This window comes from Lacerta agilis, chromosome Z (genome assembly GCF_009819535.1).
Source record: "Lacerta agilis isolate rLacAgi1 chromosome Z, rLacAgi1.pri, whole genome shotgun sequence".
Lineage (NCBI taxonomy): Eukaryota > Metazoa > Chordata > Lepidosauria > Squamata > Lacertidae > Lacerta > Lacerta agilis.
The window spans coordinates 2,861,670-3,004,634 of NC_046331.1; the positions used below are offsets into that span (position 1 = coordinate 2,861,670).

At 47.2% G+C, this 142,965-nt stretch overlaps 3 protein-coding genes across 9 annotated transcripts in view; all 3 read right to left on the reverse strand.

Moving 5' to 3' along the window:
• Nucleotides 1-6,955: 6,955 nt before the first annotated feature.
• ENG (endoglin) lies at nt 6,956-60,537 on the reverse strand. The gene is made up of 15 exons (XM_033137546.1): nt 60,103-60,537; nt 42,804-42,967; nt 34,366-34,497; nt 29,083-29,248; nt 28,135-28,300; nt 25,649-25,790; nt 23,897-24,077; nt 22,112-22,257; nt 20,842-20,982; nt 19,722-19,760; nt 18,382-18,495; nt 16,430-16,672; nt 15,482-15,542; nt 8,614-8,709; nt 6,956-7,395 (listed from the first exon to the last, which is right to left on the reverse strand). Exons 1-15 carry the CDS (start codon nt 60,164-60,166, stop codon nt 7,277-7,279), a joined length of 1,974 nt encoding a protein of 657 aa, XP_032993437.1. The 5' UTR covers nt 60,167-60,537; the 3' UTR covers nt 6,956-7,276.
• Nucleotides 60,538-73,071: 12,534 nt separating this feature from the next.
• Nucleotides 73,072-115,557, reverse strand: AK1 (adenylate kinase 1). Of its 3 annotated transcripts, XM_033137268.1 has the most exons (14): nt 115,435-115,557; nt 109,721-109,910; nt 108,936-109,097; nt 106,481-106,653; nt 105,233-105,346; nt 104,795-104,986; nt 104,166-104,256; nt 102,206-102,285; nt 88,276-88,318; nt 84,241-84,276; nt 82,764-82,927; nt 80,708-80,824; nt 79,604-79,795; nt 73,072-73,522 (listed from the first exon to the last, which is right to left on the reverse strand). In XM_033137268.1, the coding sequence occupies exons 1-14, from the start codon at nt 115,495-115,497 to the stop codon at nt 73,454-73,456; spliced, it is 1,686 nt and encodes a 561-aa protein (XP_032993159.1). In that variant the 5' UTR covers nt 115,498-115,557; the 3' UTR covers nt 73,072-73,453. The 3 variants fall into 3 exon arrangements, with proteins under 3 accessions (XP_032993159.1, XP_032993161.1, XP_032993160.1); XM_033137270.1 differs by lacking the exons at nt 102,206-102,285; nt 104,166-104,256; nt 104,795-104,986; ... (3 more) ...; nt 109,721-109,910; nt 115,435-115,557 and adding an exon at nt 99,425-99,521; XM_033137269.1 differs by lacking the exons at nt 88,276-88,318; nt 102,206-102,285; nt 104,166-104,256; ... (4 more) ...; nt 109,721-109,910; nt 115,435-115,557 and adding an exon at nt 84,579-84,804.
• A 9,363-nt stretch (nt 115,558-124,920) lies between these two features.
• Nucleotides 124,921-142,965, reverse strand: part of ST6GALNAC6 (ST6 N-acetylgalactosaminide alpha-2,6-sialyltransferase 6) — a 22,160-nt gene continuing 4,115 nt past the window's right edge. For 2 of the 5 annotated variants that reach the window (XM_033137870.1, XM_033137869.1), the window contains 5 exons: nt 134,064-134,128; nt 129,547-129,720; nt 127,385-127,782; nt 126,166-126,273; nt 124,921-126,019 (listed from right to left, as the gene is read on the reverse strand). In XM_033137870.1, coding sequence (XP_032993761.1) covers nt 125,830-126,019; nt 126,166-126,273; nt 127,385-127,782; nt 129,547-129,720; nt 134,064-134,078 — 885 coding nt within the window. In that variant the 5' untranslated portion in view covers nt 134,079-134,128 and the 3' untranslated portion in view covers nt 124,921-125,829. The remainder of the gene's footprint in view (nt 126,020-126,165; nt 126,274-127,384; nt 127,783-129,546; nt 129,721-134,063; nt 134,129-142,965) is intronic. The other 3 variants (XM_033137873.1, XM_033137872.1, XM_033137871.1) reach the window with 2 other exon arrangements.

Genomic DNA, 142,965 nt, shown 5'->3' on the forward strand with positions numbered 1-142,965 from the left:
AGTCTCATAAAGTGCAGAGCTATGGCTGCCTGATGACTTCAGGGAGCAACCTTTTTTCTTCTTCATCATCTTGGAGAGCAGGGCCAAGTGTTTGAAATGAGAGGTTTTATGCTGCAAGCCATTTACTGTTGCTTGGTTTCAGAGTCACAGCTGCAGTCCTTGTACTTTCTCTGATTGCACTGCAAAGGAAGCGGTGTGTGTGTGTGTGTGTGGATGGGCTTTTGGCTCTCCTGGTGCTGGTTGGACTCCCAACCTTCATCTGCTCCACCCTGCATGCCCAGTGGGTCATGGATGCTGGCATTTGTAGTCTAGCAACATATGGAGGACCACTTTCCCCCTGCCATCAAATTGCACACAGTGAACAAAAAAGGAAGGGCCCAGAATTGTGTTTTTTTTTGGGGGGGGGGGCACTGGAATCTATTGTGTGCAAAGCAGTTTCAGGGAGGGGATCACTGCTTCATGCAGACTTTGACTTTTAAAAACATTAATATTTGATTCGTATTTGAAACCTATCTTCTTCGGGTTGTACCACCCTTGAATATTCAGTGGCCTGCTTGTTGCTAAGTATCTCCTTGTCAGAGAGAAGCTTGCCATCTTCTCCCTGATGTCATAGCTTTCCTTGCATGGGAATGCTTTCGATGGAGGCCTTTCAGTCAAGCCCCCCACCCCCGCATTACTGAGCCTTATGATCTGGCTGCAGGTCCCGTCCTTTGCTGGATGGATATGCACATCTGTTAGGAATGTGTTTGATTTTGACATCTGCCTGCAGGGTGAGAATAAATATGCCACTGGGGAACTCTTGGGGTGGTAGCAGAAGCAGAAGGGGGGGGACACAAAACAGACTTCTCAGGGTGGCAGTAGGGGGCTCTTACAAAATGGTTTACTCTCTGCTTGTGATACGAAACAAATGCTAGAGTTGCAGGAGCTGGGTGTGAGATTTTTTTTTTTTATCCTGCTTTTGTCCATGGTACTGCACTTCAGAGTTCTTAGAGCATTTCCCCCTTGTGGTTCTTGTTGTCCGGGATCCACTCAGCCAATACAATGGGACCAGTGCCATGAGCAGCAGGTTTTGGGAATCTCTCCTGAGCAGTGTGATCTGCTCACTGCCCACATCCTTTGTTACTTTACGACCAAGCAAGTTTCTTCCCTCCTTTTAGCTGTGTGCGTTCTAGAAAGACCTAAACTAGTTCTAACCGGAATTCAACCTTGTTCTGAATTCTTGCTGAAGGTGGTGGTCCAGTAATCTCCCGACCTTCATAGAGCACATTACAGATAGTGATCACCTGCTTTTTGAGTAATTGTACTGCTTCCCAATACAAATACAGAGAGCTTTCCACCCCTCTTCCCCAACCCCACCTAAAGGGGGAGGAAACTCAAATGGATAGTTCTTAAGAAACACTTCTATCTTAAAACTGGATCCCCCCCCCCCGATTGCATTTTAAATCATGTAACTGTTTTTTCAAGTTTCTCGACTTGTTTGTTCCTTTGTAAAAATAAAAAACAAAAAACTGACTTTCTGTGTGTGTCTTGGAATAATAAAAAATGTTGTTTCTTCCAGACAGATGTTGAGTCAGGAACAGGTGCTTTGAATAAAGAACTGACATACTAGAACTCTGCAGTTTGTGTCTGTTTCTCTGCCCTTGGAGTACCGTGAGATCTGACAGGACTAAAGACAGTTCCTCCACTGATCAGGTCACCATCATCCAACCCAGTGCAGAAAACCCAAGTCCAGAGCGTGTACCACGAGCAGGGCCAGAAATTACTTGGCACAGACCCATGGTTGTCATGGCAGACATGAAGTCCTGAGCCACTCCTGACAGGGGAGCCTCATATTGAATGTTAAAGCCAACCCCCCCCCCCCCAGCATAACAAGCCAGGGTGATTCCAGCGCCAGCTCCCAGGCCACCCAGGGTCCCTATTCTGTCCTTGCCACCATCTTCAGATACACTCTTGAACCCAGCAGGCTGTGGCAGAGGACACCTGGTCGGGGGATTCAATCAAGATAGACGATTACAACTCCACCTCTTTCCCCCCTCCCCTGCAGATCTTGGCTACTGCTGTACAAAGAACCCTGGTGGGCAAAGCTGAGAGAGACATGGATGCCCCTGCTCTGCTTCATGCAGCCAGCTCTCTGTAATACAAGCCAGGTCAGCATGTTCCTCCAGAACCAAGTCCTGGGTAGCTGTTGTTCTGCCATTCGCTGACTTGGCCATGACCAGCAACATTTTCAACCCGGGGAGACTCTTGCCAAGGCTATCCAGATTATTTGGATATGGAGACAAGACAGGCAACCAGCACCCAGTTGTGGTGCCCCCTTAGATGATAATTGTCTCCCCACCCCCATATATATCTCTGCCTTCTACAACTGGTGGCTCTGAAGGTTGTGTACATGTTAGGTAGGTTAAGGTTAGCATGTTTGATTGGCCCCAAGTCATTCACCTGGATGTCCCTAGTTCAAGTCCAAACAGCCTTCCTAGGGCTGTGCACCAAGTCTGGCCAAAGCCTGAATCCTGAACTGAATTGCACTGATTCCAGGGGAGGGGGCGGGGTCCTGCCTTCATCTGAGTCCGGTGGAGAGAGGCCCATGTTGGCCTAGGCAGAGCAATCTAGGGCTGTTGGGAGACAAGGTGTCAGGCAAGAAGAGCAATGGGCTGTTTGTGAGAGGTCTTTTGAACAGCCCTGCACTGAACTGCATGTGACTGTTCCCTAAAGGGACACACAGTCAAACTTGAGCAGGATTGAACCCTCCTGTCACCAGCTGGGGAGCAGAAGATTCAATCTCTGGCTGCAGGAGACAGCTCCACCAGTATGTTCTCCCTAGGATGCCCTGGGAAAGCAGCACTTAGCCAGTCTGAACCTTCCTGCTCTGCTGTGCAGCTGGGGAAGGAGATGCAAGGAGACGCCATTGCAAAGAGGTTTTGTGTTGAAGAATTTCACCCACTTTGCATGAGAAAAAAACAACACATGAACTTATAACCAACCCACAAGATACGCAGCCATTAACTGTGCTGCTTCTTCAGTTTATTAAAACTAGGCTGTTTCCTTCCACCACTTCCTGGACTGGAACAGCCAGCGGTTTTAAATGCACTTCAACTTGCAAAGCTTTAAATGGTCACTAGGTGTTGCTGTGATTCTTCTAGTATTTATGAAAGTATGAGCATGCACTTCAAACATCTGAAGGGCTGTCTTTGTAAAGACATATTCTCAATGACCGCATCTGATTAATAACATCACCCCCTTGGCTTCCAGAAAGGGTATCATTACGTTCTCCACAGTTTTCATCTCTCTAAATTATCCATATATTTCGTTTCTTTACAAGTTATTTTTAAAGTCCAGCTAACTTTTTATTTGTTTACAATGGCCTCCTAAGTAAGTAATGAATTTTCCCCATTCTCTTTTAAAGTTATTATCTTCTTGATTCCTGAGTCTCCCAGACAGGATGGAAATCAATCTAGCAAGTATTATTAGCATTCATTGCTTGTTGTTTTTCAGTGATACATAAATGGAGACTCGTCCACCCCATTTGCATTATACTTCCTTTGCATTGAGACCAATAGTGTGGAATAGTGGAATGAATTGTGTAAAATTCTGCCTCAGTGGACAGTTTTTGTTAGAAGTGTGGCAGAATGGAAACGGCGCTGCATGAATGGACATGGGCCGGAATGGAAATCAGGGCCTTGTTGCATACCTAGTCAGAGAAATGTTATTACATGCATGTCCCACTTTCCCTCTAAGGAGTTCAGGGTACCACACAAGGTTCTCCCCATTTGATCCTCGTGGCAGCCCTGTGAGGTACATTCTGATTAAGTGGAGAGAGTGTGTGTGAATGGCAGGGATCAAGGCCATCCAGTGAGCAATGAGATAGGAAACCTGGCCCAGGGGTGAAACTAGGCTTATTTCACCCAGGTGAAATACCCAGTTTGGTGTGCACATCGAGGCTGGGAGTCTCAATGGCACCCCTCTGGAGGCTTCACCTCCAGCTATGGCTTTGCCTGGCCAGAGAATCCTGCTGTTTGATTACAATTTCCAGAACAGAATCTAGGCCCCTGGCTCACCCTGGCTTAAGGGACACCCACTATGGAAGGCAGCCAGAAATGTTCCTATTCTTTTTTTTTTGCCTTTTAATTAAATGAATACCATTTATTTGCTGAATATCCTCACTAGGAACCCAACTTCCAATCTGGTTGGCTAGACATTTTCAATCAATATATCCCCTCCACAGACACCTCTGTGATGATGCTGGCATTAAAATATCCTGTTCCTCTTCAATAAAAGAGAAAAGGGGAGACCAGATCACGTCAAAGGTATCTTTTTTGGAGATGATTACTTGATTACTCATCTATGGTATGTGAGGCGTTTTGATAGAGCAATGTTCCAGATGTTAATAACCAAAGCTTCTAATGGTATATTGGAGGTTTCCTTCTGTCGTTGAGCAACAGCTAGTCTAGTTGCTGTGAACAGAAAGGAAATTATTTAGCTTTAAGAGTAGAATTGGGGGTCAAGTCTAGTGATGATAAGGCAAGTGCCAAATTAGGAGGGATAGACTGTTTTGTGATTTTGGAGGTCAGATAAAAAACTTTTTTGCAAAATGTGTGGACCACAGTACACTACACCAAACATGAAAATAGGAACCTCATTCTCCAGAGGTCTGTTTGTAAAAGGTAAAGCAATTTTAAAAGAGGACCTGGGACTCAGCTACATTAATCAAAATACAGCGTTATAAATGCGTCATGACACTGTGACACCAGGTGGCACTGTAGAGCTGAAATAGCAACTCGGTTATATTTTCAATTGTGAGCTTTACAACGGCTTTTTGCAGAGCATTTTCAGAGTGTCTTTTATAGCTGTGCAGAACTTGCCCTGGTGGCAAAGATGAAAGGCATAACATAGTCCTGGTTCCAACTATGCAATTTTGCAAAGTATGCGGAATGAAGGGGTGAGGGCTTGAGACCCTTGTCACCTTTTGAATCGCTAGGTAATAGACCTAGCCATGACACAAAAGGGGCAGTCTCAACGATATATGCTATGATATTAGACAGCTTTGTAGGAAACACAAAATATATTTGAATGAGATGGGAAACTGACAAGAACTGAAAGTGAAGTGAAGTAGAAAAAGTATGGAAATCTATATGGCGTAATCCATCTTTAGAAATGTTTCTATTCGAGGCTTAGGCAAATTAACGGCACAGGTGCTCCGCAGATAAAGATGATCTGTGACAACTCAAGTTCAACATTTAATATATATTTATACAATCACTGAGCTTACAGGTTTGTTCTACACAGAAATATTTACAGACCGAAACACAGATAGACCCCTTCATTGATGGAATAACTGGCCTTGATGCTCCCTGGGTTGCTGAGAAAGGGGCTTCCTTTGACCACCCTGCAGAAGGTCTCACAATGTCTCTCGGGCTTGCCTTCTGTGCTCTAAGCAGCTCTCCTGGGTGTATGTGGCCCAGGAGGCTTACTAACACAGAGCACATGCCTGCAACAGAGGCCTTCCCTGCTGCCTGCAGGAGCATTACTTGGGATGGGCAAATCTGACCGTTCTGTTTTCTCTCTGTGCTTCCCCTCCCCCCAACCCCGCTCTGAAGCTCAGTTCTCCACATTTCAACATGTTTGCAATTAAAAAAAAAAAAGGCCATGAAAACCCCGCCAGCATTTTAGTGTGAATTTCTCCAAATATACACATTTTTGCAAAACGTTTTCCCCTAACTGAATATACTTCTGTATGTTATTTTCCCCAGTACTGTATATGTTTTCTAGTGCACTTTCTACCCTAATGTATGCCTCTTTCTACAAATTACTGGGCTTGAGGACTGCATTTGGAGAAATGTGAATTTGGCCGGGGGGGGGGGGATATCGAGGTCAGGTTCCACTGGCCAATACATTCCCACAGCTGAGTGGCAGAGCACCTGCTTTGCATGTAGAAAGAACCCTGGCCTCTCCAGGTAGGACTGGGGGAAATCCCTGCCTGAAACCCCGGAGAACTGCTGCCTGTCATTGTAGACTGAGCTAGATTGTTCCTGGTCTGACCTGGTATACAGCAGCTTCCAACGTTCCTATGACTGCACCCTTGCAGCAACTGTTCATTCATAACTCTGCAGTTCAATTTGTGCAAAGCTCCTCCGACCCACAGCCTTCTTCCTGTGCTGGTGAAGCTAAGCCTGTTTGATGTCCTCCCCACTCTGCACAGCCCAATAAAGGTTCTGCCCGTCAGTCTAAATGTATTGGCCTGCTTTCCTTCCGATGATTTCTGACCTGTATTGGGTCAAGCACTCAGCTCAGCAAAATGTTACAGAAGTCTTTTCACAAATTGCCCCACATCTCAATATCATAAAACATATCCATAAGTGATTAGACAAAGCATTATTTCCCTGTATACATGATTACAAAACATATTCTATGTATAATTATTAATATTTATATCTATATTTCAGAATAGAAAGGGTCCGGACTCCCTGCCCTTTGTTTTGATAAAAGGAAGTGCTACCTCCCTCTCCTTTCTTGGTCCAAACTTCTCCCCACCTACTTCCTCATCAGAAGATGGTGGGACAAATCTACTGGCTCTACTTGTCCCTCATTTTCTCAGAAGGTTCTTATACAGAGTCTTGTGGATGTGTAAGACTCCCAGTTTTGCACTTGTATGCAATTTGAGATTATGGGCAGGGGTGGTAGTTTGAGCAACTATGGTAGCCCTCCCTGAAGCCTGTTCAGAAACTGGTTCCTGTTTTTCCTTTTATTTTTGGAAGCTATTAAGAAGTGTCTCCACCTGGACCCCAGGTTGATGATGGGCCTACAGCTTCCTTGCCCAAATTTCTCAGCCCCTTAATTACAGGCACTGAACAAACAACCAGCTTCTAAAACCAAAGGCATGCTACATTCTGTTTATTGATCAACTTGCTCACACTGTTTGGTTCTGGGTAGACACTGGTTCTCCTGGGATAGGCTTGCAGCCAGAGGCTGGCTACTCTCATGCCGCAGGAGGTAGAGGCCAGATGTCTTTTCTTGTGAGATTGCTCTGCTTCTCTTGGAGATCTTGATGGCTGTCCAAGGAGTTGGTTTAAAGTGCTGGCTGAAAATAGTCACCCCTGAGTATTAGGAGCTTTGGGATGGGGTGGGGGGAAACCATGAAACCTCTTTGCTTGTTTTCAGCTCTTTTCATAAAGGCTTTTCGTGTGCCTGACCCAGAGGAGTTCAACTTGTCCGCTGTTCTGACACTGCCCACAAGGAGGTGTCGAGAGTCAGTTGTGCCCAGTCCTTAGTTTGGGGGCTGCTATGCCATGCTGCTGGTGGAACAGGGGGTGCTCTGTGTGCTGCCGATGCTGTGGTTGGTGCTGCTGCTCTCTGAGGCTGGGGGGTTTGCTGAGACCGGTTGCATCTTGGCCATCGGACCTGGAATTCAATCACGAGTTGGAAAGGAGGGAAACATGTTAAGAGGGATGGGGTGTGAAAGGGATGCTCTACAGCTGGCCTAGCTAGGGGTTGACAAGGGGACAGAAACCACATGGTGGCACTTCCTGATTTGGACCAGCCATCACCCTCGCAATGCAGAGATTAATCCCGCTTGTTGTCCAAGGCCTCCTTTTCCCAAGAGGGCGGGGAGATCTTGGCCAAGCTTATTGAAAAGGAAGACAAACATTTCATGATTTCTCTTGGCTCCTTTACAGAGATTAGGAAATTGTTCTGGGTTCCAACAAGATGTTACTGTACTTGGAGGAGTGGTGGGAAAGGAGCTAAGGAATGTGAGAGAGCACAGATAATAAAGGCCAGCTGTTATTTGCCATGGCTCATTGATAAAGCATTGTTCTGATTTCAGAAGGCCCCAGGTATAATCCCTGGCATTTCCAAGGAGGGCTGGAAATGTCCCGTGTCAGAAACCTAGGACAGCTGCTGATAAGGAGTGTAGTGAATCCTGAGCTAGATCAAACCAATGGTTTAACTCTGCATACGGCAGCTGTATTTTTAATTAAATCAGACCTTTATTCTGAACGATGAGAACTGTAACCTTAATTTATTAAGGGAAGAGCTGTAGCTGGGTGGCAGAGAACCAGCTTTACAGACAAAAAGTCCCAGATTCAATCCCCTGGCATCTCCAGGTAAGGATGGGAATCTCCCCTGTCTAAAACCCTGGACAGCTGCTGCCTGTCAGTGCAGACAACACTGAGCTAGATGGATCTATGGCCTGACTGAGCATATGGCTCTCACCCCCTAATTTCAAATCATGCATGTACAGGCACATACAGTGGTGCCCCGCTAGACGAAAATAATTCGTCCCGCGAAAATTTTCGTCTAGCGGGGTTTTCGTCTTGCGGAGCGGCAATGGGAGCCGCGCTCCGCAAAACGAAAAAAAAAAAAAAGACGAAATTTTTTCGTCTTGCGAGGCAGCCCCATAGACTTTTTCGTCTAGCGGGGCAGCCTCCCGCTAGACGAATGCTTTCGTCTAGCGAGTTTTTCGTCTAGCGAAGCATTCGTCTAGCGGGGTACCACTGTACAAATTGTCTTTGTATGCATTTGGCCACTTGCTTTCCACTTCAGGGAGCCTCCCACCTCAATCGAACCCCAAATATGGACCAGTAAGACTGCAGTGGCTTAGAGGTGCCCCGTACTTACGAGTGTGAGAGTAGATGTACCACAGCGTTGCGGTGAGCATGACTCCGATTAAAAAGGCACCAAAAGTTATTCCCAGCACAGTTCCGATCCCCAGGCCTTGATTTGCACAGGAGGAAAGCAACAGTTAGGGGTTTGGCATTGCATGCATGCAGTGGCCTTATTTATTTATTCATTTATTTCATGAAATTTATATCACCACTTGATTGCAAAAAAAAAACCTCAAAGCGGTTCAGAAAAAGATAAAACCAGGAAATCAGGAAAAGTTTACGATACATTAAAATATAAAAAGAAGTTAAAATACTAAAACAGATTAAAACTCATGCCAGCATTTCTAAGCATCTGGGTAGTCTTGTCTAAAGAAAAATGTTTTTAGCAGGTGCCAGAAAGAGGACAATGAAAGCTCCTGCTTGATCTCAAGAGGCAGGGTGTTCCGTAGGATACGTGCTACCACACGGAGCAATTGAGTCCTTACAAATGCTGAAAGGATATTGTGTGGCACTTGTAGTAGTGCCAATTCCACTGATTGAAACAGTCAAGTGGGCCCATGTGGGGGTAAGGGTAGCCTTGCTCTTCCTCACCACTGTGTGTTAATTAAAAATGTTCTCCCTCCCAGCCATTATTATCTGCTGAGCTTGAAACATCAGAACATTAAGTATTGACCAGAATATTATTTTTTAAGAAGAAGAAAAAATGTTTTAGTAATTCAACTCTCCCACACAGTTGTGTTTTGAATTTCTTAATCTAGACTAATTCCACCCTGCAGAGTCATTGTAGATTTTTTTTATTGCCATTTCACCCATAATCATGTATTGTTCAATTTTGCTCACATTTGAGAACTTTGGCCCTAGGACATAACCAAATGCAAGGGGGCAAAACATTTAAAAAAGCTAGTTACAGGTGAGACTATTTCTAGGCGGTTGCCATCTTGTGAGTGGGACTGAATCACACACCAACAAATCCAAATTGTGCAATTAGTCCTGGACTTTTTGCCCAAGGAAAGCAATAGAAAAATGCAAGATAACAATGGCTTGATAACTTCCCCGCAAACAAATGAGAATGTATGCTCAGCAAATCGTCGATACCCTTAAACCTCCCTGAAAACTTCATGTAATCAAATCAGGATGTACGTTCAGTAAATAGGTAGGAAGCAACCTGAATTGCAGATTTGCATAAAGAATGGCATAGCTGTGAAACAAATTTGCAGGGAAGGACAATAAGAAAGTTCTAGCAAGTTAAGAACCTAAGAAGGGTTTGGCTGCTGGATCAGGTCAAAGGCCCACCTAATCCAGCATTGTGTTTCCACAGGGGCCAACCAAATGCCTCTTGTGTTTCGCAGCGCTTGGTAGTCAAAGGCACACTGCCTCCAACTTTGGAAACAGGGCATTTGCAACCATGGCAAATAGCCACTGAGTTTTAACAGCTGCAAAGGCAAAATGCGAAATTCTCTCTTCTGAACAACTAGCCAACAGGCAGTAGCCCTGCCCTCTTTTGCATATAGCCACCCTGTTTACTTTATGACCATCTCTGTAAATAACGCTTCATTACAAGCAATATATTTCTATTTGCTCTGTGTGTGTGTGTGTGTGTGTGTGTGTGTGTGTGTAACTAGATGACTTGCTTCTTATAAATGGTTTTCAAAGGAGATGTATTTCACCTTAAAAAATCTCATTTAAAGAGCTAGTCGTCATTTGTTTTTCAGGATGCTTTGCCAGACCCCTTGGGAAGAGTTCTGTTAGGTGTTCAAGGTCCTGAAGAAATTATGACCCGGTTAACCTAATGTTAAGCCATGGTTTATTTAGCCAAAGTGCGGTTTGTTTTGAATCCATTCGAGTAGAGTAGACCAACTAAAGTTTGTTTCTTTGGAAACAAACCATGATGTGAAGCCATGGTATTATATCCATGGTATTATATCACTGCATAAATAGAATGACTATTCTCTTCCTCTGCCCTACCCAATCTCCATCTACTTTAGTTGGATTTATCAGTGGCTTATGAACCATGGCTAGGGTTGCTATATGTCTGGAATTTTCCGGACATACCCGGAATACTGCAGTCGGAAGCAGTGTCTGGGCGGAAATTGGCAAAATGTGTGGGGAAAGCTGGACATCTGGAAACCTATGCTGACGTTGGTTAGTTTGTTTGTTGTTTTGGTGATTTCCCTTAGAAATAGTTTGGAAACAGCGAATTTCTTTGGTGATTCTGCCAAAAAAAGTTCAACAACTTTGTGCCCAGATTTTCACTTTTTGAAATATGGCAACCCCCTAACCATGGCTTGCTGTTATGTCCAAACCAAAACCTTTGCTTAACCATGGTTGGACTTCTTCATCCCAGATGCTTTCCAAGCTACAGATGCATGAGGCAAGAGTAGCTGGAAAACAAAGCAAGCTCATTTGTGAAACAATTGGTGCCTAGTCAAACAAACCATAGCTTAGCACTCATGTGTGAATTCTGCCTCCTCCACTGCCCAGCCAAGGCTTCTCTCCTGCCTCAAAAGCCAATCCTGCTCTTGAGCCCAATCTGACACTCAAGGCGTCTAGATAAAGTTGTAGAAAACCACATACACAAAGCAAGAGACTGAGGGTCTAATGAAAGCATGGCAGACGTGTGTGATGTGCCGGGTGAGTCCCCACTGGGGCTGGGTTCGTGTCAAAAGCTTTTCCTTGCTTTGTTATTTTCCGTCCTGAGGGAGACGTGCAAAACAGAGGCAGGAAGGAGAAGAGTTAAGGTAGCAGGATGACCAGAATCCATCCATTTTTGGATGAGGCCAGTAATTCAATCAATTCTGCCTGACAAAGGACAGTAAGCAAGGAGGGACATACTTCACCCTGCCATAAAATCACTGGCAGGCTGAAGTGGTGTCAGCAGCAGCAAGACAAGACAAGAAAAGAAAAGAAAAGCAGGATGAGAGAGAGGCTGTCCTGAGAGAGAAACACTTATTCTGCTTGGTAACTTGGTAGAAATTAAACCTGTTTCCTGCTTTCTGCTGTTCTGGCCAAGGAATGCAAAAATTCTAGTTGGTAGGGTTGTATCTACCTGGTTCCTCGAGATGACCTGTTTATGGATCATTCATCCTGATTTGCTTGAATAAAACCTATGCGGAGGGTAGTCTCTACATGGTTTTTACTGAGCATTCATTTTGATTTGCTTGCATTGCATATATACACCTTCCTGTTAATCATTCATTCACCCTACACTTGTTAATTCATTTTCCCTTCACTTTTCTAACTGGAGAATATATGTGCAGTTGTTGTTTTTTAAAGTGCATTTGTTCTGCCAGGGTGACAGAGCACTTTAAACCACTTTAATTGGATAAACCTAAATTTCTATATGCAGTTGAAACCCCACTCCCCCCAAAAACACTTGCAGTCTGGAAGTGACCATCAAAATGAACCTAAGATAGGTGCCACTTTCACACCGTGCATTTAAATAATTACGTCTTCCCTCAAAGAATTCTGGAAGCTGTTGTTTGTTAAAGCTCCGCTCCCAGAGCTTCAATTCCCGGAGAATTGTAATTCTGTGGCAGGAACAGGAGTCTCCTAACAAATACCACCATCCTTAACAAACTACACGCCCCAGAATTATTTGGGTGAAACTATGACTGTTTTAAATGTTATAATGGTGATATAAATGTGTGGTGTGGATGTGCCCTTAGACATGTCCATATAATGGATTATTTCCAAGCTTACTCCATTCTTGATTCACTGAAAGTATTAGACTAAAGTTAGTCATGCCCATTAATTTTTCAATGAATCTTCTCAGTATGCCTAATGTTGGATGCAAAGCCTGCCCTTAAGATGCAGTTTGCTATCGAAATATTACATGATACATACTAAAGGTAAAGGTAAAGGGACCCCTGACCATTAGATCCAGTCGTGGACAACTCTGGGGTTGCGGTGCTCATCTCACTCTATAGGCTGAGGAAGCTGGCGCACAGGTTCCAGGTCATGTGGCCAGCATGACAAAGCCACTTCTGGCGAAACCAGAGCAACGCACGGAAATGACGTTTACCTTCCCGCTGTAGCGGTACCTATTTATCTATTTGCACTGGTGTGCTTTCGAGCTGCTAAGTTGGCAGGAGCTGGGACAGAGCAACGGGAGCTCACTCCATCGTGGGGATTCGAACCGCCAACCTTCTGATCAATAAGCCCAGGAGGCTCAGTGGTTTAGACCACAGTGCCACCAGCATACTAGATACATACTAGTCTGTTTTAATCTAGGTACCCACATTTCCATCTCAACCTCAAGGTAGGCTTAGGCTTCCCTACTACAACTTCGCATATAAATTAAGTTCCTAGGGCAGTTCCAATTAGTCTGTGCTGCAAACACACTTGAAACGCTATGTCCCTGCACCTCAGTATAGATATTGTAGAGCTAGTTTTGGGGCAGAAAAGGCAGCCCAAATGATCAAAGTGATGGAGCCAACTCTCCTATGTAGTGAGGTTGTAACATTATTATTTTGGGGGGTGGGAGTGGGGGGGGGTGGTTAGTTTAGAAAAATGGTGAGTAAGGCAGGATGTGATAGAGGTGTATAAAAATATGCATGGTGTACGTAAGAAGTCTCCCAACAACCCACCCCATTCTATAAGACCAGAACTGGGGAACACCCAGTGAAGTCAAATTACAGAAGATTCAAAGCAGACAAAAGTAATTGAATTTGTTCCCACAAGAGGTAGTGACCGTCACCCACGTGGACAGACTAGACAAGCCCAAGGTGCGACTGAATGCCCTGAATGCAGCGAGAGTGCTGTTGTGATCAGGTTCCGTATGCAGGCTTCCCAGAAGCACCTGGGGAGTCACTGGCCTGATCCAGTTGAGCTCTTGGTGTGTTAGTTGCTACTCTTGCTTGTGCAATCTTTTTTCTTCCCTCCTTGTCTCATGTGGGGGAAATGTCTGGACAATGAGAATGGAGGCAGCTCCCACTAATTTGGATTAGACGGCAGTGGGTGCTGGCCTCGCTCTGTGCAAAGAGATGCCTTATCTCTTGCATACCCTTATGGCTACATCCAGTTCCTTCACCCTTCTCTGCCTACCATGTGTCTTCTTTATCTGAAATTGCACAGACTTCTGGATCAAAAACTTGTGTATTTTACATGTTGTGAGCAGGCAAGAGCCACCGCAGCTGGCAACTGTATCTCGAGGACAGGAAAGGGGGAAGATAACATCCTTTGTCTTGTGCTGTCACTGGGATGCATCAAGTAACTGATTCCCCAGTGCCATCAGCCGTGTGCATTCCTCTCCCTTATCGCGTCCGTTTACATTGGTTCCAACTCATATCCCAACTTCGCTTCCTCTTTCTGCGCCCCCTCCCCCTCCCCCCGCTGCCAGAATTTCACTTATACAAAGGTCATGGCACACACCTTCCGGAGCGTGCAGCCTAGTCTCCATTTGTGGCTCCTACCGAGCTGCTACCATGGAGACACAAGCACCACACGGCTGTAGCAGTGGCAGCAAGCCATAATTGTGCGAGGGGAGCAGAGTGACAGGAAATGCTTCCTAAAGTGTGGGGTTGTGGGGGGGAGCATAGGGGGGGTGAAAGGAAATGCTATGATTGAGGGAAGATAGGAGGCCAGCTTCTCAGAGGGAAATGGCAGGGACTTTGGCCAACTCTGCACTCAAACTGACATGACAAGCTGGGAATCTCAAGGAAAGAACCCAGGCTGTGTGAGTTGCATTCAACCAAGTCCTGCCCAGAGTGGACCCATGGAAATTAAGGAGCCCAAGTCATTCGTTTCAGTGGGTCTGCTCTGAGCAAGAGCAACATCAGAGACAGGCCTGTGCTTTCTTTCTGCTTACAGGACGTTTCACAGCATAGTTTTGTTGAGAAATAAACTCTGCATGGTTCCCTTTGGTTTCTGGAAAAAAATCAAGCATGCAGGGCCTCAAAGCATGTATAGAGTAATTTCTGCTGATACTATGTAGGGAAAAAAATGTTTTTGTTGCTGGGAGGAGGCAGGAAATGGGCCTAGGGACTACCTCTGAGAATGTGCAGTTAGGTTTCCCACCAACTTAAAGGCTGGCATTCTGGGATGTGTATTCCCAGTGCTTTTTTTTCCTTTTAAAAAAATGTTTAGGGGTACTCTCATTCCATCTGAGACTCAGGAAACACCATGACAGGAAATGAGGCTGCCATCGGGGGTAGTAACGGAACTGACAATTCACCATGCTGTTCAACGGTACTGAAATTCACCATGCTAGAGAAGAAACTATTGAAATTTTAGTTTCTTCTCCCATTAGATTCACAAAACGTTTAGGGGTATGTATACCCCTGCATCCCCCCCCCCCGAAAAAGAAGCACTGTGTATTCCATTCCATGCAGTTGCCACCAATCAATCAAGTACTGAGTAATGGTGTGATGATTACGTGCAAGATCCCTTAACAGCAGGGATGGGCGATCTGTGCCCTACCCCCAATGTTGTTGACTACACCTTCTGTCAGCACCAGCTAGCACAGCCAAAGGTCAAGGACAATGGGAGTTGTAGTCCAACAACATCTGATGGGCTACAGGTTCTGCATCCTTGTTTATGGACCCAAATGTTCTGTTAGACCAGGGGTCGCCAATGTGGTGCCCTCCAGATGGTACTCCAGCTCGCATCAGCACCGGTCAGCATGGCTGATGGTCAGGGATGATCAGAACTGCAATCCAAAATTTCTGGAGAGCATCACATTGACTATCCTTATGTTAGATAGTTAACAGGTGCTTTATAATGAGCTGTGAATCCTGTGTGTGAAGCATGGAGAAAACACAAGGCACCATAAACAACGTACACGTTGTACTCATAACATGCACAACTCTAGCCTGGTGGTCCTATTCTGAGTCTGTATAGCCTAGTTCCTTTTATATTAAATATATAAGGGTCAATTAACTCACCGTGAGATGGAGAGGCAGGATTCTTGAGCATCACCTTTATGGAAGCATTATAGGAGCCATGCTAGAAGAGAAACAGAATGGAGGTTGGGGGGGGGGAGCTTTAAAACGAGGTGAATATTTAGCTCATTTAACACAACTGTTCTGTTTTCCTTAGAGAACACTTCATGAGTGGCCCAAAGGGTTATCTAAAACATTTTGTACAATGTAAAGTTGGGGGGGGGATGCAAATTACAACTGCACCCAAGTGTGGCCCTCAGGCTGAGAAAAAAAGCTCCCAACCTCTGGCATAAAGGATTGTAACTGTATATGACAGGCTGAAATCAACATACATGGATCCTTTTTCAACAGATTTGGGTATGTTGAACTACTACAGGGGTGGCCAACTCCTAAGAGACAGTGATCTACTTACAGAGTTAAAAACTGGCAGTGATCTACCCCTTTTTTGGGGGTGGGTTCAGGTCAAAGTTGTTGAGCTTTTTCGGGGGAGCCAGTGATCTACCACAGACGTCCAGTGATCTACCAGTACATCACAATCTACCTATCTACCTGTTGGACATGCCTGGTTTAAGATATATGTGGTGAGGACCCCATTTCAGTCCAAGGGGTGAGGACCCCATTTCAGTCCAAGGGTCACATTCCTCATAGAATCATAGAGCTGGAAGGGACCCTGAGGGTCATCTAGCCCAACCCCCTGCAATGCAGGAATCCTGCCCACAGCCATCCCTGGGTGAGCTCAAACCACCAACCTTCTGGTTAAGAGCCAGGCAGTCTGACCCATTGAGCCATAGGAGGTGGTCCCCATGAGCACCTTTCCAGGAGCCACATGCCATTGATTAAGAGAGCCACAGGCAAAAGTTGGGCACAGTACATAACTACCACACTTCCGTTTTTACAGTAAACTACTGGCTCTCAAAGTATGGTTGGGTTAAAGGCATTAAAAATATTCACCTGGTTCTCCCGATCTGCTTGGCAAAAGAGTGTGGCCGACAAAGTTGAATGTTGTTGTTCTTCAGCCTTGTAGATGAAACTAAAGCGACTGGTCTTTGTGTTGGGGGAATTCAAGATCTCCACAGAATAGCTTTTTGGCACACCACTGCGGATCAGCATTTGTGGGGATGTTTGGTCAGGGATTTGCAGGTAACAGTCCTGGAGTCGAAGAGGAGAGTTCCCATCAGCTGTCTGGAATGACACCTATTGAGAAGGGAGGCGGAGAAAAGGCAGAATGTGTTCAAACCTGGCCCTTGAATTGAGAATCTGGAAACTGGGATTTACATGACTCAGCTGCTTTTATTCTTAGTTCCCTTACCTTCACTGCAGGAGTTGAGCCCCATACCTGTAGCTCAGGACTATGTAATTCCCCCTCCCCCACAAGGGTTTTTGATGACCATATAAAGCAGCTCAGCTTTTGACTGCAAGTTTTTTTTTTTACAGCTTTTTGAAACTTTATAAAGTGTACATTACTGGAATTCTGAGGCCGAGGGGGGAAGAAGCTGCAGGAGCTGTAATTTAATGTCACGGTTATCTCAATCACATAGTCATCGTGACCGCCTTCAATAATACTTTGAGAGATCAATCCTATCCATGTCTACTCAGAAGAAAGCCCAAATGTGTTCAGTAGGGCTTATTCCTTAGTGCAGTGGTTTTTAACTAGTCAGTATGCTGTGGCAACACTGTCCTCTGTCCCTCTTTCCCTCCCTCCCTTCTCTGATGCCCTCTCACATCTCTGCCTCCCAAAGGCTTGGGCAGCTGTTTGTTACAGCAGTCCTGGCTATAAGCTCCGCAGGCGAATGGTGCCTCTGGGGCTGGCCAGGGGATGCTGGCCGACAGGAGCTGAGGTGGCCTCGGAGTAAGCAAGCAAACAGGTGAAGGAGCCCAGCCAGCCAGTCCACCAGCCCTTGCTGTTGGGAATGGACAGACAAGTCCCAGGCCCCTGTGGGGCAGTGTGAGGAGGCACCTCTCTTTGGGGCAGGGCAGCTCAGAGACCAGCTCAGAGATGGGAGAGGAGAGGAAGCTGAGGGAACACTCCACAAGGGAGGGTGTTTGAAAAAGGGTGAGAGGCTGCCAGCAGGCAAGGGGTGACATAACTGGGCTCCTGAGCCCCACAGGGCTGCCACAGAAAGAATGTAGTTGGTCAAGGGAGGCGTGGACACAAAAAGGTCGAAAACCTTTGCCTTAGTGTGTTTAGCATGGAATTTGCCTTTTCCCTGGCCACTGTACACTGGGTTGACATCTTCACTGAGCTTCCAATATGGCTCCAAGATCTTGTTCCTTTGTCACCACCAGTTCAGACCTCGTACGTGTATATGTAAAATTTATATTTTTTGTCCCAACATGCATCACTTTACATGTTTACAATTGCATTTGCCAGTTTAATGCTCATTCACTCAGTTTGGAGAGGTTCTTTTGGAGCTCTTTGCAAATGTCTCTTTTTGTTTAAACACCTCTGAGCAATTTAGTTTCATCAGCAAACTTGGCTACCTCGCTGCTCACTCCTAACTCTTTATCATTTATGAACAAGTTTAAAAGCACAGGTCCCAATACTTATATTTAGGAGACTCCACATTCTATGTCTCTTAATTTGGAGAACTGTCTATTTATTCCTACCCTTTGCTTGCTGCAACTTAACTAGTATGCCATCTGGGGGGAAAATGCATATTTTAACAAAGTATTTCCCCCACATATAATGTATTTTTGTATGTTATTTTCACCAAAATATGCATTTTGATGCACACTTTGCCACAGTATATGCATTTTCGTACATATTACAAATTCAGAGAGGTGCAGATTTCAAAGGATGGCAGTGCTTTGCTTCTCACATTGCTTTGGAATGTGTGAATTAGATAGGGTTGCCTTTAAATATTACATTTATTCCCTATCCCTATATACAGGATCAGCAGTACCTGGACGTAGGTGACTTTGTTAACTTCTACCACAGTGGTGGATGGTGAGCTGAAGTCAGGCGTCTGGTAAAGATGGAGAAAGAGCTTCTCTGGGAGATCACACTGAAATGGCACCTATGATAGAAGATAAAGGGGCAACAAACAGGTCCCATATTAATACATCATTTTCTCTAATATCAAACTTGGATATGGAAGCAAAAAGGGGCTACCCCAAAAAAAGGTTGTGCTTTCAACATACTTCAGGGACTTTCTAAGTATGCAGAATATCATACGTTGTAAATTTAAATTATTCTCTCTTGCAAACGTTTTCAAGCATTTTTATTGTTTAAGTGCATTGGGTTACGTATTTTGACATTTTATTGACGGGGGGGGGGGTTATTGGCAATTGCAAGCAACTTTGATGGGAACAGACTTTGGTAATATGGTGCCCAAGCAAGGACAAAATTTGCCCCCCCCCATGCCTTATTTTTATGCCCTCCTTCCTCTCGCCTTCCGTTCTGCACATGCTCTCAAGTGCATTGCATTATAGTTCTGGCAATTCAACTGGCCATCTAACCGGAGCCTGACTTTGAGTAGGTACCACTGTATGTTGTTGTTGCTGCTGCTGCTGTTTTGCACCCCCTTGGCTCGGTGCCCTGTGTAGGACCCACACTGCCCTAAATCTGGTGCTGACTTTGTGGGGGGTGTTCCTCATATGGTGGTGTATCAATTTTTATGTAAACATTTTATGCCCCTCAAAATAGCCCATGATCTTCCAGGACCTGCAAAATATTTGGGCCATAGAGATAAGAAACATGCCTATTTGTAAATAACCAAGAGATTTCAAAAACACCATATGTTTCCAATGCTTTTTCCTCACAGAGAAACAGGCTCACAAGGAAAGGAAATGTTTCAAAGGCTGTCTCTGGAGTATCCTTCTAGACTGGGAAAATGGCAGTACAAAACAACTGTTTACAACTAAGCCAGTCATGAATAAATTGCAAGCTTAGAACACTTGTGCCTGAACCCACCCACCCCAACAGCATGGCGAATGGTCAAGGATTACGGGATCTGCACAGTCCTGTCCTATTTAGGATAGAGGGATTGTGTCTTCTAAAATTGTGCATGCTGCCCCTGTGTTTTTGGAAGAACATGAATTTAACAAAATCAATTATCACTTTTTTTAGAACAGTTCCGCTGCCTGGTTAATTGGGAACCTGTTGTTAATCAATCAAAAGGTTTTGAATTAATCTAACCAAGTAATTGACTAAAAGTTGCAGCCTTACTGAAAAAGAAAACAATCTTTTCACAACAGCACAAATACAAAATACGATGGTTTCCAGCAGGAATGTATTTCTTACCGTAATTTTATCTGGATGCGAAGCCAGGGTCAGGACCAGCTGATGGGACAATGAAAAAGAAATGTTAAGTAAACTCTTAGTCCATGGATGATGCAGGTGTTGTTGGGAAGCTTTGCTTTAGAGCTCATGGCAAGGAGCGAGGGGTGCTGCAGACAGACTGCAGAGACCTTGCTTGAGTTCATTACTCAGCAATCAAGTTCATTTGGTGACACAGGAACACAGGAAGCTGTAACACAGTGGTAGAACATCTGCTTTGTATAACTTGGACAGCTGTTGCTCCGTCTAGCTCAGTATTATCTACGCTGACCACCAGCAGCTGTCCAAGTTATAGCCCTTCAACATTTTGTGGGCCATGAAACTGGGGGAGGTTGGGAGCTCTTTGGAGGGGATGGGCATGCAAAGTTCATAGCTACTTATCCCAACTCCTTGCTGCTGCCATTTGCGGAAATAGGGGAGGAAGAGAAAAATGGAGTGCCTTACAGCAGGCAGTGTTGTCAGACTCCAACTCACCAGTTCCAGCTGGCATGGCTGTAATCCAACAACATCAACACACTGACTACCCCTTGGTTAGAGTGCTGGTCTAGGGAGACCCCGGTTCAATTTCCCCCTTTATACTTATATATTTTATTGGTCTCCATATAATCGAGAGTCTTTACATCAGCCTTTCCTAACCTTGGGTCCCAAGATGTTGTTGGACAACAACTTTCATCAGCCCCAGCCAGTATTGCCCAAGGTTCAGGGATGATGGGAATTGTACTCCAACAACAACTGGAGACCCAACGCGGAGAAAGGCTGCTTTAGACAAATGCATAATTAAGTTAGATAAATACAATTTTAAAATGCAGCAGTGATGCAAATTCACATGCTCACACAAGCATGTGTCTGAAAAATAACCAAACACCTCATTGGGGGAATCCCTCACTGTGTGACCTTGGGCTGGTCATTGTCTTTCAGCTTAATCTACCTCAAAGGGTATTTGTTGGATAAAAGTGTATGTATGCTGGGTAGTGTCCCATTAAATGTTTGGAGGAAGGGCAGGATAAAAAAATGTGGCAAGAAAACTGAACAGGAAGATGGTACCCAAAGACCATTAGAGAATCCTGCAAGCTTCTGTGCTGACCTGATTTTTGGCATGAATGCCCCCTTCTAAGTTGGTAGAGCAATCTTCTACGATGCTTTTTAGGACAAAATGTGTCATGTTGTCAGTTGCTCTGCAGGCAGGGTCCTCCAAAGTCATCTCAGTGATGTCAATCCGTGACATCTGTGGGGTTAAAAAAAAAACAGCAAATGTTATTTTGGCTAAGTGTGCCTACACACCTCCCTCACACACAGTTTTCTCCTTGTTTCTCATTTTCCCAAGTCTTAAATTGAGTTCTATCTCTTTTTCTTATGCCTTTATTAGACATAAACATAAATACAAACTAAACAAACATGAAAGTACAGCAATGACCCTGGGGAGGCAATACTAAATCTCATGTGATATATTCAATTTTAATAAGAATGCAAAAACAAAATGCATGAGAGGTGGAGAAAATAAAATGTAAAAACAAAGTAACATTTGAAGTCAGAGCACAGATTTCCATAGATACTGCTGAAAATGAATTTGTTTGGACTAACGCATACTTTTTTGTGTATAATTTAGAAAAAGCCAAAATAAATGTGATACCCAGTTTATAGAGAGTCTAAGGCTTTCATAATGTATCCTCACTCACTCAATGCAGTCAAAATCCTTATAAGTATCTAGGAAGAATATTACAAGTGGGCACCCTGCTTTCATAGCTACAAAATAATATTAAAATGTCAGTATACAGGGGTTGGAAATACGCCTTTTAGGAATAGATCCCATTTGATTGGAATGAATAATGCTTGAAATCATCCCTCTCAACCAGAGGCCAGGATATACGAATAATTTATTTGTTTTTTTTAATTCTGGTTAATTTAGGGTTATGGTCTGTAGGATCTTACTTCTTCTAAAAATTAAAATTAATTTAGGTTCTCCATATTTATGCAGCAATCTGCAGTAAATCTTCATGAAAACTCAGACTCAACTTAGTGCAAATTTCTCCTAATAAAATTTTCTACGCAGTTTTTATTAATATAGATGTTTTTGTAAGCATTATGTAAGAAACAACCTAATTCTAACCTAATTCTTATACGTACTAACATGCAAACCGAAACACAGCTATCCTTCAAAGTTTTCACACTTACCCAAATTTTATGATGTAGTTCTCCAACCAACCAGGGTGTACAAATACAGTATGTATATATTAGAGGAAAGTGCCCATAAAAATGCATATATCAGTGAAAATAATATACAAAAATGCATTGTATTAGAGGAAATTGTTTATAAGTTTTGGAAGGGCACAGCACAAGCAGAAAAATCTCCTCACCTCCAAGAGCGTCTTGGGAAATGCCACCTCAATGGCATTCTCTGTGCACTTCCATGGAGGGCAAAGTTTTATCAGCGCTCGAACCACCTCGGACGGTTCTGAACTCTTGCTGTGTGGTGCTGTCGTCACCTCGATTTTCTTTCCTTCTAAATTAAGAGCCAGTTATTTATTATATTTGGTCATCACTTTTTACAAAACACCTCAAAGCAAGTTATAGAATATTTAAACTTGCAAAACACTGCATCAATAACTTAAAATCCAGAATGCCACAGAGTGCTATGGATAGTGAAAGTGCTCATCCATTAGCCACAAAAGGGTCCCCACACCTGAACTAGATGTGTGTGTGTGTGTGTTTGTGTATCTCCATCCATCACACCTTTCCTCCAAAAAATGTGGATTGGATTCCTCTGTTTCTGGGCCCTAATTCAAAGAGAGCCAGTGTGGTGTAGTGGTTAAGAGCGGTGGGCTCGTAATCTGGGGAACCGGGTTCATGTCTCCGCTCCTCCACATGCAGCTGCTGGGTGACCTTGGGCTGCCAGTCACACTTCTCTGAAGTCTCTCAGCCCCACTCACCTCACAGAGTGTTTGTTGTGGGGGAGGAGGGGAAAGGAGAATGTGAGCCGCTTTGAGACTCCTTCGGGTATAAAGCCGGATATCAACTCCAAACTCTTCTTCTTCTTCTTCTTCTTCTTCTTCTTCTTCTTCTTCTTCTTCTTCTTCTTCTAAGTGTTGGTTTTGACATACAAAGCCCTAAACGGCTTAGAATCGCAATACCTCTCTAACCACCTCTCTCCATATGAACCAACCCAGACTCTGCAGCAATCATCTGATGCCATTCTTTGTGTGTCTACTCCACAAGAGGTCCAGAGGGTGGCAACATGAGATGGGCCTTTTCTGCAGTGGCTCACCATTTCTGGGATGGTCTCCCCAGGGGGCTCGCCTGACACCTTCTCTACATATCTTTAGGAACCAGGCAAAAGCATTCCTCTTTTCTCAGGCCTCTGGCTAATTAAACAAACTGTGGGGGTGGGGGTATTGGTTTGTTTGATTTTTGTTCTTATTATGATACATATTTTGTGTTTTCATTTTGTATTTTTATCCTGTAAACCACCCTGTGTCTTTGGATGAAGGCCAGCATATAATTTTAATTAATTAATTAACTAACTAATTAACTAACCATAATCTATAGTTCTATGTAAGGGACGCGGGTGGCGCTGTGGGTTAAACCGCAGAGCCTAGGGTATGCCGATCAGAAGGTCGGCGGAGCTCCCATTCCTCGGTCCCTGCTTCTGTCCACTTAGCAGTTTGAAAGCACGTCAAAGTGCAAGTAGATAAATAGGTACCGCTCTGGTGGGAAGGTAAACGGCATTTCCATGAGCTGCTCTGGTTCGCCAGAAGTGGCTTAGTCATGCTGGCCACATGACTCAGAAGCTGTCTGCGGACAAATGTCGCCTCCCTCGGTCAGTAAAGCGAGATGAGCACGCGATCCCAGAGTTGTCCGCGACTGAACCTAACGGTCAGTGGTCCTTTTACCTTTACCTTTATGTTCCTAAGGCATAAGGATTTTTGAGGGAAGGCTTGTGAATCATAGAATTGTAGAGTTGGAAGGACCATGAGGGTTATCTAGTCCAACCCCCTGCAACACAGGAATTTTTTGTCCTTTGTGGGGCTGGAACCCTCAGAAAATGATCCTGCATGGTTTCTACTGCATTGGCTCTGTCCCAGCCGAGTGCCACCAACACCCTAAGGTCTGATGCTAGCCAACTTGAAACTGGGCAGACTCACCACTACAGTCCCGGACCAACTCAAGGGTGATGCTTTTGGCAGCTGGAATTTCTGTGTAGGAAGCAATGAAGGCAAAGTTCTTGTCACGGGCTTCTTTGATCAGGCCTTCTTCGCTGTCTGGGAGGACAGTACCGTTAATTGGCTCCTTGGTTATTTTCTTAATGGAGTATTTTCCTGACACCTACAGGAGAAAAAGAAATAAAAGTTTAGCAAGGACCCTCTTCAGCGTACGTTTCCATTCATGGTAGTACACAAGGTTGCCCAACAGAAGCATTATCTCCAACTGTGTTGAACTCAGAGTAAACTTAATGAAATGAATGGAGCTAAGTTAGCCATGCCCCTTTTCTTCTTCTGGTTATTTAATCTTTAGCAAAATTTTGAAAACTTAACATAATCAAAATCAAATGTGTAGTCACATACAGAACTGCAGGGTGTTATCTGACTTCATGACATATTGTAAATCTCTTTTTTAATATTCAAGGTAAGTTTAACAGATGGGGATATTGCAATACCAAGTTCTGACAAAATAGTCATTTTGCAGTCATATAGCCCAATGTACGCTTCCTGAAGCTTCTTGTTGCTGCTTGACTTTTGGTTCTTACAATGAAGTCCACAGTGAAAGTGTGTTTGTTTCACTCAAAGCTCTTGAGTGAGTCTTTAATTTGGGGGCAACCTGGGGAATCCCTTTGGCCGTTCCACTAACATGCCATCAGAATCCTCACTACCACTAATGTAGGGCCTCTTAGATTAAAGAAGAGTAAGTCTTCATTTTCCTCTGTGAATATATTCAGCGATGATAGCTGGGGAATTGTAACGGTTTTACCTATTACGTTGTTCCTCCCCTGAAAAACAGTGCCTAAGAATTTTGTTCCTTTAGTACATGACTACCAATGCCCATTATTTTTAATGGATCTTCTCTGAGCAGGACTAGCATTGGCTAGAACCACAGCAAGGCCTGCCTGTCCATGAGGTGACTGCCTCAGGCAGCAGGGTCCACCAGGGCAGCATCTCTCAATGTTGCCCTTCCTTCCTTCCTCCCTTCCTTCCTTCCACCCTTGTTCCTGATATTGGTCTTCCTTGACCCCATTCTTCCCTGGTGGGGAGGGGAGATGCCATTTCGGGGTTTGCCTCAGGGGCTGAAAAGTGTTGGGCCAGCCCTAATCAGAGTTTGGTGTGACTGGCAGAAGTTTCACCCTTGCATCACTCTGTCTCCCTCTGAATACAAGTTCCTGCAGGGAGCTTCAATAGCAGAGGCCTTCATGCCCTATTTGTGGACTTCCCATAGCCCTCTCATTGGCCACTGTGAGAAGCAGAATGGTCTTCTTATATGTAAGCCAGAGGTGGAAAATCTCAGGCCCAGGAGCTGAATGCCACCTTGGTGTAGTGGTTAAGAGTGGTGGACTCATAATCTGGTGAAGCAGGTTTGCTTCCCCGCTCCTCCACATGCAGCTGCTGGGTGACCTTGGGTAGTCACACTTCTCTGAAGTCTCTCAGCCCCACTCACCTCACAGACTGTTTGTTGTGGGGGAGGAAGGGAAAGGAGATTGTTATCCGCTTTAAGACTCCTTAAGGGGAGTGAAAGGCAGGATATCAAATCCAAACTCTTCTTCTTCTTTCATGCCCTTTTTGTCTGGCCTTCTGGATCAACACAGCTAGCTTTGCGTTTTATGAATAATAGTAATCATGAAGTTCTAAGCCCATGGACAGGCCATGGAGAAATGCAGCCAGAGAACATTTCTCTCCCACTCTTACCATGAATTTCACATATTCAGGCGTCTGATCAATGTTCCAAAACATCCTCTCATGGCTTTTAAGCACTAGTAGTGTTGTCAGCTCCTTAGCTGGTTTCCCATTACTGCATGTCACTTTGATGTTCAGATCCACAGCCTGTGTGCTGGAGAACAAACCCAAGGATAAATGATAAGGGCTCATTGCTGAGCAAGGTATTTCTTTTTAACAGCCCACTCAACACCTAGCAGATCCCACTTTGGTAGACCAGACTGGAATAGCATGTTAATCACCAACATGACACCCACATTGCTATTTAACCTGTGTTTGTCACCTGCATTGTGTAAGGCATTAACAGGCCAAAGCAGGCTGGTTTTGGTCTCGTGTAGTCTGCTCTGTTGTTATTTTCAACAAGACTTCTCATGGTCCACTGGTGTGTTTTAAATTTACAAAGGGAAATCAATACTCATAATCGCTAATGGTTCAACAGACATAGCTATCTGTGTTCAGTGATCCTGAATATGCACCTTTTGCTTAAGACAGGACCGTGATATGGCTTAGTCAAGGCCTCTTTGCAAAAATTTCCACAACTGGTAGACACCAGAAATTGTCCATTAGTCTCCCAGTTGGCCATGGATTAGAATATGAATAGACTTTTCTTCTTCCCTACCTTTACTAATGCTATCTCACTATTAAGATGATCTATCAAAATTGATTAAGGCCCACCTATAAGGCTGATTGCTCTTTCTTTCTTTTTCGCTATCAACTTTTCCAGTATCTATTGAGGCAGATATTTCTATTTATCACTATGAATTCTGATCTAAAAGGCTAAGTTTCCTCCCTTTTATAATTGTTAAGGTTAATTTATCTACTTCCTAATGTTGCAGTGCCTGTTGTCTTTGTCCATGGAGTTTTCTTGGCAGGGATATTGGAGTGGCTTGCCAGTTCCTTCTCCAGGTGGATCACATTTAGTCTAAACTCTCCACTATGACCTGTCCATCTCACTGGAAGGACAGATCCTGAAGTTGAGGCTCCAGTACTTTGGCCACCTCATGAGAAGAGAAGACTCCCTAGAAAAGACCTTGATGTGGGAAAGATGGAGGGCACAAGGAGAAGGGGACGACAGAGGGTGAGATGGTTGGACAGTGTTCTTGAAGCGACTAGCATGAGTTTGGCCAAACTGCGAGAGGCAGTGGAGGATAGGGGTGCCTGGCGTGCTCTGGTCCATGGGGTCACGAAGAGTCAGACACGACTGAACAACTGAACAACAACAAAAATGTTGCAGCAAGAGATTTTACTTTCTTGGGCTCCATGATCAATGCAGATGGTGACAGCAGTCACGAAATTAAAAGACGCCTGCTTCTTGGGAGGAAAGCAATGACAAACCTAGACAGCATCTTAAAAAGCAGAGACATCACCTTGCCGACAAAGGTCTGTATAGTTAAAGCTATGGTTTTCCCAGTAGTAATGTATGGAACTGAGAGCTGGACCATAAAGAAGGTTGATCGCCGGAGAATTGAAGCTTTTGAATTATGGTGCTGGAGGAGACTCTTGAGAGGCCCATGGACTGCAAAAAGATCAAACCTATCCATTCTTAAAGAAATCAGCCCTGAGTTCTCACTGGAAGGACAGATCCTGAAGTTGAGGCTCCAGTACTTTGGCCACCTCATGAGAAGAGAAGACTCCCTGGAAAAGACCCTGATGTTGGGAAAGATGGAGGGCGCAAGGAGAAGGGGACGACAGAGGACGAGATGGCCACCTCATGAGAAGAGAAGACTCCCTGGAAAAGACCCTGATGTTGGGAAAGATGGAGGGCGCAAGGAGAAGGGGACGACAGAGGACGAGATGGCCACCTCATGAGAAGAGAAGACTCCCTGGAAAAGACCCTGATGTTGGGAAAGATGGAGGGCGCAAGGAGAAGGGGACGACAGAGGATGAGATGGTTGGACAGTGTTCTCGAGTTTGGCCAAACTGTGGGAGGCAATGAAAGATAGGCATGCCTGGTCCATGGCGTCATGAAGAGTTGGACACGACTGAACAACAACAATGTTGCAAAGTCAGGGAACCTCAGGCTTGGGCTGTCCAACCTTTTGATCATTATCAAGACTTATGTACTTCTATTAAGGTGTGTGTTTCCTTATTTTTTCTACTGAGTTGAATATAATATTCCCCATATCTATTGGCTTATCTGTTCCCTCCAATTTTTCAAGTCTGTCCCTCCTTGCCAACATATATTAACACCAATATTTCCTCTTTACAGTTTCTTTCTTTTTGGGTAGTGTCAGGAAGCACCAAATGTTTATTGTGGTCAGTCTCTTAAATGGCTATACATTGTGGACCTGTACTATCAACTCAAGCCTTCTTCCATACCCATTTTTGTAGCCTGATCATTGCCCAAAATGTCATAAGCCACACAAGAATATTGCAGGACAAAACTGGTGGAAATGTGAACATTATTATTTGCATAATTTACTCGCGAGTCAGAAGTTAGATCCATGCAACCAAATTACCCAGAGTCTGGAGGACTCTGTTGGAGCCACATGATGTGGGCCTCTCTCCCAGGGTGTACAGTGGAATCCAGACAGCTCTTGGTATTGTCAGAGTCAAACTCAGCCTCTAGGTACTGCTCAGCATCGAAATAGCTCTCAGGTACACATTCCTTGGAGGAGCTGGGCTCTGAAGGACACAAAAAAACAACTGTGGGAAACTTGCTCAGGCAGAAAGAGCAGGAGATGGCTGATGCTCAGTTAGAGAAAAACACATCCAATGATTTGACTGCTTATGTATCATCAAAAAAGAGGAAATCATTCGCTAAGAAAAAGAGAATACAGGACTGCATAAAATTTGGATGTGCTGATTTAAATGCACTGATGTAATTTTAGAAAAAAATGACTATAAGAAGAAGCACAATACATCTCACCCTGGTGGGAAAGACCGAGCAGGTGACTAGTGTACCTACTCACTTTTCTGTTCAGGTTTCACTCTGGATAGGCAACTTCAGGACCACTCCTGCTTTCCCTTGGTCAGTGCTTCAAAGAGAAGAGCCCTTCAAATACAGGGCTGTCTTCTGATAGTATTTCAACAGAGGATTGTTAAAGCCACCCATATATGGCCCATTTTTCATTCATTCAGTGTTTTTAGTCAAATCCAAATTCATGCAGATCTAATCAATTAATACATCAATTGAACTTAATTTAATTCATTAGTAACGGCATGCAAATGATTTGGATCAGGTGGGGGTAAGGTCCCCTTAGCAAGTCATTGTGGCACTATAGCATTCCTCACCAACCTGGTGTCTTCCAGATGTTTTGAACTATAACTCTCATCAGCCTCAGCCAGCAATTGATGGGAGTTGTAGTCCAACAACATGCAGAGGACCACAGGCTGGGGAAGGGTGCTCCATAGGGAGGACTCCTGCTACACTTTGATTTAAGAAACACCATCTTAACAGAACTGACCTCTGTTGATTTGAAAGTTAATCTTCCGAGGGTCTTCCAATTCTACGAAGGTGCTGACACCCCCATAATAAGCTTTGGCCCAATTTAGGATTTCCTCATTGGAGGAAGACAAATCGGTTTTGTTGATTTCTTTGTTGAACCCGATGACCGTGAGTTTATGCACATCCTGAAAAAGAAATGCACAGCAGAATAAAATCAGGCAGAGTGTACCCTGTGCTATTTTTCTAGAAAAGAGATGCTGGACCATAGCTGTCAACTTTCCCCCTTTTTTCCAGGAAATTCCCTTATTTCAGTGCCATTTCCTATTACAAAAAAGGGAAAGTTGACAGCTCTGGCCGTTTCCCAATGCAAAAAAAGAAAGAAAGAAGGTTGACAGCTTTGTGCTGGACCTCACCATGAACACTTCCCTCATTTTCTTATAATGGCAATGGAGCCCACCTGAGAGGTGCTAGAACTGAGTTCCGTCAGTTCTGGCTGAAAAGGGGGCCCTAGTGTTTCCACTTGGCAATGAGAGTTACACTCTATAAATCCTCCATGTATTTCATGTCTGGATTCAAGCACAATATTGAGAGATAGTCCTTGGTCAGCATTGGGTTTTGCAACTTTGGCCTCACTTTTTTATTATTAAAAGGGGAGTTCCAGGCGGCCAGGAGACAGGGAGCTGGATCAGGCGATATATTGTCCAGTTGCTCAGAGCGGTGGACAAATCAGTCAATTCTGGTTTCTTCTCAGTTTCTCATTTTTTCCAGTCTTCATTTTTGCAAGCTATACCCCCCTCATATAATGCATTTGAAATGTTATTTTCATGATTAAATGCATTTTTATGCAGACTTCCCCTTAATAAATTCATGTTTGTACTCATTGGAAAATTGCATCACAAAATTTGCAAAGGGTGAGTTTTGACGGGTAAGTACATGTTGGTTTGCACGCTGTTTTGTGAACTATCAATTTGTTAGTTTGCATTAAAATGCAAACCAAACAAAATTTATCCCCCCCCCATCCCTAACTGCTCCACTTACATAGGGAGGAGCAGGAGTGACAACCTATGTGTGCGTTCCTCCCAACCTCACCTGCAGCACCTACTTCGACATCATTGGATCTCCATGTGAGGACGTCATGCTCAAATAAGGGCAGCAAATTTCATAATTTAACTGCACACATTTTGCGAGTGATTGTGCACTCTGAACGCACGTGCATTGCACATGTGCCCTGTTTAAATATTCTTCACTTCGAGAAACGCCAATTGTCTCTGTGTGGAGTTGTAATATTTAAATACAGCAGGGTTGGGCAACCTTTTTCAGCCTGGGTGCTACATTCCCTTCTGGACAACCTTCTCGGACATAAGAGTGGTGGGGGGCACATAAGAGCATGAGAAGAGCCTGCTGGATCAGGCCAGTGGCCCATGTAGCCCAGCATTCTGTTCTTACTGTGGTCAACCAGATGCCTGTGGGAAACCCAAAAGCAGAATCTAAGCACAAGGGTACTGTGGTTTGCAGCAACTGGGATACAGAAGCATTGCTACCGCCAACTGTGGAGGCAGAGCATAGCCATCGTGGCTAGTAGCCATTGATAGCCTTTATGTGCATGAACTTGACTACCATATTTCCCGGCATATAAGACGACTGGGCATATAAGACGACCCCCAACTTTTCCAGTTAAAATATAGAGTTTGAGATATACTCGACTGCAGATTCTCCACCCGGCGTATAAGACGACCCCCGACTTTTCAGAAGATTTTCCTGGATTAAAAAGTAGTTTTATACGCCAGAATATACAGTAATCCTCTTTGGAAGCCATCTGGTTTGGTGGCGATCAATGATTCTGGTGGGAGGGAGTTCCATAGTTTAACTATGCACTGCATGAACAAGTACTGTACTTTCTTTTATCTGTCCTGAATCTTCCAACATGCCTTCTTAGCTCAGGGACATCCCTGGTTTTTTTATCAGTGAAAGACTGGAGGCTGTAATGTCATTACAGTGGGCCGTTTGTTTGGTCACTGCTCCATGACGATGCCCGTAACATTTATTTTATTTGTTTTTTATTTATTAAATTTCTAAACAGCCCTTTATCTGGGGGTCACAGGGCGGTTTAAAATATAAAAACACAAAAATACACAAAGTAATAACCGAAAACCCAATAAAAACCCAATAGGCCCTGTCCCACAGGCCTGTGAGAAGAGGAAATCTTTTGCCTACCACCTAAAGATATGCAATGGATGCACCAGGCAAAGCTCCCTGGGAAGAGCATCCTACAATGGGGGGGCCACCACAGAAAAGGCCTGTTCTTGTACTGCCACCCTCTGGATGCCTTGTGGAGGAGACACACAAAGAAAGGCCTCAGATGATGATACTGGGTCTGGGAGAGGTGGTCTTTGAGGTACTGAAGTTCTAAGCCATTTATGAGATGACACTTACAGTTTTGGGCATCCAAAAAGGAAACAGGAAATGATTTTTGGCACACCAATGACTGTGCAGTTACTTCTGTCAGCTACAATTTTCAGAATTTATTTTTACACTTTTCTATCCCCGTGTAGGTTACGGAAAAGGAACGACACAAAGGCTCTCTGTGACCCCCCCATCACCTTCTCAGCACGGAGAGGAAAGAACAAGTCAGAGAGGTCAGGCAGAAGCTGACAGCTAATCTCCCCCCACGATCAAAGGAATTTTATAACCTATTGTTGTCTGCCTTGAAAGCTGAAAAGAGTCAGGCGTCAAACAATCAATCCTGTGAGGTTGGCCAGGCTCAAAAGGAATTCTTTGAAGGGATAACTGCACAACCAACATTAGAAAGAGCAACGTATTTGGGAATTTCCATTTTATTTTACTTTTAAATCCCGTTTGTTAAGAATGATGAAAACATGGGATGGGGTTTGCATGGGTGACTTTGCCCTCCCTTGGCTGATATTTGCACAAATCAGACTCAGAGGTGTAGCATGGGGGCGTCTGGGGGGGCCTTTCACCCTGAGCAGAGTTTTTTGTGGGGTGCATTCCTCACAATGCCCAGCCAGCCCCCAGGGCTGCCAGGGTGTCGTGAGCTGTTGCGTCCTTCTCACACCAGGGCGCACTAAAACACTGATGCATTTTCACAGGGTTCCCCCCCCTCCAATTGCCAATTACTGCTGAATGTGGGGTGGGGGTTACTGGATTTAAGATAGGAAAACTGAGAAACTAATATGAATCAGATTGCAAGGATTTGTCTACCCTTACTCCCAAAAGTGTGTTTTCTTCCTTTTTCTTAAAAAGAAAAACCAAAGCAACTTTTCTCAATCTTTCAGACTTTTCAAAAAAATAAATAAATCAGTATTTTGGAAGGGGTGGCTCAACAGGAAGCTAGTTTGGCATGGCTTTGGGATTTTCCAGGGGATAATGGCTCATCCCCCCCACCCAATTTGTCACAGCCTTAAGGTTCCCTTTTGCTAACCGACAATGCAGGGAATGGAGAAAGAAAAGGTGACTAAGAGCTGCCTTGCACACCTCCACTGCCCTCCTGACCCCATACAGGGCACGGAATGGAACGTCCAAGCAGGCAGTGCAGTGGCGGGGGGCTGCCCTCCAGCTTGAACCAGTGGTGCCGCACTGCATCTGATAGCGCCTCTCGCGCCACTGACTGCCCTCCCCCACCCCGCCTCCATTGTCAGCCCTTTTTTATTATTAGACACAAATAGGAAAAGGGCTTTATTTTGCTAACAAAGCTCGCAGGCTCGGCTGAGCTGGCTGGAGCCAAGCACCATCCCTGACCTTATGCCAAGCAGCCAGAGGAAATGGGAGATTTTCCCCGGGTTCTCTGCGTCACAGAGCCTCCCGACAGACAGAGAGATCCGTGGGCAGGGGCAGGGGAAGCGGACCTGCGGGGGCCTTGCAGAGTCATGGGTTGCGACATGAGAAAGGGGCACAAAATTTGGCATGGTGTGGAGAGGGAGAGGGAGAGGTTTCCCTCCCTCCCTCTCCTAAACACAGTACTGGAATCCTTTAAGGTCTTCCAATAACGCAAAAGTGTAGGATATCCAGGACATACACAAAGCAGTCCTTTTCCACACAGTGGCGGCAGATAGATAAGCTCTTGACATTAATTTGCTGCCCCAAGATGTCTTTATGGCCACCAACTTGGATGGCTTTAAAAATAGGATTAGACAAATCCAAGGAGGATAAGGTAATCAAGGGTAATATTCACCCAGTCATGCCAGCATCTGGTACACTGTGTCTGATGCAGGAGCTGTTGTGCTCATGTCCTCCTTGGGACTTCCCACAGGCACTGGCCTCTATAGGAGCAGAATAATCCAATAGGTGGGCCTCTGGTCTGGATCCGGAGCGGATCGCGTATGTAACCCGGGGTACCACTGTACTGTGTTTTCCCCAGTGGACATATGTGCTCCTGCTCATTGGCAAAGCTTCACATGACAGAACCATGTGCACAATCCCATCAATTTTGCTTTTTCCCCCAGCAGCCTTTGCCAGCCTGTTGCCCCCGAGATGTTTTGGTCTATGGCCCCCAACACTCCCAGCCACCTGGAGAGTGAAGCAGTGCCAGGAGGGCCTATGTCTCCCTGATGAGAGCGAAACTTGTGTAATATGCATTTTTGAAAAAGTACTTGTTACACCCACACTTAAAGGTTTCTGATGTACACTTAAAGAACCTGAAATGTAACTGTCCCCTCTGCAAAATGCAGTATGTTTCCTAGCCCCCCGCTGCCCTGCCCTGATTAACTCATGACCAAGAATCTTGTTTGCTGAGGGTCCTTTGCTAGTGTACAAATTGGACTGGTCATCTTCACTTTCTGGAATCCACATACCTCCCCCTTCTCTCAACTCCTGAGATAAAGACTCCACCCCAGGATTAATACCCTCCCTCCAGCTTCTGTAGCTTATCACCATCCTTAAAGTACTGGAATTTGGGAGATTTCTTCCAGCTGTGGAGAAGAAGAGAGAAGGTCACAGACTCCTCTGGAGCCTGTCGCAGTGCATGAAGCCATGTACCTAGTTATTCCAGGTGAGTCAAGCTGCTGGCTGCCAAGTCCCAATGGAGAAGGAGGGAAAGATTGAAAGGGCAAAGCAAAGGAAGAGCATTGCCTCTCACTCTTTCCCTTCCAGCCTATCATCACACTTCTTATACCTGTACATTAGGCCCCAAAACCCTTCTGTTCTCTCCGCCTGACCTCCAGGTCTCTCCCCAGGCCACCCCACTCACTGGCCTTGCTTCACCCCTCCTTTCATGCTTGAAAATGGCTCCCAACCCTAATGTACATTATACAGGGTCTGCAGGGTGTGGCTCAGCCCAGGTACTCACCGTGACGAAGGCAAGGCGGTGATCCCCTGTATTTACATTCAGAACGGAGTGCGTGTTGGAGTTCACCACAAAAACCACCTTCCGGCCTCCTTTCGCTGCTGACACATTGACACTGAACTGGATCATGGGCATCTGGCAGAGAAATGGAAAAGGGGATCATCAGTCAAGTGTTTCAGGACAAGTGAAGAGATTCCTGCCCAAGCAGTAGTCTTTAGCATTGCAGGCCCTGCCCTGTGGAACCAGCAAAGGCTTGGCAGGATCCCACCCTTCTGCCAGAGGTTTCTTGGAAACCTCTTTTTTTAGACAAGCTTGTACAACGTGATTTTTTTCTTCTTTTTATCCATCAATATTTGTTGATGTTTCAATGATGTTTTCAAGGATCATTGATTGATTTTATCCTTTTATACAGGTGAAATTCAAAAAATTAAAATATCGTGGGAAAAGTCCATTTATGTAAGCAATTGTTTTCATTAGCTACTGGAGTTTAATATATGAGATAGACTCATGACATGCAAAGCGAGATATGCCAAGCCTTTCTTTGTTATAATCGTGATGATTCTGGCATACAGCTGATGAAAACCCCAAAGTTGAAACTGTTAATTTGGGGTTCTCATCAGCTGTACGCCATAATCATCACAATTATAACAAAGAAAGGCTTGACATATCTCACTTTGCATGTCATGAGTCTATCTCATATATTAGTTTTACCTTTTAAGTTGAATTACTGAAAGAAATGAACCTTTCCACGATATTCTAATTTTTCGAGTTTCACCTGTATGTTGTGCTCTGCCTCTCTGTATAGTTATGAAAGTGTGGGTTATAAATTTGTAAAATAAAATGTTAAAATGTGAGGTAGGTTTGGAGTGGTGAGAACCTGCAAGAGATATTGGACTGGGGAAAGAGGCAGAGTGTGATGGCAGTCAGCAACACAATGATTCTATTGTTTTGTTCTATGCCACTTTGAGGGTTGATATTTTTACGATCAAGTGACATATATCAAGTGGTTATAGGGAGCATACTCCATTGGCTATTGATCTGTTTCTGGGCACCATTCAAATTGCTGGTTATGACCTATAAAGTCCTACACACACAGGTTAGACCTAGGCTATTCACTCATACGGACCTGCCTGGTTTTTGAGATCTTCAAGAGATCTTCATTCCTTCCACCCTCACAGGCGCGCCTGGTGGGGACGTGGGAGAGGGCCTTCTTGGTGGCTGCTCCCAGGTTCTGGAACTCCCTCCCTAGAGAAGCCAGACTGGCTCCCTCCTTGCTGTGCTTCTGCCGGCAAGTGAAGACCTTCCTATTCCAAAAGCCCTTTGGGAACTGATGGCTTTTGAGAAAAGGGCTGGTGCCGTGTTGTGTTTATTGTAATTATTTATCTGTTTTAAACTGATTTTATATATGCAGAAAGTTTTAATTCTATTAATATTTATATTTTTTAATGGTTGGTTTTTTCTATGCTTTTAGAGGTTCTTGTTTTTAATAATAATAATAATAATAATAATAATAATAATAATAATAATTTATTTTTATCTGTAAGATTCCTTGAGTCCCATCAGAAGAAAAGATAGGGTTTAAACAGTGCTTTTTTTCTTTAAAAATGTTTAGGGGTACTCTCATTTTGACTCAAGAAAATCACAAATTTATAGTTCAAATTGGGGGAAATAAATACAGTAAATGGACAAAAGTACAAAGATTCGCAAAATGTTTAGGTCCCCCCAGAAAAAAAGCAATGGGTATAAACAAACCCATAATAAATAAAAGTGACTATATCCACCCCAGGAGCTCAGTGGGAGCTGGGAGCTGCTGCCTGGCGGCACCAGAAAAGGCCAAGGATGGTGGCAGGAAATAGCCCCTGGATAATTCTGACACTGCGGAGTACAGGCAAGGCAGAAATTTGGTTTGTGTTAGGGGCCAGGAGTTCTTTTCAGGTGATGAAGCAGAGGATCCTGAAACAAGAAGGGCATGCAGCAGAGACCTTGAAGTTGCCCACCTGGACAGCTGACTGAACAGGCACAGAAGTTGCCTGGTTAACAGTCTTCCCCCACTAGGGAGAGCCAATGTGGTGTAATGGCTAGAATGTTGGACTAGGACCTGTGGGAGACCAGGGTTCAAATCCCCACTTGGCTAGGAAACTCACTGGGTAACTGTGGGCCACTCACTTTCTCACCTTAGCCTATCTCACAGTAAGGATGAACATACAGAAGGTGGGATGCAAATGAAATCAATAAATAGCTTTGAGAGGCATTGCTTCTTTATTTCTGGTCATTACTGTCGTAACTCCAGAAGAGACCCCCACTCTCTCCCAGCACATAGGGTTGCCAGGTCAGGAGCATCCTAGACTCTGCAATTTCAGGGCCCAGACCTGAGATATAGGTGCAGCCCCAATTGATACGGTGGGGTAGAGCCCTAGAGATTGAGGTTAATTGGGAGAGGGGTGTGGAGGAGGGCAGACACTCCAACCCTACAAGTTTGCCTATGCTATAATTTGCAGCCAGATCCTGCCAGCCGTTGTCGTCTTCCTCTTCCCTTTCCCCTTCCCCTTCTCCTCCGTACCATCACTCACACACACCTGGAGTTTCAGCCTTCCCCAAACCTGGACAGGTCCAGGCAAACCTGGAGACTTCAGGTCAGACCTGGAGGCCAGTGACCTCAGTGGCACATGTAGCCTTGAACTGATCTGCCCGGCCCACCGCTACCAAAGCAGTTCTCTCCGAAATTTGTAGGAGGCTTGCGGGTGGCGGGAGCACAGCAAAAAATCAAAACAAAAAAACACAACCAAGTGTTTTCTCTCTCTCTCTCTCAACACATTCGGCTCCATAGCAGTGGCATGAGCTAATAAGTAAACACGGCTCTGTGGGGGCGGCCACGGGACCCCTCGAGTCTCCGCCGGCCTGCCTTGGCAGAGGCCCGCATCTATTTTTAGACCCCTTGCCCTTTTTTCAGAAGCCATTGTTTTCTCTCCCCCCCAGAATGGCGGCAGGCTTTCTCCTGCCTGCTTGAGCACTGGGATCTGCTTATAGAAACCGGCTTCCAGTAATTCTTTTCGGGCTGGAGCCTAACCGCCCGCCCCGGCCTACCCTCCCCTGACGCTCGGTCGGGGCTGGGAGCCAGTTGTCTGGATGCCACAGTTGTGACATCAGGGGCCGGCTGCTACGCAACCACCCTCCCACCAACCCCTTTGTAAACACAGGAGGGGGATTTTTGCTCCCATCCTATTTACTGGCAGGATAGGGGGAAGATCATTTCCTCAGCATCTAGGCCTCAGCCACTTCCGGGCCTTTCCGTCCATGTCGCCAGAGGCCGGTGGCCTGTTTAATGGCCGAGGGAAGAGGATGCGGGGAAATACGATATTACATTTATTTATTGTTGCATTTATATCCCACATTTTTCTCCTAGGAGCGCAAAATGAGTGGCACATATGGTTCTTCTCCCTTTCCTCATTTAATGCCCACACTCAATCTTGTAGGGGTAGTTTAGGCTGAGAAAGACAATGGCTGGCCTAAGGTCACCCAGCGAACTTCGTGACCTAGTGGGGGATTTGAACCTTTGTCTCTAGTCTGACGCTCTTAACCACTATGCCACATTGGATGAAAATGGGTGCATATGGTTTGCCTCAAGCCCCCATCAGAAATGACCTTCCATGCCTTCCTCCAGAATGGGAACACAAGAGGGGCCAGACACACCTCACTGGGAAGGGGTTCCACAAACAGGGAGCGGCCACCAAGAAGGCCCTATCATGGGTCAGTGCTGCCTCTTCAGCACTGTAAATGAATGCAGTGAAAATTTCCGGGAAATCCAAAGCAGCACATGCAGTTCTCCCTCATGCATGGACGGCAGTCACAAAGAAATTTTAACATGGGAGACTTTTCTGCCTCTTAAGTGGCTGCAAGTTAAAAGAAAAGTGCTGCCATCCATGAAACAGCAAGCAAACCAGCACGGTGGCCCCCAGTGTGATGCTGCTGAACTTTGTATGCACCTCATGCAACCCAGAGAAAGCATTTGCAGGAAAAGCACAGAGGACCTCAGGGTCTCACCAACCTGTCTCCCTCTCACTGCAGTCAATATAGGGTGGAAGCATCACACCCAGGCGTCAAACACAAAGCTTGAAGAGGAAACCAACAATCCTGTGTGCCCTTGCCTGTATCGAAGCAGATTTGTGTTTGTTTATGTGTGAAATGCAGTGAGGGAGCTCAGAGGCCCAGCTCCAAACTTTCCACAAGTGGTACAGAAATTTCCGATGCCGACTACAAATATTGTAGCCGTCTTTTACAAAGTTTAGTTGCCACCCTAGCACTATAGTAGCCCCTCAACCTCTTGTTTGGCACCCCACAATAGCGACAGTGTGCTGTAGTGGTTAGGGTGCTTGACGAAGACCCAGGAGACCAGGATTCAAATCCCCTCTTGGCCACAAAGCTTGCTGAGTGTCCTTAGGTCAATCACTCATGCTCAGGCTATCCTACTTCACAAAGTTGTGAGGATAAAATTGTGGGGGCAGCAGAACTATGTGTGCCACCTTGTGCTCCCTAGAGGAAAGGTAGAATATAAACGAATGAATGAATGAATGAATGAATGAATGAATATTAAACTGAAACAAAAAGTCCTCATAAAAATGTGAGCACTTTAGTGTGCCTTTCTCCCGATATGCACATTGTTATATAGCCTACAACTCTTCCTGACATACCATTTTTGCAAGCAATTTTCCCTATTAACATCTATTTCCCTAGCAGTCATTGATGTCCTCCACAGATTTGTCAAATCCTCTTTTAAAGCCATCCATTGGAGGCCATCTCTATTTCTTGTGGGAGTGAATCTCCAAATTTCACTATGCACAGTGATAATTTTTCTTTGTTTTCTGTGCTGAATCCTCCAATATTCAGCTTCATTCAAGTTCTAGTACAGTATTCTGAGCGAGGGGGGAAATGTTTCTCTATTCACTTTCTCCACATCATGCACAATATTTTGAGGGAGGAGGGGAAACCCCCTCCTGAGAGGATTTTAACTACCATCAAGACTCAGGCCTCATCCACACCATACATTTAAGGTGCTATGATAGCACTTTAAACAGCCATGGTTCCCAAGAATTCTGAGAGCTGTAATTTAAGGGATTTGAGATGTTTTTAGAGGACAACCCCCCCCCCAAATCCTCATCACACGGTGACTATTTCCAGAGTAAATTAACAACCGATGCCTCTTCACAAGGAGCTTTGGGAACTGCAGCCCTGTGAGGGGAATATAGGGGGTCCTCCTAACAACTCTCAGCACCCTTAATGAACTACAGCTCCCAGAGTTCTTTGGGGGAAGCCAGCACAGTTTACAGCAGGGGTCGGCAAAGTTTTTGTGGCTTGGACCGGTTCACGGTCCCGCGGTGGGCTGGAGTGCGCGCGTGCATGCATGCATGCGCAAACGCTATTTCCGGCGCTCCTTCCGGCGTGGAGATGTGCGCAGCTTCCCATCGGCTGCAGGAGAGCCGACCGAGCAGGCGGTGGGGGTCCCTGAGCGAGCGGCAGGGGTCCATAGGCCGGTTAAACAACCCCCACAGCCGCTTGTGGTTGCCGGCCCCTGGTTTAAAGTGGCACCCCAGTGCTTTAAATGTATGGTGTGTGGCAGGAGCTGATCTCTCCTCCTGGCCTGAGCAATTGTCACCAGTTCTGCTCCTAAATTTGTTGGAGGGGGGGGGAGCTGCTATTTATCAAGGGCAAGAAAGCCAGAACCACCACCAGAGGCGTCTTAAGGGGATCTGCCGCCCTGGCGCGGCTATCCCTCCGGCGCCCCCGCCATGCCGCCTCTCCGCCGCCTCCCTCCCGCGCTTGCCGCCCCTTGGGAGGGGGGTGGGCGAGCGGGGGGTGAGGGGCGTGGCGCTGGAGCGGCGCGGGGCTCTGCGCGCCCTTCCAGCGCTTCCGGGATGGGAGGCGAGGGCGGCCGGCTCGCGCTCCCGCGCAGCTCGCGCTCCGCGCGCAGCTGGACGGCGCGGCGCTGCTGGGCAGCTCGCGCTGCATCGGGCGGGCGGCCGGCTGCGCGCGGGAGCGCGAGCCGGCCGCCCTCGCCTCCCAGAGCCCCAGCTGGAGTGCTGGAAGGTCGCGCAAAGCCCCGCGCCGCTCCAGCGCTCCAGCTGGGGCTCTGGGAGGCGAGGGCGGGCGGCTTACAGCCCGCCCGCCGGCGCGCGAGTGCCCGCCTGCCCGTGGGGGCGGGGGCGGGTTGGGGAGGAGGAGCCCGGTATGCCGGCGGGCTCGCGGGGGCGCCCCTGGGGCGCCCAGCGCCCTGGCGCACCGCGCCACCGGCTTCTATGGATGAGACGGCTCTGACCACCACTGACATAGGCTGCCTGCAACTCTAAGAACTGTAACCTAAAAAACTTGTGCTCAAGCTTGCATTCTACCCTTCCCTCCCATTCTCTTTTTCCTTATTTGCCATGTCTTTTTTTGCAGTTTAATTACAACCAGATTTTGTCAGCTGCTTCAGGATGGGGTATAAATACAGTAAAAAAAAAAGTAAGTCAGTAAATGTTCAGGGAGGCACTTGTCCATCCCTCCCCCCCCACCCCCCAGGTTGCCTTTCAGTTGAAGGTTTTGAAGTCAAAGGGAATCCTGCCTGTTTCTGGATCCGTTCATTCCAGATTTAAAAGGGGAACTGCCAGGGTTGGCATGGGAAATCCGTGACCGCATCTGTTGTGTTTTCCGAAGCAGCTGTGGCCTGTTGGTGTGAAGGGCTCTCTCACACACTCACAATACTTCCCTTTCCTCCTCAGAAGCTGCCTGTCCGGCAATTGCTAAAGGCCTGAGCAGCTGCAAAGAGAAATTTACAAGATTCCGGCTCTCTGAAAAATCTGTAAATTTCATTTTAACTGCCAGCACAGACCATTAACTTGGGAGATGGAGTAGGAGATCAGAAGGAAACCAGGAGGCAGAGGGTGACCTTGGGCAAGTCACTTTTTTTCAACCTACCTCACTGGGTCATTGTGAGGATCAATGGGCAAGTGGGATAACCACACATGCCACCTTGGAAGCAGGGTGTGATATACATGTAAAAAGCAGATAACTATACCCAGTGTAAAGTTTAAGAACCTTGAAATTGCCCATCCACAATGAGCTCTCTCTCTCTTTTTTATAGCAAACAGAGCAGGTCACCCAGTCTTCCCTACCAGAGTAAGATGCATTTATTTATATAAATGATATAAATGCTTTCTAAATGTGCATCCATGCATATATACAGCATAGGCACATTTTATGCAAAACCGCATACTCTTTTGTCCTCTTTTTAATTTTTTGAAGGGACTGGTGCTTAAGTGGCTGTTCTGAGGGAGCCTGTGTATAATAGAGACTAACTAGAGCCATAACTTGATTCCAGAAAAGTTAGCTGATTAACAGTGCAATCCTATACATGTTTACATGAACTATGGTAAATCCCACTGAGCGTATTCCCTCAAACTGGGATAGGGTTTCAGCCAAGTTGTATGAATTTTTAGCTGGTTAGTCAATTAATTACACCAGCAATAAATCTGGAGGTTGGAGGGATAGACAGATAGAATACAGTTGCTTTTATACATTAAATTGTTTAAATTGTTTTGTATACAAAATTGTTGTTAATTGTTTTTTAACATTTATGCTTTTGTTCTTAAAAACTGCTTCAATATACAGTATTTTGTAGGAAGTAATTAATTAAATGGAATGAAACAAAGAAAAACAAATAATTCTGATGCTGTGACCGGTTTCATGCATGGCTTGCCATAGGAAAGTAGCACGCAAACAAACAACGATTTCGATTGTGGTAATCTGTAACTCACAGGGTTGTTGTGACACTAACATTGAAGATGGGAAAGAGAACACCTCCCTCACCTGACCTCACTGCTGTTATCAGTTTTCAAGAGGTTGAGAGATCTGGTTTAGTTAATAAAACTAACAGGGGCTGGGGAAACCCAGCCAGATGGACGGGGTATAAATAATAATAATACTAATCATCATCATCATCATCATCATCATTAATAATAATAATAACAATTCATTTGAAGCTTACTGAGGCAGCTTACATAAAAATTGCCACCGTAGTTCATGCACTGGTTCCTTCAAGACTGGATTTCTGCAATGTGCTCTATGTGAGGATTCCCTCACACTCACTCTGGAAGCTGCAGTTATAGTGCAGAATGTTGCAGCACGGCTGCTGACGGGAGTGAGGCCTTGTCAGCAAGTAACAGCCGTGCTCAGGGGTCTGCACTGATTGCCAATTCGCTACCAGGTCAAGTTCAAAGCGCTAATATTAGTGCATAAAGCCCTTAACAACTTGAGACCTGTTTACCTGCAGAATCGCCTTACCCCACATGTGTTAACTTGACCACTTTAATAAGCAGAATTGGCACTACTACAGGTGCCACATAATTCCACATCTCTAGGAACTCTCCCAAGAAAGAAGGGGGCATTTGTCTGGTGTATGAACTGCTCACCTGTGGGATGCTGTACTTCAGGTTAATAATATGGACTTCCATGTTGGTGTCTCTGGGCCCACGGCCCACGCAACCGCTTGTAACCCTGCTAGTTGTGTAGAGCATTTTGACTCGTTGGTCATTCCTGACTGGTTGAAGGGTGCAGCCTGCATCATCCACTGGGCCTAGGAAGGGAAGAAAAAAGAACCAGGGTCAATTTAATAAAGGGATCAGAAAGAAAACTGATTCAGTTAGCATTTTAATGAGAAATGCCCTATTTCATTTTACTTGAACCATTACATTAATGTAAACTGCTCCCCCTCAAAATTCACTTCTGCAAATTTTGCAATTCTCCAACACTGTACAACATATGTAAAGGTAAAGGGACCCCTGACCGTTAGGTCCAGTTGCGGACGACTCTGGGGTTGCGGCGCTCATCTTGCATTACTGGCCGAGGGAGCCAGCGTACAGCTTCCGGGTCATGTGGCCAGCATGACTAAGCCGCTTCTGGCAAATCAGAGCAGTGCACGAAAACGCCATTTACCTTCCCGCCGGAGCGGTACCTATTTATCTACTCGCACTTTGACATGCTTTCGAACTGCTAGGTTGGCAGCGGCAGGGACTGAACAACGGGAGCTCACCCCGTTGCGGGGATTCGAACCGCCGACCTTCTGATCAGCAAGCCCTAGGCTCTGTGGTTTAGACCACAGCACCACCTGCGTATACATAGTTCTAGTTTCATCTCACAACAACCCTTCCCTCATTCCTGGGGGAAGCAAGGAATGTGGGGAAAACAGCAACATCTGCCTTTCTATCTGTTGTTGTTGTTGTTGTTCGTGTCTGACTCTTCGTGACCCCATGGACCAGAGCACGCCAGGCACGCCTATCCTTCACTGCCTCTCGCAGTTTGGCCAAACTCATGTTAGTATCTGTTATTTCTATCCAAATAATAGCAGCGAGAACTTCAACTCAGGATCTCTCTGCTTGTCTCATAGAACACTGATTTGCAGCAGACTGTATCTTTCTGCTTAAGTTTCTTTTTTTTAAATAAAAAAATAGAAACTTCCCCTCAATTGTCACATGAGCTGAATGAAACGAGGAGCTAGCATGGAGACTTCCTGTCTCAACCCACCCCCCTGCTTGTAATCACATGATGCCCCAGACAAACCATTGAAACAAGGGAGGAAGTCAACTTTCTCAAGGGAGGGGGGGAGGGGGGCCCCATTCCACTAATTCTCAGACTGGGAAGGAATGGGGGACGACTGTGGTGGGCTGAGAGGAGGAAATTGGAAAGCTCCTAAATTGCTTATTTCAGTAACTCCTCAGGATACAGTTCTGTGGGGGTTTATCAAGATGATGGCGACAGAAGGTCATTGGGCAAATAAACAGCACCAACACCCCCTGGCTTCTGTTCAGTAGCCAAATGTGCTGCTGGAAAAAGAACCTTTATATTTCAATGCTTAACCAGCAACTTGAATAGCCAGATGACACAGCTCAGTCGGTAGAGCGTCAGACTCTTAATCTCAGGGTCCTGGGTTCCAGTCTCACATTGGACAAAAGATTCCTGAATTGCAGGGGGTTTGACTCTTATGGCCCCTTCCATCTCTACCATTCTATGATTCTCTGCAGGGTTGCCATATTTCATTTTTTAGAAAAATATATAAATTCTTTATTATTTAAAAAATACAAAAACATATACAACACATACATTATACTACTTATAACAGAAATTAATACATGCGAAACTAATAAATTAAATAAATGAAAACATTTCAATTTACTTAATAACAACTTCCAATTATTCTCACTGTATTTTATATTATTATATTAATATAGTGTACAGTTATATATTTACGTTTGCTCAATTGCTCAATCTTCTTATCTCATCTTATTTGTGTGACGGTTCAGTCTATCTCTGCCATTGGGGTTGCCATATTTCAATTGACTTGGACAATTTCCCCAGACGTCAATTCCACCTTTGAAATCCGGGTTATGTCTGGGAAAATCCAGACATATGGCAACCCTAAGAGGATTTCGACAAATTCATGGAGGAGAGGGCTATTGATGGCTACTAGCCACGTATGCCCCCCCCAAATGCTCCCCCCATAGGCATTGGTTGGCCATTGTGAGAACAGGATGCTGGACTAGATGGGTTATTGGCCCAATTCAACTGGCTCTTCTTATGTTCCCACAGAGAACAGTGTGGTGTAGTTGTTAGGATGTCGGACTAGGAACTGGGAGACCAGGGTTTCAATCCTCACTCAGCCATGAAGCTCACCGGGTGACCTAGGGCCAGTCACCAAACTGTCAGCCTAAGCTGTGATTGTGAGGACGAAATGAAGAAGAGGAGGGCCATGTGCTCTACCTTGAGCTCCTTAGAGGTAAGGTGGGATGTTGGCATTCCTCTGTCTCAAGGAACAATGGAGTGCACCTCCAGGGGTGAAGTCAAACCACTGCGTTAGCAGCACCAAAGTGACCTCTCCGGGGCACAAGATGGGTAGCGTGTAGGGAGGTCCTGGGCATGCATAAATAATAAGGCTCCCGGTGTGGTCCTCTGAAATCTGCATCAAGATGCCACCTCTGCCTCTTCTTTCAAATCCTTTCCTCAAACCCACTTTCTGCAGAAGAGCCTGGCTGTTTGATCAGACCAAAGGCATCTCTAGTTCAGCATCCTCTTCTCACAGTGATCTATGAGATCCCTCTGGGAAGCCTGCCAGCGGGGCACCAGCGCAATGGCACTCTCACATTTGTGATGCCCATTTGCTGGGACTCAGAGGCACATCACCTCTGATACTGGTGGTAACACAGCCATCATGACTAGCAGCCCCTGATAGCCTTAACACCCACAAATGTGTCTTAATTCCCAAGTTGATTTGGCACAACCCTTCAGAACTCATCTCCTGCTAACAGGGGATGAAAACAGTGGTCCTCCAGATGTTTGTTGGACTCCCATAATCATTGGTCATGCTAGTAAGGGCTGATGGGAGTTGGAGTCCAGCAAAATCTGGACAGCCACAGGATCCCCATCCCTGGTCTATGCTGACAGGTTGTGGCTCTCCACGCTTTCAGACCAGAGTCTCTGCTATCTCTACCTGAAGATGCGAGGGACTGAACCTTCTGCATGCAAAGCAGATTCTCTACCACTGGGCTACAGCCTTTCCCCTGAATAAATACCATGCTTTAATAAATTTATGCTGGCAGGGGCTGATGAGCCCCAACAACATCTGAAGGGCCACAGGTTACCCACACCACCCATACAAATCTTAATTACAAGTAGCTGATCACATTGGAAGGGCATGAAGACTCTCTCGATTATAAGCTTGGAGTCTGGCAATTAGCAGAATGGCATGTTAATCCAAGAATGCAGGTGGGCTAGAGGAGAAGCATGAAGAGAGAGGTTTTCAAGAGAGGTTTGGTTGTGCAAATAATCTCTCTCTCTCTCTCTCTCTTTTATTCTAACCTCCATCCCACCCCCTTGCATTCAGTTCTGGATTGTCCCACCCTTAAAACAGGGGTGGGTGGGTGCCACCTTACTATTCCTCAGTGCAGTGTTTCACCACTCGGAAAGTAAAATAGTTTTCCAAAGGACTCTATCACACAGGTCCCAAGCGCTTCCAGTTAAGACTACTCCAGGGGCTGGGAACCTTTTTCCTCAACCTGAGGGCCACATTCCAGTCTGGGAAACCTTCTGAGGGCCATGTGCCAGGGTTGGGTGGGGCAAGAGGCAGAAGGAGGTAGAGGAACGAATGCTTATTTTACCTTCGTCACAAAAGTTCCTGCAGGACACTCACACACCCCTCTCTGTCCTCCATCCACGCAAGCAAGCAAGCAAGCAAGCGGCATTAGCAGATTCCGAGGGCAAAATTGCAAGCTGGCAAAAATGCTCAGGCATGAAAGTATGCAGTTTTGTGCTTTTATATTCTGAACTGCCCTGGTATAGAAATGTAATGAAGAATAGCAGTTGTTGTTGTTGTTGTTGTTGTTGTTGTTGTTGTTGTTGTTGTTATTAACAGTCTCCAATTCTGGACTACTGTGGCCTTCCCTAATATGGGGACGGATCTGCCTCTGGGAATCTTAGCTGGTGCAGTGGAGGGTCATCTAGCCCCGCCATAGGAGCCAACTCCCATGGGGCTGAGTTCACTTCAGGGGCCCCAATAAAATATTTGAGGTGTCTCCAACGTTGATGGGCATTGCCATTCAAATGGTAAGCTGCATCTTGTGATCGATTATGCATATTTTATTCAAGTAGGCCGTGCACCCATGAGCCCATCTCTGAGCTCAGTGCAGCCCCTGCAACGCACGATTCTACAGCACCCTCCCTGGCAGCTGGCTGCCCAGCCTCTGCGAAGACATTTCACCGATGGTGCCTATTTAACAAGGCATAAATGAACAATGCAGTAAACAGATCTTTTCCATGCTGCGCGGTTTAGATGCAGGCGCGCCACTCACAATTCAATGTGTCAAATCACAAGGGTGTCAAATCCCAGTTTCCTGACCCCGCTTGATGGAGATGCATAATGTATACAAAATGCAGTGGGTGGGGTGGGGAGCAAATGGCAACAGATGACACCTGACTCCTGAGAAGACAAATGCACTCAGCGGGATGAAGAAGCCAAGCGAGCACAGGACAGATTCCTCCGAGTCCCTTACTCTAAGGTCACGGCCCAGGCTGCTTCCATGACGCTGTGTCCTCTACCCCACCTATTGTCCCATATTTCCTCAGTGTACCAACCTAGGCCAACCCCACTGCCGGCAGCATCCAGAGGAAGACAAACAGTCGCTTATCTGGGCTCCACAGGCTGTGTCACCCTTCCCTTTTCTGGGTCCTGCACTGCACAGCCTGTCTAGGAAAATGCTGCCGGGACGAGGAGGCCGCGAAGCCTCAAGGCTAAGCAGCGCTCCACGCAGACAAAAGCTTTATCTGTTTATGTTAATTCAGGGCCCGAGATCTCTGTTGGACCCACACACACAAAAGCAAAGAGATTAGATCGGTTTGGCGACAGCAAACAGGAGAGCGGCACCAACCACTCACGTCTGAAGATTAACCAAAGCGCTCTGCCTTTGGTGTAAAAAAAGTTCCCACACAGGAGATGTGGCCTATTCGTGCCAGTTTGGGAGGTACTAACGCCCTGCATGGCTCAACAAAACAGGCGAGCCGCTTGGGCCTTCGTCAGAGAATGCTTTCTGGCAGTGGGTTCATAGAATCATAGAATTGTAGAGTTGGGAAGTACCCCAATGGTCATCCAGTCCAACCCCCTGCAATGCAGGAATCTCAGCTAAAGCATCCCTGACAGCCGGCCATCCAACCTCTGCTTAAAAACCTCCAAGGAAGGAGAGCCCACAACCCCCTGAGGGAGACCATTCCACTGTGGAACAGCTCTTATTGTCAGAAAGTTTTTTCCCCCCTGATGTTTAGTCGGAATCTCCTTTCTTATAACTTGAAGCCATTGGATCAAGTCCTAGCCTCTAGAGCAGGGGTTGTCAACCTGGTCCCTACCACCCACTAGTCAGTGTTTCAGGATTCTAGGTGGGCGGTAGAGGGTTCTATGGCATAAGCTGAATCCTCCTTCCATCGAGCACTGGTGGGCGGTAAGGGGAATTCTACCATCAAGAAAGATGCATTAGTGGGCGGTAGGTATAAAAAGGTTGACTACCCCTGCTCTAGATCAAGATAAAGTAGAAAGGTTGCAAGGACTCAGGCCAGGACGGCAATAAACATTGGTTTTCTCTATTTTTGTTGTTGAAAGCATAAAACAAATTCCAGTTACAACTATTGTTAACTCCAGGACAAGGCCCTGTTTCGTTTATTCTTAATCAGCTATCGTTTCTTCGTTTTATGGTCAAAGTGTGTTGAGTGTGTCTTGTCCTGGAGTTAACAATCGTTGTAACTGGAATTTGTTTTATACTTTCAACAACAAAAATAGAGAAAACCAATGTTTATTGCGTCCTGGCCTGAGTCCTTGCAACCTTTCTACTTTATTTCCTAGATCAAGATAAAACAAGCTTGCTCCATCTTCCATGTGACCTTGAGATATTTGAAGATGAAAGATCTCTTCTCAGTCTCCTCTTTTACAGGTTAAACATACCCAGATCCTTCAAGCACTCCTCATATGGCTTGGTTTCCAGACCCTTGATCATCTTCGTTGCCCTCCTCTGCACACGTCCCAGCTTGTCAACACCGTTCTTAAATTGTGGTGACCAGAATTGGACACAGTATTCAAGGTGTGGTATGACCAAGGTAGAATAGAGTAGTACTATTACTTCCCTTGATCTGGACACTATACTTCTGTTGATACATAGCGTTAGTTTTTTTTTGTTTTTTTTTTTTTTTTTTTGCTGCTGCTGCATCACACTGTTGATTCATATTACGTTTGTGGTCCACCAAGACCCCAGATCCTTTCCCCAGGTACTTCCTGCATTCCCATATACACACTACAATGTACAATATTATGTATCTATAAAGCACATTCTTGTAAATGAGCCCCAAGTTAGTATAAACTTTTGGAACTAGTCTTGGGTTTTCTGAGTGCGGTTTCTGACGCATTGTTATTAAATGGTTAAATAAACACCTCCCAATTACATGCACTTAAAAGCTCTGTCAAGTGCAAACTCATTTGCTGTTGACCAAGTTTGGTTTACTGTCCTAATGGTAAGGTAGTTCAGATCTAAGATCATAGAATCATAGAGTTGGAAGAGACCACAAGGGCCATCCAGTCCAACCCCCTGCCAAGCAGGAAACACCATCAAAGCATTCCTGACAGATGGCTGTCAAGCCTCCGCTTAAAGACCTCCAAAGAAGGAGACTCCACCACACTCCTTGGCAGCAAATTCCACTGTCAAGCAGCTCTCACTGTCAGGAAGTTCTTCCTAATGTTTAGGTGGAATCTTCTTTCTTGTAGTTTGAATCCATTGCCCCGTGTCCGCTTTCCTGGAGCAGCAGAAAACAACCTTTCACCCTCCTCTGTATGACATCCTTTTATATATTTGAACATGGCTATCATATCACCCCTTAACCTTCTCTTCTCCAGGCTAAACATACCCAGCTCCCTAAGCCGTTCCTCATAAGGCATTGTTTCCAGGCCTTTGACCATTTTGGTTGCCCTCTTCTGGACACGTTCCAGCTTGTCAGTATCCTTCTTGAACTGTGGTGCCCAGAACTGGACACAGTACTCCAGGTGAGGTCTGACTAGAGCGGAATACAGTGGTACTATTACTTCCCTTGATCTAGATGCTATACTCCTATTGATGCAGCCAAGAATTGCATCTTGCAAGAGTAAGGTTACCAGACGTCCCCGTTTCCCGGAGACAGTCCCCAGATTTACGAATCAGTCCCCATAGAAAATCCATTGAAGTTGAAAAGTGTCCCTGGATTCATTGAAAAAAATCTGGTAACCTTACATAAGAGGACTCTGCAACACAAGATCTGAGCATAAACAACTTCAGCATTCTTAAGATTTAGTGTCAGGAGTATAACGTATTCCTGGACACCACAGAGTTAGACGCAGACTTTACTGGAAGCTTCTGGCTGTTGTGTAATTGACTGGACAGCACAACGCAGGAACTCAGCAACTCACTGGATAACTATATACAGTATTTATTGAAACAAGCAGTATCCATAAGTTACTATGTACAGACTTTACAAAATAAAAGAAGCAAAACATAAAATCTTTTCCTCTCTGTCTCTCTCTCTCTATACTGACCACTTTCTCCACACTAACACAACCAACACTAACCACACTAACCACAAAGCTCTTACACAGAGCTCAGTCTTTAGGAACTCATTGACCAATCACAGGTCGTTGCTAAGGGTCTGAGAGAGAGCAGATCTGGGCTTTCTGCCAACTACTAATTGCTTGGAGATAGACAGCTGCATTTCTGCACGTAGGCAACTCTGAAATCTCTAACAAGCATTGTGCTTAGCGAAAGCTAAAGGAGCCATATTTCTGTCCAGGGTTTTGAGCTGATGGGAGTTGTACTCCAAAACTTCTGGAAGACACCAGGTTGGGGATGGCGACATTAAAGAGTTTGATGTGAAGCAGGACCTCAGCGCAAGAGCACTCTCTGTGTGATTCTGAGCATCTGGCACTCAGAAAGAGGGCAGAGAGGGAAATGTGAGTGTGTTTAGGAACCAGTCAACTTCACAAAGGTAAAGTTCATGTTAGTTGCTTCACACACTTTTATTTGTTTAAATTGTTTGTAAAGGTAAAGGTAAAGGGACCCCTGACCGTTAGGTCCAGTCGCGAACGACTCTGGGGTTGCGGTGCTCATCTTGCGTTACTGGCCGAGGGAGCCGGCGTACATCTTCTGCTTCTGGCGAACCAGAGCAGCGCACGGAAACACCGTTTACCTTCCCGCCGGAGCGGTACCTATTTATCTACTTGCACTTTGATGTGCTTTCAAACTGCTAGGTTGGCAAGAGCTGGGACCAAACAAAGGGAGCTCACCCCGTCGCAGGGATTCGAACCACCGACCTTATGATTGGCAAGCCCTGGGCTCAGTGGTTTAACCCAAAGCGCCACCCGCATTCCTTTGTTTGTTTTTGTACTATGTGTTAAATGTAAGCCCCTGCCAATCACGGACATGTGGCCCCTGGCTGAAAAACGAGATTCCCTCACCCCTGCTCTAGCACTTGATGCAAACAACATCTAGTTGGGGAGTTTCATTCCCACTCTCCTTTTTAATGGTTTGGGATTCAGTTCCCACCCGCCCCTTGCCATTTTCTGTGGTTGCTTAACTCAGTTCTGTGGATGTGTGTGTGTGTTGGGGGGTTGTATTATTTATAGGGAATAGGAATGGATGGAACAAGCTGTGCCTCTCACTTTTCACAATCCAGATCCCTTCCCAGTTTATCTTTGCTCTTGCACTACTTGGCTGATTTTTCACTGCCTCAACTTTCTAAACCCTTCCCACATCAAAAAGGAATCACTGTGGTTTCCCCTTTGCTCCACTTCCTCTATTCTTCCCCCTCCTCCTTCAGAAAGTGAAGAAAAATCTGCAACTTTGCAATTTCTCTTCTCTCTCTCTTTTTCACCCTGGGGTGCTTTCCTAGCCGCAAAACTTTAAACTGTTTCCTGTGAGCAGAACCTCTTCTTCCCTTCCATGCAGGAAGGATGGATGGTGGCTAACAGACTGAGGTTGAATCCTGACAAGACAGAAGTACTGTTTTTGGGGGACAGGAGGCGGGCGGGTGTGGAGGACTCCCTGGTCCTGAATGGGGTAACTGTGCCCCCGAAGGACCAGGTGCGCAGCCTGGGAGTCATTCTGGACTCACAGCTGTCCATGGAGGCGCAGGTTAATTCTGTGTCCAGGGCAGCTGTCTACCAGCTCCATCTGGTACGCAGGCTGAGACCCTACCTGCCCGCGGTCTGTCTCGCCAGAGTGGTGCATGCTCTAGTTATCTCTCGCTTGGATTACTGCAATGCGCTCTATGTGGGGCTACCTTTGAAGGTGACCCGGAAACTACAACTAATCCAGAATGCAGCAGCTAGACTGGTGACTGGGAGTGGCTGCTGAGACCACATAACACCGGTCTTGAAATACCTACATTGGCTCCCACTACGTTTCCGAGCACAATTCAAAGTGTTGGTGCTGACCTTTAAAGCCCTAAACGGCCTCGGTCCAGTATAACTGAAAGAGCGTCTCCACCCCCATCATTCTGCCCAGACACTGAGGTCCAGTGCCAAGGGCCTTCTTGCGGTTCCCTCACTACAAGAAGCCAAGTTACAGGGAACCAGGCAGAGGGCCTTCTCGGTAGTGGCACCCGCCCTGTGGAACACCCTCCCACCAGATGTCAAAGAGAAAACCAACTACCAGACTTTTAGGAGACATCTGAAAGCAGCCCTGTTTAGGGAAGCTTTTAATGTTTAATAGATTATTGTATTTTAACATTCTGTTGGAAGCCGCCCAGAGTGGTATGTATGTATGTATGTATGTATAAATAAATAAATAAATATGCACCGTGTGTGCTGGTGAAACCACAGCTTGGTTTCCAAAGAGTGAAAGGTCAGACGGTTGAGGGTAGGCACCCTTCTCTATCCTCCACTCATGCAAGCAGGAGACAGTATCAGAATTTAAGGACACATTCCACAAAAATACTTGGGTGTGTTGGTAAGAGGTGTGGGCTGGAGAAAAGGGTGGGGCTAGGGATGCAGGTGGCGCTGTGGGTTAAACCACAGAGCCTAGGGCTTGCTGATCAGAAGGTCGGCAGTTCGAATCCCCACGATGGGGTGAACTCCCGTTGCTCAGTCCCTGCTCCTGCCAACCTAGCAGTTCGAAAGCACGTCAACATGCAAGTACCTTCCGGCGGGAAGGTAAACGCTGTTTCCGTGCACTGCTCTGGTTCGCCAGAAGCACCTTAGTTCTGCTGGCCACATGACCCAGAAGCTGTACGCCGGCTCTCTCGGCCAGTAATGCGAGATGACGCCGCAATCCCAGAGTTGGACACGACTGGACTTAATGGTCAGGGGTCCCTTTACCTTTACCTTTAGGGAAGAGGCATGGCCTGGAAATCGTCTTGAGAGCCATAGAGAGAGATCTGGAGGGTTGCATTCAGCTCCCAAGTTTCTTTACTCCTACTATATAACAAGGACAGTTCCCATTTCCTGTCCCTGGTTAATCACTCTCCCATACACTTGTGTTTTGGAGCCTTCTTTAAAAGTTGCCAATGTCAATCCCTAATCATTTTTCAGTGTTCAGCTCCTCCACCTTTTTAATAGGGGGGGGGTAGCAATGCATGTTGCCCCTACTGCACTCATGCATCAATGTTCATGCACGAACTTGCCAAGACCCTTGTGTACCATCCAGTCTGCCATGTCACACACTGCAGTGGCTATGCCATGTTTTGAATAGTTGTTTTGCAGGGTGATCATATTTTCATACTGCCTCTTTCCGTTGCCAGTGCTGAGCATTTCTTTCACCTCTGAGACACACACACACACACACATCTGGGAATCAGGAAATTCTGGGCAGATGGGATGACATAATAGGAGGCCTGCATCTCATTTTAGGAGTTAAGCACTATGTTCCTCACTCCCCAACTCATCCCAGAGTCTCCATCGTTCTAACCTCTGCAATGACTTCTCTTTCTATCTGCTCCATTTGTGTTTGGACAACCAATAAAACATAATTTAAAAGTAAAAAACAAAGAGTTTGCGCTCACAGGGAAACTGGGGGCACGGCTTCTATTTGTGAGGAAGTGCTTTGAGGCCCTTCTAGGTTTTGCACTCCTGTGGGATTTTTACAACATTACATACATGCCTTGGCAGCTTTCCTAAAAAACTTTTTTAGAAAGAAAGAAAGAAAGAAAGAAAGAGAGAAAGAAAGAAAGAAAGAAATGCACTGTGTGGAAGTGAATCTTTAAAATGGGTTCACTGAAGGAAGTGACAGCATGCCTGAAAGCTGCCTTAATGGGCTGCAAGTGAATTGAACGAATTAAGTTCTTAACCCGAGGTACTACTTCCGGGTTAGCGGACTCTGTAACCCGAAGTGTTTGTAACCCGAGGTGTTTGTAACCCGAGGTACCACTGTATTTTTTTGTATGTTGTTTTAATATACATTTTCCCTAATTTGTTGGAGAACTGTATCACAAAATATGGATTAGTGTTTATTTTTTGCAGGATGTCTGCGCTTTGGTCTTCATATTGCTTTGGGAAGTGTGGATTTGCTAGACTTGGCTTTAAAAGTGAACTGGATTGACCTCCCAGAGGTGTAGCATGATGGGGGCTGTGGGAGCTGTCACCCCAGGTACAGTTTTTTGGGGGGATGCAGGGTGTCATGAGCTGTCTTGTCCTTCCCAGATGCCCTCCAGGTGGAGGATGCCTGAGATGGACACAACAGCTCACAGCACCCTGCGAGTGCCACTCAAAGTGACTCTGGGCCCACAGGGCACCGTGACTATGCCCCTCAAAGCAGCACGCCCTACCCCCACGGTGTGCCCCGTGTGCCCTGGCACACACACACTCGCCCTGGGCACTGGCGGGGAACACTCTGACACTGCCTTCTCCCCCATCCCTACTTGAGATTGAGTAGGGGTGCCCAAACCTTTTTCAAAGAGGGCCAGAATTGAGGAAGTGAACATGCATGAGGGCCGATCAAAGTTGCAGAGCTTTTTTTAGGATTTTACCCCAGGACATATACTGCCACGGAGGCTGAATTCAATCGGCCAGAGGCCCGGATTAGGCCCCCCAAACGGACTTTGGGTGTGCCTGGAGTACGGGGAAATTGACAGCTCCAGCTGTCCCTTGGAAGGCAGGGAGTGAGGGCTGGCTGGGGGCAGACTGAAGTTGGCAAGGCAGCAACTCATGTGCCCAAAGGGTTCAGCCTCCATGAGATGGTTTTTAACTTTAGTTGATGGGAACATGCAAAGTGGTTTTATATTAAGCCAGACTCTTCCTTGCTCAGTATTACAAAAGAATTTCAGAAAGAGACTGGAAAGAGAAGTTGCTGAATTGCAACTTATTACCAAACTTAAGGGATGCGGGTGGCGCTGTGGTCTAAATCACAGAGCCTAGGGTTTGCCAATCAGAAGGTCGGCGGTTCGGATCCCCGCAATGACGGGGTGAGCTCCCGTTGCTCGGTCCCTGCTCCTGACAACCTAGCTGTTCGAAAGCACATCAAAGTGTAAGTAGATAAATAGGTACCGCTCTGGCGGGAAGGTAAATGGTGTTTCCGTGTGCTGCTCTGGTTTGCCAGAAGCGGCTTAGTCATGCTGGCCACGTGACCTGGAAGCTGTACGCCGGCTCCCTTGGCCATGATAAAGCTATTTTTAGTCATCTCACCCCATGCTTTTTCCTGTAAGACCAATTTCAGTACAGTTGCCAACAGGTTTTCCACACCTATCAGCCAATCCCCCATTCCCACCACCCTTCTGAGTAATACCCCTCCCCACTCTCTAACTATATATAAGGGTCTGGTGACTTCTGTTTCAGTGTATCTACGAAAGCTCATACCAAGAACAAACTTAGTTGGTCTCTAAGGTGCTACTGGGAGGATTTTTTTAAATCTTGTTTCGACTACAGCAGACCAACACGGCTACCTACCTGTAACTTGCTCAGTATTGTTGACTGTAACTGGAAGCAATCTCCAATGGCTCTGGCAATCTTTTAAATGAGAGATGCAGGGGACTGAGCCTGCGGCGGTCTGCATACCCAGAACATGGTCTTCCATAACGGCACTTCGCTATACATTTGAGCCCAATGCCCCTCTTCCCTAAATTTTCTTGAGTAGCCAACCTTTGCTCTTTTCCAACAAGGTCTCTGATGCTTTTATGTACCGTGTGATAAGCCAAAATTCAGCAAGTTGAGGTTTCTGCAGCATGCAGCAACAAGGGCAGCTGACATGCAACCATAGGCACCAGGTTGCCCCCAAGAGTAAAGGGGCCCGGCGTGCACATGTGATGTCACACACGTGTCCCAACATTGCGTAGGCTGGCGCACCCTTCCGCTAGGCTGTGCCAGTCCCTGAAGCATCAGGAGATGCTGTGCAGGCTGGTGCAATCTCACTCTGGTGCAGCCTTCTGCTAGCTGCAAGAAGGCCCAACAGGGCCTGGCAGGCCATGGAATATTGAGGGGGGCCAGCCGTCTCCTTGAAAATTGGGGGGGGGGCTCGGCCCCCTCCTTCCCAGATGGTGCCCCTGTATGCAACATTTCTGCTTGTTGCACAGCAGCCCCAGCAGGGGGGTGGGGAATGAACTGAACTGAACTGAACTGAACTGAACTGAAGACCTTATGGTACACTAGATGCATAATTCAGATACCGGTAATCTATGGACTCTGACTTTCATCCTCTCTCACCATTATGCTGCAGTTAATGGGATACTGACACCTGAAGGGCCACATGTTCCCCATTCTTCTGGCAGAAGCTATTGATTAATTCCTATGTCCATGTGGATACAATAACAGTATGCAGCTCATAAGTATAGTTCTAATAGATCAAGCCAGTGGTCCATCTAATTCAACATCCTGTTCTCACAGTGGCCAGCAAGGTGCCCCACCATAAGCAGGACCTGAGAGCAACAGCAACTCTCCCCAGTCCCACAGCAAATAGTAATCATCATAGCTAGTAGCCATTGGCAGCTGTACGCTCCAGGAAATGGTCTAATTCTCATTTAGAAGTTTTAGGGTTCTTTCAGAGCGTGGCTATTTTTGTGCAGGAGTCAATCAAATTTCAGCAAATTCAGTTTGTGAAATTATAGTTGATTTGGGGGCCTTGCACAACCAGCTTGCTGCTCCCAAAAAGGTTAGACCAAAGTGATGGGGAAAAGCACTTGAAAATATGGGGGTAAGGATGCATGGATCTGTCAGGTTTGATTCTCTCAGTGTTTCATCTTTAAATTCAGTTCACCACATTTCTCCAGCAATTTGAGATTTGTATTTCTTCTTCTTCTTCTTCTTCTTCTTCTTCTTCTTCTTCTTCTTCTTCTTCTTCTTCCAAAAAAGGCCTCGTGAAAATTGGTCAGTATTTTAGTGCAGATTTCTCCTAATAAACATGTTTGTGTGCAGTTTTGACTGATGTACATTTTTTGCAATTTCCCCTAATATAATACATTTTTGTATGCTTTTAAAAAAATCTTTTATGCACACTTCCCCCTAACTTATACATTTTTGTAAACATTAGTTGTTGGAGCACTGCATTGTAAAATTAAGCTAATTGAGAATTTCGGTTCTCATCTTCTTTCGGAAACTGCAATTTAGGTGGATTCATTTTTAAATGTGAACTGAATCAAATTTATTCCCATTCCTTAGTGTGGGGGTAACACACTGCTACCTAATCTCCCCACAAACAAATCCGGATGGATGTTCAATAAACAGGATGCATGGGAGCAGCAATTTCTTGGTTGTCAGAATCCACAACAGATTAACCAAGGTTTGTCTCCCTTAGCTGTATTGAAATTTCTTGAGTTGGTATGTTATGTATTCGCTTACTGACCTTTCTTTTTGCCACATGATGCAGATAGCTCAGTCAGTAGAACATGGGACATTTAATCACAGGGTCATGGGTTCAAGCCCCAAATGGGGCAAAAGGATTCCTGCCTTGCCGGGGCTGGACTAGATGACCAACGAAGAAGAGTCCACTCAGTGAACTTCATGGCTGAGTGGGGTTTTGAACTCTGGTCTCCCAGGCCCTAGTTCAACACTCCTGCCACTGTATCATACAGGAAATTGTGGGGTTTGAACCCAGGACCTCATGCATGAAAAGCAGGGACTTATGCACTGAGCTGTGAGCCACAGTTTCCCATTTTGGTCTTATCAGTCCAAGCATCCAGCAATGTAATTCTTTGCAAGGACTGAAAGAAGGGTCCACTCTCCGTGTGACTGACTTCCAAGCCATCACCTTTTAGGAGAGGGTTGCAAGTAACTGAGAAGGGTGGGAAACATCCCAAAACATCTTTTTTATGGGGTCCGAGAATTTATAGAGGTAGCTGTCCCCTTCTCCAAAGCCCTATTTCGTAACTACCAATATCCTACCTGGCTCAGTTCAGAATTGACTGTTTCCCTCTGATGGACCACTTCTGGCAGCATCACATGGCCCAGAGACGCACACTTAGCATGCACTAGAGACTGGATTTTTAGTGTTGTAGCTCCAGCCCTCTAGATTACGTTACACAACCAAAATTTGGCAAGCACCACGTGTCTTAATATTTAGGCCACTACTGAAAACTTTTTTATTTTAAAAGGCAAAGTATGATCCAGTTTTTAAATGGAATATAAATCATACAAATTGCAGAGACAGTTTTGTTGCTTTTAGTTGACTGGGCCTGTAACCTTTCTGTTTTTTCTTATTGTATCCTGTTTTGGTGACCTTTGGCTGTGAAGCAGATTATGAATTTGTAAACAATAAACAAAATAAACCATGGGTCATGTACTGTCATGGGGACTTTTGAATGGGGCCAATTTCTATTGGCTCTCTGCATATCCACTAGGAATGAGAGGGATAAATTCAAATCCGTTTGCATTTTTATGAGAAACTACGACCTAATATGCACTTCTCCAACCAACATGCAAACTGAAACACTGCTATCTTTAGAAATTCACACTTCTCTGAATTCTGTGATGCAGTTCTCCAACCAAACAGCATGTGCCAAAAAGAATATATTAAGGAAAGTGTGTATAAAAAGTGTGGGAAAAACATACAAAACATGCCTTTTAAAGAGGGAAACTGCTAGCATAATAGTACCGTATGTCAAAACGGTATACAAAAGCGAGTTTATTAGGAGAAATTCACATTAGAATTCTGGTGACCTTTTTAATTAAAACACAAAAACAAAACCAGAAACTACCACAGAAATATGGAGAACTAGATTTAAGATGGGAAGAATGCAAAAGTAACAGCCACCAAAAAATGGACAGACTTGTCCGTTTCTGACCGGGTGCTGCCTCTTGCCCTTTGAGAGAAAAGGCTGGAAGTTCTGGGCACTTGCCCCCTTCTCCTAAGCTCCTTCTGGGGGGGGGGGGATTCCCAGCAAGGTTAGCGACAAGCGCTTTGCAACATCTCACCTCAGTGAGAAAGTTTTCAATTACCAAGAATCTCATCCAGGATTAACTTCTTCATTGGCGACAAGGCTGCCACTACACCAGTGTTTTTCAACCTTTTTTGGGCAAAGGCACACTTGTTTCATGAAAAAAATCACGAGGCACACCACCATTAGAAAATGTTAAAAAAATTAACTCTGTGCCTATATTGACTATATATAAAGTAATTTTCCCACGGCACACCAGGCAACATCTCGCGGCACACTAGTGTGCTGCGGAACAGTGGTTGAAAAACACTGCACTACACAAAGGTGACAGCTGGGCCAGTGGTCGGTCTGCTGGGCTCATCATGGATGGGAAACGTAAAGGTCCCTCCTTAGTTTTCCCTCCTTCTTTCTTTATCTTTAAGCCTGACTTGGAGCAAGCAGCCCTTCACACAGAGGGCTTCCCTCTGTGGAATAGGTCATATGACCATTCTATCCCCCACCCCACCCCTTCTTTACAATTATCCGGCTAATAACTAAGGGAAAGGGATGTAGTTCAGTGGCACAGCATCTGCCTTGCTGCACACAGAAGTGGAGCTGGTCATGTCCCCAGCCTGAAATGTAGTTTACAAAACACTGAGCTAGGTCAACCTATGTTTCAACTCGTTATGAAGAACCTTCCTATGTTCCCTTTGGAGTCGTCGTCCCCCCGATCTCTCCCTAAATAATTATTTTGCCAGTTTTCACCCAAACCAGCAAAGTCCGAGCAGCAACCCATGAACCAGTTGGTTTAGGAAGTTGCGGCAGTAGACCTTCCCACCTGTCTCTCCCCCCCCCCCCTCAGCACCGCCAAAGAGAGCCACTTACTCTCTCCTGCTGTCACAACGCTCCGGGCCAGGAGGAGGACCGCCAGGCACCATCCCGTCTCCATAGCGCCTTGACTCCTTGCTTCTTCTCCTCGACCCTCTCGCTCCTCTTACTTAGCCCGTGTCTAGGGGCAGGGGTGCTCCTGGAGGGCAGCTCTCCGCAGGGCTGTGGTGCTTGGTGGCGGGACACGGGAGAAGCAGGCGGCTCAGCTCTGCCCTTCTCCACTCCAGCCTTGGTCCTTTCCAGGGGGGTCGGGAGAGGCAGCAGGGTTGGAACGGGTTGGAATCGAGATGCCTTTGTCACAGAGAATCGCTGCGCCTCCTCGGAGCTCCCACTGCTTGAATGTTTGGTCCTGGCTCGGCTCAGCCTTGATGACCAAGAGAGGCAGGAAACCGACTCCCTTTGGAGGGAGGCTTGCCAAGAACTCGTCTCTGCCAAAACAGCAAATAGGAAATGCTGCTGGCTCCCCCCCGCCCGCTCGCCCGCCCGCCTCCCTCCCTTTCTCTCTTTGAAGTTCTTCAAACGATGCAGGGGGTAGGGGCGAAACACAGCAGCGGATCACTCACTGACAGAGGGAGACCCTCGGATGTGGTCTCTCTCTCTCTCTCTCTCTCTCTCTCTCTCTCTCTCTCTCTCTCTCTCTCTCTCCTCCCCCCCCCCCCCAGGTTCCCACAGAGAAACAGCCCAGAGTCTTCACCTTTTGGACTGCCTGGGGATCAAGACTTGACCTGGTTGTTTGGTGTGTGGGGGCCACATTTACACCAGATGTTTACATCTCTTGGTCATTGCTTCCCCCAAGTAGTGGTGGGAGCTGCAGTTTGTTAAGAGTGCTGAGAATTGTGAAGAGACCCTCTTTCCCCCTCACAGAGCTACAAATCCCAGAGTTCTCTGGGAAAAGAAGTTGAGTGTTTAAACCACTCCCAGAAGCCCCTGGGGGAAGCTGTGACTGTTAAAGTGGTGTCACAGCACTTCAGATGTGTGGTGTGAATATGGCCTAAGCCTTGTTTGCAAGGTATCTGGAGCAAGGAATTAAATTAGGGTGAGAAGTCAGAAACAAGAAGACAGAAGCAGGTACATTCTCTTAACAGTGGGGGTCTGACCCATTTGTACAAACAGGGCACTGCCCTACCAACCTCATTTTACCCTCAGCCAACCCCCACCTGCCTGACTTCCTACTTAAAACCAGCCCATGGGGGTGGCATTGCCTGTTGGCTCCCTCCTCCTAAGACTCAGGTTTGCCCCTTGTACAATTCAGCAGGGAATAGGGTTAAGCAGACCTCTCAAGTGTCCCAAATTATTTGGGACATCTCAGATTGGCAGAAGATGCCCCTGCTTCTTCTCACAATCCCAAATGTCCCGATTTTGCTCCCACCCACCCCCACCGCCGCTGGTTGCACCAGAGTGAGGGAGCAAGATAGGGGCATTTTTCCGTTCTGCTGTGGCGCAAGTTCACAAACAGGACCAAAAAATGGAAGGGGAACTTACCTTGACCTCCTCTTCCAGAAGTTCATCTGCGGTGCTGGAGGAGGATGATGAAGAGGCAGATTCAGTCTGTGCAGCATCAGTAGACGCAGTGCGGGCTGGGCCGGACTTCTGGCAAGCCGTACTGGGCCATACTGCTTCTCCCAATAGGATGCAGGCCCAACACAACCTGCTGGAAGGTCCCCCCAACCTGTGCCGCTTCTCCCAAGGTGGTGGTGGAGGAGGAGGACTACTGGAGAAATGTAGGTGGGGTGGGGGAGAGTTGGTGACACGGAGGGGGCAGTGGATGGTCTCAGCAGGGTGGTGCTGGGGTGCCCCAAATTACCCTCCCAAAATTTTGGGGGGGGTATGGATTAGGGAGAAAGTCATTTAAAGCTGAACCTATCAAATCCACACATTCTGAAACAAAACTGAACTGCAAGGCAGCTATCATTCAAAATCTGCACTTCCTCAAATTTTGCAATCCAGTTCTCCAGTCAGGCGACGTGTACAAGATTGCGTATACTAGGGGGAAGTGCACGTAAAAGCGCACAGGTTCTTGAAGAAAAGCGCTTTGCAAAAAATGTGCATATTAGACAAAATTGCATGCAGAAATTCAGACTAAAATGCTGACAACTTTTCCTGAGGATCTTCTTTTTTTTTAAAGAAACATACAGAAAATTGCTAGAGAAATGTGGAGAACTGAATTTGAGATGGATAAATATGAGAAAAGGAGGGAACTGATATAATTGGCAAGTCCATTCATCACTAAGAGGGAGGAGGATAGGGACAAAATTGGAATTAGTTGGCTCCTCCTGTCATTGGCTCTGGCTGTGCCTATCACTGGAGCTGGCTCCACTGGCCTCCCCGACTTCCCCATGGACTCCTCCGTTTCTTCCTCTCTCTCTTAGGAAAGGGGACTGAGAGGTGGACACCAAGCAAGGTGGACATAAAGTGGTAGCGAGGGTGGTGTTTTTTTCACTGGAGATAAGCTAGAAAGTCGGACTTGACCACTGGCAGGAGGGCTGATGGGAATAGGGGTCAAATAACACATGGAGGGACAATGCAAAGCAGAACAGCCCCCCCCCATTCTTATAGGAACGAGTGAATTTCAGGACGTGCAGTTTTGCAACTTCCATTTTCTGTGCAACTATTAAAGTTACTAACCAACAGGGTGTACAACAACCAGAGCCTCCTTTGTATTGAGGCTTCTCTGTGTGTTGTTTTGTTTGAATTCCTGAACCCCTCTAGTTTATTATTTGTGTCTAAGTCCTTGATGCCTCTTGAGTCCTTTCCTGTCTCTGGGGCTCCACAAATATTTCAGGAGTATCTGACACAGGCCTGTAAACCTGTGTATTATTCACAATGGCCTTTCGCCTTTGATCCCAGGCCAGCCATTGATCTCAAGGGCCCCGGGCTTCTGCTGATGGACAGGGGTGCTGGTAGGTACTTGGAAGACTCAGGGCAGAACCCAGGAAACTTATTTACCTCTGGGCAAATTAAGCTGGGTGCGATGGTTGGGGTCTCACCACCACTGAGCTTTCTAGCACACAGACCCAGCCACCTTGGTCACAGTTTATGCATGCAAGGTAGGGGTTTCTTCTCCTGATACAGAATGTTATCCTCATCAAAATGCCATCCCATTCTGTTCCACCCTCACCTGGGATGGGGGAGAAATTTGATTCGGTTCGCAATTAAAGGCGAGCCTACCTAATTCACACTTTCTGAAACAGGTGGGTAGCCGTGTTGGTCTGCCATAGTCAAAACAAAATAAAAATTTCTTTCCAGTAGCACCTTAGAGACCAACTGTGTTTGTTCTTAGTATGAGCTTTCATGTGCATGCACACTTCTTCAGATACCGAAAGCACATACCAAGAACAAACTTAGTTGGTCTCTAAGGTGCTACTGGAAAGAAATTTTTATTTTGTTTTGAGTTTCTGAAACAATACATTAACCAGAACACAGCCCCCCCCCCCCGAAATTTGCACTTGTCTGAATTTCGCAGTGCAGTTCTCCAGCCAAGTAACATGTAAAAAATTGCATGGCCATGTAGGTCCCACTTCACAAGTGTTCGCTGTGCAAAAAATAACTCATCCAAACATGAGAAATTAGTATTCAAGCTGTATCTCACCCTATTCAGGCTTCAAGGTGACCCTGACATAGAGCTTGTGGTGGAAAGAGATGTCCATTAAATTTCCAAACTCTCATTATTTTTCATTTGTAATTCAATATTCATTTTTGTGTACATTCCCCTTTCCTGAGTCTCTAAAATACCTAGCAATGCCCCTGCCCATCAATGGAAACTAGGGGCCCGTGGGGTCAAAACCTGGCCCAGGATTATAGAATCATAGAATTGTAGAGTTTGACGGGACCACGAGTGTCATCTAGTCCAACCCCCTGCAAAGCAGGACTCTTTTCTGCACAGATATTTTCAAGCAAATCCCTTCCCCTCCCCCTCCCGCCACTACAGTCTCTGGCCACAGTGATGCATGCTTTAGTTACATCTGGGCTACACTACTGCAATGTGCTCCATGTGGGGCTGCCTTTGAAAACTGTTTGGAAACTGCAGCTGGTCCATAACGCTGCAGCCAGACTGCTGACTGGGGCCACTGACAAGGAGGATGTGATTCACCTGCTAAAACAACTTCACTGGCTACCAGTCCATTTCCAGGCACAATTCAAAGTGCTGGGCATGGATCCAGACTATCTGAAAGATCATATCTCCCTATATTAACCTGCCCAGGTGTTAGGCTCTTTAGATGAGCACCTTCTCTCAGGCCCATCCCATCAGCATAAGAGGTACGGTTAGTGGTTGGTGGCCAATGGCCAGGGATTATGGGAGTTGGAGTCCAGCAACATCGGGAGTGTCACAGGTTCCTAACACCCTCTCTTATGGCATAAGATCATCAGGTGCATGGTTCCAAACCAAACCACATTTATTGGAAACAGAAAACAGCATTCAAAGGTCTCTTGCTTCTGACACAGCCATTGTGGCTAGAAAAGCAGGGGAGGGAAAATATTTTGGAGGCGAGTAAAAACAGCCACTTAAAATGCACTTGCCAGAACCATCTCTTCACTTCTTTCCCCATCTCCCATTGAGCTTCCTAACATCGTGCTGAGAATTTCCTGGATACCCTGTTTTTGTTTTTCTTGGAGAGGTGAAAAACAGCCTCTCTAGGTGCTTGGAAGTTCCTGGACTCCCTTGATGGCAATCGTGTTTTCAGGCACTGGTTCCTCCTAGGCTCAGCCAGCTGGCAAGAGAGGGGGAAGGAAGAGGTCACTGAAGAGGGCAACCTGGCTGGGGGTGTTGTTGAGAGGAGCAAACCATCCCGTTTAAGCCAGTGGTTCCCAACCTTTTTTTGGCCATTCCCCACCTAAGCATCTCTAAAATCCTGGTCCCACACCCCTCCCCAGAGTGCTACTCCCCCCGAATGCACCCGGTGTATTTTCTGTTTAGATTACCTTTTCTGTTTAGATACTCTCCATTGTCATCAGCTGACCGCCGTGCACATTTAAAAATGTGTATGTGTCACAATATATGATGCTTTTGAATTATGGTGCTGGAGGAGACTCTTGAGAGTGCCATGGACTGCAAAAAAATCAAACTTATCCATCCTTAAAGAAATCAGTCCTAAGTGCTCACTGGAAGGGCAGATCCTGAATTTGAGGCTCCAGTTCTTTGGCCACCTCATGAGAAAAGAATGCTCCCCAGAAAAGACCCTGATGATGGGAAAGATGGAGGGCACAAGGAGAAGGGGACGACAGAGGACGAGATGGTTGGACAGTGTTCTTGAAGCGACTGGCATGAGATTGGCCAAACTGCGGGAGGCAGTGGAGGATAGGCGTGCCTGGCGTGCTCTGGTCCATGGGGTCACGAAGAGTCGGACACAGCTGAATGACTGAACAACAACATGTCACAATATATATTTATATACTGTATATGAAGCCCCTAGAACCATAAGAAATGCAAATTCACTGTTCATAACTCATTCTTGAATTGCCCCCCCTTAAAAATCAAATTGCCCCTTGTGGGAGCCACGGGTTTAAGCCCTGGTGTCAGTCGTGAAATTACATTACCCCACTTCCTCCTGAACCTCAGGGCATGGCCTGTTCAACCCACAGCGCCACTGGGGTATTTTGTAGGGGTTTTTATTTGCTGCTGTTGATATTAACTTTTTGTATATTTGTTTTAAGATATAATGATTTATGTGGAAATCGATCGATTTGGTTGTTAATGTTCTTTTTATTATTTATTACTACTTTTGTTACAGTGCAGTTTTTTCGTATTTTTTAATTAAAAGTTTATTGGCATAAACACATACGGAATACAATAAAAATGATGGGTATGGTAAATAAAAATAATTGTGAAAGTAGAAAAATAAAATACAGATACAGAGGAGGGATCAAAAACCAAGAAATTACTGAAGATACAGCGCCGCATTCAGTTGCCACATATGAGAAGAAAAAGGTGGGTAAATTCGGTTCTCTTTTTTTCATATTGTAAGCATAGTTTTAACCATGGAAAGATAGCATGCAAATAAAATGGTGCTGGTGATGAAATAAATTAAATGCACCAAGAATTTACAGCCTTCCCTTCCAAAGCAAATGCCAATTGCGTGGAGTTGGACTGGATGGCCCTCAGGATCCCTTCCGGCTCTACAATTCTATGATTCTGGGTTTGCACTCAGAAGAGGCTGGGCTAGAGTCACTACTCCAGCTCCCTGGCAGGTGGGTCGCTCTTGCTTCCCAAGAAGGAGAAGGACAAGGAAGTCAGCATGGTGCAAACACACTGGTGGAGCCAGTCCAGTGTACATACTGGTGCATTTGTTCCAGGTGCCCTCCTCACCACCATACCACATGCTCTCTCCCTTCCAGGAAGCAGCAGAGATCCACCTGCTGGGAAGCTGACATCACATGTCTACTATGTGGTGCGGCCTTTTTTTCGCTCCCACCCGTTTTATCATTTTTACCATGAAAAAGTAAATATAACCCAAAGCACTCTATTGCGAACTGGTTTTTAAAAGCCTTATTCATAGGCACATCAGCAAAACTGACCCGCCAACTCCAGGTTCTCAGTGGTGGTTTTTTTTTGTAGCTTATTTTAACAACACAGTCACAAGAATGGCAAATTCCATCTAAATATGATGTCACCCAGCACTGCTTTTGATCATGTGAGTTTTTGATCCGTTTGTTTATGTCTTGTCTTGGAATGCTGCAGTAGCGCCTTTTTTTGGAACAAGTCTCCCTGTAATCTCCTTACCTTTTATGTGACCATGCTAAATTGTTTTCCTTCTTTTCTTTGAAATGTCGGGGTGCTTCATTAGTCTTGTCTATTATACACTTAATAAAAATCAGCCACTGTGGAGGAAGTACATTAATGCTTTCATGTGAGGCACAGCGGAATCCCTGCTTATGTTCCCGGCCACTGTGCACATCAGTGGAATGTGCGCTGGTCTGTCCTGTCCCGTTCCGCCCCACCTCCCTTCAGAACCAAAAATGGTGTGTGTGTCAGCAGCCACATGTGTGCTGATCGTGTGCAAATGGGGAATTGTCTGTATATCCTGTGGATGTGAGCTTAACCTGTTCACATAAAAGATTTTCCAAAATTGTTTTGATGCCATGTGGAAGCCTGCATACAAGACTTAGCATATGTACATGTATTTGTCTTAGAAGACAACACTTTGGGTTTGGTAATTGTTTTCAGTAAGACTTGCAATAAATAAATAAAAAAACATAAAATAAAAGAAGTGGGCAATGTGGGGGCTCAATGCAGGTGTGATGGCCTGGGAGTCAGACTCTGATGCTGAACCTGAGGGATCCCAGCCTGCACAGGATTCCCCGCCTCCAGAACCAGCAGAGCCGGGTCCAGGGCTTGAGCCTGAAGGATCCCCATCTGTGCTGGATCCCCAGGTGCAGGCATCAGCAGAGTCTGCTCTGGCTCCTGATGGGAGGGAGGACCCATTGCCTGCAGGTGCCCCACTCCCAGCCTCTTCAGAGGAAGCTGAGGCAGCCCCTGGGTCCAGTAACCCACCAGCCTCTCCTGAGCTGCAGAGGCTCAGGACAGAGAGGCGAAGAGAGCTAAGTACTTTCAGGAGGAGTGCTCGCCTCCAGGCCCGGAGGAGAGGCGAGTCTCCTGAGGATCGGGGCCGCCCTAAGCACAGGGCCAGATAAAAGCCAGCCAGCCCCAGCCCAAGTTGCGTGAGCAACATAGTTGCAAACATATGCTTGACCTGCAACCTCGTGCCTGGACCTGCCTTGGACCTTGCCCTGCTCCCCGCTGGACTGACCTCCTTTGGACCCCTAGACCCAGGACTGGACTTGGACCTCGCTTCACGGACAAACCCCTGGGGCCAGCACAGCACCACTGCAGGGGAGTTCATTTTGTAATCTGGGGGCCATAACTGAAAAGGCTCTGCCTCTTGTACCCGCCAACTGAACTCCCACAGGGCAGCTCACATTGCGGTGCTTGTGGCTTCAGAAGTTCAGGAGCAAAGTAGTACATTTGGGGGCTTCTTTTCTTCCTGATTTTGCAGGCACACTGGGCCACTAAAACATACCTGGCTGGATTGTGGGGCAGGGTGGGGGGTCCAACGTATTTGCTGTGCTTGTTGTGGGGGCCTCCTGTTGTTCACCTGCACCAGGTGGCAAAGAGAAGGGGAAAGACTGGCAACTGTAGGTGCAATGGCGTTCTTGAGATCTTACCTGGGTGCCCACTAACCCTCCAAGCCCCTCACTCGTTTGCTCCTTGGTCACGAGGGTGTTTTATAAAGTGAAAAGAGAAAGAAGGCGGCCACTCTTTCTCACTTCCTCTTTCAGCTCCATGTGCTTCTCAAGTCTGTTTAATTCATTTGGGTTTGACTTTCAGCCAGATCCTTTGGGGGAAGCGAAGTGTGCATATTTCTCTCTCTCTCCATCAGGGTGGAGTGGGGGTCCTGATCTAGGGGAGAGGCTATAGAAGTCACCAGAGGGCTTGCTACTATCACTCCCCAAAATCAAAACGTGCCCACTGGCCTAATAAAGGGTGACGGTGATCCCTGTGCGAGGAAACCCCACCACCACCACCTTCTTCCAAGCCTAGCCCCTTTGGCTCGTCTCTAATGGCTGCCCCCAAGGAGATGTGTTTCCTGCGCCTGTTGAAATGTGGGGTGAGGAATGTGTCTGTGTGTGTGGAGGGAGAGGGTTGTCACATCCTTCCCCCTCCCAACATTCCAGGCACGCGCCATCTCCCACTGAGACTTCACCGGCTGGAGGGGGGAGGCTCTCTTTCCTTGCTACAGACGCACAGCCTGTTCCTGTTTATCACCTCAGGCTCCTCGACCTCATTTGATGACTTGGACATCTGAGCATGTTTTTACAGTCCGTTTCCTTCCCCGTCCGGCGTCTCTCTAACTCCAACTACAATGCAGTGTACAATCTTCATTATACAACCACTGGACTGGCCCCCATGGTAACTCCAGTTTCTCCTCAAAGCCCTACAGCTCCAAACCACACATCGCCATCCTTTCCTTCAGAAGGCCTGCGTTTGATGCGGAGGTCTGTTCTCCTCGCACTCGGGATCTGCTTTGAGCAACCTTCCTGGGAGGTTTCAGAAAAGTATCCCCTGCCGGATCAAATTGGCTAATGGCCACAATGAGGCCGGCCCGGCCTGGCCCAGCAAATTTGCTGCCTGAGGCAAAGGGCAAGATGGCAGCCCACTCCATATTCCACTTACAGAATCTTGCAAGACTCATAGCCGAATCTCATTTTAACTCTGGCGATGGGACCCCATCCTGCACCATACCTGAGGCACCAGGGTAGCTTAAGGGAGGCAGAGCACGCTAGCTTAGGGTGATTCAGGGGGAACGGCTAGGGGACTGCTGCCACCACACCCATCTGCCGCCTAAGGCAACTGATTCACTCAGTGCGTGTTTTCGAAGATTCATTGACTGTTTCAGGGCATAACCCTATACCTGAAATGAGAAGGTGAGGACGCATAAGAAGAGCCCTGCTGGATCAGGCAAAGGGCGCATCTAGCCCAGCATCCTGTTCTCACAGTGGCCGAACTGATGCTGCAATGGGAAGCCTGCAAGTAGGACCTGAGCGCAACCGTACTCTCACCCCGTGATTCCCAGCAAGTGGGATTCAGAGACACATTGGAGATAGAAGACAGTCGCCATGGCTAGTAACCACTGATAGCCTTATCATCCATGAATTTGTCTAATACTCCTTTAAAACCACCCAAGTTAGTGACCATCACCATAAATGCCATACTTTTATGCCCTGTGTGAAGAAGTGCTTCATTTCGTGTCCTGAATCTCCCAAGATTACAGCTTCACTGGAGGTCCTTGAAGCCCAGTATTAGGAGTGAAGGAGAAAAATGTTTTTTCTGCCCACTTTTTTCAACACCATGCTTCACTTTAGATGCTTCTATGATGTCTCCTCAGATACCCATTAAGCGATGCCCACAAGCAGGGCACGTGCCAAACAGGGCACTCTCCACCTGCGATTCCCAACCATGGGTGTTCAGAGGCAGACTGCCTCTGACGGTGGGAGGAGAAAAGAGCTTTTGGGGCCAGTAGTTCCGAGAGAGGAAGTGCCAGAAAGGTTGGTAATGACATAATGCACACACACACGTTACATAGTTGCCATTCTTTTTACTCTTTAATAATGATATGATAAATACATTCGGACATTAGGCCTGCGGACAGAGGGCCTTTAAGACTCTGGGTGGGATGCAAGGGGGCTTCCCCCCTCTCCCCACTTATATAAATATTAGAAATCATTGTACAAAAGAACTGGATACCGTTATAACGCATCTGGGTGCATGCGAAATGCTATCTGTGAGTTTGGAGTGCTCCAGTAATCAGAGAGAAAGAAAATGAGGCACAGTGTTCACATTACAAAATCCTGCCTGAGTTCAGGTACACCATCCCGGGCTTCGGTTTTGTCCCATCCCTCCCCACTCCCAAATCTCTCTCTCCCTAAAGCAAAGGGAGTGGGGATGGGAGGTCTTCAACCCTCCAGATGGACTCAAACTCTCAATCAGCCCAGGCCATCATGGCCAGTGGGCAGGGATATCAGAAGCTGTAGTTCAGTAATATAAAGATGGCCAGATGCTCCACCTGTGACACAGAGCCATGTTCTTCAACCTTAGGTCCCCAAATGTTGTTGAACTACAACTCCCGTTATCCCTGACCATTGGTGAAAGCTGGCTGGGGCAGATGGGAGCTGCAGTCCTGCCATATTGGGGGCTCCAAGGCTGAAGAACTCTGATTCAAAGTCTCCCTACAGCTCACATAGGAAACCTGTGGCTCTCTAGATACTGCTGGACTACAAGTCCCATCACCCTTGCTGCCTGGGGCCGATGAGAGCTGGGCTCCAGCAAGTCCCCCATTACTGCTCCACAGAGACGGAGAAATAAGGGAGACTGGCAGAGATGGGCTCCTACTCAAATATTTTCATCAGCAGACCAAAGAAAAAGGCACATAGAAGCTGTCAATCTGTAGTTTATGGCTGCTAAGGGAATGAAGTGGTAAAGGATGAAATGGGGGCAAGGGGCACCCAGCCGCCTCCTTTCCTAGCCCCCTCTAGGATGAAAGTTTACATGCCTGTTTGTCTCCTTCTTTCAAAGGAAGAAATCTCACTGCAAATTAGTTTTCTGTTGGGATGGGTAACACAAGATCCCCTTAATTTTTCTGTGATTATGTTTTTAGAAGCCCAGCAGTCTTCAATTGGAGTCTTAGATATACCACTTCTGAGTCTAGGTGGGGGCTGACTTGGAAGGAATGCTGCTCAACCTCCAACCCCTATTGTACACAGAACAAAGTTTCCCCTCGTGATAGGCTCCTTTTCTAGGTGTACAGTTTGGAGAGTGGGGAACGGAGGGGCATTTGGTCACAAGGATCTCACTTGCAGCTCACTAAGCCGTTAAAAGCCTCCCATTGTGCTAGAGGAAATAGACCACCTTTCTTCGACTGAAAATCTGGGTCTCATATTTGTGGTTGTGTTTCTGGGCAGGGGCACTGTTAGGAGATGGCCCAGGGGTCCCCAAACCCCAGGCAGTGGGTCCCCTGTCCCCATCCCCACCTTTAAAACCTTTTTTTTTTAAATAAAAGCTTTGCTTATACAGTCATACCTCTAGATACGATTGCTGCGGGTTGTATTCGTCATGGGATATGAACGTGCCAAACCCGGAAGTACCGGAACGGGTTGCTTCCAGGTTTGGCAGTTCGCGCATGCGCAGAAGCACCGAATAGTGCCACACACATGCGCAGATGTGGCACTTCAGGTTGCGCACTGCTCATGTTGCGAACAGGGCTCCGAAACGGACCCCGTTTGCAACCAGAGGTATGACTGTAGAGTAGCAGGTTGCCAAGCTAGCCAATTTAATTTCCCAGAAGTGTCTATCCGTATACATGAGTGTATGGGGGAATTTGTGCCAATTTCCATCATGGGCCTGTGGCAAAGTCCTTTAAGTATCTGACCACACCCCCTTCCTCTATGCCACCATGCCGTGCTATAGCACAAGCAATGCTATTTTTCTAGAAAAAGAGGTGCCAGAACTCACCATGTTCTCTTAGAATGGCAATGGTGCCAACCTGAGAGGTGCTGGAACTGGGTTCTAGTAAGTTCTGGCTGAAAAAAAAGCCCTGATATCAAGTAACCACAGAAAAATCACAGGGGTTTCTTGCCCTGGGGTGGAACAGCTTTCCTTGCAGAAGCAGAAATATGGCATTCAGAGGGGATGGGAAAATCTGCCACTTTTGGTTCTCTTGGGTTCTCACTCCCTGCCTCTACCACATTGCAAATTCATTTTCGCATCACATCAGTTTGCAAGTTTTTAAATTAAAGCCCCCATCAAAAATTCACCAGCATTTTAGTGCAAATTTATCCCAATACACACATTTTGTATGCAGTTCCCCCTAATTACATATTTTTACAAAGTGATTTATTGGGTTACATTTCAAAGGGTGGGGAGAGATTCCCAATTATCAGCAGCACCTCTCCTGGCATTGATGAGTAACATCAGCCAATCATTTCAGAGCATTATAAAGTGTTGGTCTTCACTAAAGATGGTTATCTCAAACAAATGGGTAGAAAGCATGTTATAACCACCCACTGCCACACAATGCAAGCCAAGCACTTTAAGTTCTTATGTTCCATCTCCCATGTGACAAGTTATTTTGACCAATATTTGTGCTTATATTTGCAACAGACAGGTGCTGCTATCCTGCATTATATGGTGAAACTCTAGCTGCATTTTCAAAGCAGGCTCTGGGTTTTTAAAAGATCATGACCCAGCCTTAGCTTTTCTCTGACGTTCCATTGAATTACTAGGATCAGAGAATGTCCCCTTTCCAGCTTCACTTTACATGCCACTCATCCAGAGAAAATAAGATCTCCTTCTCTGGATGCTCTGCAGTGATATAAACATGCAGTTTCCTGCCCTTAATCAACCTCTGAACATAACATGAGAGCTTTTCCTGTTAAAGAAGAAGAAGAAGGGGGAAGGGGGGAAAAGATTAAAAAAAAAAACCATCTCAGCTCATGAAAGTGAACTTTACTTTGGAGAGAAGGTTAGGGAGCCAAACATAATGTCCTTGAAATTTCCTCCAACGAGGCTCCGTCCACGAAAACAGGATAACACCACTTCCGCTGTCACAGCCCCAGAGATGAAATCGGAGATGAAGAAGGCGGGAGGAGGGGGGCTAGGGAGGCTCGTGTGGGGAGGCAAAGAGGGGGAACCTCTGCATGGATCTGAGGCAAGATTGAGTGGAAAGGGGAAGAGGCATCAGGTACGGAGATTCGCTGGTGGTGAGGAAGTGGGAAAGAGAGTGAGAGAGAGGAGGGAGCAGTGGGGGAGGGGAGGAGGGTGGGGGTGGAGAACCAACAGGTGCTCTTGCCTGCGCTTTTACTTCAGGGCATCCAGGTGAGTGCAGACCTGTTGGAACACGTCGTCCACTGAGCCCTCGGCATTAAGCTGAGGAGAGAAGGGAGATGGGTTTAGCAATTTGGCTCTTGGGGCAGCCAAAGCCTTCCTGCTAGTACAAAACACGATCATCACACTTTGAGAAAAATGAAAACCTTAACCCCCCCCCCACGTCCCTCAGCTGACAGCCACCACCAGCAATTCTAAGCTATTTTACTAGTAAAGGTAAAGGGACCCCTGACCATTAGGTCCAGTCGTGTCTGACTCTGGGGTTGCGGCGCTCATCTCGCGTTACTGGCCGAGGGAGCCGGTGTACAGCTTCCAGGTCATGTGGCCAGCATGACTAAGCTGCTTCTGGCGAACCAGAGCAGCGCACAGAAACGCCGTTTACCTTTCTGCCGGAGCGGTACCTATTTATCTACTTGCACTTTGACGTGCTTTTGAACTGCTAGGTTGGCAGGAGCAGGGACCGAGCAATGGGAGCTCACCCCGTCATTGCGGGGATTTGAACCGCTGACCTTCTGATCGGCAAGCCCTAGGCTCTGTGGTTTAACCCACAGCGCCACCTGCATCCCTATTCTACTATGTACCCACCTTAATTTTGTGGTGGTAAAAATTGTTTTAAACCACTTGATGCATTTGTATAGACTACAAGTAGAAAACACCTGTGCCCAATCCAGATGCTGCTAGACGCTGACTCCCATCAACCCCCCACTGCCATGGCCAATGGGCAGAGATGATAGGAGCTGGAGTCCAACAATATCTGGAGGTGCTCCACCCCTGGCACAGAGAATTGTGGGAAGGGATGTTTTGCCAGTGCACATGTGTGCATCACTAAATCTCCAATACAGATTCATGTGCAACATCTGTGTGTATGCCCAAAAAGCAAAGGAAGCCAGCCACCAGGTGGGCCCGTAAGAAAAGATCCAAAACCCACCGTCAGACAATACCTCTATCAGGGCCAACATTAAAAAGTCCCAAAATAGCAAGCAAGAGTTCCATGCCCTCCAGAACTCTTCATAAGGCTGGATGTTACACAGCGAAAGGTGGGGAGGTGACAGACAAAGAAGAATTATTTAATTAAAAAATTAAATAAGGGAAATTGTCAGGATGTCGCAAGCAGGGCTGAACTGGGGCAAAGGACACGAAGGTCCTCCCCCTCCCCACCAAGGAGGCAGGTGGTCAGTTTCACTTGTCTAAGCAGCTTGTTCACGTCCTCAGAGGTAACAGGTTGAAACTGATCCCATACAACCTATCTAGACAGAGCTCTGGCACTTTTCCACCCCAACACTGCTACCATGATGCAGTCTACCTCTTTCCAAATCTGAGCGATTTTATCTGCAAAAAAACTTCGCAAAATCATTGCAAGAGATCTTGGGGTCCTCACCAGGCCCCAATGGCAAAGAAGGTTGTTAGATTGCAAACCACCTGAAAGAGTCTCCTGCTGCTGTTTTCTGCAGATGCGACAGAAGCGGGGAAGAAGGTCCTCTTCTTCGTTGCTATTGCCACTTGGTAGGCTCGACGTTGAGCTCTAACCAGTGTCTGGTTCGACTGAGAATGAGTTTTCCGCCACCGGTGCTCTAGCTGTCTCAGCGATTGTTTCATCGCCCTCAGCTCCGGGGGAAACAATGGGGCTGTCCGGGCTCCATGCAATCGGAGAGGGTGATTTGGAGCCAGACAATCGATAGTCCTGGTTAACTCCGCATTCCAGCAGACCACCAGGGAATCAGCTAAAAGGCCACCAACATGGGATAATTCACCCCATATTGCTTTCTGGAAGCCATTTGGATCCATTAAGTAGTGGGGGTAACAGGTTGAAACTGATCCCATACAACCTAACTAGACAGAGCTCTGGCACTTTTCCACCCCATCCCTGCTACCATGATGCAGTCTACCGATATTTTTAAGATAGATAAAAGAAATGGGTTTGATACAATAAGATCAAAGGTTTGAAATAGACCTGCTGCACAATAATGTGAAAGTATTATCGAAAATGTACAAATTATTGTTGGAATGGCATACAAAGGATGAGGAAGTTAAAGCTAGGGATTTTGGGTATAATATTGAAAAGAAATCTTGGGAGAAGCAATGGAGAGAAGAATTCAACTTCACTGCATGCTGTTCATTGAAATAAAATTATATGAAAATGGTGTATCGTTGGTACCTTACACCAAGTAATATTGCAAAGATGTATAAAGTGAGTTCAAAATTATGTTTAAAATGTAAGGAGAAGGAAGGTACTTTTTACCATATGTGGTGGGCTAGTAATAAGGTAAAGGCGTTCTGTGAGATGATTTATAATGAATTAAAGAAAATGTTTAAAAAGACATTTGTTAAAAAATGAGAGGCCTTTTCGTTAGGTATAGTAGGTTAAGAGATACCTAGAGAAGATAAATGATTATTTATGTATCCCACAACACCAGCGAGAGTATTGCTAGCCCACAACTGGAAAAAAGAAGAGCTACCATCAAAAGAAGTATAGCAGACGAAACTGATGAACTATGAAAAAGACTGGAATGAATTGTTACACTATCTAAAGGACCACTGTAAACATTTAAAATCACTGGCAGGAATGTAAAGATGCTTGTAATGTGGAATTTATTATATGGTTTTTCTTAATGGCACAATTAGTAGTTGGATAATTTAAAAGGATGCAGATAATTTTGTATTACAGTAAGAACCCATGGAGGGAAGGAGGGAAGTGTGATGGTTCAAAGGAACCTTTTGTTTTATTTTTATTTTTGGATGTGTGAAATGGTTAATGTAAAGATATATAAAAATGTGAAAACTAATAAAAGAATTGATTTTTTAAAATAAAAATAAAAATAAAGGATATTTAGCCCCTTCTCGCCTTGCATTGCTTTCCTCAAGCCTTCTAAATAAAAACCAGAAGCCCTCCTATTAAGTACAGTAGGTAGGGTAAAACATAAGTAGATAAAACATTGTATGCAACAACTGCAGTGAGTATGTTATTAGCCAAAAGATGAGAAGAGTGGCAGACGAAATTACTGGACTATGCCGAATTGCCGAAACTGATGTGAAAATTTCGGAACCAGCAGGATCAGACTTTTCTGAAAGACTGGAATAAATTTACGTTATATTTGAAAGACTGTAAACAACTAACATCGCTAGTAGGGTTACTGGAAGTTTTGCAAGGTTAAAATTGTCACTTGTTATTTATTGTAGCTAAGTAAGTATCCATAAAATATTATGATTTAATAGTAATAAGAAATATAGCCATAAAGAAGGCTGATCGCCAAAGAATTGATGCTTTTGAATTATGTTGCTGGGGGAGACTCTTGGGAGCCCCATGGACTGCAGGAAAACCAAACCTATCCATTCTCAAGGAAATCAGCCCTGAGTGCTCACTGGAAGGACAGATCCTGAAGCTGAGGCTCCAATACTTTGGCCACCTCATGAGAAGAGAAGACTCCCTGGAAAAGACCCTGATGTTGGGAAAGATGGAGGGCACAAGGAGAAGGGGACGACAGAGGACGAGATGGTTGGACAGTGTTCTCGAAGCGACTAGCATGAGTCTGACCAAACTGCGGGAGGCAGCGGAGGATAGGGGTGCCTGGCGTGCTCTGGTCCATGGGGTCACAAAGAGTCGGACACGACTGAACGACTGAACAACAACAAGAAGAAGAAATATAGGAAAATGCAGTATATAGAGAATAGGTTTGAAAGCCATTGTTCGAGGAGGAGGGAAGTCACGGGCTTATGAAGCCAAATGTTTTATTTATCTTTGTTTATATGATGTCATACATGAAAATATTTATAAAACCAATAAAAATATTTTTTTAAAAAAAATATATTCAAATTGTTTTTATGTCACTTTCAACAGTCATGTCTTCCTCCAAAGAATTCTGGGAAGTGTAGTTTGTTAACAGTGCGGGGGATTTCCAGCTCTGTGAGGGGGCCTCCAAACAGCCCACAGCACCCAAAACAAACTACACTCCCCTTGATCCTTTGGCATAAGCCATGATTTGAATCTGGCTTCTCGTTAAACTTGCCTGTTTGCCTTTTATTTCACTCTTGCTGCTTTCTGTGTAAAGCAACTAACAAATGTAATAACTAACAATAGTTTAGCAAGAAGTCCGACATCTCACTGATCTGCTCTTCTCAGGGAGGGTTCTAGCACAAGGCTGCCTCTAAAAGCAACCACAGCTCTCTGTGCCAAAGTGCTATGAATCTTGGGAGTCACCTTCCTCCCCGCCCAAGTACAGCTTCCTCTCTTCTCTCTGTCCACTTCTGCCCCTAAATCCTCACACTGTCTCCATCAGCCTGGCGCCCCCTCTTCCGTCCCATGGGGCCTGTGGATGACTCACTGCCTAGCTATGCCAAGCATCTGGAGGCCTGGTAGACACTTCCTTTGGAGTTATGAATGAAGCCAGCACATCTTCAAGAGACACAGCGAGGCATCCCATGTTGTGACTGAACTCCCCCCCCTCGCCCTCACTTTAAAATGAGCCAGATCCTCACCCGGCTGCTGAAAGGAAGAGCTCCTCCAGAAAACCCATTTATTCAGCATCCATCCTGATTTGCTTGCACAAAGCTTGCTCTGTCGTTAAGACAGTAGGCGCTTCCAGAAACCCTTTCTGTTGCTCAATCGGGATTATTTGTGCTCACGATTGGCACCTGGCTTTCAATGCTGTTTGTACCTGCAGACGTTTTGGGGGCGCACATGCTGCTTTGTTTCCATACAGTGAATATCCTGCAACTTCCTGCTGAAATCCTGTAACTTTTCATACCACAAATGGTCCAGTTCATATTATTATTATTATTATTATTATTATTATTATTATTATTATTATTATTATCCCACTTTTTAATATTTTAAAAATAAACTTTATTTAGAATCCTTTAAAATTTACAGATAAGAAAACAAACAAGAAGGAAAAGGGTGAAAAAATAATCAAAAAGAACTACATATTTTTGTCCCACTTTTGTCGTCCTACTCTTGAGAGTCCCATGGACTGCAAGAAGATCAAACCTATCCATTCTGAAGGAAATCAGCCCTGAGTGCTCAATGGAAGGGCAGATCCTGAAGCTGAGGCTCCAGTACTTTGGCCACCTCATGAGAAGAGAAGACTCCCTGGAGAAGACCCTGATTCTGGGAAAGATGGAGGGCACAAGGAGAAGGGGATGACAGAGGACGAGATGGTTGGACAGTGTTCTCGAAGCTACCAAGATGAGTCTGACCAAACTGCGGGAGGCAGTGGAAGACAGGAGTGCCTGGCGTGCTCTGGTCCATGGGGTCACAAAGAGTCGGACACGACTAAACGACTAAACAGGGCAAGGGTGCCAGGTTCAAATAAGTGTTGCAGGACCACTGACAAAGCAGAATGATGTGAGGACTGTCTAATATAAACCCGCTTAAACCACACACACCCGCACAAAATACTGACAGTCTAGAGCAGGCATAGGCAAACTCTGGCCCTCCAGATGTTTGGGACTACAATTCCCATCATCCCTGACCACTGGTCCTGTTAGCTAGGGATGATGGAAATTGTAGTACCAAACATCTGGGGGGGGGGCGGAGTTTGCCTATGCCTGGTCTAGAGGTTTACTAAGCCTAAGTAAGCACAAACTGTGGCCCAGTTCAGGGGGTTCTATATACCCATACCACCCCCACTCCCTTAAGAAGCTGCAACCTGCAAAAATGATGCAAATCAAGCCAGCCTGCATCTATTTTATTTAATTCTAGTTTCTGTCTTTCATGGGAAAGGGGAGTGTTGTGGAACATTGAAGCTCCCACCCTCCCTACTCCCGGCTACTGGAAATCCTGTTCCAGGGAAAGCAAATTGGTGGCCAAGTTGCCCAAAGAGAGACAGAGACAGAGACAGAGAGAGACAGAGAGAAGTTCTGCTGTTTCAGAGCAAAAATAAAATAAAATAAAAGAGAAAAAGACATCACTGCAGCTCATGGTGCCTCCTCAAGTTGGAACTGTTGAACAAACTCCACCCCCACCCCCATAAAAATTATTTGGACAGACCATGTTCATCACCCATGAGTGGAGTGGCCAACTTGGAGAAGTGGGGGCCATTTTGCAACACTCAGTTGCTTTCTGCGCTCCTGCATCCTATGTGCTTGGGAGCGGAGGGTGACAGATGGGTGGACGATGGGACGCACCTTACGGACAATGCCCCTTTTCTCGTAGAAGGCAATGACAGGCTCAGTGGCCTTGTAGTACGTCTCCAGCCGCTTCTTGATTGTCTCCTCGTTGTCGTCGACTCGCCCGCTCGTCTCCCCGCGCTTCAGGAGGCGCTTCACCATTGTGTCCTTGCCAGCGTCTACGTAGAGCAGCAATGTTGGGGGTGCGATCTGAGCAGGGAGGCAACATGGAGGGGGCAGGGAGTGGGGGGGGGAGGGAGGAAGAGAAGAAGGAAATGATAACTGCACCGGCCTAAATCCTCCAATCCCAGCCAGCGCAGCAGCTAAGCAACATCTGGAAGGCCACGGGCTCCATGGCCCCTGGTCCAACTCAAAGTTCCATACATGGTTCTCCACCCTCATTTAATCCCCACAACAACTTTGTAAGGTAGGTTAGGATGAGAGGCAATGACTGGCCCAAGTTCACCCCATGAGCTTCATGGTCGAGTGGGAATTTGAACCCTGGTATTCCAGACGCAGTCCAGAACACTGGAAACGGCTGGAGATTGAATCTGGGAGCTCCACCTGGGGTGGGTGGGCTTGGACACCAAGCTACTAGTCACCTTGTCCAGGTTTTTTTCAATCTGTGCTCAAGTCTTATCTGCCCAGGCTTCTAGGAATGTAAAATAAACCAGCAGTTATTTGCCAAGCTTAGAACAGGCATGGGGAACAATGCTGCCATCTTGTGCTGTCTCAGGGAATCCCAAGCAGGAAACGCTCAAAATAATACTGACTAAACCACCACTGCTGATGCACAACAAGAGGGAAGCTCACTTTCCCCTAATACACACACCACTGTACACACTCTTGGGCTGGAAAACTGCATTGCAACACCTGGAAAAGTGCAAATGTTGAAGGATAGCTGCAGTTCAGCTTGCATGTCATTTCAGAAAGTGCAAACCAGGCAGGTTCAAATCAAAATCCGTAGCAAATATCTCCCCACACCATTCCTCTTCATAATCCTGAATGCTTAGGATTCCGACCAGAATAAAGGGTCTCTCTTTCCGTCCACCCTACTCTGGTTGGGTCAATCATCCTCCGGTTCAGCCCTTCCCAAACTCATCCCACCCACTCCACTGTTACCTTCTTCTCAAACTCCTCGCCCTGCTTCACTTCCCGGGGGTAGCCGTCAATCAGGTAACCTTTGGAGGTGTCTGCCTTGGCCAACATGGCGTCCCTCAGCATGTCCAAGACGGTGTCCTGTGAGCAGAGATGAAAGGGAAATGCCATGAAGTTGACACCACAGGGGCGCTCTGCAAACTGTGGGGGCCTGTGATCAGGAAACCTAGCAGTGGCTGGTACCCATTATGACTGGCAAAGCAGGAGGCCAACCGTAGGTGGCGCCAGAGTCAATGGCCTCTGAGGTCCCTTCCAACTTTATGATTCTGTGATTCGTTTCAGTTGCATACAGACTTCCTTCCAATAAGAGGAGAGGACAAATGGGTTGGAGGGATCTCAAGTAAAAAAAAGGTTGCTTTATGCAAGCATTTTTTGAGGCAGCTCCCGTCATAAGGGCATGGAGTCAATTTGCAAGGGACCTTCTACTTCAACGGGTGGTGGAGCTGATATAAACACTGATATAGAGACCAAGGAATGGTTGACTGTTCTTCAAATGGTTGCTCAGCTACCTATAGCTCAAACCCGGAAGGCCTTACAAGGTCCGTCCCTGGTATTATGGTGTAAAAATGTTTCACGATCAGCTACCACTGAGAAAATAACTCAGAACTTTAAAGTGATAAATGGAACAGTAAAACTGGGCAAATTTTATGCAATATGGTGGCCATTTATCACAAGCGCTCGCATTGGAGAACAGCCTTTACCAAAGGTGTCATGGACTCTGAAGACGTTCAAACTCAGGACAAAAGGGGAAAACGTGCTAAGAGGAAGGCACATTTGGCAAACCCTCACCTTGATCAACTCCTGCCCAGAAACCTATGTCTCCACTGTGGAAGGACGTGTGGATCCAGAATTAGCCTCCACAGTCACTTTAAGACCGTGTTCATGTAAGACAATCTTACTCAGCTACGAGTGATCGCCAAAGAAGAGGAAGACTACTGTAATGCACTCTATGTGAGGCTACCCTTTAAGGTGACTTGGAAACTATAACTAATCGAGAGTGTGGCAGCTAGACAGGTGACTGTGAGTGGCAACTGGAACCATATAACACCTGTCCTAAAGGATCTACACTGGCTCCCACCCAGTAGATTTCTGAGCACAATTCAAAGTGTTGGTGCTGATCTTTAAAGCCCTAAAAGTCCCCAGCCCAATATACCTAAAGGAATGTATACCATTGTTCAGCCTGGACCCTGAGATCTAGCTCCCTCACTGCGTTCTTGGTAGTGGTACCCGCCCTGTGGAACGCCCACCCATCAGATGTCGAGGAAATAAAGAACTACACAACTTTTGGAAGACATCTGAAAGCATCCCTGTATCAGGAAGTGTCTAAAGTTTGATGTTATATCATGTTTTTTTATATGTGTTGGAAGCTGCCCAGAGTGGCTGGGGTAGGGCAAGGACTTTTGGATAATTTGTATGGATGAATAAGAACCAATTATGTTACTGTATAACTTGATACCTGTTTTGGAGGTGGTGGTGCAGGGGAATGTTATGTTATGGGTTTGTTATTACATATTTATGTATATATAACACAATAAAAACTATTTAATTGAAAAAGAAAGGTGGCAGACTGGTAGAGGGAAGATCTGAAATAGGTAGGGAGAAAAGGGGGAGAGCGAAGTCATGAAGAGGAGGGTGACCAAGATGATCAAGGGTCTGGAAACCAAGCCTTATGAAGAACGGTTGAGGTATGTTTAGCCTGGTAAAGAGGCGACTGAGAAGAAATGCGATAGCCATCTTCAAATATCTAACGCGCTGTCACATGGAAGATGAAGGAAGCTTGCTTTCTCCTGCTCTGGAGGGTAGGACCCAAACCAAGGGCTTCAAGTTTCAAGAAAGGACATTGTGGACTCTCCTTCTTTGGAGGTTTTTAAGCAGAGGTTGGATGGCCATCTGTCAGGGATGCTTTAGTGGAAACCACTGCAGAGGGTTGGACTAGAAGACCGTTGATGTCCCTTCCAACTCTACAATTCTGTCAGGGCCTTGTCAGAACAAACCCCATTTATTCCCACCATAAACTCACCAGTGGGACTAACTCTCCCTTCTCCATGATGGCCGACAGTTTCTTCCCCCTATCTGAGCCAGAGCTGACCTCCGCTCTCAGGAGGTCACCAGTGGATAGGTGGGTGTAGCCATACTTCTGAACAATCCTGTCGCACTGTGTCCCCTTTCCTGAGCCAGGCCCGCCTGCAACACAACACAAGACATTTCCGCCGAAGCGTCTAGGAAGAGAAATGGCTGAGGGATTGAGTGGCAGATCATGAAACCTTCTCAGGCAGTGGTGCCTGGTTCCCACTGGGATGGGTGAGGTGGAGGGAATGGCAGGTGCAGCCAGAGCCAACAGAAGGCAGAACCAACTAATTATATATTGCCATCCTCCTCCCTGTTTCTCTTTTTCCAATCTTATATTCAGTTTGTCACATGGGCCACATCAGTTTGCAAAAATAAATAAATAAAAGAACCTCATGAAAATTCTCATCAGCATTGTTATGTGAATTTCTCCTCGTAAACACATTTTTGTATGCAATTTTTCAAAACAAATGCAATTTTGCAAAGCAATTTCCCCCTAGCATAATGCACATCTCCACATTACTTTCACTAACATATGCAATTTAATGGACTCCCCACCACCACCACCACCCACAGTATAAGTGCATTTTTGTAACATATTACTTGGCAGGAGAAATGCATTGCAAAACTTGGATAAGAATGAATTTTAAAGCTCTGCTGCGTTTTGTTTCGTGGTACTGTTTCTGAAAGTGTGGGTTAGGCAGGCTCACCTTATAATGCAAACTGAATGCATAGCTGTCAACCTTTCCCTTTTTGTGGGAAATTCCCTTATTATAGCATTGGGAAACAGCAGGGAGGGTTGACAGCTATGTATATAGCAGTGGGGAGCAGCAGGGAGGGTTGACAGCTATGACTGAATGAAATTCCTCCCCTACCCCTACTCCAACCGTGACTGCATATGGGGGAGAGGTAGGCTGAGGATCCCGGAAGGATGGAAGCCTGAACAGCTGGGGGGGGGGCACCAGGAAACCTCTGCTTGCTTACTATGTTTTTATTCTTCCTTGGGATTTTAACATGCCCCAGATCAGGGGTCAGCAACCTTTTTCAGCCATGGGTCGGTCCACCGTCCTTCAGACCATGTGGTGGGCCGGACTATATTTTGAAGGGGGGGGGAATGAACAAATTCCTATGCCCCACAAAGTAACCCAGAGATGCATTTTAAATAAAAGGACACATTCTATTCATGTAAAAACACGCTGATTCCTGGACCGTCTGTGGGCCGGATTGAGGAGGTGATTGGTCCGGATCCAGCCGCGGGGCCTTAATTTGCCTACCCATGCCCCAGATCCTTCCTTAACATATCCCAGCCAACCCTTCAGTGGTAAGTTCCTCACTTTTATTAATGTTCCTGTTTGTTTGGAAATCTATGAGCTGGATGAGAGAGATCTATTTCTGCACAAGGCTGAGCAGCAACTTGTCCTATTACTTACCTACTACAAAGATGATCTTGTGGTTTTTCAATTTTTCTGGCAGGGGAAAAGAAGGAACAAGACAGCGTTAAGCTCTGTGAGAGAAGCACACTTGTGGACATTTACCAGATGCCCGCCCAGGGAGAGATATTCAGCAGAAAGCAAGTGCTGATTCACACACACACACACACACACACACACACACACTACTGCTGCCGCTCTCCACCCCAACTCCTTGCCAAATGGAAGGCGTTCAGCCTCTGCTTCGGGGCAATGTGAACTGAAGCCAGCTTTCAAAGGATTTCAGACAAGCCCTAAGGCTGTCCGATGAAAAGATCGCCGTGAGTGCACAGGATTACCTTTGCCAGCTTTAACTATGGGATCTCCTACGCAGGAGCACTGGGCACCCATCTTCCCTCCAAAACTGGTAGCTGCTTTTTTCTGCTTTGATTCCTGCCCTGTCCTTCCTCCTTGTTCCCGCCCCCCAGAAAGCCTCTCTTTTCCTGCTTAGTACATTTTCCGTCCATGAGCCTCTGGGCACCCTGCCCTCCACAGCTGGGGCTGGGCTGGGCCTAGGCTGGGCTTTTTAGGGAGGCCTGGTGGCTCAGAGTCCAAACACAGGTTGCCAGGGAAACAGTTGCTAAGGGCCAACAGATGCCAGAGCTCAATTGTTTCACGCAGCATCTGCAGGGGGCCAAGAATCCAATATGGGTGGAGGATTCCAGACACGCTCCTTTTGCAAACAGAGCCTGGATGCAGCCCAGGAGGACCCAGAGTCATAGAGTCATAGGATCATAGAGTTATAGGATCATAGAGTGCTCCATGTTAGCGTAAGATGATCTGTTGCTTTTCCCGCCTCTCCTCAGCACAATTCAAGTTTGACTCTGAGATAAGCTGGAGGAATCTTGAACTCATTCGAGAAATTTGTCAGAAGGTTGCACTGGATGGGTGAAAACCTAATGACAGTGAAGGCAGCAGAGCTAAAAATAAAGTGGGTTGGTTTTGGAGCAGTCCACAGCTCAGGGCATCAGTAGCAAGCAGCAGGGTGAGGTCTCCTTTAATTACAGCTTTCTAGAATTACAACCGCCTACTAGGGGACATGTGTGGCTTGGGGAAATCTTCTGATGTGCCCGAACCAGAGATGTTTATGTTCTGGTTTCCATACTGCAGACCAACCTAAAATGCAGAGAGGTGTTCCAAGGAAAGCCACGTTTGCAGCTAGGAAAGGCCAAGGTTGTCTGATTATCACGGTCTGTTGTAGATCATGGGCATGCTGATCCCCATGGGCCAGTCATTACCAGTGCAGGATAGTGCCCCTTGGGGCTGGTGGGGCGGAAGGCAGGGAAACCAACAGTAGGTGGTGCCAGAGCCAATGGCAGGCAGAGCCCGCTAGTTCTGATTTTGCTCCCATCCTCCTCCCTGTTGAGATATACAAAGGAAACACTAAGGGGGAAGAGGTCAGTGAGCGTCAACCCCCTGTACTGGTTGCAAAAAGGAAGATGAGCAGCTGACCACCAGCTGAGTTCAATGGGGCAGGGGCCTTCTTGTCCCAACGGACCACCCCCCGCTGACCTTACTCCTCCTCTAGCACAAGAGAGAGAAATAAACGAGGCAATTACCAGCCATGCTTTGCTTGTCCCTAATGAGCTAGGATTTATGAGCCAGTGGCAAACCATAGTTTTAAGGCTTGCTAGCAGCACTGGCTTGTCAGAGAGGAGCAAACCCTGACCCTGCGTTTGGACATTGTGGGAAGCCAAACTTAACTGTGGCTTCCTGGGTTGCTTCTCTGACATGTAGCGGAGGAGAAGCACACTAGGTGTGGTTGGACAGCCGAGACCAGCGCCCTTGCTTATCATGACATGTGGGCATGGCTGGTAGTGGCTGCAGCTCAGAACAGAGCACCTGCTTTTCCTATGGAGGGTCCTCAGTACAATCTCTGTTTAAGAGGATCTCAGATGCAAAGGCCAGGAAAGAGCCTCTGCCCAAGAACTTATATCTCTAGAGAAACTTTCAGACCTGTGAACCTCCCTGAAGTGGCAAAGCCCAGACACAGGCTGACCACCCCAGGAAAACCAGCCAGACCCACACTTTCTGGGCACAGGAAAAGTGGAAGTGTGGGTGAGACATTGCTTTCCTCTTTCCCCATGTGGTTTAGCCTTTGCCTTCCCCCAGGAAACCTGCTCATTAGTGCTAAATCAAATGTCAATCTGGAGAAAACCAGATAGACATTTGCTCAAATTCTGCAGAAAAGATTGAGTTTTCCTGGGGGAAAGCGGCGGGGAAAGCAGAACTGTGGATCAGCCCTAAGTTTATACAGGGAACTCACTTTGGTCAGCAAACCAGGTTCCCATTCATTCATTCAATAAAAAACAGAGGCGCGCTAATACAGCCAATTGTGTTTGAAGACATGACAAAAGCATGCAGATCCCCCCCTTCATCCAAAAACAGTGTTACGCTCAGCCCCCATGGTGCAGATCAGATGGCTGAGCTTGCAGAGACTAAGGCAGCGATGGAGGAATATGGCAGGCACAAACACCTCTAAGGCTGGTTGTAAGAAAGAAGGCAGGCAGGTGGAGGCTGGCCGAGGGCAAGCTGAGACGAGTAGGGTGATGCCCCTTTCGCCTTGATTCACCAGCCTCCACTGACACTCATGTAATGCAGCTAGAGTAATGCTGCAAGGCACGCACCTACTGGCAAGATGGAATACAGTGTATTTGGACTGTCAAAATGTGTCCTAATACTATTCAAATGACATGTAAGGCCAATCAGAAGGCATGAGAGTCGACTCCAGGTTTGAGGGGATCCCACGGCAAAGGGCACCCTTCTGTGCGGGGGAGCACCAGGGCTGGCCGGCTTATGGGGAGCAAGGAGTGGTAGCAGTGCAGCCCAATGTGCCACCATTTGATTCCTGACAGTGCCTCTGATGTAACATCGCACTGGGATGTTGTGCAAAATTTACATGGCAGCTCTTGGTCACCTGGTGCTGTTTGCGGGTACCGTGAAAGATGGAGTGCGGTAGGCAGAACAGGTGTTGATGGGCTCCATTGCAGACCTGGCAGCTGTCTGAGGATGCCATATAAGAAGGTAAGGAGAGCCCTCAACAGGAACAATTATGATTCCCAGCAATCGGTGTTCAGAAGCTTACTGCCTCCAACAGTGGAGGGAGAACACAGCTAGCTGCCATGACTAGCCTTATCCCCCATGAATTGCTCTAATCCTCTTTTAACCCCAGGGGCGTAGCAAGGGGGGACGGGGGGCGGTCCACCCCGGGCAGCGCCCTGCTGGGGTTGACACTTTGGGTGGTGGCCCCGCCCCCCCTAGATTTTTCTTTTTCTTTTCTTTTTTTGGGGTATTTTCGGCACTGCCGGGGTGGAGCCACAGGGGCGGCCAGCAAGGTGGGGTGTCACCTCCCCTCGCTGGCCGCCCCTGCGGCTCCGCCCTGGCAGTGCCGAAAATAGCCCCCCCTTCCAGCGGCTTTTGTCGCCGTGGCATGGAGGCAAGGGGCGGGTTGCATGAAGGGGTGCCGGGCGGCGGCTTCGGGAGTCTCTGCAGCCCACAGAGACTCCCGAAGCCGCCACCCGGCATCCCCAGGGGCGGGGTGTCATGATGTGCACGTGCGTCATGATGTCACGACGCACACACACACCACAATGCCCTGCCCCCAGGGGTGCCTCTTGGCTTCCCGCCCCGGGCAGCCAAGGGGCTAGAAACGCCTCTGTTTAACCCCATCCAAGTTTTGTAGCCATTGCTACATCTTGTGGGAGTGAATTCCATAGTTCTTCCTTTTGTTTGTCCTGAAGAGCCCAACATTCATATTCACTGGTTGGCCCTGAGTCCTAGCATTGTGAGAAAGTGTGAGGAAAAACTCCCTCCCCCTCTCCACACTATGCAGAGGAGCACTCTCCTCCCCAGTTGCAATTGCCAGAAACTGGTATTCAGAGACCTAAACTCAGAGACCTACCCCTCAAATCCAGTTTGTGTGGTCTGGTCTGTGAATTGGGCCAGAGGAGCAATAAGGCTGACCAAGTCAGGGAAAGGGCAAGAGGATTCACTTACCAGCTGCCATCCTGAAAAATTCTGCGACAAGGAGTTCTTCTGCCTAGAATAAAAATAAAAAAATACAAAACAACAACAACAAAGGGCTCGGTTAGGCTGAAGGCTGCAGAAAGTACCACATCAAGAGCGCAGGTTGGTAGGGCAGGGGAACCTTTTTCATCCCAAGGGCCACACTTCTTTCTAGGCAACCTTCCAGGGGCCACATGCCAGTGGTTGGCAAGGCCAAAGGCAAAATGGGCAGAGCAACTGATACTAATTTTACTTTTGTACATGGGTTAGTTTCTGCACCCATCCATGCCTCCCTCCCTATCCTCCACCCAGAGGCACGACTGGAGTACAAAGACACCTTCCAGCCAGGCAAGGCTGCTCCCAACACTAAGCAGGGCCAGTGAGAGGTGTGGCTGGCAGAGATAGGGGATGCGATCCGGAAGAGTTACAAGGGCCAGATAGTGAGGCCTGAAGGGCCACATTCATCCCTTGGGCCTGAGGTTCCTCACCCCTGTGGTGGGGGGAGAAGCTGTCCTATTACAGATTGCCTACACAAACACACTCATGGGACTTGGTGTGTCAACCCAAATAACCATTTGCTGGCTCTGCTTCAGATGAGAGGCCAGAACTGGAGAAGATGGTTGATGCCCCAGAAGTTCTTCCTGTAACCCACAGCATCTCTCAAACTTTCTCCAGCTGTTGTTGGACTACAACTCCCCCCCCCATCATCCTTACTTAGCAGGAACAATGGTCAGGGATGATGGCAGTTGTAGTCCAGCAACTGCTGGAGACCCAAGTTTGAGAAACACTGCTCCGACACTTGCCGTCTTCCACCCCTACCCTACCAAAGATCCAGGACTAGAGATCCTAGCCTACGACATGTGCAGACTTCCTGACTCAGAGGAGCAAAGCCAAAGCGGCATGAACACAACAGCCCTACACAAACATATCTAGGAGAAGCAGGGAAGGGGAAACAGTTGCACCACAATGGGGATTGCAGATGCCTTAAGGATGGAGTTCCCGTGGCAACTATTACCTGGCAGCGGTGCTGCCACCGTCAGTTGCCAGGAGATGGAGAGCAAAGTAGAGCCAGCTAAACAGAGAACAGTTCCACAGGTGGAAAGCCAACAGAAAGAGAGAGCCTAAGCAAGGCGACATAAGAGAGGGGCAGGGAACATCTTGCTCCGCAGTTGGTGAGAGTTGGAGCATAGCAACATCTGGAGGGCCACAGGTTAGCTGCCCCTGGAGTAGAACGTGCTGGGCTGGGTGGACAAATAGTTTGTCCTGCTGTGAAGCAGTTTCCCAGGTAACTTGTATCAGGTTCAGACCCCTAGCATCTTTAGTTAATAGGCTCTGAGGCTGAGGGAGTGGGAAAGACCAATGCCTAAGAAAGGTGTGGGGAACTTGTGGCTCTCCAGCCATTGTTGGGCTCGAACCCCCATCTGCCCTGGGCAACGTGGCAGGGATGATGGGGGCTATAGTCCAACACCAGGAGGAGCGCAGGGTCCTCACTCCTGGTAATACCATGGAGAGTGGCTGCCAATCAGAATCCTAACCTCTAAAACAGCCTGTGCATAAACAGGGATGTGGGACCACACTCCCATCATTTCTGACCATTGGCCATGTTCGATAGGGCTGATGAACTTTGTAGTCCAAAAAATTATTTGGAGGGCATGAGGTTTTTTTGGGGGGGGTGTATGTGTATTGGACTTAAGACCTGGACAGACTCAGTTCCAAATCCCCATGAAGCTCACTGGAAGACTTTGCCTCAATTGCCACACACACACACCCAGCCTAGCCTACCCCACAAGGCTACTGTAATGACAAAACAAAAATAAAAACATGTGTGGTGGGGGCTGCTCTGAGCTCTTTGGAGAAAAAGCTGAAATACTTTACTGTGGTGTCTCTTAACCTGAAGCCTTGCTGTGGTTGCCTTGGAGAGCAGCTGCAACTGCTTCATATTTAATGGAGGGAGGTCGGCTTGGATTACGCCACAAGCTCAAGTCCCCAGGACCATGAATGCCTCCCCTCCAACAGATGAAAATAGAGACACATACCACAAAGCATTGCCAAAAGCCTCCCCTGCTCCCACACGAGCGGTGTTGCCTCCTTTTTTGGCGCATGGCAAGGGTAGGATGCTCAGGGCCAACAGAACCCCCTGCGCTAGGCCAACCCTCACCGCCAACGCTTCTGGGCACGGGCGCATGGGGGCCTGAGGGTGCATGGAGCCCATGTAACCAGCTCAGCCCTGGCCATCGGAGCCCCTGCCCACCCATGCAGGGAGGAGTATGCCCAGTCAATGTGGCCCTGGGCAGGCAAATCCCCGCCCCCAACACTGGCCCATTCAGCAAGGGGGCCAGGGACACAAAGGCCAGGCCAGGCAGGCTCTGGGGCTCACAGGATGGGACAGGGATCCTTGTGGAGGGGGGGTACCTGGCTCCTGCCCCCTAAAAATCATTCACCGAGAGCTACACCTGCTTCCCCCCCCCCCATGCTACGTCCCAGCCCCATACTTCTGTTCTTTTTTAATTAAGAAACTTTCTGGTGCAAAAGTATAAACAGAAAACAGCTCAGCGGCAAAATAGCATTGCATTTTTTCCTCTTTTGTTACAAAGGGCAGGTCCACACCGAAAGGGTGCTGGGAACTATAACTCTGTGAGGGGAAAAACTACCATTCCCATGATTCTTTGGGGCAGTCATGGGCTTTAAATGTGCTGTGCATGTGGTTAAAATATGTGGTTTGCCTCTGCCCTTTTGAAGACAGCAAGAGAATACCCTTTCCCAATTCCCTTCTGCTGACATCAGCAACTGCAAATTATAATGCTGGCTCCACAAATCCGAACCTAGACATTAACCCCAACAATTTCTATTTGTGGTCTTTGCCCACTGTCACTATTTAGAGGAGGGGGGAGCTCATTGTATTCTATCTGCCCTCCCCCGCATGGAATAAGGAATAAAGATACAGCATAATACATTTCTGGTTTGGTTAGCCTCTTTGATCACACATTTTTGATAGGGGAGCTTTTCTGCTGCATTCCAAAGCTCACTGCACCAACAATCTATGGAAAATGGTACACAACACTTCAAATTTGGTGCAGTAACAAGTCTAGCTGCAACCAGCAAGCTCTTTTGACCTCACGTGTGTGTTGTCTTCCCAAAACATGAAAAGCAAATATTTGTTTTGCACTTCTCGCCATCACTTGCCCATTTGCAAGGGTTACTTCATTTGGCCCAGGAGGCCATTTCCCCCAAGCCACTCTCACCTGCCCTATAACTGGCATCATAGATGACATCAGGGGTAGTAGGAAGGGCAGGTAAATTTGCAGCTTGAAAGTAATTACCTGGGGACTTAGGCCTAACCCAACTTCCTTTTGTGCTGTGTTTCTAAGCACACGTCTGTGCTGTAAAGCGCTGTGTCAGAGTGCTCCCCCCCACCCCACCCTGGCATGGCGCTTTCCCTATGGAAACCCATTCTTTACCGTTGAACTGGAGCAAGCAGCAATCCACAGAAAATCCAAATTGTCATTTGTTCTGATCAGGGGCGTCTTACCCATAGAGACTAGTGGTGCGGGGCACCAGGGCACCAAATTCTGGAGGGCGCCAGGGAAGAGGCAGAGGTTGGACATGGCACCTCCTGGCATCAGCTCGCCACCCTCGCCCGCCTCTGCCATGCCGCACCGAAGCAGCACCACGCCTGGAGCCTCCGTCTGCTGTGGCCACAGCGGCACAAAGCGGCCAGCTGAGCCAGGAGGCGCCACGTTGAGCCTCCGCCTCTTCCCCGCTGGAAGGGGGGGACGCCGAAGGGAGCTTTGCACCACGGCGCCGGATATGCTTAAGACGGCCCTGGTTCTGATTCACTGTCAAAGAGCGGATTTTCATGGAGGAAGTGCAAGGGAAAAGAAGAAGAAGAAGAAGAAGAAGAAGAAGAAGAAGGAGGAGGAGGAGGAGGAGGAGGAGGAGGAGGAGGAGGAGGAGGAGGAGGAGGAGGACGCAGTGCTTTACAGTGTGGACCTGTGCCCAGAAAGGGGAAAAGCTAAGGGGAAAAGACGAGCCTTTAACAGCACTCCTGATTGTTCCTTAGTAAGCTGTATTTGTCACTTTTTAAAATTTGGTGCTGGGATTGGTTCCATTCAGGGGCTCCTGAATGGAGCTTCCAAGTGGAGTTCAACCCTGCCTAAAATGCAGTTCATAGTTGGTGGCAATGAGCTGATCGCCGCTGACGGCACACTCCTTTTCTGCATCCACCCCACTCAATTCATTGTTTTAATGTCTATATTCAGAGCACAAGAATAGCCTTCTGAATCAGGTCCAGCGCCTACTAGTCAAACAACCTGTTCCCGAAGTGGCCGACCAGATGCTACAAGGTGAACCCCAATAGCAGGACCTGAACACAACAGCATACCCATCAACTGCCCCAGAAAAACCGGGACTTCCCATTTCCCCCCCCCCCCAGGAGAGCAAAGCAGCCATTTTGGGTGCCCTGCTTTCACAAGATTTCTGGCCAAGATCTCACCCCCCACCCCAAAGTAGGAATTTGGGTGGTCCGCAATCTCGTTCGCTGCCCCAAAATGTGTGTTTTTGGGTGTCATGACTTTTTTCACATCTGTGATTTTGTGCGGGTCTCGTGCCTCATGCAGGATTTCAGACACGGAAGATGATGTCCCAGATTTGGGCCGCATCACACTGGAGGTTATGCAACAGCGCTCTTCCCTCTTGTGATTTCCCAGCAACTGGCATTCAGAGGCATATTGCCTCCAACAGTGGAGGCAGAACACAGCCATTATGGCTGGTAGCCATTGATAAGTCTTTATCCCCCTAGAAGAATTCATCTAATCTGCTTCTAATCCCATTCTAGTTGGTGATGACAGTGCATCTTGTGGGAGTGAGTTCCATAGTTAAACTAGGCACCCTATGAAGACTTTTTCTTCTTTTTCCATGTCCTGAATCTTCCACCAACATTATAGCTTCATTAAAAGGTAAAGGGACCCCGACCATCAGGTCCAGTCATGTCCAACTCTGGGGTTGCAACGCTCATCTCGCTCTATAGGCCTAGGGAGCTGGCGTTTGTCCGCAGACAGCTTCCGGGTCATGTGGCCAGCATGACAAAGCCGCTTCTGGCGAACCAGAGCAGCGCACGGAAACGCCGTTTGCCTTCCCAACTGAGCAGTCCCTATTTATCTACTTGCACTTTGAAGTGCTTTCAAACTGCTAGGTTGGCAGGAACTGGGACCGAGCAACGGGAGCTCACCCCGTCGCGGGGATTCGAACCGCCAACCTTCTGATCGGCAAGCCATAGGCTCTGTGGTTTTTAACCCACAGCGCCACCCATACCTATGTATGCTTCTGATCAGCAAGCCCTAGACTCTGTGGTTTAACCCACAGTGCCATCTGGGTCCCCAAGTTTCATTATTTAGCTTCATTATTTGTCCCCAATAGCTTCATTATTTGTCCCGAAGTTCTAGTATAATGAGGGAGGGAGAAAAATGTATCCCTGTCCACTTTTTCCAAACCACACATAATTGTATATGCATCTGTTGCATGCCCCCATTGTTGGGGGCAAGGGACAAAGCCCCGAGGAACAGCAAAAGCTAGCAACTCATGCGAAGCTTCCACCCACCCTTTTAATAAGGCATCCCAGTGATTTACAGGATTAAAGTTTGGCAACTCTAGCAATAGATAGGAGCCAAAAGGGTAAGGGGGCATCATTCACAGCCCCTTCTCCCTCTCTATCTTCCTGCATTCCAGGGATACACTTTATGATTTGGAGAACAAATACCTCATGCAGCAACAAAAATTCAAAATCCCGTCTCTAAAAAGCACTGTGTCTGACAATGCCTTCCTGCTGATAAGGCTCTGCTCTCTTATTAGCGTGTCTGTATTTTGTTTGCATTCTGGGTAAAATATGGGATTTGAAAACTGGAATTAAATAGCAGCTTCAGGCACTGATTACCACTGGGGAAATGGGACGATGGGGGAGAGGATTCAAATCTCTCTCCCCCCCCATGGTTAAAATATGTTCTCTATTTCATGCAAACACAAACAGTGTTTATGAAGCATAAGCCAGAGTGCTCCAGGAGCCCTGTTGCACCCAGCTCCCCCCCCCCAAAAAAACCCTTCTGTCTAGAAAGTCTGACTTCAGTCCCTAGCTCTGCAAGTCACTAATCTTTCTGGCCTCAGTCCTCTGTCTGCAAAATGGGAACAAATTGTGACCTACCCATAAGGAATTACCTGAGGGGGGACACAATACATACAACAGGTAGTTTTGCCGGCAAACACATGGCCACACCTCATTCCTGCACCAAAGTAACAGCCTTGCTTTTGGGAAGAGTCCCAAACGAGCAGGCACTGAAAATAGACCCATGGTTCTTTGCAAAGATCACTGTGACCCACCTCACTGGTCTGACTGAAGAGGGAAGGAGTGGGGTCCAGTTACACTCCTCAACAGACACACCTAATAAGGCCAGATGACCTTGAGGTTTTGCTGGCTTCAGAGTTCTAAGTATGGGGCACCCATAATAAATCTCAGAGGGGTCACATCCCTTGCGATGGAGAACACCCACTGGCATTGTACAGCAAAGTAGAGGTTTTTTCTAAAGTTAAAAATGACCTGTACATATGGATGGATGGATCTGTCTATATCTGGCCAATGTCGATTTTGCATGTGCTCATTCACAATGTGTTCAGTCTCATTTCCACATTTTTTTAAAAAAATGAATGGAAAAGCATATCTAAATATGTTAGTTAACTAAGTAACCTGCTCTCCACTGATACAGATAGCAGGGCAGAAAAAAGAACACCACAAATTATAAACAACACACCATATGTGAGGAGGTGTGTGTGTGTGTGTATCAATCACACACAGAGAGACACAGACACAGTCAAATAAACAAAGAAATTATAAACAACAAAGTGACAGACAATAATCAGACGGTAATCAACACAAAACACGTTTTTTAATACATGGGGCAGCACCCCTGTTCTCTTTACTCACCAATTTCTCTCCACATTAACTCCCTAGAGCTCCCCCTACCCCACCCCATGGGGTTGATATTGAATGACATACTGCTTCTGGACATGGAAGCTCCATAAAGCCTTCGTGATTAAATGGCCACAGATAAATTGAGCATCTTCCATGAATTTGCCTCATTCGCCTTCAAGCCATGTTTAACCGCATTTAAACACACATAGGTCCCACATCTGCAGAGTCATCTGGAACATCCTCCTCCTCCATTATCCGGGGTTGCCAATGTAGTGCTCTCCATAAGTTGTTGGGACTACAACTCCCATCTTTCCACACTGGCTACCCCTGCTGTGCACACTACTAGCAAACCTATTGTCCAATTGTCAGTCCACCTGCTTGTTCATCTACCCAATACCGGGCTAGAGTGGCCTTAGATGATCAGAACCACAAGCATAGAACCTTCCCATCGGCTGGTTCTTTTTAACTGGGAAGGAACCTGAGGCCCTTTGCCTACACAGCTCTATAACTGAGTTGTGGGCCAACTACATCTTGGTAAACCTTACAAGGTAGCTATGAATCATTATTCCCATAATTGCATGGAGACCATCTCCATGGTGAGGAACAGGAACTCTGCGTTTCCTAAGAGGTGTGCTTGACTTTGTTATAAGCACCCAACGCTAACCCAATGGTAGGTTCAGAGTAACACTGTGATATTATGTATTATATAATATAACATATGTTTGGTAATATCCACAAATTGGCTCACAGGGGGTTAGATTTGTCAGATGCAATTGCCTTGCAGAAGCTGGTGTTCTTCAGATATTTTGACTACAACACCTTACACAGAATTAAAGCTGGATGGGACCACGAGGTCCCCTGCATTGCGTGAATCTTTTGCCCAAAGCGGGTCTTAAACCCACAACCCTGGGAATAAGAGTCTCATGCTCTACCAACTGAGCTATCCCCAGCATCATACAACCACGCTGGTTGGAGTTGACAGCCAAGACTCCAAAGTGTTTGTCACCTCAAAATTTCCATAAACACTGAGACATCTAAATGGCCCTTCCTTAAAAAAAAAAAAAACCCACAGGGGTCTTGCAAGTGCCTTACAGTACATTGCAGTGCCTTGATTCACATGCCTTCCAAATCCCCACAATGGCTACCTTCAGGTGAGCTGGAAAGCTGTTATTTGGGACACATGCTCCAAGACACCTTGGTGACTAGAGGAGTCTAACAACTGACATCTAATGTTCAAAGCTTACATCAGGGGTGAGGAGCCTCAAGTGTGGGTGGGGGAGAGGCAGGCAAATTTAGCCTTCCAGGCTGCTGTATTTGGCCCTTAGGATTCCAGCCAAGCCATGCCTCCACGCCAGCAGGTACATTCCTCACAGGTCCTGCTCTGCTCCTTCCCTGAGTGCATTTGGTTAGTTGCAATATGTCATTGAACGCTGACAGTGCTTCTTGCCTGACGGGATAGTGATGCTCATCTTTGAATGTGCGTACAAACACCTGACTTTGGAGTGGGTGGAGCACAGCCTACAGTACAAAGTTTAAGAGCCATACTGGTTGCTCCACCTACTTTGGCTTTGGTCCCACCCACAAGGGGATGATGCCCGTAGGCTTCAAAAGGGCCAGATCATCTTAGACTGGCTCAGGGGTGCCAATATTGAACAAAATATTTTTTGGGGGGGAGGTAAGCCCTGCCCTGTATAATCTATCACATGATGTGTTGTACGCATGCCATTTGAATGGAAATACCCATTGATTTTGGATGGCCCCGGCCCCCTCCAATATTTTAGGGGGGGGGACAACAAAGCCCTGGGAGTTGACCCCTATGGACTGGCTATAGTGGGCCAGCCCACCACTGAACAAAATGCTGTGGCAAGGAAGTTCTTCCTTGATTCATGCACTTAAATCAGCCTTGGGTGGATTTTGTTTAGCAGTCAGGAATTTTTTACACACACACACACACACACACCACTTCTCAGAAATGGGTTTCACCATTAGCTTCTTGCTTTCCCCCAAAAAAGGTTTCAGTTTGGTTGCAACGGCCTGTCATGCCAAGCCTTTGGCACCTTAATTTGAAATGGCTGAATCCAAAGTTGGTTCTCTTTGGAGGAGACCCACTGAAATTGATGGTGGACATGACTACTCAGTGGAATTTAGTTGGATGAAAGGCACATGTGTGTGTGTGTGTGTACACACACACACACACACACACACACACTTTTTAAAAACAACAACCACTCTTCAGATGGCAAGCACAGTCTGAGAAGTACCCTTTTTTCCACACACCTAGGAGGAAAACATATTTCTAACATGATGCTACGACACCGAGCGTACCATCAGAAAACAATTCAGCACTTTTTCTTCTTTCAAGCTATTATTTGTTTATCTCAGATGCAGCTTTAACCATAGCCAGCTGCCATATCCAAGGTCGAACTCTTTGTTCACCTAATCCTGGAAGCACCATTGACTATGCACTCTGACTTGCAGCAAGTTCTGCAAGGTCTGGGGTGGGCAGGGTTTTCCACCTGTTGCTACCGGGTCCTTCCAGCTGCAGATGATGGGGAGTGCAAAGCAAGTGCTCTACTACTCAGCTACATTATGGACACAAAAGAGCTGCCCTACACCAGCTCAGGCTATTTGTCTGCCCACCCCAGCACCCTCTATCCTGGGGACTGGCAACATGACACCAGCTCCCAGCATGGTCGATGGTTGATGGTCTGGGATGATGAGTGATGTAGCCCAGAAGCATCTGGTTGCCACTAGTGTGCACTGGGACTGGTAGGGCAGAAAGACAAGGCCAACAGTAGGTGGCACCACATCCAATAGCTGGAGGAGCCAACTAATTTTGGTTTTGTGCCCATTCTCCCTGCTGTGTTCTACAAGGAGCAACTCTGAAACTAAGAAGGAAGAAGCTGGCAGGCAGGGCTACCCCCTCGGCTGAATAATGATGAGGATGTAAGAAAGAAAGAAAGTAGGTGGCTGACAACAGACTGAGGTTGATGGAGCAGTACCTTGTTCAGTCTAATGGACCAGCGTCTGCCGTCTTGGAATCCTCCAAGAGGCAGCAGTTTTGCAGGGACTTGGGCCAGGGGGAGCCTTCTATCCTTTCACCCAGAGATGACAGGGCATAAACTCGGGAGCTTCTGCATGCAAAGCAACTGTTCTCCTGTTGGGTTATTGCAAGCAGTCAAGCTTTCTTTATTTGGGTAAGAGAACGTTGTACAAACACACACCTCCTCAAGTGCATTTGCACATCCTGAGCAGCAAAACTCCACATATTGTACCTGTTTTAGGTATGTAAACAGAAATTTCAGCCCAGGTTCCCAGCTTGCAAAGCACCCCCCCCCACTTTCTTTCCTCCCACTCTTGCTTACTCTATTTCAGTCTAGCATTTCAGTATGCTGCAAACACTGTCTGCAGCTCCCTCTCCCTCCCCGCCCCGAAGTTTCTTAGCAACTGGCAAAGCGATTCAACATTTCCAGCCAGACTCCCAGTAAAAAAAGAAGAAGAAGAAGAAGAAGAAGAAGAAGAACGTGCCTTTCACAGGGATCTCCCTGTGGCTGGAGATGTGAGGCTGGCTGGGGGGTGGGGGCGGGACGCATACACACACTGCGATTTCTCTTAATGGCATGAATTCTGGGGGTGGGGTGGGGTGGTGGATAACCCAGCGACGCAAGATGGAAGGAACACTGACCTTGAGCGACTTAACAGGGCAGGTTCCTGATGATCCCAGGCGCACAACCCAAGCAAAGGCATGGGTGTGTGTGTATTACACACGCCACCAGCGTCACCACAACAGCAACACGCACGACTGACAAACTAGCCAGAGGGATCAAATTCTTAAAAGTGCACACAGCAGCAGCACCGCATTGTTCCATTGTTGTTATTCCTTGTCTGCAAGCACACAGTCACTGAGCTGCAAAAGGGACTTAGCAGCCAACCGAGGGTTGTTGTAACCCTTCTACTGAATCCCTGACGACGACGGCACAGACCATGAGCAACATAATGAAAATGTATGTCCTGCTTCCTCGTTCTGCCGGGTGGTACCCAATGAATGAAAACAATAAAAACAAGAATTGCAGCGTGCTCTCTCTGGCTGCATTAAGCGGTGCGTGCGTGTGTGTGTGTGTGGTGCTGGTGTGTCCTTCCCCCCCCAAAAAAGCCCTGCCCCAACAAAAGATCCGTACGTACCTCTCAGCGCTGGGATGCAGGGGGACAAGAAAGGGGAGGGTCGAGGAAGACGAGGCTCTCTTTCTCGCCAGCAGCCTGCCCCTGCATGGGATATCCAGCTATTTTTACCACTCTATATACACGACTGCCAGGCGCGTGGCATGCTGGGAGGAGGGGGGGACACACACACACACACTCTCGCTGCCTGACACGGTTGGCGACGAAGGACACCCGATGCCCGGAGACCTGAGCCGCATAGAAATGCTATGATGGGGATGGGGTGGGGGGCGCGCGCAAGGAAACCGCAAGAAGGTGCAGCAGGAGAGTAAAAATGGGAGAAGCAAATAAGGAAGCGAAACTCTCCCTGAGTTTTCTATGTCATCACAATGACAAGAAAGGTATTGGGGGGGGGGGACCTTTATCAAATTAATGTGTTATTTTATTCATCAGGGTTTTGGGTTGTTGTTGTTTGTTTTTTAAAGAACGCTGGCTTTATTTACACTTCGATTTGTTTGGTTTTATTGACCATCTTTATAACTATTTTAGTATCACTTTATGTCATGGGTAAAGGAGCTGGAGTTTTTATTTTTGTTTGCTTGTTTGTTTGTTTTTGCTATCTGTCCCGACCTCCGTGGGCTGCTAACTTGGACAGGTGAGTGGAACACCCCACCTGTCAGTTGCCTGGTGATGCCATTATGATGTCAGGTAACTGACAGGTGGCTCTCCAACTGCCAAGTCATGTGCGTGAAACTTCATATAACTGGGTAGAAGTGTGTAGAAAATGGGTTTATCTTAGTGGAAAGTAGCTTGCAAAAAAAAAAGCATTATATTAGGAATAGGTGCATGAAAAATGTATGGTCTGCAAAAGTGTGATCAAAAATCTTTATCTTGGGAGAAATTAGCACCAAAATGCTAATGAGGAGAGGTCTTCTTAAAACAAACAAACAACAGAAACTTATGCGGAGAACTGGAATTAAGATTGGAAAAATGAGAAACCAGAATTAACAGATTCTCCCATCCTAACCAGAAACCAAAATGGACAAATTTGCCCTTCCAAACTACATTATGCAGATGCAGGCGGGGGGGGCTAAGAGGAGTGAGGGATAATGGAAAGTAAAGGAATGTCAATGAAGGAGTGAAGGGCACGTGGCCTGGCTGCTTCTGGGAAGACACTGCTGCTGGTGGTGGTGGAGGAGGAAGAAGAGCCATATCTCAGTAGCAGGGCACCTGCTTTGTATACAAAAGGCCCCGGGTTCAATCCCCAGGAGCATCTCCTGTTTGGAGTGGGGGCTGGAAATCTTACACACCGGAGTTAGCAAAGAGAGACACTGTTGGATCAGCACACAATGTACTGGGCTAGACAGATGATGGGTCAGAGGCGTAGAGCCCCAGCATTGCACGCAATATTTGCTGTTTTTCCCAGTTGTAAGCCCCGAGTTGCGAAGGTAGGAGGGGGTAGAGGAAGATGCATCTGTCTCTGGGACCCTGGGAAGATGCCAGTCTGGGTAAAGGCTGTCTGAACAAATGAACTTCGCAAAGGCCGCTTCCTATAGTACTAGTGCAGGGATGGCGAACTAATAGCCTTCCAAATATTGTTGGACTCCACCTCCTACTGGTCCCAGCCAGCACAACCAATGGTCAGGGACGATGGGATCTGCAGTCCAGGGGGCCACAGGTCTCCCAAAGCTGCCCCACACAGTTTGTAAACTAGGGCCCTCCAAATGAGGTTGAAATCAATTTCCATCAGCCCCATCTTTGCCAGGGGTGAGATGGTGAAAGACGGAAACCAATATGAGGGGAAGGGCTGTAGCTCAGTGGTAGTAGTTTACTCTTTGCATGGCGAAGGTCAGGGGTTCAAATACTGACATTTCCAGGTGAGGCTGGGGGTAAACCTCAGAAAGCTGCTGCCGTCAGAGCAGGTAGTATGAGGCTAAATGGACCAATGGGTGCAATGCAGGCAGCCATATGTGTTCATAAGAGCTGGGTTTTATGGAAGAGGAGAGCATATTAAATCAGGTCCCCACACAAAAAGGATCAGGGAAATGTTTCAAGAAGCGATGGGGCAAAGGCACCAATCACCAGGCAACACTTCACCAAGGTCCTCAATCCTTGGCACCTCCAGGTGGGACTGGGAATGTCCCCCACCTGAAACCCTGGGAAACTGTGAGCTAGATGGGCTAATGGAATAACCCTTGCTCAAAATGGATGGATGGCTAACTTAGGATGGATGGATGGCTAACTAAATTTAATGGGTCTACTCTGAGTAGGACTAACACTGGATACAACTCCCCTCCCTGCTCCACAGGGTCATCTGAAGGACCATCTTGCCCTGAGGGGAGAAGCACCAGTAATAGCTTTTTCTAAACAAGCATGTTGCCTTTCCCATTCTTTTGAAACTCATCCTCCCCCCCTCCCAAAAAAAATAAGTGTAATCTTATGTAAACCACTTTGTGGAGGTCCACCTAAAAAGTGGTATAGAAATCCTGCAAGCAAGCAAACCAAGCAAAATAAAATAAAATAAAAGCAGCTTCCGGTTGTATCCAATACTTTACTTTCTGCTTAATGGACAGGGGTTAACTGTCAGCCAGCAGTTGACCAATGCCAGTTTTTGACCTCCTGGGCCACTGACTCTGCTGTTTTCCCGTTGTGAACTCCCGTTTCCCGTTTCCCACCCCTTCCCGTTCCTGTTTTTGACCCAGAAAAGAGGAAGTGGGGCTCAAATCCAGCCTCAGCTCTGGAAGCAAGTTGGGAGGCCTTCTGCCAAGAGCCCAGGCCTATGACATTCCACCGCTGCAACCTTACCTGCCCCCAATTCTGTTCTTCCTTCGGAGAGTCTTGGCTGGGGCTAAACAGATTGTCCAACGGCGCCAGCAATGGAGACTCTGAATCAAGAAACAGGAAACAGGAAACAAAAGATGCCCGGAAGGTTCCATGCGGTGGCGGGTGGCAGGGGGAGCAACACAACAAACCAGGGTGCCGACAGAATCCTCCCAGGTGGTAAAAGCAAGTCTCGGTCTCAGCTGCCATCATTTTGGGATACTGGAAAGCAGAAAGCTACACGGGTCTTTGTAGAGCTAGTCCTTGAAATACGTCCACCATTGCCCCCAGGCAACCTGAAGCTTCACATGAGAAGAGCCCTGTTGGATCAGGCCAACGGTTCTGTTGGTTCATCATCCTGTTTCCAAATGGCCAACCCAATTCCTCTGGGGAAGACGGCAAGCAGGGCACAGAAGCACAGTAGTGTCACCCCCCCTGCCATTCCCAGCATCTGGCATCCAGAGTGGACACTGTGTTTAGGACCACAAAAATATCTAAACTCTGCAGCTGGAGTAAAATTAGGCAAACATTTATAGTGGGCTCCCTTCCTACTCACTGCAAATCAACTCTCAGCCTACAAGTGCATGGGCATAGCCAAGGGGGAGGGCGGTTGCTCCCCCTAATCAATACAAATCTGTACAAATCTGAGGTTCTGCCCTCCCCCCCCCACCAAAAAATCCTGGCTATGCCCATGTACAAGTGTGGTATCAGCCGAGGACCTGGGAGACCAGGGTTCAAATCCCTCACTTGGTCATGAAGCTCATTGGATGAACAACTGCCTCCCAGCCTAACCTACCTCGCAGGGTTATTGTGGGGATTAGATTATGAGTTAGGGTCAACCTCCTCTCATCTCCCACCTTCCTGCAGGTTCTTTGATGGTGTTGTCCCCCCCACCCACCCAACCAGATCTCAGGGACAAACTAGAGGTGATGAGAGGCATCTCTCTGTTAATTTCATGGGCATGACTGCCCTGCCTATGCGCATGGAGGGGAAGGCTGTTGAAGGCTACAGCTGAAGGCCGCAGCTCTGCCTCTACAGCTGGAGGCAGCAGTGCTCCCAAACACCGACTGCTGGAAGCAGCAGCTCTTGTGACCAGATCCTGTTTGCGGGCTTCCCATCGAGGCATCTGCTTGGCCATTGTGAGAAGAGGATGTTGGGCTAGACGGGCCACTGGCCTCACCCAGCAGGCTCTTGAGGTGTAACTTTCTCCTGTCACTTTTTTTCTATTGCCCCTGGCACTTTCCACCTACCTCCCCTGTTTTATTCCTTCGCGCTCAGTTTTGTTCTGATACTAGAGGGGAGGCTTTTTCACCCCATACTCTTCCGATATAAAAAAAATTAGACCTGTCTCTTCCTGCCTCCCCGTCACTCCCTATGCCTTCATCAATGAATGAAGCAGCAAAGGTCCATTTTGGCTAATGGTCTCCTTTCACTCCAATTTTGTTATTTCCTCTCCTGGCACTTGGGATTGTGCACATACTCTCCCATTGAAAATCCAGCTTTCCAAACTGTAGCCACAGGTTTACGGTTCTTGCCTTCCTCACCAGCAGAACATTTTGTAGAATTGTGATAGACAGGTGGCGTCCAGTCTTTTCAATCCTCCCAGTCCTGGGCAACTAATGGCCAGCCAGGGTGAGTGTGGTGACTCCAGACCCTGAGTAATACTTCACTGTCTGGGGTGAAGCTCCAAGCCACCATAATAATGACTCACCAGACACAAGAGGTGCACAGAGAGCCAAGGGTTGCTGGTTCTAGCCCTGGCTCCTCTTGAAAGCACCTCTCCCACCTGGGAGTATCCTGGGGGGGGGGAGCCCTGGATAGAAGGAAGATCTGCCCCCTAAGCGACCATGCAATCGCATGACTCGAGCTTTTTTTGTAGAGTGCTGTTCTCCTTACCTTTCAGACCCCCACCCAGATGCAAACAGGTGCCCCCCCCCGCTCTCACCTGGAAACTCCATCCTTTCCAGGTGCAGCCGCTGCTGAACACAGGAGCCAATGTCTGCAAAAATCTCCTCCTCCTCTCTGTCTGCAGCAAACTGTTAGGGAAAGCAGGGGACAGGAGGTGCTGTTAAATCTTTCTCACGCTGGTTATAAAGGAGGAGAGCAGGGCCTGCTGTGTTTTATTATGCATTTTGTGTTCTTGTTTTATATTTTTATGTTGTGAATCACCTGTGACCTTTGGATGAAGGATGGTGTACAAATGTAATGAATATTTTTTGGGTATGCTATTTTCTCTAATAAAACTTTTCTGCAAAGAAATTTTCCATTGTATAGTGGATTTTGTACATTTTCATCAATATTTGCATTTTATGCACGCTTTATACTAGTATATGTATTTTTGTATACATTACTTGGCTGGAGGAAGTGCGTTGAAAAATTCAGAACATTTTGCAAATTTTGAAGGGTGTCTGTGCTGCAGTTTGTGTACTGCTTCAGAAAGCGTGAGTTAGTTCAGTTCGCCTTCATATGCCAACTGAAATTAATTTCCGCTCTGTCTCCAGTCCTGGTGAAAGCAAATTCTCTTTCCCAATGCCTTAGAGCAACCCAACCAACTCAGTTCAGGAAGGTCCTTACCCGGACAATGGTTCCCTTTTCTTGATAATACTTCACTATCAGTGGCACATTCTGCTTGAATGTCTCCAGCCTGCGCCCAATGGCATGGGTGTTGTCATCCAGGCGGCCTTGCTCCTGGGCACGCTTCTCTAGCCTCTGCCGGAGCTTCTGGCTTGGGCAGGCCAGGAAGACAACAAGATCTGGGGAGCCGATCTGCCAGAGAAGGGAGACAAGCATCAGGCTTTAAACATGACGGCCATCCTCTCACCCTCTTTGCTGCACAGGGTATGACTGGAGCACTACAAATTGACACTGGTTTCATCCTTGTTTCCAGTGTTTCCCTTCTCTTTGTTTTCTCCTCTATGTTCCTCCACTTTGGTCCATCTAGCTCAGTATCATTTGCAATGAGTGGCAGTGGCTTTCCAGAGTTTCTTTCACTCTGCCTGGTTTGTCTCCTACCTGCTCCTCAAATGTTAACGCCTGGCCAATGTCTCGGGGGAAGCCATCCACCACAAAGCCTTTCGCATCTTGCTGCTTTATAAATTGTTGCTTCAGCTCCTCGATTGTCGTTTCCTGAAAGGCAAAAGAGAGGAATCACTGGGAAGGCTGAGGCTCTCAGTTCCTTGCTTGTGGGCTAAGCTAGATGAACAGGAAAATAACAAAAAGATCAGTGGAGTTGCCAAGTTTTTGTAAGCCCTGGCTGGGAAATAGATGAATCCCGGTGACTCTCAGTGTTCCTGTCAATTACACACTGAGCATCACAGACTAAAGATTTTAATCTGAGCCAGAAAAGAATGCAAATCTGTCTTCTCACCTCCAAAGCCTTTCCACTTCCTTCTCCCTCATCCACTCATTTCCTTTCCTGCTGCTGCTCCAGAAATTGCAATGGGAGGGAGATAAATTCCACCCCCCAAAAGTCCTCTGTCTCACAAGAGGTGGTAAATGGGAAAGAGAACACCTTCCCTTCCACCCTTCCAAGCAAGTTTAATTATTATTGAGAGACATTGAAGCCCACTGGCGCCGGCTTGTGACTGCAGGTGCCTGGGGGCGTGCTCTACATTATCATGTCCCCAGTGTGCCAACGTCACTCACGCATGTAGTGGGGTGTGGCAATGTAGTGCGCACATGCTGGGGGCGTGATGATGTAGTGTGCCCAAACCCTGCAGCATGCACATGTGGCCACGTCACGCTTTGTGGAAGCCATGGCACCCAGGGCCCTGCGACTTGGTGCCTATGGCCAAATCTATGCCAAAAATGGACTTAGTCATGTCAAAATGACATTTTGGTCCACCTTCTTGATTCAAAATGGCAGCTGGCATCCAAACACCAAGGGAGACTGCTGTCCCCAGCTCAGGTAGCCCTGTGCCAAGTTTGGTGATTTTTATCTCAATAATGGATGGACAACCAGATGGGCAAACCACTTTCCAAAACTTACAGAAGATTCATCCTAATTTGCTTGCGGAAAGCTTACACTGAGTTTAGACTACATCTAGTCTTGACTTCAGTGTTAGTTCTGATTTGTGATTTGTGGGGCAATTATACAGTGATGAGCATTCATCTTGAATTCATCCTGATCTCCTTGCGGTGAGTTTGTATGTCTTCCTGTTAGTCAGCTGTTTATCCTATACATTTCAGTGACTTGAATCCACCTCTGAAAGTCTTGAAGCGACCTTGGCTGCTAAAATTCTGAAAGCCAATCATTCTTACCGGTGGGGCCAGCTCCCCATTGGCAATGATCTTGGCGATCAGTTCCCACTTCCTGTCGCTGTTGGCATGATGAATCATCTGCTTGCGCAGGATCTCACCAACGGAGATGCAGGTGAATCCAAAATGGGAGGCCATCCTATTGCTCTGAGTCCCCTTCCCACTCCCAGGGCCCCCTGCAATCCAAAAAGACAGCTGAACAATGCATGTAGAGAAAGGAGCAGAGAACCTTTTCAGGTGCTGTTGGGCTCCAGCTCCCATCATCAACTTCATCAGCATCTTATTTGCATGCCACCTTTCCATAGTTAGAACCTTGCTCAAGGCAGCTCGCAGCATGACAAAATTTACAAAATTACATATATAACAAAAGTAACCATAAACAATAACAACAAAAACACACCAGAAAGTACACAACCAAATGGAACCATTTCCACATGAGATCTAAAAATAAATATACAAAAAGTAAAATCGGTAACAGCAAAAAAAAGCAAAAGCAAAAACAAATCCCCAGACCACAAGCCTGTTCAGCTACCCCAGCTTTTGCAGCTGGAGTCAGTCAGGGCCAAAATGACCCCCCGCCCCAGGCCAGGTGGGAAAAGGCCTGCAAGGCAGGTCTTCCAGGGCAGCCAAGAAATTGATCAAGTGCACTAAATAACCACAAATGTGTCTAAGCTTTAGAACAGACTTCCCCAACTCTAGGTCTTTATTTGTTGTTGGACTATAACTTCCAACACTCCTAATCACTAGTGATGCTGGCTAAGGAGGGTGGGGTATGTAGTGCAACAACATCTGGAGATCCAACATTGGAGAAGGCTGCTCTGGAGCAACAACAACAACAACAACAACAACAACAACAACAACAACAACAACAACAACAACTTATTTATATGCCGCCCATCTGGCTTGGTTTCCAAGCCACTCTAGGCAGCTCCCAATTGAATATTAAAAACACAATACAACATTAAACATTAAAAACTTCCCTAAACAGGGCTGCCTTCAGATGTCTTTTAAAAGTAGGATAGTTGCTTATTTCCTTGACATCTGATGGGAGGGCGTTCCACAGAGCAGGTGCCACTACTGAGAAGGCCCTCTGCTTGGTTCCCTGTAACCTCACTTCTTGCAGTGGGGGAACCACCAGAAGGCCCTCAGAGATGGAGCTGAGTGTTTGGGCTGAACGATGGGGATGGAGACACTCCTTCAGGTATACAGGCTGTTTAGGGCTTTAAAGGTCAGCACCAACACTTTGAATTGTGCTCGGAAACGTACTGTGAGCCAATGTAGGTCTTTCAGACTGGTGTTATATGGTCCAGACGGCCACTTCCAGTCACCAGTCTAGCTACCGCATTCTGGATTAATTGAAGTTTCCAAGACACCTTCCAAGGTAGCCCCACGCAGAGCGCATTGCAGTAGTCCATGCGGGAGATAACTAGAGCATGCACCACTCTGGCAAGACAGTCTGTGGGCAGGTAGCCTCTCAGCCTGTGTACCAGATGGAGCTGGTAGCCAGCTGCCCTGGACACAGAATTGACCTGCACCTCCATGGTCAGCTGTGAGTCCAAAATGACCCCCAGGCCGCACACCTGGTCCTTCAGAGGCACAGTTACATTCATGACCAGGGAGTCCTCCACACCAGCCCACCCCCTGTACCCCAAGAACAGTACTTCTGTATTGTCAGGATTCAACCACAATCTGTTAGCCGCTATCCATCCTCCAACCACCTCCAGACACTCACACAGGACCTTCACTGCCCTCACTGGTTCTGATTTAAAAGAGAGGTAGAGCTGGGTATCATCAGCATATTGATGACTGTTCCCACCATATACACACACATATATACACACTCCTCTCCTTGTACCCTATGGTGGTACAGTTCATTAGGGACACAGGTGGTGCTGTGGTCTAAACCACTGAGCCTCTTGGGGTTGCCGATTGGAAGGTCAGCAGTTCGAATCCGCACGATGGGTTGAGCTCCCGTTGCTCTGTCCTAGTTTCTGTCAACGTAGCAGTTCAAAAGCATGCCAATGCAAGTAGATAAATAGGTATTGCTGCAGCGGGAAGCTAAACGGCATTTCCGTGCGCTCTGGCACTCGTCACAGTGTCCCATTGCACCAGAAGCAGTTTAGTCATGCTGGTCACATGACCCGGAAAGCTGTCTGTGGACAAACGCCGGCTCCCTTGGCCTGAAAGCGAGATGAGCACTGCAACCCCATAGTCGCCTTTGACTGGACTTAACCGTCCAAGTGACCTTTACCTTTTACCTTTACAGTCCATTCCATCTCCCCAGGACTCTGCCATCTCTTTCTGCTACATGTGCAGACCAGGCTGCTGTACTTTCTCATTTCTCTTGCAATTATACTTTGCCTGCATACCCAATAAGAATTTGCCCAAGTCTCCAAGCAAGCATTTGCCCCTCTTCCCACCAAAGAACCATTCCTCCTCATCCCAGTTAACTTCTCACCTATCACAAATATGATCTTAGGACGAGGTTGACCAGGGACAAATACATCATATTCTTGGATCAGCCCAGAGGATTCTGTCATATCTGAGTCACTCTCAATGGAGAACTGGCTTTCAATGGGTGGTAGGTGCTGATACTGGTTGTATGGTGCCAAGCCTAGTCCTGCAAGGATAAAAATAAATCCGAATTTCATTGCAAATTACAGGGGTTGCCAACATGGAATCCATGGGTTCAATGGTGTCCTTGAGGTGCCTTCCCCAGGTGCCCATGGAGCCTCTGAACTCTACCCCCAGCCACTGTTGAAGTTGGAAGAAGTTGCAAGAGATGCTCTTTTCCACTTCCTCCAGCTTTATACGAAAAGGGCCACAGCTCAGTGGTAGAACACACACTTTGCATACAAAGTCCCGGGTTCAATCCCCACTGGCATTTCCTGGTAGGGTTGAGAAAGATCTCCTCTGAGGTCCTGGAGAGCCACTGCCCATCAGTGCAGACTAAATGGACCACTGGTCCAACTCTGTATAAGGCAGCTTCCTGTGTTCCTGTTTAAGGCTCAGATAAATCCTACTGGATCGGACTTTTAGCTAGATGCTTTAGAGAAGCGAAGAGAGATTGAGAGAGAGAAAGCACACTTGCACTTCCTCCCTTCCCCCTCAGTAGGAGGATCCAGGGAAAGGGCGGCACCCACAGCACTCATCAAAAATTCAAATGTGCCCACAGATCTAAAAAGGTTGGTGACTTCTGACCTAAGCTCTTAAACATGCCGTTCAGTGAGGGGGCATCCAAACCTGTGCAGAAGAAGGTTTTCTTGCCTTGCCCGCTACTGCCATTGCTGTGCATGGCCCGCCGTTCCTGAGTGATGAAAGTATCCCATTGCACCATCTTGGGTCCACCCAGCTCCCGGACTTTCTGCAAGCAGTGCTCCAGATAACTGACCGGGTCTTCTGGTCGGTAGTACATGAGGCCCGTTAACATGCTCTGTGGAGAAGCAGAAGTGAGGGAAGGAAAGCACGGGTTTAAATTATCCGCATTTCAGGAGGGGTGGGGGACTCGTACATGGCCAAGTCTCGATGCTCTTCCCAGATCTATGTTTTGACCTCACCAGCTCCAAGTCATAGCAGAAAGTTATGGCATAGGGGCTAGTAGCACTAGCTTCCCAGTCACTCCCACATCCCATTCACCTGGCTCAAGCAGGTAAAAGCAAACTAGAAAAGTCACAATTACAACTCACTCCATTTGCTTGCGCAGAGAGGTATGTGCAGAAACCTCTGAGCTCGGATAGCTCAGTTGGCAGAGCCTGAGACGCACAATCTCAGGGTTGTGGGTTTGAGCCCCACGTTGGGCAAAAGATTCCTGCGTTGCAGGGGGTTGGACTAGATGACCCTCATAGACTCTTCCAACTCTACAATTCTATGATTCTAACTTTAGCATAGCTGGAATGGAGGCTCCGACATAAGGGTCACCTCCACTGCTCCACTCACTTGTACCTCTGGCCCCACCCATGAGCTCAGAATGGTGTACATCAGGGCATCCAACCTGGTGCCCTCCCGATTCTGCAGGACTCCAGCTCCCACCATTCCTGGCCTCTGGCCACAGTAGCTGGGGCTGATGGGAGCTGGAGTCCAACCACACTCAGAGAGCACCATGCTGACGGTTCCCTTCCATGCAGCCTTCCGAAGGCCACATTCCAGTAGATGGCGAAAGTGGGCAGGGCAATGTTTTCCGATGCTCTTTAATTAGACGTCTTCTGCATTGCAACAACGGATAAGTTGTAGAGGTTGTGATTCTTTGAATTGAACTGAAGTAAGCTGCAACTAGGACATATCCTGAAGTTGAGGCTCCAATACTTCGGCCACCTCATGAGAAGAGAAGACTCCCTGGAGAAGACCCTGATGTTGGGAAAGATGGAGGGCACAAGGAGAAGGGGACGAAGGAGGATGAGATGGTTGGACAGTGTTCTCGAAGCTACCAACATGAGTCTGACCAAACTGTGGGAGGCAGTGGAGGATAGGGGTGCCTGGCGTGCTCTGGTCCATGGGGTCACGAAGAGTCGGACACGACTAAACGACTGAACAACCAGGGGCGTCGCTGGGGAGGGGCGGTGGGGGCGGTACGCCCCCAGTGACAGGGTGACAAGCGGCGGGTGGGGGTGACGGCCCCTCCCGCCACTCCCACGCGCCACCGCTCCCTCCATCACCCAGCAGCACATGGAAGGGGTCTTTCCGCCGCTTTCTTTCGGCTGGTGGGGCCGACCAGCGAGGGGGGGTGTCAAACTTGTCACCCCCTCCTCGCTAGTCGAACCCCCCCCGCCGAAAAAACCCGCGGGGGGGCAGGGAAAGGAAGCAGAGCCGGCGCATTCAAGCGCCAGCTCTGCTTCTTTTTTCCCCTTTCCGCTGCTTTTTTTCGGCGGGGGGGGTCGACCAGCGAGGGAGTGTGTCACGCTTGTCACCCCCTCCTCGCTGGCCACCACCCCCCGCCGAAAAAAAGCCTCGGAAAGGGGGAAATTCCCCCTTTCTGCACCCACGTGCGTCGTGACGTCATGATGACGTCACGGCGCACGCGTCGTGCCCCTCCCCCAGGGGGGTTCCTCTGTGCTGCCGCCGCTCCCAGCAGCGCAGAGGCTAGCAACGCCACTGTGAACAACAACAAACAACATTTAGAAATGCATGTGCTGGAATATAAATAAATAACTGGCATGGTCTAGGTCCATGCATATTGTGTTTTTTCTCTGCTTGTGGCTGTCTTGATAACTCAGTATCAGCACCAGATTTAGGGAGGGGTGGGTGGTTCTCCTGTACAGGGTTGTGAAGCTGAGGGGGCACAAAATGATGGTGATACTACTATCAATAATAATAATACCTCTATTATTATTATTATTATTATTATTATTATTATTATTATTATTATTATAGATGTCCATTAAAAAAAAAACAGGACCTAAAGAAATTATTGTGGGGGAAAGGAAATATTTGGGGGTGGAGGTGTGTGCCAAATTTTGTCCTTGCTCAGGGCACCATATTACCAAAGCCAGTGAGATTCATGGCCAAGTGGGGTTTTGAACCCTGGTCTCTCCCAGGTCCTAGTGTGACACTCTTAACCACTCTCCCACATTAAATGTATTTAACATGCATTTAAATACATTTTTGCAATCCATCATTAATGACGGAAGTTGCATTTAAGTACATGTTTCAAGCCATATTTAAATATGAATGTATGTGGCTTATTTAAATGACACAGATTAATTAATGTGGAAACAAGAATGGAACCAAAAGTTTATGGTTCCTTTTGCTGTTTTACCCCTGCAGGGGTGGACGGGAATGTGTCCTGGTTCCTTCCTCACCCCTGCCTCAGAATAAAATGGTCCCGTCCCTCACTTTGTATGCTCTGGTAACAGGTGTGTCTGGGAAAGCGGAATCCAGGGCTTAGCCATGGAGACAGTTACTGTGTTGGGATGCTACAATGATGTAAACAAACACACCTTGAATTACTACAGAGTAAATGGAAAGGGGGATACATAATCATATCATCCATTATAACAGCGGCATTTGGGGGGTGGATCTGAGGTCCAGGGGCCAAAGTCTTTTTGTTTGGCCCTTGAGATATTTCCCATGCTACAGCCCAGGCACCCCCAAACTTGGCCCTCCAGATGTTTTGTGACTACAACTCCCATCATCCCTAGCTAACAGGACCAGTGGTCAGGGATGGTGGGAATTGTAGTCCCAAAACATCTGGAGGGCTGGGTTTGGGAGTGGCTGCTACAGCCTCTCCCCAGCCATACTCATGACTGCTCCCTCCTTAGTTGTTGTTGAATGCTTGCCTGGATGTATGGCAGAGCAGGGTGCTGTGAGCAGGGGTGTAGCTAGCTGTTCCAGCAGACAGAGCGACGGGGGCAGGGCGATCTGCCCAGGGGGGCTGCTGCGGCGATCCATTTGGGGGGGTTCCATGGCGATCCGTGCATGGGGACGTGGCGGCAATCCGCCCACAGAGTCTGCCTGGCGGACGCAAGCCCCACGCTGCCGTTTTGGGCTGCACGGGGGTCCAAGCCACTGTGTCACTCCCAGGAGAGACGTGTGGCTCGGGTGCGCTGCAGGTCAGGCCCCGTGGTAAGTGCCCCCCCACCACGGTGTGCCATTTTGTCACCCCCTCGGGCATGACACACTGGGCGGACCACACACCCTGCACCCCCCCTCCTACCCCCCTGGCTGTGAGAGGGTGTGAAAAGTAGCCTACCAGACTAATGTAATGTTTACATTCATTGCTCTGCCAACTCTTGTCTCTGGCCCTGCCACCACTGGCATGTGCCCTCTAACCATCAGAAGAAGACAACAAGGCCATCAGATTGGGGGGGAGGAAAGTTCCCCATTGTTGTTGCTGTTGTCATCTGTCTGTCTTGAGAGACAATGGAGTGCACCTGCAAGTGAAGTCAAGCCACTGTGTTGGCAGCACTGAAGTGGCCTTCCTGGGCAGTGTGTGTGGACTCGTCCCGGGCTGCCCAGATGGCAAGACCCCCCTGTTGGCTTTACTGAGGTGGCCCAAAGGAAAGCAGAGCAATGCATTTGGCACCAATCCCGCATTATAAAATCTGTTGCCCCAGGATGTGAATTGGCTTGCGGCTTTACAAGGGGATTTGACACATTTGCAGAATGGGGTTTGTCAGCGGCTGCTAGCCACAATAACCAAGGCTGCAGTCCTATACCCGAGAGTAAGACCCTTTGAAGTCAATAGGACTTTAGACAAAGGTTTTCCCCTGCCCTACCTGGAGATGCCAGGGGTTGAACCTTAGACCTCCTGCATGCAAAGCTAATGTCTTTCCCTATTAAATGCTATGGGAATTTTTTTTTTTATGGGGCACCCGCACTTGTGCAAGTCAATACATACAGGTGAAACTCGAAAAATTAGAATATCGCGGAAAGGTTCATTTATTTCAGTAATTCAACTTAAAAGGTGAAACTAATATATGAGATAGACTCGTGGCATGCAAAGCAAGATATGTCAAGCCTTTCTTTGTTATAATTGTGATGATTATAGCGTACGGCTGATGAGAACCCCAAATTCACAATCTCAGCTTTTGGGGTTTTCATCAGCTGTGCGCCATGATCATCACAATTATAACAAATAAAGGGTTGACCTATCTCGCTTTGCATGTCATGAGTCTATCTCATATATTAAACTCCAGTAGCTAATGAAAACAATTGCTTACATAAATGGACTTTTCCACGTTATTCTAATTTTCGAGTTTCACCTGTATAAGAAAAGCATTCTGTAAGTTCCTCAGCTGTGCTTACACCCCTGGGAATTGTGTTTTGGATTGGAGCCTCACATTTCCTCTTTAATTACTGGCTCTGGGGGGACCTCCAATGATTGACTGTGGCCAAGAGACAAATGCAAAACCAGCCACATGGAGAAAGTTCCTCACAACAAAGGCACTTCCCTCTGGATTTGTTTCTTGTTTATTAAAAACAGCTCCCCGGGTCTCGCAATAATGGCAGCTTAACAGCTTGATCACACAGGCTCCCTTTCAAGAGGGCAATAACTGAGTCAATTCATTTAGCAATCAATACAGGTTAATGCCAGCTAGGTTGCTAGGCTGTCCAGGCATCAAGCAGGCACATTTCTTCTCCATGCAAAGGTGGTGAAAAAACAAACACCTGAGGGCATGGGGGGGCATTATCCCTCACTCTCCTCTGCCAAAGGTAATTTTCCATGCTGCTCAATGATTTCTCAGAGGTGACTCAAGCCGGGTTCTCTTGACCCAGAAGCCGTCATGCCTGTAACCTCAAATGCATGGTGGAGTGTTAGCCCTTGGCACATGCTAAGATACTACTTGCTTGTTGTTCTTTATATGAATACATGGGACACATCACTCCTTGGTCTTTTTATTTATTACATTTAAATCCCCCCACCCCCTCCCAGGACCTCAGGGTGGTGGTTACCAACCCCCCCATTTTATTGACACAACAACCTCCCTGTGGGGTAGGTTAGGATGAGAGGCTGTGACTGGCGAAAGGTCACTCGGGAAGTTTCATGGCCGGCCCAGCAAAGATTTGAACTATGCTCTCCCAGGTCTTAGCCCATTACAAAACAGGGATGAGGGCTTATATGAGGCATAGTTGCTCTGGACATACTTATGGGGCACGATCTTCCCACCCAATTTTTAACTCACCAGCGCGGACTTAATTTGGGGGCTATCATTTGTCAGGGTGTGGAAACAAGCCTTCCTGAACACTGCCTTCAGGTGAGCCCCGGACACGTCTGCCTTTTGTGGCCAGACTCCAGGGGACCCAGCCCAGGCGTTCAAATCTGCCCGCCCGCCTCCCTCCTGTCCCGACCACGAGGCAAAGGGGCGTTTTGTGCATGCTCAGAGGAAGAGGTGGTGGACGCGCTCTTCTTCAGCTGCGACCGCGCGCATGGCGAACAGGTGGCAAAGGCTACCCCGGGAACGCCACCCCGAAAGGAGACCAGCAGAGAAGGAGCGCACAGGCGATCCCAGTGGCTGGCTCACCTCAAAAAGCTGCGGGATCGCCCGGCGGGAGACGTAGTCACGGGCGTCGGCTGTTTCGCTCATGGCGATGGCAGTGTCTCTGAGCTGGGCAGGCGCCGGCGACAAGCAACAGTCACCCTGTCCGTGGGTCCGTCCAGCCAGCCAGCCGCTGCCTCTTTTCCCTCCCCTCCCGCCTTCTTCCTCCTTCAACCGCGACTACTTGCTGCGGCGATGGGCGGCCGCTCCTCCGCCCGGGGACTGGAGGCAGGAGGCTACGCAGCGCGCGCGCCGTCGAGCAGATGGCGCTGGAACAGCGCCTGATCCTTGGTGGAATCCCCCGAGGGTGGGAGGGCAGACAGAGCGGGACGCGCGTCTAGGGAAGCCAAAGGCTACCGGTAGGTGGGTGGGTGTGCTGCTGGTGCTGCTAAGAGAAGGCAAGAATGCCTGCATGGATCCACACAACATAGGCGTTTGGTTTCATCTGAATACGCTGGGAGGTGGTCTGCTCTCGATGGGGTTACTTACACTCCGTCTGAAGGAGCAGGTATGTCGCTTAGCGGTGTTACTCGTGGACGTAGCCAAGGGGCGGGGGAAGGGGCAGCTGTCCTCGCAAATAAATAAAATACATAGCAAACTGAGGTTCTGCCCCCCCAAAAAAGGCCTCCCCCCCAAAAAAAATCCTGGCTATGCCTGTGGTACTTCTGGATCTCAGGTGACCTCAGCAGAGTGGCTTGCTTTCCATCAGCTTCTGCTGGTGGCCCCGGTGCACCCTTATCTGGACAGGGATAGTCTACTTTCATCTATGCTCTGGTAACTCCTAAATTAGATTACTGCAACTCTTTATGTAAGACTGCCTCTGAAGATGGTTCAGAAACTTCAGCTGGTGCAGAACTCAGTGGCCGCTCACCCAGGGCCGAATGGTTTGAGCAGATAACCCCGATGGTAGCTCAATTGTACTGACTGCTAATTGGTTCCCAGGCCCAGCTCAAAAGTGCTGGTTTTGACCTATAAAGGCTTAAATGGCTCAGGAACAAAATACTTCCAGGACCGCCTCTATCCATATGAACCAACCTGCAGCAGTGGAGTGCCAGGGACCTGGTCACACTCCCTCTCAAAAATGTGCCAGGGGCAGTGCCATCTCAGCTATATCCAGTAATTATTAACAACCATTCTTCCATTGTTGGTAAAGATGAATCTTTCCATCTTTGTGTGTATAAAAGTCTCACTGCCATAGTCATGTATTGGAATAAAGTTCCATGATCACTTTTGTGAACATTTTTGAAGTGTTACAATGAACAGAAAGTGACCACATTCCAATATCAATGACCCTTTGTCTTCCAATAAAATGCATACTTACAACCAATTCATGAGCGTGAGTAGAGAAATGGGGGTGTGAAAAGACTGAAATGGTCTCACATTGAATCCATCAAATGTAGGTTGGAATAGAAGATTCTGCCCAAAAACAATAAAACTGAAAATACAAAAACCAAGTGGCAGGAATTGGGACTAGCAGTAATGGAGCAAAGAGAAAACAAATTCTGGGAACTGGTGTCCTGGGATTTAAATGAAATGAGATCATCACAGGAAACCTCAGTCCCTACCTCTGATTTGGTTAAATATTTATCCAAAATATTTGGTGCTCAATTTGGGCAACTGCTTGTATCAACAGTGTGCTGATCAACCTACCTGAATGGCAACCAGTCTCCTGTAATGAATTCATGGCACTTGTTTACTATAAAATAAGGTTTCCTCTATAAGGAATATTATCACATTTTTGTATTGTATTAGATTGTTATAATATGTACATTTTTTGTTTCTTCTGCTTGTAAACCGCCTTGAGTATTGTAAGATAGAAAGGCGGTATACAAATAAAATTTTATTATTATTATTATTATTATTATTATTATTATTATGCAATGGCGGGTGTCTACTATGGCTGGCTTATTTACCGGGGTACAACACTGGCAAAAACTATTGGTTGCTTAGCTTGTTAGACATCTCTTCAAAACGATATGCATGGTATCTCCTTCAAAAATTATCTGACTGGTGCAAAATAACATTATTCATTAAAACAAGTGAGGTTTGGAGAAGGACACAATAATGTTTAATTCTGATCAATGTTTTATTCTGAACCATAGTATAAGGATTTTCCTTTTCAGTGTATCTGAAGAAGTGTGCATGCACATGAAAGCTCATACCAAGAACAAACTTAGTTGGTCTCTAAGGTGCTACTGGAAGGAATTTTTTATTTTATTTTGTTCATAGTATAAGGAAATAGACTAAGAACATTAATAATAATCTTTATGTAGCCTTTTAATCTTTCTGCTGCATTTGCCTCTATTAATCAAAACAGACTGTTTTGATTGGCAATTGCAGTCAATTGCCAATATTGACTGCAGATTTCTGCTATTGATCTAATAACTATACAGCAATACTGAAAGGAGGGTCAGAGTATTTTTAAATGGTGGTATGACTGAGGCCTTTAAAAGGTTGCATTCTGGCTCCCTCTCTCTTTAACTTTTATATTAAGAACTTGGTGCCATATTTAGGCAATGCAAGCTCCCCCTCTCCAGTAATTAGGAACAGAGAGATCTCAATCTTGATGCAATGCTCTTCTCTCTTTCGCGATTGGACCTCAAAAATCTCTTGGAGGTGTTCAGCACATACTGTAAACAGGAAAGCCTATCTATAAATTACTCTAAGACCAAGATTATGATTTTTGGCAGGCAGAGACTCCTAAGCATAAATGGTGCTTAGATCAGCAAGCTGTAGAACAAACTCATTCATTTTAGATATCTGGGTGTACTCTTTAGTGAAACCCTCTCTTGGAAGTGTCGTATGGAGGCAGTGGAAGTCAAAACACAGAAAACAGGAGCATTGGTGAAGTTCTATTACAATAAGGGAGGGCAGCTGATTGAACCTGTCCAAAAGAAATTGGATAGCAAAGTGCTTCCTCCAGGTGGCCAAAAATTAAGGCAAGAGCTGGCTGTACTCATAGTATATTAATTGCTGTTATGTCAATTGAGTGTTTTCCTGTGCTGTGCTATAGGGAATTGGGTGAGAACCAGTGCTGAAAAGCAGCTTGTCAAGATATTTTAGACTATGATTGTTTTCCAGAACTGAGCTCTTCATTTACCTTGAATACATGTCAACTAAGGGATTGTCTCTTCTGGATAGAATCCAAAAGGGACCTGCAACTAATTAGAAATACTGAATTTCTCCCTTAGTATCTACTTCCGAGAACAAAGCATTTTTCAGCTAGTTATCTGATCAAACTCACCAGCTTCCTTAAGAAATGCCTTTACTGAGCTGCATTTCCAAGGGGTGGCCACCATGGACTTGTATAGCTACTGCAACAAGGTCCCACAAGGTGGTGTTTGTGGTCAGCCTCAGGTGGAAGACATCACTCGTTATCTGTTAGCCTGCTCCTCAAATAGAGATCCAGGAGATCACTTTCTGAGAACATTATTCACAAAAGCAAGCAGGTTAAACCCAGCATAAGTTGTTTTCTTTTGAGTGACAATAGCTTTCTAACAAAGAGTGCAACACTGGCTGCAAAAAAACAAAACAAAAACCAGGAAAAGTTAGATAAAATCACTATGAATTATTGTGGTGCTTCACAGGTTTAGTTTTAAATCACCCTCTCTCTTACATCATGGATGTTGGCTTGTATGATGGGTGTATATATGATCTGTATTGTTTATTAGTACAGTCGCTGCAGGTTTATTTGGTGTATATATGATCTGTATTGTTTATTAGTATTGTTGCTGCAGGTTTATTGTTCTAGCCTTTGGCTAGAACAATAAACTTATATTGAATTGAATTGGTTAGAAAAATTAAGAGATGGATCCCCAAATGCATGTCTGAGTGAGTCCCCTGTATGAAAATGCTGGAGACTGCTGGTATTGGCTGTCTCATTTCAGAGATGAAGAAATCAGCTCAAGAATCAGCTACCGGGCGAACCTTCCAATTAAGTTTGTACGGGTTGCAGCCCCAGTGTGATCCTTCATACAGTATGCTTAACCAGAAGCCAGCCCCATGGTGCTCAGTGGGGCGTAGTCCCTTGTAACTGCATTTAAGATTGCAGCCTAAGAAGGATTAATTTTAGTCTTAAAACTGGTAACAGAGAAAAGGGAAAAAAAGACAAAGATGTAGCAGTATTTATTTCCATACAAATCATTACAAAACTTCCATCCTTGCTGGTTTGATGTGCAATTCTTTACTTGGCAGTCAGCACATGCGAGTCAAGATGCTTCTACAAACATTTCACCAGACCTGGCACAATAAATTTTGACCAAACTTAGCCAAAGGAAGAATGACTGGAAGAGTGCTGGCCAGTGTCAGATATCTCAGCCCACAGAGGTTCAACATGGAACTTCAAATCCAAACAAATACCATCTTCAGTGTGCAATGCATTTTAAAGGTCTATGTCCTTTATCACATCCTGCCTATGGGCTTCCCACAGGCACCTGATAGATCATTGTGCAAAACAGATGCTTGACCCATCTTGGACTCATCCAGCAGGGCTCTTCTACAGTCTTTTTTATAGGAAGTCTTGTGGAGCCAACTGGCCATAAACTAATAGTGCTGTTCAAGCTTGAGGAGAAAAGACTTGGCCAAATGAAATTCCTGATTGTCCATGCTGATCGTGCGTCTGCAAATGTAGTCAAAGCAGCAGGACTCTAAATTATCCAGGTGCATGATTGTCAGTGAGAAGCCATTAGACACAACAGTCACTGATTTGGTCCTAGGGGAAGCTGCAAGTGTTTCGCATTTGCATTTATTTATTTCTTTGCTGAAGGCTTCTGCATTGCATTTAACTCTTCATCAAGCCAAGTGATATCTTCTAATGCAAAGCTTTGTGTGAATAGTAAGCTTGAATACTACTTTATCAACTCAAACAGGTGACCAATAAGAAAAAAGAGAGAGAGAGAGAGAGAAGCACATCTGACTACCTGGGCAGTCTAAATGAACCCCAAGACAAAAAGTAGCTACTCTTTAGGGGAACTTGGGCCCCTAATTCTATGATTGTTCTGTAAGGCTAAGAAACAGTTGTGTATACAACATGGAAGAGGCGGCAGCTTTTGTGATAAACCATGGTGATTTGTATGTGCCTTAGATTTTAGAAATACGTGAATACATGGGACAATGGGATTAGCTACCAATCTTCTTGTTCTGTAACACTAAGCAGTGGGGAGCCACCAGCCAATGGGCCTAACATAGCCCACCAGGCCTTCCCATTCAGCCCACAAAGCCGTTTTGGTGAAGCCACGCTCACCTGCCCTACAGCAGGCAGGGCCAGCCCACCTATGAGGCAAAGTGAGATAACCACCTCAGGTGGCAGGATCCACAGGGGCAGATCCTGTGCCTCTTCCGCAGCCTCGTCCTCCCTCAAATGCCACCTGCACAAGAGCCTCTTGGCGAATAGGTGCTGCTGGTCTCCTCACCCTGAGGAAGGAAATGGCAGGAGTTGCCCTCTGGGATCTCCTCCCACCAAGTGATTCAAAGTGCCCTCACCCGCCCCCCACCCCCCGCAATGGCTTTTTATTCCCACTTCAACTTTCAGGGAAGGTCTTTGATTCCCCCACTTGTTCCAGATGTAGATCTTCACTCACCCCTTCTTCCCTGGTGGGCGGGACACCCATTTTGTGGTTCGCCTCAGGTGCCAAAATGTCTTGGGCTGGCCCTCACAGCAGGTGTTATACATGAAATCAAGTGGGGAATATGTAAATACATGGCTGTGACAAAAGGGAGGGGGGTTGAACAAAGGGACAGGCAAATCTATCAATTCTGGTTTCTCACATTTTCCCATTTATATATATATATATATATATATTCTCATTCCTCAGTTCAGCTCTGCACATTTCCACATCAGATTGCAACACCCCCCCCCCAAATCCTCACAGAAAAATCACCTGCATTTTAGCATGAGTTCCTTGCAATATACAAGTTTTTGTACGCAGCTTCCCCTAACACAAACACTGTTTGTAAGCAATTTCCTCTAACAGAATGCATTTTTGTGTGTTATACTCACTAATACGCACTGGTGGAGGAAGAGGGGGGCAGGGGCAGCGCACCGCCCCCGGCCCCACTATCCTGGTGGGGTGCCATCATGGCTGCCCCCCACACACTGGTCGCCATGCCCCCGCAGGTGGTGCACCACGCCCCCAGGGCACGTGTCACGCCCCTACAGGCGGCACATCATGCCCCCGCGACGTGCGGCAGCCACGCCCCCGCCTGCTCTCCAACCCCGGTGCCAGAGCATGAAGCTCCGCCAGTGCTAACATGTGCATTTCAATATAGAGTTTTCCCCATTGTGCACATTTTATAAACATGATTTACTTTGAGAACTGCATTTCAAAATTCAGGGAAGCGTGACTCAAAGGATGGGTGGCCTCAGAATGAAAGATCATCATTTGGATCTTATCCATCCAGAATTTGAGATCCAAGTTCCTGTGCATCAATGTGACATACAAACACACAAATCAGTGTCGTTTAATTACCCTGTGCAACCTCTCTTCCCAGCATTTGCAAATTGGCTTCGAAATGGGCAAAAGACAAAAACAATGACCAGCGATAGCTTGCCTTCCTTCCCAGTACCCTTCAGCTATCAAGTAGCTTATAGTACTGGTACAATCTACAGATGGGTAAAGATAGATGCTAAATCACATGAGAGCATTATTGCTTACGGCAGGGTACAGGGTATAATAGTACCCTATACACAAACTGGTGAACAAGCCTATCTAGAATTTGCATTCAGCAGTACAGTCGTACCTCGGAAGTCGAATGCCTTGTGACTCAAATGTTTTGGCTCCCGAATGCTGCAAACCCGGAAGTGAGTGTTCGGTTTGCAAACGTTCTTTGGAATCTGAATGTCCAATGCGGGTTCCGTGGGTTCCAACTGGCTGCGGGAGCTTCCTGCAGCCAATCGGAAGTTGTGCCTTGGTTTCCGAAGGTTTTGGAAGTCGAACGGGCTTCTGGAAAGGATTCTGTTTGACTTCCGAGGTACAACTGTGTCTTCCTTTGCTCTCTCTGATCTGCTGCTTCATGTGGAAGAGCAGTATGTTGGAGGACAAGGGTTCCACCCCCAGCATCTCTATTTAGGTCTGATAGAGACTCCTGTCTGAAACCCTGGAGAGCCACTGCCACTCTGTGTGGACAATACTGAGCTGGACAGAGCAACAGTTGTTTTCCTATGGGTAAGATGACTTTGCTACCCTCCCTCACTTTGCAAAAATATGAGATTGCCAGGTTGCCCTCGCTGGGTGCACACGCTGCACGGACACCATGCATGTACAAACGAAAAGATATTGCTGTGTGATAAGGAGGTCATCAAGGTTATTGTTAGCTTTCTGATCAAAAGGTGGCAGCAGGGAGGAGCTGCCCCAGTCCAAAACTCTGAGGAAACAACCTCTCTGCATGCCAAATACGAAAGAGACCAGCTAAGTGGGGAAAGTCGCTGCCATAGGACCTGCTTCTACACACAGGTGACTCAGAAGCACCAAATTGTTGCTGTTCAGCTTTAAACTAGAAGTGGAATCACAACTGTGCTCCTAGGATTCTGAAATCTAAACCACATCTTGTAGTCAATTGGGCAGTTCCCTTTCCCCCAGTTCCAATTGTTGTGGGGATTTTAAATTGGGAGCATTATGGGGTAGTGAAAGGATTAAATACCTTCAGTCCTCACTTCACCTTAGAGGAGAGAGATTGTTACAAAGGCATTGATATCTGGAAAGGGAATGATAAGAGTTGATTCCTTGAGAGGAGAGGCATACCATTCAGAAGGGAATGGCTTGAGCAAATTCTATCCAGGCCATAACCAGCTAGGAATGCTGCTGAATAGTTGTGCAATGAATCATCTATACCTGGTGCAATTGCACAGCTGTTCCAGTGTTTTTCTCCAGGGGGTGTTCAGGGGTAAGCAGCAACAGCACCACTTTTTGTTGTTAAAATGTGTGGCATGTATTGTAACAACTTCATGGTGAGTACTGGCACCTATTTTTTTTAGCTCATGGGCATAGCCAGGATTTTTTTGGGGGGGCAAGCTTTTGTTAGGGGGGGAGAACCTCAGATTGGTATTGATTTTTAATGATGGGGGGAGCTGCCCCCCTGCTCCCCCTTGGCTACGTCCATGACTGAACTGTTCCACTGTGTTTTAAAAAGCCTGATTTTCTGAGCTCCGTGGGGAAAACAAAATAGGTGAAGGATGCTTTGATGGCACTGTGCAGATGCCCCATAAAAAGTGAGCAAACGAAGAGTAGCTATTCCACAATTAATGTCCTCTTTGTGGAAGCAGCCCAGATGTCCCCGTTGATTTCTGACACTTCTGATTTCCTGGTCCCTGGTCCTATTTTAGCTTTTGGATAAATGCTCTGGTGTGTGGAGGGGGTACTATTTTAAAAACTACAGTTGTGCACAATGGCTGGGCTACCACATGAGGGCTGTACCACCAGATGAAAAAATGATTGTGGGGAGGAAGAAGAAGAAGAAGAGTTTGGATGTGATATCCTGCTTTATCGCTACCCTAAGAAGTCTCAAAGCGGCTAACATTCTCCTTTCCCTTCCTCCCCCACAACAAACACTCTGTGAGGTGAGTGGGGCTGAGAGACTTCAGAGAAGTGTGACTGGCCCAAGGTCACCCAGCAGCTGCATGTGGAGGAGCGGGGACGCAAACCCGGTTCACCAGATTATGAGTCCGGCGCTCTTAACCACTACACCACACTGGCTGTCTGGAGTGTACGGTTTCTGGGATGGGGTAGTTGCAGAGTGAGGATGTGAATGGGAAGGGATGAGATCAGTGGAGGCTTGCCCATCAGGGTGAAAGGGGCACTGCCCCATCAACCTCACGCCTGTCCTTAGCCAGACCCCATCTCCTTTCCTTCTTATCTACAGCTACCCAGAGGGTGGCTGCTCCATTCAGCTCCTTTATCTCTAGGCTCTGTGTTGACCCTTGCAGAACTAGAATGAGTTGGCTCTGCCTGTCATTAGCTCTTGTTCCCCGTTCTGTTGGGCTCCCTGCCTTTCGCCCACCGGGGCACCAGGCACCATTGGACTGAGCTGAGGCTACCTTTGCTCTTTCCCATTTTACTTTCCTCCCTCTCAAGGGCTGGGCTCAGGGGTGCCAACTTGAATAAAATACCGGGGCGGGGCAGGGGGGCAGGAAAGCTCTGCACTGCATAATTGACTACAAGATGTAGTGCACACAGACCATTTGAATGGCAATGCCCATCAGCTTTGGGGCCCCAGCACCATCAAATGTTTTATTGGGAGGGCCGAAGAGACCGTGGCCCCTAGATGTTGGCTCCTATGGCTGGGCTCATTTTGGCCAGCGGGTGCAAACTTAATAAAAACTAAACAAAACACAAACCCGCTTCTTAAGTAAACAGCAGACTAATGACACATGGCTTGCCTCCCTGGAATAAAAACAAAATCTTCGATCTGTTCCACCCCATGCTACTCCTCTTTCCAGCTCCTCTTGGGTCTATTTGCAAGATGTTATTTTAGTACAATGCAAAGAGTTGGCACAGGAAGGTGAGCTAGCAGGGTTTGTGGGGGTGGGGGAAAGAGGAGCCATAGCAGGTACTTGTGGGTTTGCTCGGGTTGAGCAAATCCGTCGATTTTGGTTTCTCTCAGTTTCTCATTATTTCCAATCTCCAGTTCTCCACATTTCAACATTTGCCTTGCAATTATTATTTTTTTGGTAAAAGTAAAAAGTCCCTATTAAAAAAGTTAGCAGCATTTTAGTTCCCCTCCCAACCACCGCAACCACTTCTCCCTCCCACAAGGGAGTGCTGTCCTTGACCCTCTCAAAAAAGGTTGCCTGCCCCTGTTACAAAGGGCTGGGTAAAATTCAAGGTCTGCCCACAGCTCTTAACCGTGACAGATGAGAACCAAACCCCCATGTACTAAGGAAGTCTACCTCTGTATAACCCGCTCCAAGCAGGAGGCAAAACGCAGTGGAGGGCTGCCACCTTCACACCCCTCCTTGTAGGCTTCTCCGAAGTACCTGGTTGGAAGATACAAGGTGCCGAGCTCTCATCCTGATCCGACAGGGGTCGTTTTGTGTGCTAATACAAGCCCTCTGGTGGGCTTTCAAACCATGGGCTTTCCTGGCAACAACAGGCTGTGAGCTGTCATTAAGCGGGGGGGGGGGGGGCAGGTAGCAGAGTCATCCAATGCATAATGCCCAAGGGCATTGTGGGAAGTTTAAAACAGCAGCTGAGCGGCCTGGCACAAGGAAGGCCTGGGGATAGGATCAACGTTGGCCCTTGAGCCATCTTCACACCCAGGGCATCTCTTTCCCTCCTCCTGTTGTGGAGAGGGCTGCGTGCCCCAGAAGCTCCTCCCCATTGCCCCGCAAGTCCATGGGTTTGGCACTTGTGTGGTTTCTCCTCTGCCCCACCCCACGGGGGGGCTTCAGTCCCAGTTCGGGTGGGAGAAGGTGATGTTGTAGAGACTTGCCCACTTGGCAAAGACCCGCTTCTCGGTGATGAACCGGTGGTGGTGGCCCTTGCGGCTTTGTTCGTTGTGGATGTAGGTGGCACATTCATCCGGACCCTTCGGCTCATAGTAGTGGTAGGGCAACTTGTGGGGCAGAGGCTTCCTGCTATTGGGGAAGAGAACGGGGTGGGGGGGAGGGTTCGGTGAGCAGAGAGCGGTGCAGGGAAGCAGAGGCAGAGATTGAGACAGCCCTGGGACAACCTCTCCCCCCCCCTCAAAACTGACAAGGAGCATGCAGAGTGCAGGACTTACATGCAGTAGTTGGGGGGGACCATCCCATAGACGTGGATCTTGTCACACAGCTCAACGGCAATCACCATGGTGAACCAGCCGGTGCTCAGCCATGACCGTGATGTCACTCTGCAAAAGCAGGGAGAAACAAAAGGAGAGCTTATTTCCCCATAGGAAAGGGAATCCAAACACAACCTGATATAGATTAGATGCCAACCTGCAACAAAATGTTGCAGTGAGGAATTCTCCACAGGAGCCAGTGTGGTGTAGTGGTTAAGAGCGGTAGACTCGTAATCTGGGGAACCGGGTTCGCGTCTCCACTCCTCCACATGCAGCTGCTGGATGACCTTGGGCTAGTCACACTTCTCTGAAGTCTCTTAGCCCCACTCACCTCACAGAGTGTTTGTTGTGGGGGAGGAAGGGAAAGGAGAATGTGAGCCGCTTTGAGACTCCTTCTGGTAGTGATAAAGCGGGATATCAAACCCAAACTCTTCTTCTTCTTCTTCACATTGAGGATTCCAGTCACTCTGTTCCATTTCACATCAGTTTTTCATTCCACACACCCCATATACTGTACTCCACAGTCAGTCGGCATTCTTTTATCACTCAGCACACACTCCACCCTCATTTGGCTGGTTTTGTTTTTTGTTTTTTTGTGGGAGGTGCCTGCCCGTTTCTGCCGATCCAATGGGGTCCCAGGCACCTAAACAGGGTCCGTGTCCCTTTTGGAGAGAGACGCGGCAGAGACTGTCATGGCTTTAAGGAAGGTGGTTTATTCACCTGTTTACACCTTCAGTCAGCATAGACGGAGTCCAGATCTTATAGCATAGTTCTTTCAAGAGGCAGCAGGGCAGGCAACCTGCCCAAACTGGATCTCAGCTCTTCTTCCTCCTTCTCCTTCCTGGCAACCCTTGCTCAATAACTTCATTTTCATGTCCCCTCAAACACACATCTCACTCCCTTTTGCCCCCTTTGCCATGTAAACAAGATTGGTTCTTCTCTAGACCAGCCAATTAATCAATATCCTAGCATTTCTTCCTTTCTAGGATTTAGCCGCCGCCCTCCACCTATTAACACCATTTTTCTTCTACTTCTGCAAATCTGCAGACACCTCCCTCTTGTAAGTTAAAAGGAAAAGATACAACCAACCTATCTTTCTTCCCTCCCTCCCCACAGCAGGGCTTGCCTGGAAGAGGAGCTGCAGAAAGTATGCTGGAGGGACAATGGCAGGTGAATTTACCTGTCCTTCCCTGTCTCCTTTTTGAACAAGTCGTCAAACTGTTTCATGCGCCTGGGGGAAGCTACGAAGGCTGTCATGTTGGGGAATGACATGCTGACGCGCTGAATGACCTTCAGCAAGCTCTTCTGCATCCTGACCGGTGGCCCCCAAAAGATTAAGATGGTGTCCGGAGTCTTGTTGACAAACTCCTGTGGTTTCTTCAGGACCCGGAAGATACTTGAATGGGCCACCACCCTGAAGGTCGTCTTGTTACCAACATCCGCTTCGTAGGACGTCGTGGGAGCATCGTTCATACGAACTGTGCACTCCGACTGGTCGATTGCTGCCCCCAGCTTGCTCCCCAGCAGGTGACTGGAACTGGTGACGATCACACATTGGCTGCAGTGATGATCCAAAGTCTGGGGGTGGGGTGGGGGGAAATAAGAGTAAGAGGCGACATAGCATAAGTTTATAAAATTATGCAAGCTACACGGGTGGCGCTGTGGGTTAAACCACAGAGCCTAGGGCTTGCCGAGCGGAAGGTCGGCGGTTTGAATCCCTGCGACGGGGTGAGCTCCCATTGTTCGGTCCCAGCTCCTGCCAACATAGCAGTTCGAAAGCATGTCAAAGTGCAAGTAGATAAATAGGTACCGCTCCAGCGGGAAGGTAAACGGCGTTTCCGTGCGCTGCTCTGGTTCACCAGAAGCGGCTTAGTCCTGCTGGCCACATGACCCGGGAGATGTACCCCGGCTCCCTTGGCCAGTAAAGCAAGATGAGCGCCACAACCCCAGAGTCGTCCGCGACTGGACCTAATGGTCAGGGGTCCCTTTACCTTTAGCTTTTTTTATGGAGGAAGTGGATAGAGAAAGGTTTTTCTCCCTCTCTCATAACACCAGAACTCAAGGACTTCCAATTAAGTTGAATGTTGGGACTTCCAGTTGGGCACCGAGCTGCACAGTCGGGAGAAGCCTTGGCTCTGAGGTTTCTCTAATGCTGAGGGGGGAGGGGTAGTCGCAACTGCGCTGCGACCCCCTGGAAAACTCTAGGAAGAGCGTCCTGGAGGCATGGATCCTGTGGATACCCCCAGAGCCTCCCCTACTCTTCGGTAAGCCCTAGTAAGGGCTGCTGAAGCGAGCGGGGTCGAAGGCTCGGTATCGTGGATCACCACTACCCCTTCAGCAAGAAGTACCGGCTGCTGGCAGAAGGAGCGCTCAATTCCTCCACGATTAGGATCTATTTTGACTTTGTAAGTACCTATTTAACATAAGAAAAGTCACCAGACTCATCATTCCATCCTTCTGGTTTACAGAGCCAGAGGGAAGGGAACAGTGGCTGGTGACATGCCAGAAATTATGGAATTTCTCAAGATCCCTCCCCGCCCGCTCCCCTTTCCAGGACCACCAATGATTAATCTACAGCCACAAAGCCCATTGGGAGACCTTGGGCCAGTAACACAGCCTAACCAACCTCACAGGGTTGTTGCAAGGATAAAAACGGGGCTGGGGAAGTGTCTATAGCATGCCTTGAAGTGTTTTGGAGAATGTAATTTTTCTGTGATGTAAATGTAATAATAAACAGAGGTAGGGAACCTTTTTCAGTCTGAGGGCTGCACTCCCTTCTGGGCTGTCGCCCATGGGACACATGTCAGTGGTGGGCAGGACCAGAGGCAAAAGTGGGAGGGGCGATGAATGTAAATGAGGGCCTTCTGGGGGTTCCCTTGCTGCGAGAAGCCAAGTTACAGGGAACCAGGCAGAGGTCCTTCTCGGTAGTGGCACCCGCCCTGTGGAACGCCCTCCCACCAGATGTCAAAGAGAAAACCAACTACCAGACTTTTAGGGGACATCTGAAAGCAGCCCTGTTTAGGGAAGCATTTAATGTTTAATAGATTATTGTATTTTAATATTCTGTTCGAAGCTGCCCAGAGCGGCTGGGGAAACCCAGCCGATGGGCGGGGTATAAATAATAAATTGTTGTTGTTGTTGTTAATTTTATCTTAGTTGCTTACACAGTCCTTTTTCTCCCAAGAGTTCAAGGACACTTTCTAGTTAGGCAGAAAACACCTGATTGTGCCGCAGAGCCAGTGAGGGGGTGAGATCTGTGGAGATCTAGGCCCCAAGCCTGAGATTTCCCATTCTATGACCTGCAAAACAATGGCAGCTGAAAGTTCCACGCGCTCCCCATACCTTGTTTCCAGAGACTGGCAGGTACCCGCTCTTCACCCCCCATTTCTTGAGGCTAGAAGGCAGCGGGGGCTTCGCTTTCTCAGCGGTGTAGTGGAAGACCTCGCTCCTGCCATTGTAGATGATTAGCAGCATGACCAGACCAAACAGAACCACAAAGACAACTGCGCGCTGGCCCTGCAGACACAAAGAGCGGACACGGGGGGTGGGGGTGGGCAGAAATAGTCAGAAGAGCCAGGTTGCTCTCCAGGGCGTCTATTCACACAGGGCACCTTTCTAGCTTACAGAAGCCTGCATAAAAAGGGATTCGGGGACATTAGTTGTTCGCAAGCAGAGCACGAGCCAAGAGCAGCAAAATATAAAGGTCATGGAAAGCAGGAGATCTGCTTGATCCTGGGTGCAGAGGATCCAGGATACATCCACTCAGGAGCGGCCCGTCCCACTTCACCACCTGAGGTAAAACAGGAAGGTGCTGCTTCCCCATTGGGGTTGAATTGGCGTTCAGCAGCAGCAGGAGCAAGGGTGGGGCTGTGACTGAGGTGGCTGCTTCAGTCTGCCTCATGGGTGGGCCACTCCTGAATTCACTGTTAATGCACAATTACTGCATCTGTGAAAAGCCCTGCTGGATCAGGCCAAAGGGCCCATCCAGCATCCTGCTCTTACAGCAGCCCAATAAGAGGCAGGACCCATAGCTGTAAACCTTTCCCTTTTTTGGCGGGAAACAGCAGGGAGGGTTGACAGGAATTGTTGTAAGAATTTAAGGTATTTTATATATATATATATATATATATATATATATATATATATATATATATATATATATATATATATAATATTATTAATTCACCAAGCAAACACAGGAAGAACAGGCCTCACGCCATTTTTCACTCCCAAACTGACATCTCTGCAAGGAGGAAGGAGGTGAGCAGCCCTCTGCCTGACTGATAATCTCTGGCATTCTGATGGGCCATTTCCCAAAGGACGGTCATTACCCCTGCCTGCCCAGGACAGGAAACCATGAACACTTTTGTGTGTCTGGGAGGGGTTCAAGGAGGGATGGCACAGGTGTGAGAATTCTCAGGTTACCTCCTCTGACCATCCCACTTTGTGATGTAATTCTGATGTATGTATGATGTATGGAGGGGTGTTCTTGAGCCGGAGCGGGGCTATTTCAAAAGTCTATACAGGAGCCTGCGCTCCATTGTTCTAGGTCTTTTGCTTGCAAAACACCCTGCTGCAACTGTTCCTAATAAACAAGGCCTTGATTTGGGAGACTCGGTATTGTCTTTGTCTTTGTGCTGCGTTGTCTAGAAGGGGCTCTTAAATTATAGCACTCTTCCCAGTGTTACAGACTCCCTTCTGGAGACGGACCCAGTTACAGAATTTTTATAACACTATGGCGGGACCTGAGCACAAGAGCACCCTCCCATCTGTGATTCCCGTCAATTAGTATCCAGTGGAGGGAGAATGTAGCCATCACAGTAAGTTTACCAGGTTGTTTGTTTGTTTGTTTTTCAAATATTCCGTGGACACTTTTTTTTTTGAAAGAGAAAAAAGTTATTTAAAAAAGTTATTTTTTTAAAAAAAAAATATTAAGAAGTAATATCTTCTCTTCTGTGATCTCCTCTGTCGCACAGCCTTCCTCTGGGCCCCGGTCTGCTCTCTTGGAGCGCTAGCCCCCGTGGAGTAGGCTCGGGTCGGGCCTGGGCTCCGCCACGTATCCTTGCCTCTCCTACCTCTCCTAAGCAGTGCGGCAAGGTCAGCCCCCCCATCTTTTTTCTCCTTCCTCTTTCTTTCTTTTATTGTGTTTTTTATTAAATATTTTCTCGATTCACAAAAGTATGTGCATTGTCTCTCTCTCGTATTTTTTCCAAGTGACATTTTTACAAATCAGCTTCATTTGTTGAGACATTAGGAAGAAAAAGGGCGAAATAGGTGGGCGGGGGGGAAGATGGGTGGGGTCTAAGATAGGCTTAAGATGGCTCTGGTTATGAGTTCTTTGTGGTGTAAGAGGGCATTATTGTTTTGGAAATTCTCCTGCCTTTCTCTCTCTCTTCTTTCTCCTTCTCCTCTCCTCCTTCTCCCTGCATTGGCTCCGGGGTTTTCATGGCAGTCAGCCTGGTGGCTGGGTGCTCTCGCTCCCTTCTCAAATTGGGGTAGGGTGGGGTCAGTGGTTCCCCCAGGTGACGCTTCAGGCATCCCTGGTTCTCCCTCAGCAGTGGCGCCCACCATTTTGCCTCACCGGAAGTCCCCATATGATGTGTCTTGTGCTGTTGAACCAATCACGCATTCTGGGGACGGGTTTTGTGCGGGTACAGATTTGTAAATCCGGGGACTGTCCTTAGGAAATGGGGACGTCTGGTAACAGCTAGTGACCAGTAATAGCCTTATCCCACCCCCCAAAAAAGAGAACCTGAGCACCAGTCTGGAGGGGGACAGACATTTCCCCCTTTCCTCTCCCATCCTACTAGAGCAGGGGTCCCCAAACTTACCCAGCCTTGGGCCGGTTCTTCCGGCGCTGATTGCGCAGTGGGCCGGAGGGCGGCACTCGCTTTTTCCAGTGCACTTCCGGGTCGGCGCAGCACCAGAAATAGCTTTTGCGGGTGCAGACGGGCCTCCGCAGACCTGAAAGTGCGCCGGAAATGACGTTTTGTGCATGCACAAAAGCTATTTCCGTCGCTGCACTGACCTGGAGATGGGCAACTGCACCGCGCCGGTAAGAGCGGGCGTCGTGCGTCGTTGGGGGCCGCACAATTGGCTCGCGTGGGCCGCATCTGGCCCACGGGCCTTAGTTTGGAGATGTCTGTACTAGAGCAACTTTAATCAACTGGTTTTGGACCACAGCTCTCAGCAAGCACAAATTTATGCAAAGCTTGCTTTTTGAAAACAAACAAAGAAACAAACTTAAGTGCTTCGTGATTGCCTTTTGTGAGTAAATTATTTAGTGTTGTGATCCTGGGGAAATCTGAATAAGGAACTAATGGAACTGCTGGGCAGGGAGAGGGGGGGAACAGTGGGTGTGGTGGTGAACAGCCGCAAGAGAATAAAGAGATTGAACTGTGCAGCAAACCCAGAGAACCAGAAGTGCTTTATGTGGCTCTTAACATTTTACGTTCGTTTACCCTCGTAGGAGAGCACTATGAATTCCTGGCTTGGTGCAGGAGGCATGCCACTCCCAAAGGGAAGCAATTCCCAAAGTTTGTGCAGAAGCTAAATGTGCCCACCCAGGCCTCTGTATCTGGTCCTTGAACCTCTCCTTAGGCCACACACTTTCCCAAGCCATGCCCATCACTGGCCCTGCTGCATAGCCCAAGTGCTTTTGCCTGTATGGAATGTGTTCCTTGAACACTAATGAAGCTTTTGCTTATCTGGAGGGAGGGAGACGAGGGACATGTGAATGTGTATATGAAAGCCTGCAGTAGAAAGGTGTTCTTTATATTCTTTGCTTTGCTCATTTTTGCCTCTGGTACAGTCCTGGAAACCAAGTCTCATGAACGGTTGAGGGAGCTGGGTATGTTTAACTTGGAAAAGAGGAGACAGAGAGGAAATGATGATATCCATCTCAACATATCTCAAGGGCTGTCGCATGGAGGATAGAGCAAGCTTGTTTCCTCCTGCTCTGGAGGGTAGGACTCAAACCAGTGGATTCCAGTTACAAGAAGGAGCGTCTCCACCCCCATCGATCTACCTGGACACTGAGGTCCAGCACCAAGGGCCTTCTGGTGGTTCTGGCGGTTCCCTCACTGCAAGAAGCCAAGTTAGAGGGATCCAGGCAGAGGGCCTTCTCGGTAGTGGCACCCTCCCTGTGGAACGCCCTCCCACAAGATGTCAAAGAGAACAACAACTACCAGACTTTGGTATCTGAAGAAGTGTGCATGCACACGAAAGCTCATACCAGGAACAAACTCAGTTGGTCTCTAAGGTGCTACTAGAAAGAATTTTCGATTTTACCAGACTTTTAGAAGACATCTGAAGGCAGCCCTGTTTAGGGAAGCTTTTAATGTTTGATGGATTATTGTATTTTAATATTTTGTTGGAAGCCGCCCAGAGTCCCTGGGGGAGCCCAGCCAGATGGGCAGGGTATAAATAAATTGTTGTTGTTGTTGTTGTTGCTGCTGCTATGAAAGGAGATTCCAACTAAACATCAGGAAGACCTTTCTGATGGTAAGAGCTGTTTGACAGTGGAACAGACTTCCATAAGAGGTGATGGACTCTCCTTCCTTGGAGGTTTTGAAGCAGAGGTTTGATGGCCACCTGTCATGTATGATCTACGTGAGATTCCATCATTGCAGGGGGTTGGACTACAGATAGATGACCCTCCCAACTCTGCAGGTTCTATGATTCTATGTGGCACTTGGAAACTTTGTGCAGAAGGGAATGAGGCCGCACAGGCTGAAAAAGACTCCCTGCCACTGGTGCAGTGCAGCAATGCAACATTCATATTCATAGATCAATAATATGGGGGAAGAAACAGATTTCTCCTGAGACTGCAGGGGGCAGGAGTGGGGTAGGGAGCTCACCTTGTCGTTTTTCATGTCGCCGTCCTGGCCTTAGGTTGGAGCCTCGATCAGCGTAACTTGGGTGCCTGAAATAAAGTCAAAAGGACAGGGTGATATTTGTGGTTTCTGGATGAAAAAGAAGGGGCTTTTACTAGCGTACAAAGTGTTCCACCACCCTGGGGTAGGGGCCACTTCAATGCAAGGGAGAGTGGGAAAGGGTCTACTTTGCGCCTGGGCTAAGCACTGTAAAGTTGCAATGTGCTAATAAGGAAGCAGAGTGTGAGCATGTGCCAAGTGTACTGTTACAAAAGCCCAGTCCCTGCCCCTCTCTCTGCCAAGCAGTGGCCAAACAGAGCGCATGGGGCCACAGGCACACACAGGGTCTGTGTCCCTTTGGAGAATAGAAGACATGGCAGAAGGACCCGTGGCTTCTATCAGAAGGACCTGTCTGCTCCTCTCCTTCTGGCACCTCTGCAGCCACTGGTTCCTCTGGCAGGCTCTCAGGAATCTCAGTTTTCTCCTCCTCCACAGTAGGCTTCCCCGGGGTCAATCAGAAGCTGCTCAGCTCAGCTAGCCAGCTTTCCCTCCAAGGCACTTTCCTCCTCCACCACTTGCACCCCAAGAGTAGCTCCTCCTCAGCTCCAGCCAGCTTGGTACCTTTTCCTTCCATCACTGGCTCCTGGCATGGAGTCACACTTTATTCTTTCAGCTGCTGTGGTGTTTTTGCATCTGTTCCCACTGTCAGCTTTGGTGCTCGCCCTTCAGCTTCCACTGCTGGTTTAGATGTTCCTACATCAGCTTTAACTGCTCGAGGAGTACTGCCATTCCTCCCTCCATTTTTTTTTACTTCTGGTGCACGTTGCTCCTGGGTCTTCTCTCCAGGAAACACAGATCCCACTCCTGACACCAGTGTTACAAAAGCCTGGTGCCTGCCCCTCTCTCTGCCAAGCAGTGGCAAGAGAGCAGGCACACACAGGGTCTGTGTCCCTTTGGAGAATAGAAGACACAGTGGAGACTGATGTGGTTTACATTCCCCAAGGCATTCCAGGCAACCTCCTGTCTCCTTCTCCAAGATGGATCTCAGACTTACTTCCTCCTCTTTCTGCCCAGAAGCCCCTGCTTGAAAACTCCCTTTTCCTGTCCCTCAAACACACAATTCTAGTTACAGGTAGGTAGCCATGTTGGTCTGCCATAGTCGAAACAAAATAAAAAATAAAAAATATTCCTTCCAATAGCACCTTAGGTCCAGTCGTGTCCAACTCTGGGGTTGCGGCGCTCATCTCTAGTTACTGGCTGAGGGAGCCGGCGTACAGCTTCCAGGTCAGGTGGCCAGCATGACTAAGCCGCTTCTGGCAAACCAGAGCAGCGCACGGAAACGCCGTTCACCTTTACCTTATCCTGCGTATAACACTGCCCCCCATTAGCAAAAAGGGCGGCTTTCCACAGCTGTGCTCGAGTGCCTGAAATGTCCCGCCCTCCTTTATCACTATCATCATAATTAATACTGCAGTGAAACATTTTTTAAAAAAAAACCCACAAGAACAGTTCCTCTGTAAATGACCTCCAGTTTCCTGGATTTCACCAGGCCCTTTCCTTTCCTTTTGGGGGCACCCTCTGGCCACTGTTCTGCACCCAAATACAGCTTACCCAGTCACCCACACTTGGCATGCAAGAAGATGAGCTTCTAACGACATGTTTAAGCCAGGATGCGAGCCTCAGTGCCAGAGACGTCCCACCCAAAGGCCCTCCTCTATCATTCCTTATCAGAACAATTCGTAAACATCATTAAGAGTTTCCATCATCACAAACATGCAAAAGTACATCACTGAACAGGGTAACAAAACACTATCTCACCCAGGGCCATAAGAGGGAATGCCTGATTCAGAATGTCCATACCAATTGATATGAGCAAGTAAAAATGGATCAAATTTTGCCACTAGTTGTAAAAGATATTTGCCATTATTTGGAGATCCAAAATGTAAGCCTCGTTCTACAAGAGTGGTACCTCAGGTTACATAGGCTTCAGGTTACAGACTCCGCTAACCCAGAAATAACGCTTCAGGTTAAGAACTTTGCTTCAGGATGAGAACAGAAATCACATGACGACGGCGTGGCAGCAGCAGGAGGCCCCATTGGCTAAAGTGGTGCTTCAGGTTAAGAACAGTTTCAGGTTAAGAACGGACCTCCAGAACGCATTAAGTACGTAACCAGAGGTACCATTGTACAGCAATAATTCTCTGCATGACATGCCACCAGTACTGCTGTTCTGCTTTTATTTGTTCTTCTAGCTTGGAAGTTAACGTTTGCCCTCACTTCCTTGTTAGGTAGGTCAACATGGCATTATTATGCTTCCCTTAATTTTCATGACTTTGGTTAAGATGAGGGTTTTGTCAGTCATCAAACCCTTCAATAGTTAAAGCTGTGGAAGAAGATGCAAGGTCTGGAAAGGGTTTACAAACAAAGCAATAAATCCAGCCTTTTGACTGGAGAATATACAAGCCACTCTAAGCTATATGTTTCCCCATTTGCTTTTGTTGAATAAAAAAAGAGCTTTTGTGCAAAGCCTGGACTGCTTTTTGTACACTCGCTTGCAATTTGAAAATGGTCCACAATGATGCAGAACTTGAGAGGGACCCCTCTCTACCCAATAGGATACTTCCTCATGTGATAATTCTGACCACAAAACAACATCTGTAACAGTATATCTATGTTTGGCATCATATTTATCTGCATCTGGATGGCCTATCTTACCAGGTATGAACTGCAAAATCTGACCATTCGCATTATTTTCTTGTGGCTCTTTTGCCTCTCCCTGTCCAGTCAGTGACTCTTGAATTAGTTCTATATTTTCAGTTTGAGCCAGCATCATGGCTGCCTCCTCATAATCATCTTGCTGTTCCACATCCTGCTTCACTGTTTCTCTTTCAGGGAGGTTTTTGTCTGATTGCATGCTAGTACATTGGTACCTCGGTTTAAGAACAGTCCAGTTTAGGAACGATTCGGTTTGCAAACTCCACAAAACCGGAAATAGTGTCTTGGTTTGAGAACTTTACCTCGGTCTAAGAACGGAATCCGAATGGTGGAAGGGCACCAGCGGCAGGAGGCCTCATTAGTGAAAGCGTGCAGCAAAAAGGTGTATAAACCAAATTCTGGACGATGTGGAGCTATATCAAAATCTCTTAACTGGTGGGGGAGTTTGTTCGCCGTTAAATATCGGCATTACCCCTATCTACAGAGTTCCATCTTATTTAACATCACTCACGGTTGCTTCACATCGTTATGCCTTCATTAGAGCTAGGTTTAATGTTTTTCCATCGAACGTGCTGAGTCATAGATTTACTAAGGGCCAAGTTTCTCCTATGTGTGCCTGTGGAAACAAATCAACTGAATCTCTACAGCATGTTATGTTCAACTGCCCTATGTACAGATCGATACGTGCCAGTATATTAAATCCGATAATTCAGTCCATTGCTGATAAGCCAGTTGACCTACGTCTTGCTTGGGTTCTCCAAGATGTGGACCCTTATATAACTCTACAGGTTGCTAGATTCCTAACAGCTGTCATCTCGCACAAGAGACAAAATGGGATGTCAGCCGATTACTGATGATTAGATATGTTTTTCAAAAATAGAATTAGACATTGTTTTTAGTTTTGGGTGCCTAAATTTTAACTTTAATTCTTTTTATATATGTTTTATCGAAGTGATAATATTGGTCCCAGTGAGTTGTGTTATTATATCCGCGGCCTGTATTGGGTTATCGTTTTATTTGATTTTATCTGATTTTTGATTGACTGCTTGTTTTGTATTGTATGATTGTATTGTATGACGGGCGCAAATGCCGAATAAACACCTATCTATCTATCTAGTGAAAGCGTGCCTCGGTTTAAGAACAGTTTCAGTTTAAGAACAGACTTCCGGAACGGATTATGTTCATAAACCAAGGTACTTGGCTCAGGCTGGATAGCTTCACTGCTGACCCTTGTTGCTTCAATGAGTGGTTGATGCACAAAAGCAGTGTTTGGTCTTAACTTCATTACCCAAGCATTTTCGAGTCTCTATCTCTTGCGCTTGCTAGCACCACTTTCAAATCTTTTACTCATGCTCAGATTAGAATCTAAAAATTTAAAAAAAATATTCGACTGGATAAACTTGGTGGGCTTCTATCACTCTTCAGTAGCTGCCACCACTCACTGACTCCCCTGTGCCTTTCTGGAGGGGCAGTGAGACCCCTCTGGCTGACTCCTGGGGTTTGGAGATGAAAACGCCTAACTTGGGGTTTCTCCTGCACATTTTGGGGCTTTCCCCCTCCCAGGACCCTTCTTAAGGCACTGGTAGTGGGCAGAGCGGGGGAGACTCCGTGGTCAGAGCACCAGACTAGTCTTTTAAACAAAGAATAAAGATTTTATTGACTAACAGGATTTTAAACACAAAAGGCACTTTAAATCAAACACAGAAAGGAAAACACCACCGGGCACAAATAAAAGAAGACAAAACGCAGTTCCTCTGTCCCTGAACCGATCCCTATACTTATTTTCCCTTGGGATGAGGTCCCGTTACCAACCTGCAGCCTGGCCTCCTGCCTTCTGCAGGTAGTTAATCTGGTTCCCCCCAAGGATCCCTTCCCCCTGCTGCCTTCCCTGATCCCCAAGGCCTCTCTCTGCCTGTGGGCCATCTCCATCTGCAGGGCATGCTGCAGGCACCAACAGGGCTCTGTGAAGTGTGGAAGATAGACTTCCCTGCCTGGGAGGGGGGAGGCCAGAGCCAGTCACATGTGCTTGCCCTGCTCTGTTCAAGCCAAGGAGGAGGGAAGGAACGGAAGGGACTTGGCAGAGCTTGCTTGCCTGGTCTATCTGCCCCAGCCGGCCCCCCCACCCACTCCCACTGACCACTACAGACCTGACCCTGCAGCTGGGGAAGGCTGTGCAGCTGGATGCTGCCCCTGGGCCTGCTGGCTCTGGAGTCCTGGAGTCTGTACTCTGAATAGTGGCACCAGGGACCTCCAAGGGGCAGGGGTTGCCAGTCTCATCAGGACTGGCCTTAAGGCACTTGGAGCAATGGGGCCAGTCCTAAGGGCCCCCCCCCCCTGCACCAGGGCAATCTAGATGGATTTTATTTATATCTCTAAGATTCTGCAGACTTGAGCTGTGAACTGGGGCCCCACAAAAAAATTTCAAGTTGGGCCCCAGAGCTTCAAATTGAGCCCCACTGGCTGGCCCTGAGTCTCATAGTTGCTGGGCCCGAGTTGCCCTGCCCTTGTGTGAAGTCTTGGGTTTGCAATTTTGGGAGAGGGGAGACTGACTGCTGGGGGGCAGGTGGGCTGGGGAGGCCCCCTAGATTTAGAGACCCTAGGCTTCAGCCTACTTAGCCTATACATAAATCTGACACAGCATGCATGGAATGGAAACAAAACAAGACATCACAGCATTTCAAAGTCATTGTTGAACTTGCAGGTACAGTCTCTTTGTGGGTCACTCAGTTCACAGTGTCAACAGCAGAAACCCCCACCCCCTCTTCTTGTAGTAGCTTGCCTGGGTTGCCCACAGAGCTTACACTTCAGTAAATAAAACACAGTCCTCAGTCCTTCTGGTGCCCTCCTATTCCTTCTGGGTTGTGGGTCAGGGCCCCCAAACACACCCAGTCCCAAAACAATTTCTGCAGCCGCTTCAAACACAATCCCAGGATCCCAGCTGCCTCCTCTCTGGCCCACGGAGAATCTGCTCCCTGGGGCCCAGTCCACCTCATCTCTTGCCCCATATTCCAAATCAAAATCTTGCCACCTGGCTTGATCTGAAAACACTTTCTTCCGAAGAGCAGACACCCTCTTTGCTTACTCCTGGAACTAAACAAAGACAAGTAACTCTCCCAGTGGCTTCTTTCAACCTGGCTGCTGCCCCAGCATTGAGACAGGTCCCTACCCCCACAGACCATTTTGGGCAGGGGTCAGAAAACTTTTTCAGCAGGGGGCCAGTCCACTGTCCCTCAGGCCTTGTGGGGGGCCGGACTATATTTTGGGGAAAAAATGAATGCATTCCTATGCCCCACAAATAACCCAGAGATGCATTTTAAATAAAAGGGCACATTCTACTCATGTAAAAACACCAGGCAGGCCCCACAAATAACCCAGAGATGCATTTTAAATAAAAGCACACATTCTACTCATGTAAAAACACGCTGATTCCTGACCATCCGCGGACCGTATTTAGAAGGCGATTGGGCCAGATCCGGCCCCCAGGCCTTATTTTGCCTACACATGATTTTGGGACACTGAAGGGGTAAAATCACCCGTGGTATTTATCTCAAGCCCATAACATTATTTTGTGACACGACAGCCAGGACTCCACACAGGTGGGGTTAGTGGTGGATCTTTCCCCCAGGTACATCAAATACCGTGTTTCCCCGAAAATAAGACATACCCATAAAATAAGCCGTAGCAGGATTTCTAAGCATTTGCGCAATATAAGCCATATCCTGAAAATAAGACATAGTGATAGGCGCAGTTCTGGAGGGTGCCAAGGAAGAGGCGAGGCTGGGCGTGGCACCTCCCGGCAACACCCTTAAGACGGCCCTGGATAGGCGAGGCTATGCAACTTACCGATGCTGAGCGGTCAAGAAGACGGGCAGCAGCTGGAGGGCGGCTCCTCCAGCAGGAAGGAGCCTCGGAGGTGACCGGAGAGGTGCGGGCAGCCCCATCAACAAGTGATGTAATTAAAAATAAGACACCCCCTGAAAATAAGCCATAGTGTGTCTTCTTGAGGGAAAATAAATATAAGACAGTGTCTTATTTTGGGGAAAACACAGCAGTGGAACCTCATCCTCAGGAGCCAAATGTGGCCTTCCATGAGTCTCCACCTGGGACTTGAGGCTCTCCCAGGCCCATAGTCCTCCTCAGTTTGGGCCTCTTGTCCCCAGACTTCATCTCCCAGCAGCCCTGTTTTGCACTGTGCCTGGGTATTTTTGCCAGGCTGAAATGTGTCTCTGAATGCCTCTTGCATGCCTGGAGGAGGGCCGAGATAGGTATGCAAGTGTGTGCAGAAGCTAACCAGCTGCACCAAGGTAGAACAGTTGTGTTTCAATTCATATATATACTGTATATTACTTAAGATGACCCCCACCCCCCTAGATAAACTTTCTCTCTTTCTTACTTCCCAAGAACAATGTGGCAGCTGGCATCTCTTCTTAACTGTCACGTGTCTTGGATATTTAAATGCTTTTTTTAAAAGCCCTAGTTTTTTTCTCCTGCACTGCACTCAGAGTGATCAGGAAAATGCTCTAATTGACAAGGGAGGGAGGACTGGGGAGGAGGAGGGGGAGGGGAGGGGGGAGAGGCAGGAAACCAGCAGGGTCTATAAACAACACGCAGGAAAAGCAGCAGTGAATGGAAAATCTAGACCTGACCTTAACGCACTGGACTGGGTCCTCCAAACTTGCCCAAGGACAGGATTGCTACGCATGATTAACTTGGGTAACCTGATTTCCTCATGGGTTAGATGTCAGCAAAGAGGCCAAGAGAAGCAGGCAAATCCTGACTGTGACATAGGAAACTGCCTTTATACCGAGGTTATGAGTTTTCAACTAAGGGAAGAAGGGCCATGGCTCAGTGATAGGAGCACCCGCTTGGCATGCAGAAGGTTAGGGCTGGGAGAAAAACCCTGCCTGAAACTCTGGAAGGTCACGGCCAGCCACTGCTGAGCTGGGATGACTGACAAATGCTAGTCTAGGTCCAAGCAAAAACTTATCACAGCCGTGGATTTAAGGTGGGTTTTTGGGCATGGTACCAAACCTGAGTTTGGCCAAACTGCGGGAGGCAGCATGGGCATACCCGGGGGGGGGGGGCAGGGGGCACCAGCCCCCCCCCAGAAGCTAAAAAAATTAAATGGTTATCGGCACTCGGCAGCCTAAAAGGGGGGGGGGGAAGCTCTCCTAAAAAAGCTCAACTACTGGTCTTTCTCCCCCTCCCAAAATCTCAATAACAATTGAGCTGTGCCAACTGACAGCCGGCCACTGCGTGTGTGTGTGTGTGTGTGTTGCGCCGGCTGATGGCTGATCATTGCAAGGGAGCTTTGGAAAGTGAGTTCCCTTGCATAGTGAGTAGTTCCTTTGCGGGGGCTGAGGATCCTGGGAAACTGAGTTTTTCTGGCATTTGAGGCTTTCTGTTGGGGGGGGAGTTTTTCTCTTTTTTGAAGCTGTTTTTGTTTGCTGTTTTCATAATGTGGTCAGTAATCTAAAAATGAAACGAACCCCTAAAAAACGGGGCATTCCTCATCCGCCAAAAAGGTCAACAACTTTGAGCTGAACCCCAAAAAACAGGGGTAGATCACTGCTGAAAGTAGATCACAGTCTCTTGGGAGTTGGCCACCCCTGGTATAAGACATGTAACTAAAATAATTTTTTTAAAAAAAAATTCAAGCAAATAATTGTAATAACTACCGTAATAAAGCACTGCTATAATTATATATAATTTTCCTAAACTTTTGGTTTCATTTGCCTTTCCATGCTGAAATGTCATAACCTGAACGACCATGGCTTGCCTCCCCCCTAGTTTTGATCCTGGGTACGCCCCTGGGAGGCAGTGAAGGATAGGCGTGCCTGGCGTGCTCTGGTCCATGGGGTCACGAAGAGTCGGACATGACTGAACGACTGAACAACAACAACAACCAAACCCTCTTCATTTCACCACCATGTAGATCACGACAGATCACTTGGACCATTTCTATTTATTTGTTAATTCTAACAAGGGCCCCCAAAACAGAGAACATTTTTTTTTAAAGGGCTATAACATTAAAGAGAGATGGCTAAAACTCTCCCTATAGAAGAAAATACTGCCTTATCCCCTAATATCTTGGCACTGCTGCTCACCCCGACCAAGCACCCTCTATCTCCCTCTGCCCAATGGTAGGGCCGTCCTTTGGGGAAGAACTATG

Excerpts from the sequence above, each read along its gene's own strand:
- AK1 (XM_033137268.1), bottom strand. The coding sequence starts at position 115,497 with ATGAGCGAAACAGCCGACGCCCGTGACTACGTCTCCCGCCGGGCGATC. Across the intron at positions 105,347-106,480 it reads ATGGGGAGCTGGCCCCACCG|GAAACGACAATCGAGGAGCT; the intron begins GTAAGAATGATT and ends TTTGCCTTTCAG. Across the intron at positions 84,277-88,275 it reads ATTTTTCAGGATGGCAGCTG|AAAAATTGAAAAACCACAAG; the intron begins GTAAGTGAATCC and ends TTCCCCTGCCAG.
- ENG (XM_033137546.1), bottom strand. The coding sequence starts at position 60,166 with ATGGAGACGGGATGGTGCCTGGCGGTCCTCCTCCTGGCCCGGAGCGTT. Across the intron at positions 25,791-28,134 it reads CAGAGTCCTCCAGACTCTGG|CACACAGGCTGTGGATCTGA; the intron begins GTAATTTGGTTG and ends TTTGTTCTCCAG. Across the intron at positions 18,496-19,721 it reads CGCATCCAGATAAAATTACG|GTGCCATTTCAGTGTGATCT; the intron begins GTAAGAAATACA and ends CTTCTATCATAG.